This window comes from Saccopteryx bilineata, chromosome 1, assembly GCF_036850765.1.
Source record: "Saccopteryx bilineata isolate mSacBil1 chromosome 1, mSacBil1_pri_phased_curated, whole genome shotgun sequence".
Taxonomy (NCBI): domain Eukaryota; kingdom Metazoa; phylum Chordata; class Mammalia; order Chiroptera; family Emballonuridae; genus Saccopteryx; species Saccopteryx bilineata.
The window spans coordinates 198,283,996-198,428,174 of NC_089490.1; the positions used below are offsets into that span (position 1 = coordinate 198,283,996).

General features: G+C 46.6%; 1 protein-coding gene across 5 annotated transcripts; it reads right to left on the reverse strand.

Moving 5' to 3' along the window:
• Positions 1-6,864: 6,864 nt before the first annotated feature.
• On the reverse strand, positions 6,865-62,663 carry JADE1 (jade family PHD finger 1). 5 transcript variants are annotated; one of them, XM_066233224.1, is made up of 11 exons: positions 62,294-62,663; positions 44,335-44,412; positions 34,491-34,576; positions 31,576-31,733; positions 29,616-29,803; positions 26,719-26,930; positions 23,703-23,870; positions 22,392-22,508; positions 18,887-19,408; positions 13,606-13,723; positions 6,865-9,885 (listed from the first exon to the last, which is right to left on the reverse strand). In XM_066233224.1, the coding sequence occupies exons 2-11, from the start codon at positions 44,384-44,386 to the stop codon at positions 8,999-9,001; spliced, it is 2,508 nt and encodes an 835-aa protein (XP_066089321.1). In that variant the 5' UTR covers positions 44,387-44,412; positions 62,294-62,663; the 3' UTR covers positions 6,865-8,998. The 5 variants fall into 5 exon arrangements, with proteins under 5 accessions (XP_066089321.1, XP_066089333.1, XP_066089341.1 ...); XM_066233236.1 differs by lacking the exon at positions 62,294-62,663 and adding an exon at positions 61,796-61,817; XM_066233244.1 differs by lacking the exon at positions 62,294-62,663 and adding an exon at positions 60,816-60,955.
• Between the last annotated feature and the right edge of the window lie 81,516 nt (positions 62,664-144,179).

The window sequence follows — 144,179 nt, forward strand, 5'->3', positions numbered from 1 at the left end:
CAGCTGTTGACGTTTACTGCAGGGGCAGTTTGTTTACTGTTCCTTGAGACGGTCCAGCTGACTTCCAACAGCTCTGACCATTAGAAAGTCCTTTCTTACCTTGAACTGAAGTGTGTCTCCCTGCCCGAGCTCCACCTTGTGCACAGAGTGAAGATATTCTCCACAGTCCAAACCCTCTGCCACAGGGCAGGCCTTCAGCCTCCGGAAATGATGGTGGTGTTCTCCCTGCTCGTAGTAAACACCCCATTTCCTCAGAGGACTGGGTTTGGAGCCCTTGCACCAACCAGCCCCTGGTCTCTGCAAGCACCCCTGCTAGCATCTGGCCTCCGTCACCCCTTCAGTGAGTCTCTTTATGGGCACCTGCTTGACACCAGGCACGCTGGGGCACATCCTTCTCATGCCCAGAACCAAACATAATAGTCAAGGTATAAACTGTTCATTCTTCATTCCAGATCGTGACAGAGAGGGCTGGGGAGGGGGTGATACCTGCCCACGTGTGGGGAACAGCTGTCAGACTCTCCAGGAAAGGGATCTGGCTTTAAACTGCACACCCTGCCCCCACCCCTAAGGGTCTGGCATATTCTCCTAGGGAAACATGCTTTGAGAGATCCATGGAAAGGTACATGTCATTTCTCTTTAGTATTTAGGATAGGGAGAATGAAAGAACTGCTGTTCTAGAGTCTACACTTTCAGAAATGCAGCTTAACATCACGTTGGCATTTTCAGAAGTTGAAGCATGCTTTTGGACAGATACTGAGCATATTGTTAACTAAAATCCCAATTCTTTTCCAAAGGTTCTGTTGCTAAGCCATATCTTTGCCCCAGGAGCCAGACTGGTCATTCATGCCTTTTAAATTTCATTATTTATTATGATGCGCTGAGATCTTGTTAGCTCCTAATTTCGGCATCCAATTTGTTGTCTGTAAGCATTGGGGGCCATTTCTGCTTCGTTTTGTTTTCCTGCTACATTACTTGCACCTGATTTTTTTACTAAGAATAAACATCTACAGATGTGATAAATATGCCACCCATATTTTGGGGGAAATCATTGACAAGATGGGAACTAGACAGATCTGAGTACAGCTGGTCCCTTCCAGCTCCGTGATAAGACAGCCAAGTCTTACCAACCTCCAGCTCCGTGATGGGTAGAACTAATCAGGACCCACCAGGCATGGTCACTCAGTGCGAGTTTAATCTGGCCCATGTGACTGCATCTACAATAGCGCAGAAAGATCAAGAAACACCCATCCATCAGCCTAGCAGAGCATTCATTAATGTGACAACCTCAGGTCATACTTTTGAGATCTCCTCTAGTAATCCTGTCCAAGAAACGGCAGATGGAATTCTTCTTAGTAAACGCACATGGCATCCCAGTCATCACTGTTTGTTCCTTTTATGTTGGTTTTTTTTTTTAGAAACCCTTTAAGCCCTTTAATATGTGGCATCATGAAAACTTTCATTCAATATTTTCATCCTTTTCTGAAATAAGCCATCAGAGTATAATGTGATATATAAGGAACTCTGTTAGCACTTAGATCTGTGAAGATTAAAAATATGGGATTAGTATCTCCTTTCCTCTACAAGAGAATGAGAGAAGTTATCACATTTCCACAAATAGCCATCAGCATTCACTGGAGACTCTTTCCTTGGGTCTACAATGAGCATGCCCGACTGTATCACGATGCTTCCTTACTGAGCGCCTACTGTATACAGGGCATTATGCTAGTAGTTCAGGTAATCCAACAGCCCTGCTAGATAGATAGTATCATTCCATTTCCAAAGGTAGACGGTATGACAGAAGCCAAGCAGCTTACCCAGAATCAAACAGTGGGAAAGTGGTCCTGCAGACTCTCAAGCCAGGTCCAACACTGGATTTCTTCTGCCGGCAAGACGGCCCCGTCGGAGTCTGCCGCATGCGCACCCTGGACACCTCTCCCGTCTGCTGACGGGAAGTGAGCAGTCACCTTTCCAGGTTCTCCGAGCACCCTGGAATGTGGATGGCTGGCTGAGGAGGACTGACCCCCTGTGAATAGCAGGCTGCTCCCCTGCAAGTTTCTCGCTCATCCTGGACATCGCGTAACTCTTGCCAGTACCCACCCCGTCCCTCTCAACTTCAAGGCCGTGTTCTTCAAGGGAAATACAGGTGCAGAATTGGATTCAAAACATCCTACCTCCATTTTTTGCCCATCAACCTTACTATAACAAGTCAGCACTGTGAGCCCCCCCCCCCTTTTACTCCTTTTCTGACTCAGACTCTAACCCAAAAGCCCTCCTTTTGGTCATCAAATCAATATGCATTGTATAGAAAACTTACTAGGCCTCACTAAGAACAGCATCTTAGTAGATAATAGGGTTAGGGTTTGGTAGTTTTTTTCAAACCTTGCATAGAAATGGGCCATAACCTAAAAAGTCAAGTACTAATAACTTCAGTCAATAGCAGATATCAATCTAAGCAAAGGAAGTTATAATATTTAGTGGTCTTCCTCTGAAGATTTCCAGATTTCTTTAATAGGTAGGAAAAATTATAATCCTCCCCCCAAAAAATACATATATATATATATATATATATATATCTTAAATATCTACCCAAAATCATAAATATGTTAAAGTTTGTTTAGCAATTGTAAAGTGGTTGGTACAAGATTGTGATTTCCAGTCCTGGGCAGTTGGCTCAGTGGTAGAGCAGCAGCCCGGCGTGTGGATGTCTCAGGTTCGATTCCCAGTCAGAGCACACAGGAGAAGCACCCGTGTGGCCTGAGGTGCTAAAAAATGGCTCTGGTTGCAAGAGAGCAAGGGGAAGAGCATCGCCCCCTAGTGGGCTTGCCCAGGCAAGTCACATGTGGGAGTCTGTCTCTGCCTCACCTCCTCTCACTAAATAAACTTTTTTAAAACTTATGATTTCCTGTGTCAAAATTCAGGACCTGGGACTCATTGAGGCTAAAATGCGATCACAAGCATTTGAAAAAGAAGCTCAAACAATTCAAAGGGTAAAGCTGGCGCAGAACGAGGACAGAAAGAACAGAAGAAACGTGTCTTCAGAGGCAGCCACCTGGGGGAGAGGACACCAGAGTAAACAGGTCGGCTTCCTGAGGAAATTGTCTCACACTGGTAATAACACTGATACTAGAACAATTTGTGAGATTAGTGGGTAAAATAGCCATAATTGATCCGTAATTATAAATGTACTGCTTAAAACTCAGCCATGCATAAGCCGAGCACCAGTGAGAATCAGGATACATTAGTGTTAATTAGGAATGACAATATCTTTGCTAGTTAATTTGCCAGGTAAGTCATTGCTTGACTTATTTGTAAAAATGAACCAGATTTATTATACCTTCTATCATGATTGTCCTTATTTGGAGGTCTTACCTAGCATCGATTTAAAGTCTTTAGACATTAGTCTTAAATCTAGATTCAATATCAAGACACTGTGATTTTAAATAATTCTCTTTAACTTTCTAAGCATTGTCTCCGAATAGCAAGAGAATTCTGAGTTCCTGGTAGCAACGCGGTTTTCGTCGCTCATATGTTCACCTGTTCTGCCTGCAGATGCGTGTGTGTATGCTGTGTAAACGTGTCTGATGCTGCGTTAACTAATTCCGTTCTCCCTAGAAGGCAGGGACTGGCCAGGAGCTGACTATATTCTTTATTCATTATCCATTAGGTTACGTTCATAGTCGTTCAACCAGTACATTAACATGTTTTGAGCCAAGATGATTAGCTCTACTTCATTGAAATTCATTAACCTAAAGTTCACATGTATAACCCTCAGTCCGCTCAAAAACACGCGAACTACTTTATAGGAACTATTTTTATATCCTGAGAGGCGGCAGAGCCCCCTCCCCTGGGGGGGGTGCACAAGTACACTCTGGCTGGGGTTGACTCTCAGCTCTACCTCCTGACCTGGAGCAAGTACCTTGCCTCTTGTGCTCCAGTTTCCTCACCTGCAAATTAGAGAACACCTACCTCACATGGTGTGAGGACTAAACAAAGTCATAGGCGAAAAACGGACCTTGCATTACCTGCAGGAGTCTGGAGGTTCCCGCTGAAGGCTCCGCCCCAAATGACAAGACCAGGTGTTAATTGCAGAAGTGACCAGTATGGATAGCGTTGGCAGGGCTGCAGCTAATGGGAGGCAGGAAAGACTAGCTTCAAACAGACGAGTCAGGAAACGGAGCTGCTGCACGAACCCGGACAAGAGGTGAGGAGCCCCGGGCTGCACCGTGCGCAGCCGTGGGATTACGAGAAGTGAAAGATGCTGAAGAGTTAAGCGCAACACACAGGCCTAGCTCACTGTTTGCTCGTAGGAGATGGGGAAGGGACTCACCCAGGACTCCCCGATTTCGGACTCGGGTGACATCTCTGAGGCAGGATGTACAAAAGGATGAGTTCCAAAATCTCCAGCCCCTGCGTACATCCACGGGGAAAGCCCAGAGAGCAGCCCCGAGAATCGTCACTGCGCAGGCGTGAACTCCACAGCGGCGAGAACAGGTGCAGCCCATGAGCAGGTAACAGGCCTGTTTTTAACCGCTTCTCAGTAACCGGGCAATCGGTGCTTTTCTGCTCCGCCCCAGACTAGAACCTATCCTGCGATGCAGTTCTGAGCGTTAAAGACAGCAACCCGGAAGTTAATTGTGAAGTTTGCTGCAGATGGCTAATATTTTTCAAAGGTAGAAACCGTTTTTTAAGTGATCTGGGTAAAAACAACAACAAAAAAAAACAACAACACGAGCCCCTGGTGCCACCTTGCCCATCACATACTGCAGAACTGCTGCCGCTGAGCCCTTCCCGAGGCTCCCGGGGACTTAATTTCCCTAGAGAAGGATTGTGGTTTATTCAACTTTAAGACCCGGTAGGGAGGATCACAGTTATCTCTCTGGGGTCTTAGAGCAAGTAACATGGAAGTAAACAGACACTAAGGAGGAACAAGAAGAAATAAACAAGCTTTTAGCCAAATGTGCGAACTATTCAAGTATAAAAACACACACACGGTGGCCAAATTACTACAAAAACTGTAAATGAAGGCTGTAATGCCACCCTGGTGTGGCCCATTCACCTCAATCTAAGTGAAAATACAGGACGCACGACAGTTTTTCCTGTTGTTAGATGCCAATCTCTACACACGGTGACTGAAGACTGTTTCAGGCAGGGAAAAACACCAAACTGGAAATCAGAACGGGGCCCGAGCCCACTCCTGCCAGTGCCTACACTGTGGTCTGGATGTGTCTGTGAATTGCAGATAACATCTAAGAATGCATTTATTAAAATTACTTGGGTCTTACAGAAATACAACTTCCCTGTCATTCAGGAATAACTTTTTTTTTTTTGTCTCAGAAAGCTCATCAGTCAATAGGTTGGAGAAATGTCTTGTTTATAATCATAAAAAGTTTACCATCTACTAAATGCCCACCACAGGCTTTGTATGATACCATATTTCCCATGTATAAGACACATTTTGGGGGGAAAATTTGGGGTCTAAAAACTGGGTGCGTCTTATACAGTGCTTGTAGTTTTTTTACTTGAATTTCCCATTTTTTTGACAGTGATGAGGAGTTGTATAAATTTTATGACTAAAACTTGAGTTCAATAACTTTATGTAATACTTTTTTTTTTTTCAAATTTCAGGCCCCCAAATTAAGGTGTGTCTTATACATGGGAGCATCTTATACATGGGAAAGTACGGTACTGTATTCCCCCCCTCCTTTCTACAGAAGGGAAGATTGAGACTTAGAAAGGTTAGGCAATTTGGCCAAGGTCACATGGCCAGTAAACTATAAATATATATGTAGTTCAGCCTTTAAACTCGGATCTCTCTGACCCTGAGTATCTAAGTTGCTTCACCATTTGCTTTCAGACCCAAAATTGTATTCTGGAAAGACCTCTGGGTGGGGCAGACAAAAATCAAACCGTTCCCATCTTTCAGTGTCTGTGCACGCGAGGTGAGCAGTGAGCAGCCCTTCCATCAGCCTGTCCTGTTCCCGCCAGTCTCCTTACCTCTACTGGGACACAAACCACTACACAGCGATGCAGGACTGAGTCACATGCCTTTTTAAATATTTAGCAAAAGCAGATCTCAAAATACACGTAAAATGTATTGCAAAATGTACAGCATTTATTCACATACAGACAAAAAGGCACAAATTCTACTAAATAGTTCAACAAAAAAATACAGCTGTCCTCAACTAGTTTTATAAATACTTTCAAAAAGGGGGGTAGAAATAAATACAGGACTGGGCCATGTCATATAAAATAGTCATCTCTACATATAACTTTAATTTCTGATCTGTTAACTTTTCATGCACCTTTTTTTTTTCAATTTTAGCTGAATGGACACCAAGCTAGGCACATAGTGAAAAATCCTCTGTACAAGGTTACAAATGTAATAATGATGAGTCCGTCCATCTCAAAATTAACTCAGGTTTGTACACAACACATATAAGCCTTCATTTAGATTCTGTGTTTATAACCTAACAAATGACATTCCAGGCAACTTTACAAAAGTTTAACTAGCCTACATTTTGACATAATACATTGATCCTAATCAAAGATATTTCTTGGTCAGGATGCACAAGGAAAGATAAAGCTTAAAAAAAGAAAAGAAAGAACAAATGGTATCACACTGAGTGCAAGCAGGTGGGTCGGGCAGTGGCCTCACAGAGAGGTCCCTCCCGCAGGACAGGAAACTAACTTACAAAGCTGTCATAACACCCACACCCGCAGAGACACCATGCTCTAGCCGTCTGCATTTCAAAGCAGAAGTAAAAAGTGTGGGCATTTTGTTTTTGTGGGTTTTGTTTTCATGTGGGTTTGTTTATTTTATGTTGTTTTTGTTTTTTGTGGGTTTTGTTTTTTTGGTTCAGCATAACTTGGAACGTTTGAAAGCTTTTCAACCTAAATGTGGGGGAAAACAGGTAAGGCATTATTTTTGCACAAAATGAGCATTCCTATTAGTGCAAATGAATCTGGTACCTCTTAAAATGGTGAGAGGTCATATGCTTACTAGAATTTAGATTTTCTTTCTATGGCTTGACAAATCACCCCTCCATATATTCTATTCTTATCCAGAGCTGTCGCTGTAGTCAAAAGATAACTGTAGTCCACCTTCTGTCCTTGGCAAAAGGTTTCTGCTCATATGCAAAAAAATCTGACTCTTAAATTAGGCTCTAAGTGAATGTACCACTGGGGTTGATAAGAAACTTCTAATATCTATAGCAACAGTTTATCTGGATAAGCAAGTCTTTCAAAATGAGTCCCATAGCTCAAAAATAGTCAATCTAAAAACCTGGGTCATCTTTTCCCCTCCCCTGAATTAGCTACTACAATGTATTCAAAAAGTTAAGACTTGGTTTGAAAATGTCATACATACAATGGGGATGCATCCGATCTACTATTTGATCATCTGATAAAACTTGCATAGCAAGATGGAATTCAATAAGCCTTTTTTCGATGTTGACCATCCTCTGGAAGACTAGAAAGTTAACTACAGAACTCAAAGCTTTACCCATTAAGTATCAGAATGTCCCTGCCACATGGAAACAGATGTATAACTGAATCAGTAATCTGAATACCGATAACAAACTAAGGGGTAATTTAGGGGAAGTTGGGCTGTTCCAAGTGCCCATAATTCTAAATCTCATTGCTATTTAAACTTTCCTTCTCTTAAGTTCGATGCACAACTACATTGAATTCCAAAGAAAATTAACAGGACGTGAACACTATCCACTGTCTTCATACATACGCACTGCCATGAGTGCAAAAACAGACCATTGTACTCAAATTTAATGCTAAATTTATTATTGCTGCTAACTTACGAGTTATTGCCATTTGTAATTCGAAAGTCCAAGTCACGAATCCAGAGCCTAGAACTGACTCCAGAAAACCTATTACACTTAAAATCTCTTTCCTGTATAAACTTGGTCAACGGTAATCGCAACTTATTGCCTTTCTATTGTTTTTAAAATATAACCTACTTCGTGCTTTTTTTTCCCTTTTTTTCTTTTTTCCTTGTTCTTAAGGAATCCATTCAACATTGGGAGCCCAGATCCCCTGACATATTCCCAGTGGATGACTCTGGGAAATGAGTCCAGAGTCTGCAAGTTCATCACTTGAACTTGAAAGAGCATTTGTATTGTTGGGAGCCAAGCACTGCCAGTGGCCAGGGAGAGTCCATGCTGGCCCACAAGGCAGTGCTGAGGGAAGAGGGAGGTCAAGAGGAATGGTAACAATGGAGACTCAGCGCCCTTTCTCACAGACAGAATTTTCTAATGGCTTCCCTCCCCACCAGTCCAGGAGCCCCAGGGCTCCAGGCAGAGGGACCGGGTGCCATACACCCCAAATCCAAGCCACAGCAGCTCTGCCCTGACCCATCAGATTTTTCAGAGAATGGCCTTTAAAAAAAAAAAAAACTTTCCTCCCCATCTGATATATTTACACATAAATTCCCTAGAGTTCCTGAAGCTTCAGAGCTGCTGTCTATACACTAGAATGCAACACATACAGCCTTGTGGGCCAAAGTATAAACAGGATTTCAAGACCCACCACAGTCCTAGAAAATGAGTGTTATGGGCTATTAAACGGTATGTGAGGGTTCCCAAGAACCATATCTGACTCCGTGTATTCTGATAACCATGAGTTTGTGCTTTGGGAAGGATAGAGAGCAAGAAAAACTCAGGAGGCTTATGTAAGCCCCACGCTCCTCCTTAAAAACTTCCTTCATTCATTCCTATTTTAGTGTTTAACTCCGCCTCTAGTCTTAGCAGTGTCTTATGGTTACAGTCTACTCTTGCGTTTCCTCAACGAGTTGCAAATAACACACAAGTCTCACAACGATTTATAAATGACTCTGGGAAGAAAACAAACCAAAACAAAAAAGTCGATCTGAATTGCAAGTAAATGTGTCAGTGTGGCTCAGGAGAGCGGGGTTTCTGCCTGTCCCTTGCTGTCTGTCGTCTCACAACTCGACGGCCAGCCCGTGGCCCCAGACACCAGGTCTGATTCATCAAGAGGCCAGGATGCTCCGCCTGATGATGTCTGTCCTGCGGCTGATGCTGCTGCCGGCGCGCATGCACTTCTTGTCCGAGGCCTCGCTCTCCGAGTCACTCATCTCCACATCGGGGGCATACCCGTCATTCTCATTGTCGGACTTGAGTTTGCTCTTGGCCCTTTCCTTGGCTGGGACCCGGCCCAAGCCCAGATAGGGGTAGTCTGAGTGCTGGTGGCAGGCGCCCTGGTGGGTCTCGCCCTGCTGCTGCCGTTCCCCCTTCTTTGGAATCCGGAATCCACCCCAGTTTTTCACGGGGCTGGCGGGTGTGGTAGGCACTTTGACTGTAGTCTGGGTATAGCTCACTGGCATCAGGGAGCCATTGTACCTGGGCACCGGCGGCCCCCCTGCGGGCGAGGAGGCTGCCCTAGCGCTGTCCAGGTGCCGCTGGGACACGTCTGTGGACCTGAGAGGCTTGTGACCCTGTTTAAAAGGTCTGTCCTTCCCGTCCCCCTTGCTGAGGTCACAGTGGAGACGATGGTCCCTCCTGTTCCCAGGATCTGGCATCATCACACCATTTTTCTGTTGTGCTGAGAGGAGACGGGCCTCCGCAAAGGTCTTCTCCAAGCCCAGGAAGCCGTCCGGGCCCCCCACGCCCTCCCGCCTCCCGCACAGTTCTGGCTGCTTGAGCAGGGCCTTGCCCTCACTCCCGGCGCGGGTTTGCAGCAGGACCCGCTTGTGGGGCTTTTTCAGTGAATGAACCAGGGACGTGCCCATCTGCTTCCTGAAGAATGCGGAATGCCACTTCAAGTCCTCTATCTTGGGGACGTCGGGGCCCACCGAAGGGCTGTTGAACAGGAGCATGCTCTCCAGGGAGGCGGCGGAGCAGGAAGAAGAAGGCACACCTGCGGACAGGGAGCACAGGGACCGGTTACAGCAGAAGCGATCCAGCCCGGAGGCGGGGCCACCCGGCCACACCCACCCACCCCGTCTGCCCGACGCACTCAGTCTCCATACGACTCAATAGGCTACATTTTCTAAAAGAGTGGAAGTTCACAGAACTTCCTGAAACAACATCTTTTCAAGGAATCTATATTCCTTCCAGCAAAACAGCTGAATTGATTTGCAAAGGGGAGGAGTCGGCCCGTGGTCGGCGGGGCCTCCACCATCTACCTGCTTCTGGAGAAGCCACACCCACAAGTCACCTGCCAGTCACCTCCTTCCCAAAGAGACAAGGGCAGGGACAGCACCTTCTACGACATAGGACTATGATGAGGATAAATACATGAAAATATATGTGAAATGAATAAGGGAAGTAAACACCTTCCAGACACATAAATATTAAAAAATTAAAAGTTTACTATTATACATAAAACTCATTTGTGAAATTAAACTAAATTGTCATCCAGCATGAGGACAAGTTAAATTGGTGTTTTCCAAACATTTTTCATGCAAATCACAGTAGGAACTCAATTGCACAAGACTCAATGGAAGCCCTCTGTTCACGAAACCCTATTATAGCCTTCGTCATCTTCTGTGCGCTCTGCGTCCAGCGCCGGTGACAAACCAATGAATGCATCTCGAAGCCCACTAGTAAATCATCACCCGCGGTTTGAAAACACTGCGTGAACTCGTAACACGCGGAATTCATCAGAAGGGCCAGGTTCTGCCACAGCCTCCGGGCGTCTGCTAAGAGCGTTTGCACGACCGTTTCCTGGGAGGTGAGAACCACCAGCTGCAGCAGGTTCCGACCCAGAGTCCTGGGCTGGAGCCCGGGAAGAACCTCCTGCTGTCCGTGCACTCAGGGGCCAAGCACAATACAGAACAGAGCTAGCGACTCTAAAGGTAGACCTGTCACCAAAGGGGAAGGTGTTTTATAATCTGCTTTCTCAAGCATCCAACGTGAGGGTCACTTCACAGCATACCGGGCCTGCTTCTCCTCACCTACCATGGGACAGCAGCGCTAAGAGGGTTGGGCATTTTCTGCCTCTGACTTGTGTCTACTTGGAACCCAAGTCTCTGCAGAGTCTCAGGCCGTGACCTCCTCCGGGCAGCGTCCCCTTGAGGACATGAGCCCAGCAGAATGGCTCTACCAGTCCTCAGCGTCATGGCGGAGCTTAAACCGGGTCCCAGGAGGTGTCTGGGCGGCTTCATTTGGGATCACTGATCTTACAGGACAGCTGATTCTGAAACTAGAAAAAGAGCAAGAGCGCCCCCCACCCATGTACTGTGCCCCCCACTACACTATGCAGAGGAGGCCTCCCTGCCCACGCGGACAGGCGTGGCTCTTATCCCGCAGTGGCTCCTTCCTCCCAGAGGGCGGGGCAGCCTGGGTTTCCTCTCCTTTCCCGAGTGGAGTGGAGGGCTACCTTACAGCTCTGTTAATGCCAACTGTCCTCACGTGATTCCACACAACCACTGACCCCAGGAAAAGCATCCGCCGCCTCCGCCGGGACGTGCAGGACGCTGCCTGAACCGTCCGCAGAGAAGGATTGGAGTGAAATCAGATGCACACGCTCTTCGCGGCTCATTTTCACTTGGAATCACTCATCGTGTGACCACTTTGCAGGAGCCATGGAGAGCCCCCAGGCTCGGCCAGCATTCCGGGTCACCAAGCTTCCTCGGGGTTGAAATAACTCCAAATAATCAATGAAGGGACAGACGTTCACTTTAAAGAATCTGAATCGAACTGCTTTTACTGCTGACACCCGACTTAGGAAAATTTATTTTAAGTTTTACAACTAAATTCTAGCTAATGATATAAGCTTGCTACATCCGGAAGCTATTTCTTCTTGGGGAAAAAATATCTCAGATACTATTAATAAATTAATGCCATTAAAACTATGAATTACTTCAAGAGTGTCATTTAATAAATACTCCCTAGGCCAGGGGTCCCCAAACTTTTTACACAGGGGGCCAGTTCACTGTCCCTCAGACTGTTGGAGGGCCGGACTATAAAAAAAACTATGAACAAATTCCTATGCACACCGCACATCTTATTTTAAAGTAAAAAAAAAATGGGAATATAAATACAATATTTAAAAAGAACAAGTAAATTTAAATCAACAAACTGACCAGTATTTCACTGGGAACTATGCTCCTCTCACTGACCACCAATAAAAGAGGTGCCCCTTCCGGAAGTGCGGTGGGGGCCAGATAAATGGCCTCAGGGGTCCATAGTTTGGGGACCCCTGCCCTAGGCTTTATCTCTTTGTTCCACCGACCGATTTACAGGAAGTCCTTCCTCACTTAGCATCTATGGGCTCTGCGACTTTTAGGTGAAACATGTAACAAAACCAGCTGTACTGTGTGGCTGATATACACAACTTCCTATAGCATCTCATCAGTGTTACAACGAAACCACACCGAACAAAATGACATGATTCGAGGACCTGCACACTAGTTTTAGGTAAACCAGAATTTAGATTCCAACATAACAAGGTATAACAACTTCTTTGTTTCCAGGTGTCATAATGACCTACAGGCAACAGTCACAAAGCCACAAAAGGAGAAAAGTGAGCCAGCCGTGCCTACAATCCAAGTACTTCCAATGCTGCCACGGTGACTTTCAAAGGGCAGACGGGCACAGAGACATGCTCACCTATGACCTACCTGTTCCCCGCGGCCACGGTTCTGCCTGACCTACACTCAACACATCTTCCTCTGACTGCCTTAGCAGAACTGCTTTCTGGTGTTGATGATCACAGAATGAGTGCTGAAAGGCAACTCCTCCGTTTCCACAGATCAACAGAGCCCCAGGGAGGGGACACCATGTGCCCAACTTCGGATTTGATCTCCAAGTCGTGGTCTGTGTTTTTTCCTTTTTCTCTCTTAGCCCAGAGCAATATGAAATAGAAAGCACTAAATACATCAGTACTCGGTGCTGAATCTCCAACAAAAGATTCAAAATTCCACCTACACCAAAAAGTCCACTGAGACTGTTCTCTAAATGTAGACACATGCCTCTGTTTGCCATGTTACAGGAAGATGCCAGGCTAGATAACCCACAAATCTTTTCTGGTATCCCCATGTGTTACATTTATCAAGTATACAGAAGTTACTCTTTCATTTCTGGAAGTTTATGTATTGATTTTAGAGAAAGAGGAAGGGGGAGAGAGAGAGAGAGAAAGAGAGAAACATTGATTTGTTGTTCCACTTATTTATGCATTCATTGCTTGACTCTTGTATGTGCCCTGACTGGGGATCAAACCTGCAACCTTGACGTACAGGGACGATACTCCAACCAACTGAGCCACCAGACCAGGGCTAGTTACTCTTTCATTTGGGCCTCATAACAGTTCCTGAGCAATAGCTGGAAAGATACTGTCATCAAGTTATATATGAGGAAACGGGGCAACTTGGAAAACTTGCGACCCGCTTGTGTTCAGCATTGATGTAGAGGAACAAGGCTTCGACCCATATCTGAGGCCAAATTCATAGCCCTGTCCTCTATACCACGATGGCTCACATGCTTAAAGGTCTGCTTTAGCTGAGAAAGGCTGTGCTTTCGGATTCTTCTGTAGGGTAAAACAAAATTAAAGAAACCCTTCTTTCTTTCCTTAGCATAGCGTTAAGGTTTACAAACCCCTGCCCTACAGTTTAACCTACAAGGGCCGAATGCATACCTGAAACTCTTTCTTGCTCCAAGAGCTTAGTGTAAAGATTGAATATCTGTTCCTGGACTTTGCACACAGATCGTTTAATCTTTTCCCTGCGGGTCACCATGTAAGTGAGGTTCCGAACCTAGAATGTAGAGAATAAAGATTCTAAGTAAGCAAATGCATTGTAACAGTACGTTGGTACTTTTTAAATTTTTCTTTACCTGGGAGAAAACTGTCCTACTAGGGCCTTGAGTGACATCTGGAGTCAATCTCTAATCTCCTTTGGGCTGCTAATGAGGATTCTGCATATACCCCTGTATATGGGCAGCAGCACAGCAGATAGATTGTGGGAGGAGCACCATGGAACCCCACAAAAGCCCCAAAGCCTCCACCACACCCAGCCTTAGACTCGTCCCACCAGAAAGAGAAGACTGTTGGTGGCCACATCCGGACTTGCTACATCTCTCCAAAGGACCCTGCTCGTCACCCCTCAAGATCTTCCTTCCATGAACTGTAGGGTCAAAGGCTTTAGACAGGTTTGGAAGCCACCTTTGCTGCACTTGACCAAGCATCTTCTGAAGACAGAGCTAGGTACACACGGGGTCAGGGGCCGGCAGAAGAGGAGCCTCCTTCCCCTCCCCCCCTCCCCCAAAAAATCATCCCTGCACAGGACCCGAATGGTCAACAAGAATCCCAGGAAACTTCTCGACACTGGGCTGCAGGAGCTAACAGGCAGCTGACGCTCCCACAGACTGGGTCTGGGGAGCACCCCTCCCACTTGTCCATGGATTCACTACGTCAACATCGTCAACATCGAGGTCAGCTCTCCAAGTCACCACTTAAAAAAATAAGATGCTGCCCTCTTCCTGCTTCACTTGTAAGGAACTGAAAAGACCCAGGGCTGATGGTGCCACCTTGTGTCTGAGGTGCGGCCACCGGAGACTGCGTGCACACCCTCGCTATCCAACTCACTCATCAAGATAGCTTCGTTCCCCGTTGTTCAAGCCACCTGTGATCAGTCAATGCCGAAAGAGAATGTAAAGGATTCGTCGATAAACCCCCTTGAAACCCTCGGACCAAAAACCCGATGGTGAACCTGCCTAGACCCCATGGGCCTGACAACGCGATACAGCAGGTGCCCAGTTCACCCCTCCTGGAGGAAGACGTGGGCAGGACTTCCCAAGTCAGCTCAGCGGCAGAAATGCAACAGTGCCCCGTGTTCCCCATCAGCCCCCACGTCAAAGGCACGGCTTCCTTTCCACAGACCACGGTTTCCTTGGGCTCAGCAGTCCCTTTCCCTGCCGCCTCCCTTGAACTAGAAGAGGTCCGGAGGTCGCCGACCTCCTGCTCTGGCCATGGTGACAAAACCCACGCTCACAAGAGACTGCACTGACTTCAGCACGGATACCTCCTCCCTCGGGGTGTCCCCCTTTCTGAGCCCTAACCATTCCTGTCCTGTGTTCCAGGCTCTCCTTTGTAAGAGGCCAGGAGGCGCTCAGAGGCGTAGCCCTCGGGCACCCATTTACACCCACGGGGGATTCCCGCCTGGGGCAGGAATGCCAACGCAGGCTTCTGCCGCTGAGCCACTGACCACTGAGCCCTCCCTAACACTCCCCTCCTCCATGAAAATGAATAATAGCTTAAAATGAAAGACCTAAGGAATAAGGTTTCTCTCCTTGTCTCCAAGTCAGTATTATTTTGGTGCCATTCACCTCTTAAAGCCTGTTCTTGATCTCACAGCCTCAGACCCCCCCAGGCCAAGAAGCAGGCCTCCTTGATTAAAATCTTGAGCGGGTGGAGGATGGCTAACAAGCTATTTCTCTCTGATAAATATGGTCTCACCCACGGGAGAGGAAGCGTGAACACTCAGGAGGAGGAAGAGGCAAGACCTAGAGACCTATCACAGATTCACAACTTGTGGAGGGCAGATCAATTTTTACATTAAAACAAGGAATCTGGCCTCTGGCCAGAGGGACTGGGAACAAAGCCTGATTCCTAGGAGCAGACAGGATCCTCTCCGATCCAAGTTGGATGTACAGCAGAGATACCTCCATCTCTCTTGAAATTAGCCACAGACCTAGGAAATAGGGAGGCCAGAGGCCTGAACTTGGTACAGCAGTCACATTGAATCTTAGTGGCTTCAACCACTTCCCCAAGGAAAGGCTCCCACCCTGGCTAACTGGGAAATCCCCACTTCCCTTCCTCGTGACCTCTGATGAAAAACATCCAGCTATTACCCCAACAAGCAAAGCTGGGACTCCCTTCAGCTGGAACAAATCAGCGCCTGGAAGGACCCAGGCCTGGCTGACCGCATTTAGACGAGGGAGCGCACTATACCACACTTTGTGTCCAGAACACTCCCCACAGGACAATGTGTTTCAGCAGCCCGTGTGTGAGAGCTGAACTGACAAGCTATCCTGAACACAGACCCTGCCTGGCCCTTCCTGCACACACACCACCCACCGTTTCACCTTCTCTCAGCAGCCAGTAAGGAGGTACCCCCCACCAAAAAAGGGCTCATGGGTGCACTCACACCACGCTGAACCTGAAGCGGCGTACATCAAAATCAGTGTTTCCCTACAACACACAATGCTGACCCCCAGCCCAGGTGTTTCTGGAGTCCGAGGTGGGGTCCAAGCACTGGCATTTCTATTATGTTCCCAGGTAACGTGACTGCTGGTTGGGGACCACGCTGTAATCCAAGGATGCTTTCAGGGGATTTCTTGAATCCCAGAAACAGCTTGCCGCACTGAAGCCTAGCGTGCGTTTTGTTCAGGGACAACTGTAGCCCTATCAGGTTTTCCAATGTGCCCACTCCGCTGGGTACCGGGTAGACACCCAGCCTGCGTGAGGGCAGCACATCTGAGCAGACTCTCCTCTGCTGAACTGCTTAGCGCGTCTCTCAGCAGAAGACATTTAGGGGAAAGGGATCCCACCAGAGCCCAAGTGCCTAGGGAACCTGAAGACATGACCACCCACCAATCAGCAAGCGTGGTTTCTTAAAGGTGCTGTTCCCAACCCCACCCCACCCCCAAAGCCATCCCTATCATCTACCTTTCTGATCCGGGACTGGTACTGGCTGTGCAATGCCCCCTGGTGTGTGTGTGCAGGGAAAGAGCTATCGCCGGTCTCATAGTCGCTTGTCTTTCTAACAAAGGCGACTCTGGGTCCGTTTAGGTCTGACCCATGCCTCGATTATGTCCTGTCCCGTGTATTAACGGGGTCTGTGAACCTGCTAGGAGCCGCTGTTGTGTGAAGGAGACAGAACAAACAAAGCGCTGAGGTAGGATTTGTTCCATCACCCCTGCCCTGATGAGCCTTTGACCTGACACACCTACGTTTCCCAGGACAAAGTGCTGTGTAGCTCTCTGGGGCAGGGAAAGATTTAATTTTTTTAAACTCCTCCACCATCACAGGCCTCATGGCATATTTTGGAAAACACGTTTTTCATTATAATAAGCCCATTTTAAACTGACACTAAATACCCTAAAATCTCTTAGGCTCTTGATTAGAATAAATGTAAGTAATGCCACACACACACACACACGCAATAATCCTGATTTATTCCCTGTGTCTCATACATGATTGGCATCGTTCTGCTGAAAAAAGCAATCAGTAATGACTCCAATAAAAATATTTAGAATTTAATTATAAGTGCGTGTTAATCTGAGTAACTGAAGTACAGAAAAAGAGTTAGTACACCACAAGCATTTTCTACACGTTTATTTTGTGGTGGTGGTGAGACAAACACAGTCCAAACATTAAGACTTCTCGTCCTCCCTCCCGAGGACTCCCTAACTCCGTGGCTTACGCACCCCAAGTACAGTTGTCAGATAATGGCTTCTAGCCAGGATTCCAGTTTATCCTTCCGAATGCCTCTCTCATCTCTCAACAAAAACACCCCACATGGCGGTTGGGAGGCAAGGTCTTATTCACACTCACCACCAGGGGGGCGGGGTGAGGGAGCACGAGAGCCCCACCTGCCTGTCCTCAATCCCAAACCTAACCTGGTCCCGGAAGGGGTGTTGTACATACAACCAGCCACCGCTCAGTAGTGTCCAAAAAGGGTCCCTAATGAACTTAAAAACACTTCCACTTCTATGCCACCGCTAATTGGGCCGTGCCAGTCTCTTTGCGAGAGCTGATCTTTTGGTTCAGCACGTCTTCAATTTATCCCTACTCTTTGCCTTCAAATCACCTGAGTCAGTCTCTCCCAGGAGGCGAATCACTCGCTGCCGCCAGTAAGCTGGGTGCCCGGAAGAGAAGCGTTAACTGTTTTGGGCCACGTGGGTGCGCCTTGCAGGGCAGGCTGCTGAGGGCCAGCTCCTGCGCCATAATGCATTTAATCAGTCCCGGAGCGCTGCAGAAGGTGTGTCCCCAATTAGCAAGCCTCCTTCCGGAACCGGAACTACCTACAGGGAGCAGGAGACCCTGCCTGGGGGGAAGGCAGCCCACTCCTAGTAACCCCTGTGGCAGGAAGAGAGGTACAGCCCGGGACTGCACGGGTAAGGGAGAGGGGGAGGCACGCGGCAGTCCCTCGCAGCCACCAGCCCACACCCAGCAATCCCCCAGGGTGATGGAGTTGTGTGTTGTGCAGGATTGGGCACCCCCTCCCACCCGCACGTGGACACAGCACAGACACATGGACACAAACAGGCACACACACGCTACATAGCCACAGTCTCAGGGACGACTTAGCACCTCACTGCCAGGAGCTCCCCTGTGACAGATATGCACGTGTGCAAGAGCTCACACGCCAGCACGCACAGCCTGCCCTGCTCAGTGACAGCACCAGGGACGCCCCTGGGAATGCGCCAGGAAACGGAGGGGTCACAGAGGCAGGGCTCAGCTCAGCTCCCTTGAATGAGCCCACCCCGGTGAGTGTTCCCAGTGGAGTGGGAGCTCTTCCTGCCTCTGTGCACCCCACCATTAGCCAAACCCACTCTGGTTTTCTAACCAGTTTGTAAACAGTGCTGGGCCGACCCCTTGGTCATCTTCCTGGGACTCAGTCCCTTCTAGTTCTACAATGGAGGGGGACACACACACACTCTCTGATCTTGCAGAAGGACAGTAAGGATTAACGGGAAGTATTTAAAAATCAATCAGAGGGAAGCTGCCCACTCGGCGGCCGCCGTGCACGACTGTACGAGTCTCCCAGCCCATAAAGACCGGTAACAGACACCACCTCATGCTGCGTGTGTACAGGGTCTGAGAGAGCGCGCCGGCCGCCACGCCTGGCCCAGGCAGGCACGACCTCTGCCGTCTTCTTGGCTACGTCCTACAAGGTGTCTGGGTCGGTCATTACCCTCTCCAGGTCCTGCCGCAGGTGCGTGAACAGCTGCAGCCTCCTAAACAAGACGTCCTGCTCGCGCTTGGCCAGATTGTCCTCCTCGTCCCTCTTTGGAGTGATCAAGGGCTTGTTGAAGTTGACCTTCCTCTTCAGCTTCCAGTACTGGAACAGGAAGTCCACCACCTCCTCGGGCAGCCGCAGGGCCTTGGCCACGTCCAGCAGGTTGACGAAGGTGTAGAACTCATCCTCCAGCTGCTGCAGCTTCTGTTTGCGGACGCTCCCGCGGTGGGCCTCCTCCTGGCTCTGCTCCAGGCCGGCAAAGGGCTCCAGCGGGCTCCGGGGGGAACCGGCAGGCGCCCCGTTCTCCTGTGCAGCCCCCTCTCCGTGGCCCTCCAGGCCTTTCCGGTGAGAGCTGTGCTTCGGGCAGTAGGACTTGAACTTGACCTCGTCATTGTCTGCCAGGATGGTCTTCATCTCCAGGCCCCGGTCAAATGCACAGGTCACGTGGAAGGCCGTGCGGCAGTTCTTCACGGAGCACTGGGAGGACACGCGGAACAAGAGGAAAGACGGGTGGTTAGGCAGGGCGCTGGCTGAAGCCCACAGCACCGGGCACCCCACACGCAGCCTGTGCCTAGACACGGCCTCCCCGGGAGGGGCCCTGGCAGGCGAGCCCAGCCACGTGTCGTGTGAGGGATAGCTCGGGAGCTGCAGATGACACCCTACCTCTTCCACAGCAAGTACCCACGGCCCGCAGCCTCCCACGGAGACACGGCTACATGAACGTCACGTGTGGCTGAGGTGGTCTGGCACTCAGATTCCACGTGGAGGGACACGTGCTCAACACGCAGGGACACTCGGAAGCACTAATCTGCTTATCTAGATCTGAGCTCTTTCAGTGTTTCTGGAAAAGGCTGAGATGATTGACATCTCAGGAAGAATGACACGCGGGGGGACTTTTTATCGGAACCTGACCCTCACGCTCAGCCCTCGCCCCTGTGGGAAGACGTGGACGTTCCCTCCGAGCCTCCTGCTGAAAATGAGGAGGGTGAACAGAAGTTCCTGAAGAAGAAAAACCACAGGAGACCAGGACAGCCCAGCTCAGGAAGAGCACACCAGGTCCCCGCACCCACCAGGAAGCCTCATGTGATGCTTCCGGGGCAGCAGAGGTGGCCTTGAGACCTGCCTGCACCTCCCTTCCTGACAAGCACACACCCCCCTCTCAGTGACTCATCGGGGATACAATTTAGTGCCTTGGTCCCGGACGGCGGCCCAGCCACCTGGCCGGAGGAGAGTGATTAACTTCTCCCATCTGATCTCGCTGGGCGAAGCTCTGGGAAAGGTTCCTAGTGGTGACTGAAGCCAGTCCCTTAAAAGCAACAGTGTGCCGTGGGAGGCCCGGCAAAGCCAAGCTTGCCAGGGCTGCAGGGAAGCAGGCCCAGTGCCCGGGCCAGCTGAAAAGCCTAGGTGAACTCATTCCACAGACCCCGAGTCCAGAACCACAAACGGCAGAGGCTGGAGGCAGAGCTTCTGCCCCAAGCAGCCCAGGATTTAAGAGGTGGCTCACTGCCAGTCAGGATTCCCCCACTCCTACAACGTCTCATCCCATGCCCTCATTACCCACGCTCAAAACACCTGGAGTAACAGGTATCAATAACCTCAACGCCCAGCAGTGTGGCACAGCGGCGTTGGTGGCCGCACCCACACGCACACCAAGCCATCACCATGAGGACACCGGGCGCCCCTCCCCGCAGCACGCAGCCACAAGGGGAAGGAGAGGCAGTGGGTGCTGGGATTGAACTGCACTTAACCCAGGCGCCCGGACCCCCAGCAGCAGCAGGCGGCCGCCGAGTATTTACACAGGGCTCTGTCAGCATGCCAAGCGGCCTTCCTCTGGGTTTTCCGAGTAGGCTGACTCAGCAAACAGATGTTACAGAATCGAACACCAGGACCTTCACAGCTGCAGACGTTTCAGAGAGCAATTCTTTCATAAAACCAGTCAGCTCTGTGCAGATATGAAAAATCATCAGCTTTCCTTGGCCTCTTCTCCTTCCAATTAATGTACCGGGAAAAAGAGGCCAATGGCCACAAAAAATAAAAGTCATCGTGTCTCTTCAGGAGAGAAACAAAGATCCTTTCCGCCCACCTCCTGGAAGTTGGTTAGGTACACCCCCCACAGGCACACTGGGGGGCAGGGCATAAGCTCCACCCTCCCAAGAACATCAGGTAACTAACTGGGAAGGAAGGAAATGGTTTCCCCTTCCGGGCTGGCCGCAGCTCATGTCCTGCAAGTGTTCACACAGGTGCTTGGACACACACGTACACAACTGGAATACCTATTCTTTTTCTTTGAGACTTAAAAAAAAATTTCTGCTGTGTTCTTTCCTAATACAACTCTCAGGCCAGAGGCTTTTGTCATGATCTAGTTTTCAGCAGATTCTGTTCGCACACAAAAACCTGCACTATTTTCGAGGTCTGCAGCCAGAGCCCAGCAGCTGTCTCAGGCCTCGGCCTCTCAGTATTCCTCTTACATTCTGAATTCTGAACGCCTGGGGAAGCGATACCGAAGGGAAGCAGAACTACTTGGCGTACAAAATGAAGACACTTTTTAATCCGCCAGTTAGTGGGTACCCTAGTGAAAGAAATACTTATCAGCCAGCTATAAACCGGTTTTGCCAAATGAGGTCATTTCTTTTGAACCCACAGCTGGCAGTCTGACCGAGCTCCTGGAATGTGTGCCCGCTCGGCACACGCCAGGGGACCGAGGACGAGGGGCGGCTGAGCAGGTACCTGACCATCAGGGCCACGTCTGCGGTTGTGGCGATATGGAGATGCTGCTATTGTAAGGCCCAGAACTTAACTTCTCAACATGCCACCTGCATTCTCTCACTAGTTCTGTCTGCCTGAAGGTTTCCTAGGCTTGTCTGTGTGCAGACAGAGGAAAAGCAGGCAAAAGTTCACGTACAAGCTCCAGCATACACACGCACATACGGTGCCATGAAGAGCCAGCCATCCAGACTGTGTCTGTGCAGCACGCCTTGTGGTGTCGCTCTAGCCAGCGGGTGCAAAAACAGGGTGCCAGGCTGACGTCACACAGCTCACCTAAGGCATGACACCCACACACACACCCAAGAAACCTGCCGTGTGAGGGGCAGCGGAGGGGAGGGCTGCTACTCAGCACCTAATAGGTAAGAGGGCGGCCACCCAGCACAGTTAGGACAGGCTCTTCCCCCGGGGTATCTGCCATGCTGGGAGCGGAAAGGGAGCAACCAGACAGACCAAGCGTCTGAGCTGCCCTGCGAAGGCCAACCTGGGACTTTGCTTCAAGGGTATAGCCCCCCACCCCAATGAAACGGGTTCACGCCACCCGGGAGCCACTGCCAGCCACCTCATAGGAGCTGCGCGACCCTCACCCTGCTTCCTGGATTGTAGCCCCTGCTCCAGGTCCCTAGTGAACTCCCAGAGCCCTCCAGCATGCCGCCACACGGGGAAGGGGGGGGGGAGCCCTGGGGCCAGGCCATACCTGTATGGAGGCCCCAAACTTCTCGTTGCAGAGGCTGCACACCAGCGCCCACCGACTGCTGGGGATGTGCGACACTTTCGTGATGGGCTCCATCTTCTCGGGGCTGCCAATGCTAACCTGGAGGCCCGAGAAACAGCGAGAGTGTGGCTGGGCCGTCAGACAGACAAAGGTGGCGCGTGGGCAGCAGAGAGTTAAAGACCAGTTACCTCCCTGTGCTCTGCCCCCGGACCGTGGCACGGGACACCTGACCTCCTGGGACAGGCAAACCCCTACTTGAAAGTGTCAGGACAATGCAGGGGCAGCCCGGGGACAGCCGCAGGGGAGCTCAGGGCCACCTCACTCCCTCCACGTGCCCAGGGAGGGATCGACGCCCCCACTGACGTACACTCCGAGAAGCGGACGCTCTCCCCTCACCTGAGTGTCTGGCAAGCCAGTCTGCACATCTCTGCCCACCACAAGGTGGTCAGGACTGAAAAAGGAGCAAGTCAGCAAAAACTGACTTCAACGTCTCTCTCACTGAAGAAAAGCCTTCTCTTCAAGTTAGAGAGATGACTACAAGTGGAAAACTACCAAGACAAACAAGCTCCCCTCAGTGTGCGGCCTGGATCGCTGAACTGGATCCATGTTAATAGCAAACCACAAGATCCAGTGCTACCAAGACCCAAGGCGTGAAGCCTCCAGCCAGATGATCGTCCCCAGATGATTTTTCTCCGAAGAAGAATGCAACAACAACAAAAAAAAAAGTATCACATACCAAAAAATGCTGAAATTTGAATCACAAATGATTATTTCCACAGTGAGCCATGCAAATTAAATTAGTCAAGGTCTGGGACTTGAAATAAATTAGACCAGACCTAAAATTAAAAAGGTCAAGGCAAAGAGAGCATTTTAATAAAAATCACAACAATGTGACCTAAAGCAGTGGCTTCTGAGCCACGGTGGTCCCCCGTGTATGGGGCGCTGGGCGCAGACCATCCTAGGGAAGGACCGTGCCCAGGCCACAGCCGTAGGCGGAGACATAGGTCTGCGCCTGGGAGTGTGTGTCCCCGGCAGTAGCTCAGCGGTGACACACATCGAAGTCGAAGACTAAACACCGTCCCACTCAGTGCTGCTTCCAGTAAACATTTCCACACTTGACGTTCCCATGACAAGAAGACGGGGTGCTGGAGGTTCAGGTTAGAGGAGAGGTGGGCAGCCTCCCATGTACCTCTTCCCGCATCAGCTACAGCCTAGCCTGTTTGTGAATGCACCCCCTCCCCCGCTGGAAGCCAGGACCTCCTGGGCTGAGCACCTGCTGAGTCCCATACCTACCTCGGGGATCCACAGGGCACAGCTGACGTGGACCCACTTGGTCCCACTGCGGGTGGGCTTCATGGCGCCGCCTTTCTTGGGACACAGCAAACACTTGGGCTGAACCCCCAGGGCGCACGTCCGGCACAGCCAGCTGCCCTCAGGGACCTTGAGGATTCCGTAACAAGCCTGGAACGCCACCACACCCCCCCCCCAAGGAAAAGAGAAACAGAGATTCATTTCCTCGTCATACATCTACTAACGTTAGAACACCTACAAGGACTTTCACAGAGCAGCCACACCAAGGTGCCCTCGGGCCCACCTCACAGAGACCCTGTCCCTTTGGGAAACTGGCCGGCAGCCCTGGAGCACCGCCCACATGCACGAGGTGCCTGCCAACCGTGGGGACAATCCACAGGTCTTCACTACCAGGAGGTTCTGAGAACCCCGAGAGCAGAAAGGTTTGCAAAGACTGTATTGTATGGCTGTGTTGCGATAGACCCCCAAACCAATTCTCTAAACACTGAGTACTGACTCCTCCCAGCACCCTTTCAGGCTGCTCCTCCCGCTTTCTGATGTGGCCGGGGCTCGGAGTGAGAAAGAGACAAGAAGCAGTTAGGTCTCCCAAAGCTATTCAATGAGGAGATGCCAGCTACCAGTGTCCCCGCCCCCGGGGCTGAGTACACCTGCCCCTACCAGGATCCCAACGCTCTCCCAAGTGAGCCCAACAAGCCCAGGAGAGGGAGACGTTCTAGACAAAGAAAACTGGGTCTTTTTCGTTGATACTGAACACAAAGCCTGCTTGGCACAAGATGGCAAAATTACATGGGCCAGCGAAACTGCAGAAATCGGGGCTTTTTAAAACTGAGGTCACTGAGATGGCCCAAAGTAGGAACAGGCATGTGTCAGCAACGTGGAGAAACAAAGCCACGACAGGACAGTGCCACGGGACCGTTCAGAGCCTTCTAAAAACACCCCACTGCAGAGCGCTGTCCTCAAGTGACCTGCGAGACAGGAAGTCGGGAGACGCAGGAACACAGAGCTCAGCGCCCCAGACAGGAAAACAGCCCATGCAGTCTGCACATCCCGACCCGCAAGGAAACCACAGCGGTGCCGCGTCCAAGGCCCGGCCCCACCCCACCGAGGGAGACAGGGGGGCGGGGTCCCCAGGGGCTAAATGACACTATAAAGGTTTCAAATCCCAAAAGGTTTCTTATCAGGCATTTCTAAGAAAGAGAGTTCCATTTTAAAAGATCTCGTTCTTTTTTTTTTAATTGGAAAAGCAAGTTTAAACAAAATTAAAAGATTAAATAAATTATGCCTTCAAGTCAAGCCATGAAGAACATCTCAAGAGAAAAAGGAACCACAAGGAAATGCTAAAAAGAGAGACAACATGGTTATTACAGTAAAAGGAACGAGACCAGCGGGGGGCAGGGGAGGGGGGGCTGGTTCCAGGTCCAGTGCCACTAACCCACAGGGGGTCCTGGAACAGCTCACCTGACATCAGTTAAAATTCATTTATAAAATGGGGGGGGGGGTACTTTCCAAACAGAACCCTTTACATATGAAATTTTTCTCAGGGGCAGGAAAAAATGAAATTGAGAATAAAAAACTAAAATACCATCTGAATGAACAAAACTAGCTACAAAAAACAACTCAGGGTAGGACTTTGGGCAGGGCGGAGGCCAAGTGACAGACACGTTATCACGACAATGATCAAGACCTCCCAGAGAGGGAAGGTCGCCTGGCAACCTCCACACAAGTCTAGTTGTTGACATCTCAGCATCAACAGGGGACTCAAGAAAGTGCCTCAGGGTCGCCTGTTACATCCTAAGGGTCTACGATCAGGCGTCCCCAAACTACAGCGTGCATGCCCATGCAGCCCCCTGAGGCCATTTATCCGCCCCCCTCCACCACTTCCGGAAGGGGCACCTCTTTCATTGGTGGTCAGTGAGAGGAGCACTGTATGTGGCGGCCCTGCAATGGTCTGAAGGACAGTGAACTGACCCCCTGTGTAAAAAGTTTGGGGACCCTGGTCTATGTGAATGTGCATCCCCACAGAAATCCAAGTTACTTTAGTATCGCATTTACATACACAAATAAAGAAATACAGAAAAGAGGTAAGAAAGACTAAGACTGTCCCAAGCTTTTTAAATTGCGCCATGTTCATCCTTCCTAAAGACTAAGGACTGACCTTTGCACAGAAGACAGTGAGCACCCCCCCGAGTCCTACCAGCCTTAGGAAAGACAGAAGTCAGTTCCCAGGAGACAGGGACCCCTTCCTCCTCCGACCTGCTCAGTTTACACTCTAACGCACTCTAAGACGACGGGCCTACCTGCATCCCGGAAAGGTACACTGAAAGTCCTAACACCAGGATCTCAGAACGGGAGCTCACTGGAAACAGGGTTACTGGAGTATGGTGGGCCCCTGCCCCACATGACTGTTGTACTGGGAAGAAGACAGTTGGCTGTAAAGACACCCGGAGAGAGGACACCATAGGATGAAGACAGAGAGACCAGAGCTGTGCCACTGCAGTCCAGGAAGACCGACAACTTCAGCAGAGCGCCGGAGTTGGGCGAGGCTGGGTGAGAGGGGCCTGCCCATGGCTACACCTTACTCTCTGACCCTCTCCTCTCCAGAACTACGCGACCAGTTTCTGCTATTTTCAGCCCCATATGTGGTCCTTTGTCACAGCAGTCCTAGGGAACTAACTAGTCCAGTAACCACTGCTTCAAGGTTTTCAGTGTCAATACCTGAGCTCAGGTACTGTAGGTAGCAGGGCCGAGGGCTTGTGCATTCTCTTTACGTAAACCTGACTTCCCTGAGTGGGAATAAAAACATGGGAGGGAAGGAGAGTCCCACCAAGGACTCTATTCTTCAGGTCGTGGAAGTAGCAAGAAATCCTTCAGACACAGCAAGAACCAATCAGGGACAGAGAGCGGTTCCACGGGGCACACGCCTTTTACACCCTCACTCAGGACCGCGGGGGTGGGGGACCCTGCTCCGAGGGAGACCCTGGCCTCGCCGCCCACGTACCTGGTGCACGCAGATGTTGCACTTGTCACAGAACACCATCTCGTTGCCGTCCTCACCGTCAGGAGACTGGCAGACATCGCACACAACATCTTCGTCATACTCGATGCCCAGGCCCTCCTCCGTCTCGATGGCATGGTTCATGTTGTCGTAGCACCGCTGCTCGAACTCCTCCAGGACCCTCTCCATGGTGTATTCGTCCAGTTCCGGCATTCCTACGGGGGCGGGGGGGCCACAAAACCCATTTTCCATCAATCCACACAGACAGGCAGTGTCGGTTTCTAGGTATAAAGTAACTTATAGTGAATGAATAAGCAAATCCATCTTGAATGCCCCAGACATTTTCTGTTGAATATCCCTCCAGACCCTTCCGAGGTCGGAAGCATCTTCATGGTGACAGTCTGTGCCTTACGGCCAGGCACAGGAGAGGCACAGACAAACCCCAAAAGGGACCAAGGATGTTAAAGGCACACGTTGTTGAACGGTCATTTCATTATGTCATTACACATCAACAACCATGGAAGTGACTTCGAATCGATGATCCCGTGTCATGGATTTGGGTGGTTTTATTTTGAAAACTTCCTTTACATGCTACTTATCACGGCGCTCGGAGATCAGACTCCACTGAGCACCAGAGACATTTTCACCCCGTTCGCCTGTCCTCGCTCTCTGAACTAACTTGAAATGCACAGTTAGGCACACAGAAGGCCAAAACACAAAGAATGTCTGAAGCAAAGGAGACAGCTCATTGTGAATCGAATAAAATGCATTCTCAGGCAAGAACGACCCAAACACATTTCCAGTGGTTCTCGTGGTTTCAGCCAGTGGTGGGAAGAGACTTCTATTTTCTGCCACTGGTGGATACAGTCCAAGCTTCCTACAATGAAAATACTCATGCGTAAAGAAAAAAATAGGTTGCAAAAAATATTCAGACAGAACTCTGAGGTGGCAAGAAACAACAGAAATGTCATTAGAGCCAACAACGACTTCGATGCAGGATCATCCGTGTAAAACCATCAAATTAAAACTTTTGGGAGGAGGTTTAAAAATTGGGAAACACATTAGAGCTGACACTGTGATAGCCCTAAACACATATTCAAAAGCGCCATCATTGCCAAAAATCCTATTTAACTCCGTGGTAGTTTCTGCGTAGCCAGGCACTTCCGTCTTGATTCCCACTACCCATTTTGAAAATCCCACCAACTTTGAAAATACAATCCTGTGCCCTGCAATTAATTTTAACCGTTATAAGGACCAATAAAAAAGTACATAGATCAGGCCCTGCACGTTTGGCTCAGTGGTGGAGCACTGGCCCAGCATGTGGAAGTCCCAGGTTCGATTCCCAGTCAGGGCACACAGGAGAAGTGCCCATCTGCTTCTCCACCCTTCCCCCTCCTTCTTCCTCTCTGTTTCTCTCTTCCCTTCCCACAGCCAAAGCTCCATTGGAGCAAAGTTGGTCCGGGCACTGGGAATGGCTCTGTGGCCTCCGCCTCAGGCGCTAGAATGGCTCTGGTTACAGAGAGCAACGCCCTACATGGGCAGAACATCAACCCCTGGTGGGCGTGCCGGGTAGATCTTGGTCGGGCACATGTGGGAGTCTGTCTGCCGCCTCCCCGCTTCTCACTTCAGAAAAATACAAAATAAATAAAAGTACATATTCTGTTTATGTTACACGACCACGTTAAGTGCAGGGCACTGCCTTCCCATATGGGGAGTTAGCCCAGGACTCATTAGAGTCCATCCAAAGGGCCACAGTGTCTCTGCTTTGGCTGGACTCCCTGCCTAGACACAGGACACCGGCTCAGCCAAGCACATCACCTGGTCTTCACAAACTGCTGTGAAGCAGAGCTGTGTGTGTGTGGTGCATGAGGCCGAGGCAGAGCCTTCACCGCCAAGAGAGTTCAGAACAGGTTCTGTAAAACACGTCCTGGCTTGCTAACACTCTGGCCACTAACACTGAAAAGCAAGGACCACAAGGGAGGTCCTGCTGTCCATGAAAACACCAAGCTTCAGGCTCAGTCCACACTGTGGCCCCCGTTTAGCAGACTGGTGGCCGCAGCAGTGCAGGAAGAAGCACCACGCTCGTGCCAGCCCTGTGCTGGGCCCCGGGTGCAACAGAGGACACAACCACAGGCTCTCCTTCGGGGATGAGAGATCCACCACCACACGCCTGGTATAGACTCCCTGGGGACCCGATTGCTAACAGGCGGCCTGTGCCACCCTCCCCACCCTGGGCCCGGGGCACACATGCGCGTCAACCCTCACAGTCTCTCCCCCCAAGCCCAGACTAGGCCTTGGTCCTGCTCACAAGTGACACCTAATGCCACCCTGGTCTCAACCCCAGGGGGCCTGGTGAAGAGGCGCAGAAGCTCTGACCTCGACACGAGAAAATGAGTGACTCCGGAAAAGAGATGGCCCAGGCCAGGCGCTAGCGTGGTGAGGCTTTGGCAGAGGCCAGAGACCTCAGGGAAGGCCGGCATCCTGCTCGGAGCGGGATGTGATGAGGCGAAAACACAAATGTCCGGAGAAGTAAGCCCAGCCAGAGGGGATGTCATGGCGAGGGACAGAGTCCATGCGGAGGAAGAACTCTGAGCTGCACTGCACCACCAAGCCCCTCGGCAGTCCGGGCACAGTCACTCCGTTTATCTGGCTTCCGTTCCCTTGAGCTAAGTAAGATCGGGGCAGGGAGGGGACTCCGGCTTCCACAGCCGGCGGGAACGTCCCTCACTGGCCCGCTGTCCCCAAGTCCACCTCCACATGCTCACCTCGGCTGGACACCTGTCCACAAGAACGGCTACGCCAGAGGTGGCTTCCCCAGCAGCCTCCGCGACACACCTCTGCGCCCGGACACCCCTCTAGCCATCACCCGCCGCACGGCAGCGGAGCCCAGGGCCTCTCACCCATCTCCTTGAACTCCTCGTTGGTCAGCTCCAGCCAGGCAGCATCCATGTCGTTGAGGTCATAGCGACACACGCTGTCGGCCAGCGTGCGAATGTCCACGTAGCCCAGCTCGGGAGGCTCAGAGCCCGAGGAAACGATGTATTTCTTCGGCCTGATGAACATGAGTGACTTCTCTTCGGACACCACCCTAAACAAGAAAACAAGACCACCCGGTAATCCCTTCTGCCACATAAAAGGCAGTCTGTCCAGAGGCCCCTAGGGAATCTCCACCTCAGTCCAAAACCCAGGTCAGCACCAGGTTAACAGGCTTCAAACCCTAACGTCACTGCTAGTAAAACTAAGCAGGAGTCTGACATCACCCAAAACGGAAAGAGCTGGCCAACGTCTCCCAAACCAGCTGCTCCTCCGCTGAGCAGCCCCGGACAGCCCCGGGCCGCCACCGACCACAGCAGCGGCGGCCTGCTGGTGTCCAGGTCACTGGTTACGTCCCCTTCCACCCACCAGGCCTGACCACCCTGCGGAGGCCACACACTGGGCTCTCGAGAGCACCGGGAGTAGAGCAGCCACAGTGGACGTCCGAGAACCAAGGACAGAAACCGGTCACGTCGCCTCTGTCCGATCTTAAAAACACCACCAGGGTCGGCCAGTACCCAGCCGTCTAAGAATCGGGGTCTGAGCCCCATTGGGGACGTTTCCAGCATCCACTCAGGATCCCAGGACAGGGGCACGGCTCCCCCTCCTCCCCACCCTGCCCTCTGCCTCAACCTGCCACTTGGAGAGGTGTCATCCCCACGGGAAGGCTGTGACAGCATGTGAGGCGGTCAGATGACGCCCGACCTAGGGACGCAGGGCCCGCCGCGTGCCCGTGCCAGCAGTTGGCGTCGACGTCACAAAGCTGTCCAAAGACTGTCAAAGCATCACCATCACCCCGTTCGCCACTGGAGCGATTTCAGCAGCAGAGCACCGAGACGGGCACACTGAGCAGCCGTTTCTCCTTCTCACCCGAAAGCAGAGTGTTGGCTAAAAACTCCCATCAGCGGTGTTCACGGGGCTGCTTCTGCACTGGGCTCCCAAGTGAAATAACCCAAATCCGTAAAAAACAATCCCTGGCCTGAAACTGCCAAGCTGGTACCGTGCCCAGACATGCCCTCAGAGACAAACACACTGCTTGTCTTGAGAGCCCAGTGCAGACCCATCCATAGGCCAGGAGTCTGGCTACAGATGCCATCTGATTGGTCATTTAAACCCTCAAATCTATAGGGACATTCACCACAGAAATCCCAAAGAGCAATGATCACGTCCAACCATTTCAAGTGTCTGAGAGACAGTGGGTACGGGCCGACAGGTGAGCCCATCCACACCCGGCCACAGGGAGAGAGGCTGGCGGCCACATCGGCAGTGGACACGGGTGGGCCCGTCCTCACCCAGCTACAAGACAGAAGCCGTTGGCCACGCTGGCAGCTGACTGAGGCCACAGCAGAGGCCAGATGCCAGCCCAGCAGGGGGCACCTGGTCCTCTCTGCCAGGAAGAGCCCCGGGTCAGCAGAGCTGGGTAGAAGGGACAGGGGCAAACGAGCCGCAGCTCCGGGCGGAGGTGAGTCACTGAGGATCCGCCGCTCGAGGGCAGGGGCGGGGTGGTCTGTACGGAAATCTAGACAAGGCCCCACAGGAACGGGGCCACATTCATCCAGGGAGCGCTCACTCCACATGCTCCTGCCCACTCGCCCCCTGTCCACACACTGACTTGCCCCCTCACTCCTCCTATCTTCCTCCAAAGGTGAAGTGACCACCCTGGCACCCAAACACTTGTGAGTGTGGCTGCCCTCCAGGGGAAGTGGGGGGGTCAACATCAACCCCCCCAGCCAGTCCTCAGTCACCACCCTCTGATCTGAAGTGTGCTTCTATCCCATGTCTATGTCCACTGCAGGCCTCCGGCTGCCGGGTGGGAGGTGTGTCTACCTGGCCACAGGCTGAGGGATGGTCCCAGGGCTCACGGGCACCTGGACCCCCTTCTCCCACTCCTGTCTCCAGGGATCGGCCAGCACGTAGTACTCGTCGGGGTTCAGCTGGTAGGAGTCGTGCAGCTTCATCGCGGTGATTAGGTCCGTCCTAAACACCTGGACAGGGAGAAACGGGGTCACTGACATGGGATACTTGCCCTCTCCTTCAGGGTACTGGCAGCTGTAGGGTAACCATGGCATGGCTGTGACACACGCTCGCCAGACCCACTGAGAGCCAGTTGGCCTCCGACAGGAAACCCCGGAGCCTGCCACACCCCAGCCTCTCTGGCTCACACCGCCTCCCCCTCACCAGCTCTGCCAAGGGCCATGTCCACATGGCGCTGCAGCAGCAACAGCAGCAAAACACCTTCACTGAAGTCTCACTTCACCGAGCGCCCGCTGACCCCGGGGTGTGCAGGTCCCAGGAGGGAAGTATGCCACTCGGGCACACACCACTGGCCATGTAGCAGCTGCAAACCCAAACCCAGAACCATCCGGGCCTCCTGTTCTGCACTCAGACGGCCACCACCCAGCTCAGCCTCCAGGCGCAGGGCGTGTGGCGGGGCGTCAGGGAGGGCAGGTTCTGGCTGGCCTGTGCCAGGCACTGCACAGATGGGGACAGAGGTGACAGACCAGTGGAGTCCAGGCAGGAAGTGGGCCTCACAGAACATGCGTGCACCTCTCCCCAGCACGACAGCTACAAGGGAGGCCATGTTTGTGAACGACAGAGAAAGAGAGAGCGAGAAAGAGAGAGAGAGGTAGAGAGAGAGACAGAGAGAGAGAGAGAGAGAGGGAGGAAGAGGGAGGAGAGAAAGGCAAGGCACTACCCTCTCCTCACCTTGCCAAAAACAGACCCACAGGACTCAAAACTACCCTTTGCCACATGACCAGTGATGGCACAGTGGGTAGAGTGTCAACCTGAAATGCTGTGGTCACCAGTTTGAAACCCCAAGGTCACTGGCTTGAGCAAGGGGTCGCTGGCTCAGTTTAAGCCCTCCCCCCCGACACCCACCAGTCAAGCTGGCATCTGTAAGCCCGCTGTCTGTTTACACAAGTCACAATGCTGAACTCTCCCTCCTCGAGAAGGACAGGACGTTCTTCCTTGCGCTGCTCAGCACAGTTCACATTGTGTGCCTGCTGATAGGTCCATGTTTGTTTCTCCTGTTGGCCTTTCAGGCTGGCGAGCTCTTTAATAAACTTCACCAGAAAGCAGTCGGGCCCAACGGTCCTGACATGGGCGTGCCCCCAGCACACCACTCCTCCTTCCCAAAGTCCCAGAACGATGAGAACCTGGCGTGCACCTTCCCCTAAAGCACGCGTGAGCTTGGGCTCCTCACAGCACTGAGTCCCAAAGCAGGTGCCCGGCCACACCATGCCCGCCCCAACCCAAAGAGAAAGGGACAGGCCCACATCATCAAGAAGCAAGTTAAAAAACATTTCAATTAAATCCTGTAAGTGAAAAAACTCAGGAGTTTTCCAAAGGAGGAAAAGCAAACTGAGGCAGCGTGATGAGACAAGACAGCCCACTGTTCCTGCACACAAAGACTTGGGTGGGCACGGACCGGAACCACAGCAGGTGCCCTCAATGGACGCAGACGCCCAAGTCCCTGGCAGAGCTCACTGTTAACACTTTAGGTATAAAGTTGTTTGAACTCCGAGTAATTTCAGGAAGAATCTGGAATAAAACATGGGTCGGGGACAAGGTGTGGCGTCCGGGCTGCCCAGCTCCTCTGCACGGCTGGTGACGGGGTTCCAGTCAGCCCTGGGGCACTGGTGAACCTCCGCCCCATACACCTACGCTGAAATCACAGGCGTCCCGACTGTGTGAACGTCAGGAAGGCAGCAGGGGTCTGGGGAGGCAGACTGCCCGATGCCACCGAGGGGGAAGGAACAGTGCAGGTTCCACCGGACAGAGCCAGGAACGCACTGAGGTGATAAAACGGCCACTTTCCCAGAATGTCCGACCTAATGGGTAAAGTGTCTCCGGGACAAGTTCCTACAATTCTAAAGATGCCCACTACGTGCTTCCTCATGGACGATGGCTCTCCTAGCCTCCAACACAGCCCCTGGCACCCCCGTTTCAGTCGGGGAGACTCAAGGGCCGCAGGTGAGGTGGTCTGCGAGGTCACTCCACCAAGAGGCAGCACAAAACCAACGAACACAACCGAAGATCTTCCTGCCTACCACCTGCTCACGTGAACGCTGGGATAAACTACAACCCCTTTCCTTCCATGACTTAAACCCTCGGAGCCCAGGAAAGGTCTGCACAGGAAACAGGTGTCAGGACTGGTGGGAGCCCCAGATCAACAACGGCCCGCAGAGAATTGTACCGGAAGAAAGACAATTGTAGGTAGACTGAGAGCAGATCAACGTCAGAACATAGATGGACAGTACCCTGGGGGAGCAGGGGAAACGCAGGATGAGAAGCAAGCTGGACAAGAAGGGGGAAAGCCTTAGGCAACACCCCCAAACAAAAACTTCCGGAATTACACTGTCATCGCCAAGTGAGCCACAAATTTACAGCTAAAACGAGAGGCTGGCAGTGACTGGCAGCAGCCAAACCCACTGATGTCCTGGCCAGAGGAAAAGCTGTTGGGAGCCAGCAAGTAGGAAACACAAAAGGAAAATACATATAATAATTAATAATAATAATAATAATAATAATAATAGCTACCATTTACTGAGCACTTTTTTTTGCATGCTTTGTGCGTATTAACCAACTTAATCCTCAGCAGAGTCCTGAGGGAGACACCTGCATCGTCCTCATCTTACAGATGTATAAACTGAGGCACTAAGGCACAGACAGACGTGTGGCCACATGCTCTCACGCACACATGTGTCTGACACGCAGTCACACAAGCATGTAGGAAATACCTCGGAAGGCTTCCGATCTTCATGTCTGGAGCAGGAACCTCTCCTGTGCTGGGACCGGGAGTTCTGGGACCAGGTAGTTGACAGGCCTAGAGGCACAAGCGAGGACAGGGGAACAATTAACAATGCAGAAATCACTGATGTTCACACGGGTTGTTGTTTTTTTTTAACTGAACTCAGCAAGGCTCACCTCCACACCGCCAACGAGATGAGCCGTGCATGAGGGTGGAGCAGAGCCCCTGGACGGATGGAGCCCCCCACCCAGGGCAGGCCTCCAGGGTCCCAGGGCCGCGCTGGCTACGGCGCTGCCTGCACCTGGGGCACAGCACATGGGGGAGCCGTGGCCCCTCAGCCACAAGCCTGTGTCTGAAATCCAGCAGGTCATACCTCCCACTGCTAAATGCAAATTGAAAAACATTTCACTGACATTTTGGAAACCTTTCTTAATGCTAATAAGCTCTTCATGCTAACTTCTCAGGCCAACCTCACAACCTAACAATTTGGTTCTGACTCCACAAAGCATGAAAACTTAGGTTCCCTAGAACAGGGATGCCGACACCTGGGGCAGAGATGGGTGCTCCGGCCAAACAACCTGCAACCTTGCCTCTGCTCCACTTTCTCCCGGGAAAGCACACGCCAGGCAGCTAGCTCTTCTCTTTATCCAGGGGTGCTCCAGTCCCCAGTCGGGCCACTCCCGACAGGCCAGGGACAGACACTAGGTGTCTCCACGCCAGCCCCACCGCAGCGCCGACACCCCTGCCGGCACCCCTACCCTGTGGTCCTGCTCCCCCGCCCAGCCCGAGCAGATGGTCAGACCTGCACCCCAAACCCGCCTCCCTCCCCAGAGCCAGCTACGCGCTCCCCTGGGATTAGGACATGAACCCCAGAGTCCCTCTGAGCGGTCAACTCAGTGCTGGGCTACCCACACCCGTTCTTCCTCTTCTGTTCCTACCTTGATGAGAATCACCATTTCTACCTGAAGTCAGAAACCTGACCATCACCCTACACTCTCCTCACTTGGGACACATCCACTCAGCAGCCGAGCCATCAATTCACGCCCCATACCTCAGGCAGGTAGTGGGTCCCCGCTCCCACGCAGCCCCGCACCTGCCAAAAACCCTGTTGGCGGGCTCCCGTCTGCGCATGCTCTGCCGGTGCCAGGGACCTGAGACAGCCGCACAAGCACCTGCACACCGGCCTCACCTCCAACCTGAACACAGACTTACCAATTCCCAGAAATTAACACCCCCCAAACCCAAAACCTGAAGGAACTGCTACTCCACCAATAAAACCACCTGTCACTCAAACAGGGAACTCTTATCTCTATGGATTCCAGAGACAAGTGACACAGAGTCACGTGCTCTTCGGACCTCGGGCACTGAGCAATGCAGTAGAACCTGCATGCAAGCCCATCACCGGATCTGCGATGATGGAGACTGAGGGGGACCACCAGGATTCCTCTGGCGTGGCCCACTGTGACCAGTTCTGTGCCTGTTAATGGGTCACCTGACGCAGCTGTTGGGTCAGCAGAACTGATTCCCCACAGGCAGCCCAGGGAGTCGTGCTCAGCAAAGCATTTAGAAAACACTTCTTTGAAAAACAGTAAGTGTGTCTCTCACTCCCACACAGAGAGAGATATTCCGGGCACACTGGGGTGAACCCAATGTACAGAAGCTCTAAATCTGGTCATCACTGGAAAAAGCAAAGACACAAAGAAGCCAATCATAACCCTGGAGAGGTGCCCGGACAGGAGGCGCTGGGCAGCTTGTGCTTTTAGGCCCTTCTGTCCGGTCCTTGGCAGCCAGGAGACAGGAACAAGTTCAGCAGCTCCAGATGGTGCCCAGGAGTCCAAGGAGGGGCGAGAGGTCGGGGCAGGAAGGCACAGTCCTTTCCTTTGAATTGCTCTGGGCAGGGTCATAAATCACATGGAACAAACCCAGACACTTAACAAGGATCGTTCCACTGCTGTACTTTAGAATCTAGCATGGGGTGCAGGGAGACGCATCCTCACAGTCGGGCACTTCCAGAGCTGAAGCAGCATCCGCGCCCGTGCTCGTTCTCGGGGTGGGGGCCTCCTAGCCGTTTCTTGGGCATCTGTCAGCAATCCCCCAGCGTGGCCTCCAGGGCTCACAGGACGCCTGCAGCAGTGACGATCACTGCGAAACTCATCCTACGGCTGCTTCTACATCCTCAAGAGATGGGCGTCTGCACCACATCCGCTTTTTAAAACCAGAGATCCAAAGATGCTACACATCTGGCAACCGATAGTATTATGACCCGAAACACCAGTCCACCTGGACACAGTCTGTTCCTCTTCCTCTTAATTGACATAATGCGTGAAAACAGAGAAGTAAAAACGAATCCTATTAAACCGACTTTGCAGAAAGGGAGGTTGGGGGGGGGGAAGCTAAGTTTAAATTATCGCTAACATGGGACATATTCTTAACTTAATTCTAAAAAAGCCACAAAAACAGAAACTGCCCAAACAGGCTGAATGAATAAACAAACTGTGGTAAGTCCACACCATGGAATACCACGCCCCAACAAGAAAGAAGGAGGTTTTGCTGTAGGCCCCGTGGACAACGCAGGAAGACCTGTGTGGTGTGAAGGACACCAGACTAACAGTGCAGCATATTATTCCACCTACAGGAAACTCGGGAGAAGTACAGACTCATCTGTGGTGTTGGGACGTGGCTCAGCTGCCGGGGGACGGGTGGGAGAGAATTACCTTGGGCTCCGGATTGTGTGGTTGTAAACGTGTCAGAACGTGTGATAGGAGACACTTTCCACATGGGCAGGAGAAAAGTGACGGTCATTCACTAACAACAAAGGTACGAAAATGCTCCGTGCCACGTCCCCCTGGGGCGGCGGACAGAGAACCCAGACTGAGCCCGCCCCCCCGGGGCGAGGCTGCAGATGGGGTCCTGCAAGAACCTCCTTCCATGTCAGGCAGCAGGTGTCTGTGGCCAGTGACCGCCTCCTCATCACTCCCAACACCATGTGAGAAAGCCACAGCCGCAAGAGACACAGATGACTGGCGACACCCAGCACCCCTGCCTTGGTGCTCTGCACACAGCAGCTTCTCAATACATTTTTTTTAAAGGTGGGCAGAAATATTTTGTCATTTTTCAGGACAGCCACACTCCACAAGAGTCATCCTTCTCACTCCAGAACAGAAGGCATCAGGCCCCGAGAATACGCTCCTCTTCTGCCTTGTAGGAGATACGACTTTGAGCTCAAGGAAAATAAAAGCAAGGGTACGTTTAAAAGCAGACCGGCGGGGGCCCACTGATTCCTGATCAGAATGCGCCTGCGTCCCCAGCCAGAGCCGCAAGCAAGCGTCCCCAGTCTCCCCCCCACCCCCAGCGATGTGCTCTCCAGATGATCCGCAGAGGGGCCGAGAAGTCTCCAGAATAGGATGAGAGAACTGGGAGACAGAGTCATGTCGAGCAGGCACCTGCCCGTTGGTCCTGAGATGCAGTGTGCTGAGACCGTGCTGGGCTAGCGTTGGGTGTCAGAGCGCTAACGTTTAATGGCGGGCAGACTCCACGACCGATGTGACACGTAAAATTCCGTTTTATTTCCTTTCTGTTTTCAGGAGAGGTATTGGGAACTCTGATTTGGTAATGATGCCTTATAATTATTTTATTGATTACACACCAGATATTAGTATTGAAAGTTGAGTCCACTCTGGTGACAAATGTAAACAACTTTAAAAATACTTATGCTGTTTGAGTGACAATTCAATATTAAATACTGAAAAGAATGAATGAAAATAAAAGTCATTTTGTTTCCACATCCCCACCTTCCATCAGAGTCGCAGGAGTCTCCCAGGCGGCACTGTGAGCCTGGACCCTGTGCGCATGCGGACTTCCAAACTCTGCTTTCTGGTTATTATGCAGATAACTCCAACACGCTCCTTTGAAATATTAAAAATAGCCACACTGCGTTGCCCTAGATCTAAACTAACGGAAAAAAAACCTCAAGAGCAAATCGAATACGTCCTGCACACACCTCCCACACGTAGCAGCTCACGTGTGAACCTCCCCGGTGTGCAGCACGTGACAGGCTCAGAAATCAGAGTTAGTGGCGGCCGGGGTGTTCACTCCACTACAAAATGCAACCAACGAAGAGAACCTCGCCATGGACCAAGGAGTGCATCTCGGGTGTCTCAAACCCTGCTTCAGGCACTAAGAAACAACGTGCTGGTGTGTCTCCAGTCCCGTCAAACCCGCTTACCAAAGCACGGTGCTTAGGACCAGCCGCGGCCCACCCCACTAGACAGGGCACACTGGAGACACGCCCCCATGTGACACTGCAAGGGAAGGCTAGCCCTGTGCAAGCAAAGTAGGGCCGTGGAAACTCCCTGTCAGACAGTCACCAGTTAATGTAGTCACTGGCTACTTGTTTTGACAGCATGACAGAAGGTGAGCCTCGTTTCTATCGGGGACCCCAACCCTACACTCCCCCACCCCCACCCCCACCCCCGTTCACAGCTCACTTCCAGCTTCCAAAACACAGAAGCATGACAGACATTTCAAAGGACTGGCCCAGGCACGTTCCCACATTCTTCGATACGCTGGGACCTTCAACCGACCGACACACAGGGTTCACAGCCACCAGCACCCCAGCGGAGGTCCACGTGTGAGGATCCCAAGGGGTAATCCACGTACGAGCTCCTGTTGTACCAGTGGCTCCTGGAGCTCCAGACAGTGCCCTGCCTGTCAATGCCAAAGTCAAGCCACAAGTCGGGTTCATGTGCCATGAGGAGACACGAGTACAGGACACGTTCTGCCCTATCCAAGCCAAACGTCCCCCATTTCCAGAATCCCTGAGCACCTCCTGGGCTCCCACCAGATACAACTGCTGTGGGAGAGGAGGGACTGAAAGGCACTCTCACGCAGGTGCAGAGCTGAGGCGGAGTCACCTGAAGGCAAAGGAGAAACCCCCAAAGACCTGCTCGGAGGTGGCCAAGCACAGCCAGCCACACGCAGGAGAACGAAGACAAACCAGATGGGAAGCCGTGAACTAAATGTAGCGACACGCCAGGGCCGAGGCAGAACATCCCACCCGCTACCCAGGACGGTCTCTCCGTGGTCTGCCTCTAAGACGGAGCTCACCCAGGACAGCGAAGTCCCACGTAACTGAGCGTTTTGCCACGAAGGCTCAGATCACCGTGCATGTCAGCCTGCGGGACCTGGGGCGAAACCAGCAGGCATGAATCTGACTTCGCCCTCTTCCCTGCCGTTAGGACAGGAGGCAGAGCCAAGCCAGACGGGGTCAGACGGAGGGTGGCGGGGCCTGCACAGGTAGGTGTGGACCCTGGGAGGCCGAGAGGCCCCACCAGGTACCTGGCTCCAGACCCTCAGCCCCACCTCCACAGGGCGGTCCACACCGGCCCCAGACACAGGACAGTGGGCAGGAAGAGGAGACCTTGCCTCACACGGGGAGGACCCACTCTGAAGTATCCGCACACTGCTCTCTCTGTGGAAAAGGAAGGAACCAATGGGTTTTGAGAGGCACATTTTTCCCCCCATTTTTCCAAAGCTGGAAATGGGGAGGCAGTCAGACTCCTGCATGCGCCCAACCGGGATCCACCCAGCATGCCCACCAGGGGGCGATGCTCTGCCCCTCTGGGGCGTCGCTCTGTTGCATCCAGAGCCATTCTAGCGCCTGAGGTAGAGGCCACAGAGCCATCCTCAGCGCCCGGGCCATCTTTGCTCCAATGGAGCCTTGACTGCGGGAGGGGAAGAGAGACAGAGAGGAAGGGGGGGGGTGGAGAAGCAGATGGGCGCTTCTCCTGTGTGCCCTGGCCGGGAATCAAACCTGGGACTCCTACACACCAGGCCGACGCTCTACCGCTGAGCCAACTGGCCAGGGCCGAGAGGCACATTTTAAAACAGAAAAATAAAAATGCAAACACCGCTTACATTGGCTCCATTCTCCTAGCCAAAGCCCCCATATTTTTAAAAATTTACCAAATGAGCAGTATTCATTACATACTATTACTTAATCTTTGCTTTCCTTTTTCATAAGAAAAAAAATACAAGGATGCTGTTCAGAGCTGTTAATTGGCCTGAGATAACCAATAATATATATAACTTCCTGCCAAAAGCGAGAACCCTTGATGTCTTAATTAGCCTCTGCAGCTTTGTTAAAGATAAAACAAAATCTCCCTTAGGTTTTGGAAATAACTGAAAGTTGCTGGTGGACCCTATTTGTACAACTGCAGAAACCCCAGAGGACCAAGGATCTCAAGGCAGGAAGGCAGGATAGGAAGGGCCTGTTTCTGGGGCCACACCCTGGTGTAACCTCAGAGACCAGTTGGGCCACCCTGTCCCAGGAGCCTGGGTCACAGACACAGCCTGGGTGCAAGGCCAGCCCCCCAGGGCACCTGGAGGAAGGCTTCAGTGGCCACACTGCAGCTGGCTGAGGGCTGGCACCGGCACAGAAAATGCCAGTGCGTCCCCCGTTGTCAATACACTGCTGTTTCCTGGACCTGGCCAGAAAGCAAAGCAGAGGGCCCCAGGCCTGAGAGCCAGCAGGGGAGGTGTGGCTACAGCCACGCTGCTGTCTGTGGCTGCTCCACTCAGACTCAGACTCGCTCTGCACTGGGCTGGGAACTGCTGTCAAAGTCCCATCAGGGCTGCAGGCCAGGCAGGCTGGGAGTGGCCACTGTCAGGGCCACAGGTCGGGCAGGCTGGGAGTGGCTACTGTCAGGGCTGCAAGTCAGGCAGGCTGGGGCAGCCACTGCAGATTCATCCCTCCTTGCAAGCCGGGCTTTCCAAGTGCCCAGACCGGCTGAGTGCGAGCTCAGTGCTAGAGGCCTGACTTCAGGGGACAGAGGGCAAGGGCACCACACTCAGGCCCCAGGGCCCCCACGGAAGGAGGGCTGCAGTGCTAGTGGGCCCAGGAAGCAGCTACCCGCAGAGAAGGTGGGCAGGGGTGTGTTCTGTGCTATGATTGGTGCATATTTCATAAGGCTTGGCGTTCCATGGTTCCTACCAGGGTCACCATCCACCTGAACTGCCAGACACGAGGCCAGGACACACAGCAGGGCCGTGAAGCATCAGCTCGTGCTTTACACCACGTCACCTACACAAGAGGACGGCCTGCCGTCTACCAGCAGTTGGCCTTGGCGGCCTGTCCTCTGCTGCCTCCCGACTTCCACGTCTGTCTAGTCCAGGGAGGGGAGGACCAGATCTGTCGTCTCTCTCAGGTAACCCGCCAGGTACCCCATAAACATGAACCTGGCTCCTCCCGCCCTCTTCTCTGCGGACACGAGACATGAAAAGGGGGAAGAAAACGGCCCATCACCAAAAAGGTGACTGTTGATGGAGACACTTTCCATGGAGATTTTGGACACCTTTCTCCTCCTTCATAATTACCCAAAGTTTGAGAAGAGGGTGGGGGTAGGTGGAGGGCGGAGTGCTTGTTGAGGTGAAGCATTTGGTCCACGATGACTCTTAGGGGCTGAACTGTGTCCCCCCAAAGTGCCTCAGAAGGTGAGGCCTTTGCAGACGGGGCCCTTTAAGAGGTGATTGTGTTAAATGAGGTGGACCCTGATCCGACCTCACTGGTGTCCTCGTACAAACAGGAGGGGAGGGCACGCCACCCAGCGGTGCACATAGATGCCAGGAAGACCATCAGCAAGCCACGGAGAGAGGCTTAGAGAGCAAACCTGCTGGCACTTTGATCCTGAACTTCCAGCCTCCAGCACTGTGAGAAAATAAGCATCTGTTGTTTAAGCAGCCTGGTCTTGGGACTTGTTACCACAGCCTGGGGCGAACTCACACGAGGGCCTCTGGGGCCATTAGAAGCCTCCGGAAGGCTGAGAAGGACCAGACTGGGCCCTGGTCCAGAACTGCACAGTCCCACACGGTCATCACTAGCCACATGTGGCTTTTTCCATTTAAATTTTAATTAATTAAAACTGAATACAATTTAAAAATTCAGTTCCTCAGTTACACTGGATTCAAGCGCCCCATCCTACCGGGCAGCTCACATCGAGACAGGAGGAGAGGCTCTACGTCTGAGAGGACCTTCAGGAGAAGCTCCTCTCACCTGGCTCTCCCCAAAAGACAGTGAGGCCACCGGTGACGGAGACAAACAGAGGGCATGTAGACTGGCTGCCCAATGCCAACAAAACACATGCGGAGGGGAATCACGACACCTTCTTCCAGTTAACTCTGCACCAAAGAGCAGGACTTTAAAAATTGCTGTCCGAGGAAACTGTGTCCTCTGCAAACGGCCAGCGTCACAGCAGCACTCACGGAGTGCTTCTAAGTCCTGAGGACTTTGACAGGCACCACAGGGGGTGGGGGAAAAACACACCTCAGTGTGTTTTTGCCTCCAGGAGTAAGAAGCCTAAGTAAATATTAGAGTAGCCAGGGAGCAAGGCCGTGAATCGACCAACAGGTGCTGAGAAGCTGCGAAGGCAGTGGGAAGGCTCAGACAGGTGGTCCAGTGCCCGCGCGCCACACAAACCCTCACCAGCCCTCCCTGAAACAGCAGGGAGCCGTCTCTGGATCCCACACACCTCTGTGTCTGTCTCCCTCTCCCACTCACTTCTCCCTGTGTCAAACAGCAGCACTCCCCACACTGTCTGTCCCACAGTCCCAACCCCTCAACTGCCTCCCGATCCGGTCACGACGTACCGAACACGCACCCCAAATGCCGACACCCCTCTCCGAGTCACCAATCCCGCCTCCCGCCACTGCTCCATGCCTGGGCCAATGCTCCAACCAAAACACGGTCTTTTGGTTCCATTTCCATGTTTCCGGTCCCCTCCCTCCCTCGTTCCCAGTGGCCTTCAGTGTGGCCACTCATGGCAGCAAAGCCCTGCTTTCTAATCTGCAGTTTTTAATCTGCTGGGAGATCAGACAACTAAAACAAACCTGTTTGCCTGAAAAGTATTCCCCCGTTCGGGACCTGGCCAACCTTCATCTCCTCCGCAGGCTCCCCTGGCCCTCTGCTCCTGTGGATCTGTCCCTGCAGTCTCCCATGTGCCCAGGGCATCAAAGACCGCCCGCCCCCGTGACTACGCTGAGACTCCCTGTCAGAGCTGTGGTGAGGTGGTATCTGACACCGAGTTCCTTGAAAGCGGACCCCGTACCTGTGCCATCACACAGCGAAACAAGCACTCTTTCTAGGTTTCCCGAAGTTCAACCTGTGATGTAAGACGTCAGCTAATGGGCTGGCGCTCAGGTATGGTGCTCGGGATACAACCCCCCTGCTGTCTGAGGGGAGCTCTCCAAGTGGTCTGCTAGCTCCCCGGCACACAGACGCTGTGCCACATTTATGTGGACTGCCTGGAAGCCAACTGACTCCTGGTTCTCAGCTGCCCTGGGAAAACGGGTACGCCACAGCACCGCGAGGCAGGCAGCCGCTGAGCACGGTCCTAGTCAAACCCAAGCGAGCGCGCCTACCCACCACCGACTACCAGCCTGCACTGAGTACGTCCCCTGTCCCACGAGACCCTCCTCAGACCCCTCAGCATCGAGCTGAGCTAGTTAATAATTGACCAGCTTCGATTAAGTTCCTTTCTCATAAAGAGCACCTGCGAAGTGCCACGCGTGATGTTCGGGAAGAGCAGACAGCCCACTGACTCCTGGAAGCGGATCGTTCATCCTCAGACCGCAGACAGGAGCCCCAGGGACCACCCGCCCCAGAAAGCTGGTGGCAGACCTGCAGTATCACACTCGGATGCGTCTCCTCCGGCCTCGGCGTGCAGCGACCGGCCCGGCAGGTAAAGGGCTCCGGCTATTGAAAGCCTTACATGAAAACCTCCTGTTTCTCCGCTGACCCACACCCGGGGAGGCTCCAAGAACAACAAAGCAGGACTTACTGCCATTGTCGTCAGAATCCTCGCTGCTGCTGGGAAGGCGACCTCGTTTCATGATCTCCCCGGGAAACAGCAGGCAGCCTGCAAAGAATGAGACAGCACTTAACCCAAGATGGTGATGCACAATCATCAAGTTGTGCTTCGGACAGAAGGGCGGACAGCGGCCCAGGGTGGACGGCACACACAGGCTCACCATCGGCTACGGGGAGCACCCAGACGGGCGACAGCAAAAAGCCCAGGGACACATCATTAGGTGCAATCATGAACAGAACAGGTTTGGAAGCAAGGGGGAGGGGCAGGGAAGTCACGTATCAGCAGGTCCCCCGGTGGTGCCGGTGCCAGTGCCAGGCTCCTCTCTCCTTCCTGCAACATCATCAGGATGTCTCCTCCAGGAGTCTCTGCCCCGGAGAGCTGCACAGTGAGCGAGGCACTGCTTCCTACAGAGAGGTTCCTACTTTGTGTGTGTGTGTGGGGGGGTGCCTCATGTGTGAGTATTTATTTACACTTCACTGGGCATGATTCTGCTTCTCAGTCAAATGTTACTGAAACAGTCCTAAAAGCCGAATAACCTAGATTCTAGGAACAAGACAAACGGGATAGCTGCACTGCCGAGGCCTCCCATCGCCATCCCCACCCCTCTCCATAGGGCACAGCGGGGACAGGAAGGGACCAGACAACATGTGACTCTGATGCTGACCCCTCCTCCCCTGCAGGTCCCCTCACAAGAAACCTGCAGTCAGAAAAGGCCACGCTGTGGGTGGGGAGCCTCTTACCCCACCCACCTGCAGCACCCCTTAAGCCCAGCACCCTCCTGGAGTTCCGGGAGTCCAACCCAACCCAGCAAACTGAGGCAGCAGCTGTAGGGACACCCAGCCCACCTTGCCGACTCCTTCGAGGCAACCAGCAGCCACAGGCCTCCGGCCCCGCCACGGAAGAGGAGAGAGAGACGCACTTGGGAGAGAGGGCAGCGGGTGCAGACTGAACCTCCGGCCACTGAACTTAGGGAGATGGGCTCACGGGAACATTCACACAGGGCAGCTCTCCCAACAAACCCAAAAAGGCTTTTCCAAATTCCAGTTATTGATCAACTTCCCATATCTCTAGTGCTCCGACCTCACGGCAGATCAATGGTTTGCAGTCAGGGAGGAGGGCTTTTCCTAATCAGAAGGACCACCCCCCGCCCCGTGTCCCTGGCACTGGGAAGCACAGAATACAGTGTGTCCAGGAGCGTGGACGCAGATGACGTGGAGAACCACCGGCTAGAAAAAGACATGAGTTAAAAACCCAAAGCTCCCCTCTCCATGGATTTGTAGAACAAGCAGAAAGCGCATCGCACAACATGGCCTGTCCGTCCCCCCCTCACCACCACCACCGCAGAAGTGGCCCGGGTGATTCGCTCGAATATCCGGGCCCACGTCACTACTAATTCCAGCATTTTATATTTTCTTTCCGACACACTCATCCAGCGAAGGTTGGGGAGTATTTGTTCACTACGTGGTGGCAGCGTGGTCCCGATATGCCAGGTTGTTGGTCAGGGCACATAAAGGAACAGACTGGCATCTGTCTCTCTCTGTGATAGTGGGATGCCACAGGAGCCAGGAAGCTCACAGCTCCCACCCCTGGACGGGTGCGAGAGCCATGATGCAGGAGGAGTGAGGGGGCGAGAAGAAAGCCCGGAAACACTCCCAAGTAACAGGCAGGAAAACAGGCTGCTTCCATCTTCCACTGATTCGGGACAACTTCAATGTAGCAAAAGAAGAGCCTGGGGTCTGCAAACCCCTCTGCCTCAGAAGGGGTCCCTCCCGCTCTCCGTCCCCCGCGCACCAGGAACTACTTCCCCCACAGTCCCCCACTCTGAAAACTGCGAGCACGGACCAAAATGGATCCACGTCCCTCTCCGACCCTAAACACACTAAGATACTTCCGAGCAAAAAAGTATGCATGTAAAGAAGAGTAAAAAAACAGTGTCTTCCTTCTCACGAGTCCCGTTCCCATCCACCCCGACAGGTCCTGAGCGACGGGGCCCGAGGGCCTGGCCCGGACCTTCTCCAGGGATCCAGACCCCACAGGATGGGGGAACGGTGCTCACACCACATCCCCTCAGTCCCTCCAGTGTGCTTACACCTGGGCACCCAGCTGCCTTATCGCACCTGGGGTCACTTACTATATGTATCAAGAATCCAAGTGGGTTACTAGTCTTAGGAAACACGACACAGCGGCAGAACGCAGCGAACACCTGTGTGGCGAAAGCCAGAGCACAGGCAGACCCCTTCAGGGCAGTGGTCGCTTATTATCTGGATGGTGTGAGAGGGTGCAGGATGCGTAATAATTAAGAGGGTTCCTTCCAACCCCTGAGACAGCAGCCAAGAAGATGGATAACCCATGACGACTGTTGCCGACCTCGTGGAGCTGTTGGTCCAGGGGAGGGGACAGAGAAGTCCACAGGAACTCAGTGTGGTCAGTGCCCGACAGTGGTCAGCACGTGGGAACAGAGATTGATGGATTCATGGGGGGTGGGGGTGCTGAGCAGAGTCTGTAGAACAAAGGGGAGGTGACCGGAAGAGGACGCACCGCATTTTGGGCAAAGCTCTCTAACACTGAACACGCAGACTGCTCTGAGCAGCCGCCTTGTACTTAGAACCTATTTGTTCGTTTCTTTGCTAACACACACCCCTTCTTACCTCGTGTCCAGCTGGTGAGGCTTAGCGATTCATAAGTCATGGGCTCTTCCAGCCCCCCACCTCCCAGTCTTGTCAGCAGCCCCTCTACCTTACATTGCTTGAAGCATGGCCCTTCCATTCCTCATGTCCACAATGTGTTACCCTTTCCAACTGTCGCAATACGTTCATCTTCCCTATGAGATGAACTCATTGGGCTATGCCCGATGAACTCATCAGTCCCCCTCAGCTCCACAATGCTACCGGGTCCGGCCAGAACACAGAGTTTTGACAGGAAAGCTGGCCCTCCCGCTCTGCCCAAGCCCAGATCCCAACAGAACCAGCTCAGCTCGGCGGGGCCAGGCCACGGCACCTCCTCCTTCTGTTCTCAGCCTCTGCCCTGTCCTCCTCACCTACCCACTATACTAGCTGCAGGGAGGGACATGCCAAAGCCACACGGCAGATGTGGTGGCTGCTCAGAGCACCATTGACCTCCTCAGGAAGCAGGCCCTTTCCCCCACAACGGGCCCAAGACCCTATTCACGTGACACATTAGTCACCCTCCTTCAAGCTCTTCTGTCACACAGTTAAGATGTAGTGCAACAGCTAGTATCAATTAACCTTGTGTGGTACTAGATGCCAAGAGATACAGTGAACAAAATACAGGACGGGGGCCCTGGCCGGTTGGCTCAGTGGTAAAGTTGGCCCAGTGTGTGGATGTCCCGGGTTCTATTCCCAGGCAGGGCACACAGGTGAAGCAACCATCTGCTCATCTGCTCCTTCCGCTCCTCCCCCTCCCTCTTCTCTCTCTCTCTCTCAGCACCTTCCACAGCCATGGCTCAATTAATTAGAGTGTATCAGCCTTGGGTGCTGAGGAGCCAACAATACTCCTCTGCGTCAGGCACTAAAAACAGCTCCGTTGTAAGCATGAGCCCCAGGCAGGGGTCGCCAGGTGGATCCCAGTCAGGACATATGCAGAAGTCTATCTCCTCTCCTCTCACTTAAAAAAAAATACAGGATGGTCCATGGGAGACCAAGTTAACACAGAACTCGACAAGCAGCTTCAGTGTGGCCACTGCTATAAAGGTTACAGGATGGCCATTCTTGGACACATGATGCACACGCGAGACAGCAAGGTACCTGAGAACCCTAAGTGTGAGTTTCCTTGGCCAGGAACTGGGGGGAAGAACCAGCATGCACAAAGCTAAGAACAGACACTTGCGGAAGGAACCCTTCCGAGGGCGGCTCAGACTCTGTGAGCGGAACAAGTTCAGTGACCTGGGTGTGGTCCCAGGGAGGCATGACTGGTATGTATGTGACTCTAACTAAGAAAGAATGAGAAATCACCTCGGGGACAAGGAGAGGAGAGCTTGCACAAAAGAATAGAATGATTAAGAATTTGAGAATGTTTATTCAACGTGCTTCTTGGGAAAGAGGGAAAACAAACTGTCCAGTTACTAGAACAACTCTCTGTGGTAGGACCCGGACCACTTATCAGGCCATAAACTCCAGAGCTGTAACAAGAATTACATACACCCTAGTGAGTTTAATTATCTCACAGGGTCAGATGCAGAAAGGCTTGGTTTTCTCCCCCAAATTATCAATTTTATCCCCTATGTTTCCATTCCTATTCATTTCACTCTCAAGAAGTTATAGAAGGTACTCAATAACAGACCTTTACACCCTTCTTCTCTGTGCATCTAATGCAGTGCGATGCATTACAATAACTTTTGGACGAATGACTGAAAGTCCTACAGAAACTGTCCACGTGCACTTGGCTTCGTGGGATTTGAGAGGATGACTGACCTTTAACTTCATTACATTATTTTTAAATTTATTGGTGTCCTTCCATTCTTAGTGAAATTCCATCCAATACCTAAATGTAGTATATTAACAAAAATGTATTTGGAGCATGTATAATATAACAATGTTAATTAAGAATGTATTTTTGGACACCAAAGGGTCTTACTTACCTAAAAAGTATATTGCAATGAATGACTCCTTTCTGTTTGTTTTCTACGTTCACAGAATTTGAATATTATTTTTAAGTGCTTGCTATGCAACTGATCATTGGATTCCTTGGTTATTGATCCTAGATTACCCACCCCACTGAAAAGATTTACATTGTCTTAATAGGTACCTTCTTGTCCCCTCTGGAGTATACAGTGCCTAATGCAGCAAAGTCACCACACAGAAATGACCTGTACTTCACAGTAATGTCCTGGCCCTAAGTGAACGTGAAGGAATTCCACCAGGTTCTTACCTCAGTTTTTGTTTTTTGTTGTTCTTTTGTGACAGACAGAGAGAGGAACAAAGAGAGGAACAGACAGGGACAGACTGACAGGAAAGAGAGAGATGAGAAGCAGCAATTCTTCATTGCAGCACCTTAGTTGCTCATTGACTACTTTCTCTAATGTGCTTTGTCTTGGGGGGCTACAGCAGAGCAAGTGACCCCTTGCTCAAGCCAGTGACCTTGGATTTCAAGCCAGCGACCATGGAGTCATGTCTATGATCCCATGCTCAAGACAGCAACCCTGTGCTCAAGCTGGTGAGCCCACATTCAAACCGGATGAGCCCAAGCTCAAGCTGGCAACCTTGGCGTTTCGAACCTGAGTTCTCCGCATCTCAGTTCAACGCTCTATCCACTGTGCCACTGCCTGGTCATGCCTTACCTCAGTCTTTAAAGCAAACATTAATTGTCTAGATAGAGTTTTGAAATTGGCAACAATATCTAAGTCATATGCTCCCAGAGTCAAAAAATACTAATGTGACTATAATTTCAACAAACTTCTTCTTACTTCTCACTTTTAACCAAAGGGTTATATCTGGTCAAAAAAAGTCATAGCCTGATCTGCGGTAGCACAGTGAATAAAGGTTCCACCTGGAATGCTGAGGTCTCAGGTTCAAGGTCCTGGGCTTGCCCGGTCATGGCACACACAGGAAGCAACTACTATGAGTTGATGCTTCCTGCCCCTCCCCCCTCTTTCTCTCTCTCCAAAAATCAATAAATAAAATCTAAAAAACATATATATAGTCCTAGATTTAACTGACAAACTGCTTTGATCTTAAGTATTCAAGTTTTAACCTTATCTACCTATTTTAACACCCCACAAGGCGGCCCAAAAATGGAACTTTAAAACACATGTCCTTTATAAAGTCATACATCAAAACTTGTTTAAAGAAAATGCTGCCCAAGCTACTACCATAAGCCTTTGCAAAGGCTTGACACTTGAAACTATTCAGATGAAAAGTTTATATTAGCAATAAATAACCACCTCTACCAAAAAAGAAATTATATGAATAGACCAGATCATCGTAACTACAATATTTACTTCTATGAACCTTACTGCTAAAACCCAAGTGCTAATAATTCACTTTAAATTCTTTATACATTATTTTGAAACTCAAGATTTTAAACAAGAAAAGCATTTTTCAATATTTTAAGGAATTTATAAATTTGAGTGGTTTGACATGAATCACAAGCAGCAACCATTTGTCAACTTGAAAATAATGCAATCCTGTTTATGAGCCCTAAAACATTCTATTAAACCCCTCCCAGGTCTCTATAATCGCTGACTCAATAGGAGTCAGCCACTCAAAAGCAGTTACAGAACATTCCAATCCTTTGTATTTGGAATGGTTAATTTCCCTTGACAGGGGAGTTAAGAAATTCACACCCAAATAAAGGCAGTCACCACTGCTTCCGGGCCAGGGCTCCTATCCCTAATTTCAGCTCCTCAGAATTCCTTCCTGTTACATTTTTACGTTTAGGTATGGAAAGATGCCGAAGACATATAAAGGAAGAACACAGGCAAACTGCAGGGGGGGAGGGTACCCGAAAGATAAATATAGGCCCATTTATACATAAAAGGGAGGAGGGAAGAGAATACATACAACAATTGCTTGCATCATCATGAAAAACGACTGTTTAATCTCTGAGAAATACAACCAAAGTGTTTGAGACAGGATGGGTTGGGAAGTTTTACTTCTCCTTATGACCTTTATAAAACTTTTGTTTCTTACTATGATCCAGTACTACACTTAGAACACTAAAGATTTAAAATCCAAAACTTTGTTCCCCACTCCTCACCACACACAGGAGTCCCTGGGGCACCAGTTCTGGACTCCCTAGGAAGCACCACCCTAAAATGAACAGCCAGCAATAAAGTGTTTGCTCTACCTCCTTCTTGAGATAGGTATCATACAGTCTTGTCTTGCTTCTAAAGAATACCTGATGGAATAGTGGAGAAGGAAAAAAAACTGGAAAGGTAAGGAGAGAACACTGTAAAATGCTATTATCACCCATTCAGTATTTAGTTCAGAAGCTAAAGTTTTCAAAACATAAGAGCCAGTGCCAGCAGCAAGTCACTAAAAATGCATGCAATAAGAATAGAAAAACTAACCCCAGACAGGAAAACTAGTGTATAAACCACCTTTAAAGAATAAATACTTGGGCCCTGGCCAGTTGGCTCAGCGGTAGAGCGTCAGCCTGGCATGTGGAAGTCCCAGGTTCAATTCCCAGTCAGAACACACAGGAGAAGCACCCATCTGCTTCTCCTCCTTTATCCCTCTCCTTTCTTTCTATCTCTCTCTTCCCCTCCTGCAGCCAAGGCTCCACTGGAGCAAAGTTGGCCCAGGCACTGAGGACAGCTCCATGGCCTCCACCTCAGATGCCAGAATGGCTCTGGCCGCAACAGAGCAACACCCCAGACAAGCAGATCATTGCCCCCTTGGTGGGCTTGCCAGGTGGATCCCAGTTGGGTACATACAGGAGTCAGTCTGACTGCCTCCCTGCTTCTAACTTTGGAAAAATACAAATAAAATAAAATAAAAAAGAGTAAATACTCAACTTCTTATCCGTTTCAAGAGTAGTACTATTTGGCCGGGGGGGGGGGGCAGGTATAAAATTAAAAAAGCTATGTTCCAGAGATTGCTACGACACACACCATTTCCTCCACCCATATATTAGGTCATCCTTTTCCACCATCCCAGACATGACTTCAGAATCCTTCTTAACACACAGTGCTACCACTCAAGTCAGAAGTCATGAGAGGTAAAGTCCTACAGCCCCTTGCACATTTTTTGACCATTTGCCAGGAAAAGTAAGGTAAGACCACACTCTTCCTAATATATGAATTATAAAGTCTTTTCTGAAGTATTTCACTCAAATCAGAAGTTTGTGCTCCATTCTGCACTGAGGCCTCTGAACCAAGTTTTCTCATTTACGTAACACAGGCATGCATGCAGGCCTGCAAACTAAAAATTCATTGAAAAATAACACTAAAAAAAAAACAATGAGTATTCAGAGGAGCTGGTTTCTGAATGAATCAAGTTAAGGGTAAGGATGGAAAAGGCATCGACAACCCCTCTTCCACCCTTGGAAAAATAAGTCAATAAAAGCCAAGTGTCTACAGGGGAATTTTAAAAGATTTTTAAATGCTCAAACCAGATGTTCTTCTACAGGATATACAAAAGCTGCTTCTGCAGAAACCAGTCTCGACCAGCTAATGACAATTACAACACTACGCACAGATTGAAATGCAGCTGTTTTGAGGAACTGGGTTCCCTGATTATAGCCGGGTGTCAGAAACTATCAGTTACCACTAACAATGTTAAGTCACCCAAAAATTTAACATACCATTTTTTAAATAAATAAGAGATTTCCAATGTACATCTTAGGAGACCTAGGTGGCACACTGAACAAAACCTGCATGTACACCTCCTCTGAGTAACGTGTGTAAAGAATATTCCATCACAGTGCACAAGTCTTACTGTTACTATGGTCTCAAACCCAGCAGCAAGGTCTGGGAACTACTCTCTGGGTTTAAAGCTGAGGAGTCTCACCCCATGGATTTGTATCTATAGGAAATCTTCCCAGAGAAAGTGCATCAAACCAGAATCGTGGCACTAAAGAACATTCATTTCAAGAGATCATTTAACCCACCTTTCTGAATTTCAAAGTCAAGTACACTGCCTGACCTGTGGTGGCGCTGTGGATAGAACATACACCTGGATCGCTGAGGTTGCTGGTTCCAAACCCTGGGCTTGCCCGGCCAAGGCACAATCGAGAAGTAACTACTATGACTTAATGCTTCTTCCTGCTCCTCCTTCCCTTTCTTCCTCTCTCTAAAAACAGTAGTTAAAATTAAAAAAAAAAAAAAAAAAGACAAGTACACTGATTTCTGAAGTGGTGAAGCAGCATGGGGGAGGTACGGGGCAAATTCAGTCCTCGAACCAACAAAAAGTTCCCAAGGTGAGCGGCCATCTTCGAGGGTTTAAAAAGGTTCTCTCCATTCTAGATTCTAGAAGATGAAGGCCATACCCTGTTATGTTATCAGGGAGCAGACAACTAAAATGTGATCAGAGAACAACAGTCGGTGCAAACTTGGAAACAGAAACGTGGTCCTGGCAGGCTGATGTGAAGACAGTTACAAGTGCCATGCCGCCTGGTGGAGCGCACAAAGGTGGAGCCACCAGAGTGTGAGTGCTAGAAGTGCCCTGAACACTGCCAAGGGGGAGTCCTTGCAGCCACGGGCACTGACTTCCCACTGGTGTGAACGCACCCAGCCTGGAGAAGGGTGAGAGAGGTTATCTCCTTCTGTAGGAGGACCTGTTCGTAGAGCATATCCCTTACACAGGGCTTCCTGGCTAGTGTGACTACCTAGGCGTGCCATCTTTCCTAGGTCCACAGGGTCGTGTGTTACACACCCGTCCTCAAAAGGATCCCTCAAAAGGGATCCTGGGACCAAAGGATGAAGAGCCACTGTCCTTAGACTAGTCAACTCCCTCCATATTTATCAAACAAACTTCTGATTTCAACTTATTTCAGGTTCCTACCACAAAGGGGACTGAACCCCAGTGGAAACAACCTGGGGACCAGGCAAGGCTGTGTCTCGCTGTAACTCAAAGGTCCACCACTTTTCTGTGCTGCCCCTGAGCTAAAAGTGGTTTTCACATAGTTAAACAATTTAGGGTGGCGGGTGGGGGTGTCAAAAGCACATTTCGCAAAACATGGAAATTATTGACGCACAATTCAAACGTCACTGTCTGCAAATAAAGTTTTATTGGAACACAGCCACAGTCACTCATTTACCTTTGCCCACTGATGGCCTTCATACTCACAACAGCACAGCTGAACAGCTGTCACAGAGTCCATCGGACCCCACAAAGACTAAAATATCAGCATTTACTATCGGGCCCTTAACAACAACAAAAAGGTTTACTGATCCCTGTTATGAAACAAAAAGACTGGCAGTACATTATAAACCAGCATTCTGCATGTTTAGGGAAATGTAAACCAATCACCAGGTCCTGGCAACTGACAAACACCTTAATGTTACAAAGTTACAGATCTGGACAGACTCTGTCCTTTAAGAACCTCTTAACTAGAACACAGAAATCACAACCAGAACCGAGAAGGGACAGGTGCTCTGAGCAACTCAAATAAAGGCCATGTCTAGAAAACCCAGAATTTTTCTCCAAGGAAAACCCGTGAGGCACCTGCCACTGTTCACTAAGTTATAAGAACTTCTAACATTCTTCTTATCTGATTCTCAAGCCAAAAAAACATAAGCAGGGGGAAAAAAGACTATTCTAGACAGGCATTTTAATGACAATTCATGGTTAATCATGATTTAAAAGGTCCAGACAGCTATCATCAAAAGAAGTCACCAAAATTTAAACACAAAACCGGAATCCAACGGTGCACTTCAAAGTACCCAGCAAGTCCCTGCAATAACACAGGAAGCTTCAGTGTTCCTCTGTGTTTTCTACCAGAGAGGTCCCCCAGGTTTAAATCTGACTTCCACAGAAGTTATGAGCTGCCAGTACTCAGCCTCCACTTCATAAGTGCGTCATTATATTTCAACACTGAAATAACCGATGCTCAAAAAGCTGACCATGAGTAATCAAGAAAAATTGTTACTCTTGCTCCGGGTACTTTTGTGCTAAACAAAACCAAACGGAGCAGTTACAACTCTGGCAACTTGTTACCCTCACCAATTCCTGCTGCTTACCCTGGAGTAAAGAGTCAAGGAAAGAAAAGCTCATTTTCTTCTTCAGTCCCGACCCTCCCCACTGAAACGTTCACTTAAAACAAGCGCTTACAAAGTGCCTTAGAGACTGTCACGAAGTTTCAAACTAAGAGCATCTCCCGTGCAGACATTAAGTGATTAATCTTAAAAATATATTATTTCTAATTGGGAGCGCTTTCAAAACAAGAGAAAACTGTACTTTCATCCTTTCAACAAATAAGCCCAGCAGAACCTAAGGTTTGAAAAATGAACTTAGTTCAACTAACTGTCCTCCATCACCTCACTATGTCTTGACACCACCTGAAGAACCAGAAACAAATGGTAAATGCAGAACTGGTTGCCCCGTAACCAAAAGTTTGGTCCTTGCACATCTGTTAAGGGCACATGGTATAATCACCGGTCTACGGCTGACATAGGATTCCAAATAGAAACACAGGCCCACCCTTTGCCAGCGACCAGCCTTTCCATTCCTCTTCTGGCTCTCTTCATTTCTGCTGCTTTCAGGTGAGGAAAGACATCCTGAGTCATCCTTCAAGGTCTAGACTAGATAAGGCCACAATACGATGGCCAAGAGTCAGGATCAATATCCTCTTGGACTAGATTTTCTCTCAGCTCCAAGATACTCGACACGTATAAGCAAACGCCACTTCCACTCAGAGGTAGCAAGGTCCTCCTGGGCCACTCCTGCACTTGCTGGAATGCAGAGTACCCTCTGACACCAGAGCTCACCAACTAGGGACAGCAAAGCAGAAGGAGCAACCTTCAGCCTCACAGACAGATCACTTGTACCAGTACAGCCCATAGATGGCCACCAATGTTCAATGAAGTCTCAACTTCCTGAAATATCCCATTCTAAAATAATACACACAGTGATCAAATGTTAAATACATGCTCGCATCAAGTGCTGCAATCTCTTGAAAATGGAGAAAACAGACTGAACACCAGATCTTTCCAGGAAACAACCTCCTATCTCAGGAATTAAAATACTTTGCCAAAGTTCATGCCAACCTTCTGAAACCATGTACGAGATGAGCAGCCCCAAGCAAAACCACCCTTTAGTTAAAAACGTTGCAAGGTACAGGCAGTCCCCAGGTTACAAAAGATAGGTTCCGCAGGGTTGTTCTTAAGTTGCATTTGTATGTAAGTTAGACAGATACACTTACCTCTTAAATGCAACTTAGATGTTTGTCTTCACATAGTATTAATTTTTACCTTTCTGTGTATATAAATATTTAAATACTTTCAAATACAATCTTAAACAACCTTGCATGAAACAGATGATAAACTTGTTGGAGATGATGGGACCGGTGTTAGAAAGTCAGGGTTTGATTCTGTTGCTGGGGTCAGTTTCCTGAAGTCGGCATCCAGGGAGGTTTGTACAGAGCACTTCTTTTTATCATAAATGGCCCTGTAGCATCTCAGCCCTTCGGTAACAGTATGGTAAACTTTGGTAACTTCTCTGCATCAGGACCTTGCTCCTCCAAATTGCCATTCCTACTTCAATGAGACAAAAAGCATCAGCTAACTCTTGCATATAAAACTTTTTCAATTCTGGAGTTTCTAGGTCCCCGTTTTCTTCCTTAAAAGCTATCATCGGCTGCTGTAGATCCATAAGGTCTTCACTGGTTTAGTTCTTGGCCATGGGAGTCGAGTAACTCTATCATTTTCACTGATGTCCAACTGCAGTTGATTACCAATAGCCCTCATGGCTCCGTTCATATGAGTTGTACATACATTGAATGGTTGTAACTTGGGGACTTACTGTATTGTTGAATATAGTGCCAATGTTCTAACTTACAGGCTTGGACAGAGGGGGGAGAAAAAAGCGTAACATTGATACAACTCAGTGTTTGATCAAGCCAAGCTTTTTAATGCCGATACAAATAAAAAGCAAGCCATAATGGCTAAGATGCCATATCTTCCTCCAGAGTACATCTATTTTATTAATCTTGTGTGAAAACTGAATCTGTGTAATACAAATTCTGACAGACCATTAATAGTGATGGTGTCACCCAGTGGTAGTCAACCTGGTCCCTACCGCCTACTAGTGGGCGTTCCAGCTTTCATGGTGGGCAGTAGCGGAGCAACCAAAGTATAAATACAAAGAGATTTAACTATAGTAAATTGTTTTATAAAGATTTATTCTATCAAACTTAGCAAAAATCTGGCATAAAGTACTTGGTAAGTAATTATTATTATATGCTTTAACTTGCTGTAACTCTGCTTTAAAAATTTTATAAAGTTACTTCTCTACTTTATAAATCACCATGACTGTGGAACTGGTAGGTGGTTAGCAAATGTTACTATTAACAGAGATACAAAGTGGGCAGTAGGTATAAAAAGGTTGACTACCCCGGTGTAACAGGTGCCCATCAAACTAAAGGAGCAAAGAGCTTCTTCCCCAACAGGAAGGAAGCACCCTCAGATCCCCGTGCCCCTTCCTCAGCTGTAGCAAACCCCAAAGACACAGGGTATCATCGTGTTTGATAACTTGATGTTTGCTGTTCCAACTACCTCAGTACTAAAACTGGTTCATTCTTTTCTCAACAAGTCTGTGGATAAATGCATAGGGTAAATTTCTGAAGTATTTTTCAAACAGAATTTCCAAATCTAAAACTTCCAAATTCCAATAAAATGCTATTTTGATTTCCAACTTTTTTAAAATCACGTCATGACCAATTCCGACGGCTTGCCCCCTCAGTCGGGTCTGTCAAAGAGTTAATTACTACAAATTAAAATCTACTTACAAAGTAGTCAAATGCAGTAAATGACCCTCACTAGACCATGTTCTTTTCTCTCTCTCTCTCTCTCTCTCTTAACTGATTTGAGAATGAGAGAGAAACATCAATTTGCTGTTCCACTTATTTATGCACTCACTGGTTGATTCTTGTATACGCCCTGAGCAGGGATTAAACCCACAACCTAGCGTATCAGTCTAACGCTCTGAGCTACCAGGCCAGGGCCCTTGACTAGACTGTTTTTAAACAAAGCTGCTGTTATATGTATTTGGGGGCCAACTAAGGAGATCTATGTCCCAGTGATAGACGTGATGAAAACTTACCAAGTTAGCTGATGGGGTGGGGGGACCCTTTATGGAACTATATGTACAGTATGATTCCATTTTGATTAAAACACGCACACTTATGCAATTATCTGGTGATACAAAGGTGATCTTGGAATGTGTTATTCTATTTGCTTCTCTGCATTTTCTGAGTTTCAACAATGTACATGTAACATCACTTCTGTAATACTACTTCAAACCACTAAGGGCCACTTAAAGTCAGAAAACAGTATTTATGAAGTGCCTAGTATAGGTGAGAGGGAGATCTGCTTTTATTCTCACCAAGTTCTCCAAGTTTTTTTGGTTGTTTTTTTTTTAGTTAATCTTTCACCCCAAGCCTCTGGGTTCAGCAATAGTCATTTTTAAATATAACATTTCCTTAAACTCCAAAGAGTTTTTCTCTCTGTTCTTTCTCAGGCACACTAATAATTCTTCTGTTTTCCCTTTATAGCTGCTCTTTCAACCTTGGTAACTAATATACAACTAAAACACTCCTTTGTAAGCTGAAAACCTGTGACAGAGGAGGAACTAATACCATGGGGGAAGGAGGGATCCTTTTGAATGAACAGCTATTTAGCTTTTGCCAAGTTAAAATCTCTGTAACAATGCACCGAAGTTTTCTTACTAGAAAGCAGCGTATGATCTTAAGATGGAATCAAGGTCAAGTTCTACCGCGTGTCTGGCAACACCCTTTATCTCTGGCTAGTGTAAAGACGAAGAGAGATATGAGGAAACCTAACAAATAGCTGAAAACTGTATTTATTTTCATTGTCATTGTAAAAATGACAATACCAGATCACATACACATATAAAAAATACACAAATTTAAGAAAGACAGCAAAAATACCAAGCAATCAGAAAGTTATCTAAGAGTGACTGAAATATTTGGGGGAAAAGAAAGTAGTAATAATTCCAGAATGGTTATTTCCTGGAAAGTGTCACCCACAAGAATACCTCCATCCATCTCGCCAACACGTGCAACACTCTGCAATAACAAACTATTGTACCAAAGTGTTAAGTATGGTTGGTGTCACTGAAGGCTTTCCTTCCTTTCTCCACCTACAAGTGATTAAATATCGATTAGCTGTGATTTGATCAAAATGCAACTTAGTATTGTAACCTCTAACCAGTGGTGGGTCACTACCTAAGTCAGCTTCCAGGGCAACAATTTTCTGACTTAAAGGGATTAGCCTTGAGCTACAAGTAACTTAAGAGCTAGCTTCTCACAGTGGGTTTTCTAAAAAGGAAAAATAGATCTCACTCATAAAAACCTTTGGGAAAGAAGTCCCCAAGCATTCCCATTAATGGAAACCTCAGATTCCCTGTCGCTGTCCTGAAAACGTAGCCGTCTTAAGTCCTTCAACTGCAGCTATTACTTTACAAAATGAAATGTTGAATTCCCTCTTGGCCCGGGGAAACGGAGGGCAACAGCCTCTCGTTGCCCGCTTCCCTGTTACTAGAAAGCCAAGGCCGCCTCGAAGCGGCCTCCGGGTGACGATGCATCCCTAACGGGTTTCGCAGGCACGTTTAAATCGCCCGCTTTTTTTGTTCGCTGCATTCTCCGGGCTCCGGACTGCGGCTGCCCCGCGCGCCCGGGAGGGGGAGCTGGAGGAAGCGATCCGGGCGGGGCCCTGGAGCGGGTATGGGGAAGACCACGGTGATGGGGGCCGGTGCGGGAGGGGGACGCGGGGGGGGGGGGGCGCTGGGGTCAGTGCGGGAGGGGGACGCGGGGGGGGGGGCTGGGGGCGACACGGGGGAGGAGGCGCCGCCCTGCACTGGGAGCTCCCCCGCACCGCTCCGCCCGCCCGCCGCCCGCTGAGGTGTACGCAAGGCCGGGTGCCGCCTCCTCCCGCCCTCTCTCGCCGCCCTCCCCCTGAGGCAACAGCAGCCACAGTGCGGGAAGAGGGGAGAGCAACTCCCGGCACCTTCGCTGGAATTAGCCCGGGTGCAGTGATGACACCTTCTCGCGGCGCAAGCTAGCGCGCTCCCTCCGCAGCGACAGCGACGTGCCGCCGCCCTCTCCATTCGAAAGTGGCTGCCCCCGCCGCCGCCCGCTGCACCAATCCGCTCGGCCCCAGTTGCAAATCAAACGCTCCCCCGCGTCCAGAAGCCACTTGCGCCGCTGGAAACGGCTGCGCCGGCCCCTTCCCCGCGTCCCTACTGGTCGGCACCTCTGGGCTGGGGCCTGGCCGGGCCGGGTGCTCGGTGAGAACGGCCAGGAAGTGGGAGCCGCGGCGAGCAACCCCGAGCGGGCTCGGCTCCCGCGCCCACTCCCGCCCCCAGACAGTTCTGGAAACTGTGGATCACCTCTGTCACAGGAAGCCATCCAGCGTGGAAGGCGGCACCGAACGGAATCGGCGCGGGGATGGCGACCGGCTCCAGGCCATTACCCGGGCGGGGACGAGGCAGTCGCCCCGCACCATGGGCTTTGTGCGGGCTCCTGCGGCGCAGATGCGGAGGACCGGGCGTCCCGGCCTCTGAAGCCCCCACCCTTGCCCCCGCAGTGCTGCTGGGACCATTAGGTGACGCTCGGACCACGGCCGAGACAGCAGCGCGTTGGCCGCTGCCCGCCCCCGTTCCCATTTCCACTCAGAGCCACCTCTCCTCCAACGCCAAAGGCGGGCTCCAAAAGTTGGCCCCGGGGCCACCCAGCACCTGCCCACGTGCCGCGGAGGCTCGCTCCCGGGTCTCCCCGTCCCCTTCCACCCCCGCCACCCTCCACCGCCAGGTCACCTATTACCGGTGGGAGGGGAGAGACACTGCTATTTAAACGCCCGCGGAAGTTGAGGCACCCCCACTGGCGGGTGCCGTGCACCTGCCTCCCGCCGCTGCGCTCAGCCACTTTGAGCAGCAGCCGCGTCCTCGGCCCCGCCTCCCGCCTGCAGGCAGGCGGGCGGGCGGGGGGGGGGGGGGGGGGCGGCAAGGAGGTGGAAGGGATCGAATTTCTCCAGCAAATGGGACCGTTCCGACAGGATTCGGTTCCCCGGTCAACATTCCACATTCCATCCCTCTCCCGCATTTGCGACCCAGCGCCAACAACCCGGAAAGCCTTCTGGCTGCCGAACAACAGCCCCCAACTCACACACACTCACAGGCACAGGACACGTGCACTGAAGGGCTTTGCAACTTGCAGTCCCGGGGTACACAGTACACGTTCGTTCGTCTAAGGCAGCGAAGACTGAGCGACCCCACCCCCACGATTTGCAGATGGTGCCAAAGGTGGCAATTTGCAATCCGTTTTAAGTTCACGGTTAATCGGTACTTTGCTCTACCAAATCAACTCCTTCCCAATTTCACCGATGAAGGATTTTACACTTTATAGGCAGTATTGCTGTAAGTAAAAGGTCTGATCATTGGAAACCCAATTTGGAAGAATCTAATTGCCAAGCTGTCCCTCTACCCCATGCTCACTGCCCTTGAATTGATACAATGAATATTTTGGACATGTGGTGACGCGATGACAAGACCCGGGGCTGCGGCCACCCTACACAATGTACCTATGCACACACACTCATATTTAGACAAATAGAGTCGCCCCCCCCCTTCCTCCACGGTCACACACACTCTGGATTCATATATGTATGCGAACCTGCGTTCTGCCATTGCCATCTGTCTACCAAGTTGCTACTATGCTTTCCACTTTCCTGCAGCCTAATGCACTTTGGGCCAACTAAACGGCTTCTGCTCCTGAACTCGTTTAATTGACGCTTTACCTGAAAAAACGCATGTTCTTCGCAAATCCAAAAGAAGAAAAAGCTCTAAGTCTTCATCCGCCACCCCAAATAGAAAAATAATCATAATAAAACTTACTGAGCCAACATAAATCAATTCTCAGGCTCCAAAAATCCTCCTCCTCCTCCTCCTCCTCCTCCTCCTCCTCCTCCGGCCCCCGCCCCGGCAATGCCCAAGTTACTGGTGGGATAGTAAGGCTGCGCTCAGCGGCCGCCAGCCCTCCCTCCTTGCTACAGTTCGAGAACCCAATCTTTTGGCGCCATATTAATGACGTACTATATTATTTCCACTAGGCAGCGACCTTCGGCATTAAATTACTCCCGAGAACTCCCGAGCAAAGCAACAAAACCATCAAATATGGCTGAGCCTCTCGACTCGTCCTGCAGCCGCCGCCGCTGCCGCCGCCACCGTGGGCTCAGGACGCGCACACGGACCCACGCGCGGAGCCCCCCTCCGCCCCCCGTGGCCCGCGTGCTTACCTGCTGCGGAGGGGTTCGGCCGAGGCGCTGGGCTCTGTGCAGCATGAGTTCGGGCCGCGGCGGGCGGGCCCCTGCGTTCGCCGGCTCGCACACACCCGGCGCTCGCGCGAGGAGGCACTCTCCGACGGACGCTTGGCTTGTTATGGAGGAAGGACTGTGTGAATCAAACTCATTTCTGGGTCACTGCTGCCACAGGGGGGAGCACTTTAATCCCTTGCCAAAACGAGAGGGTGGGGACAGGAGGGCGGAGGGAGTGCCCGAGGTGCGGGGGGCTTGGTCCCTTGTTAACTCTTCGCGGCCCTCTCCGCACACAGGCTGCTCGGCCATCATCCGTGGGGCGGGCCCTGCCTGCGCTGACACTCTTCCTTCACCCCCTTGTGAGTCTAGAAATTTCTTGAGGTGCCTCCTGGTAGGGAGGAGGGCTTTATCTCCTCCGAACTGTCCCAGTTCCAACTCTAGTCTGACATCACTGCACCTAGACATTGATTCTTTCAAGTTAAGATTAAAACTGTGTGTATAAAAATGTGACTATTAAGGCGTATAATTTGGGCGAAAGGTTTTATTTTTAGACTGAATGACAAAATAAATAGCTCTTTTGTAGTAACAGGTTTCGGGAGCTGCGAATTAGCATGACATTTTTAAATACACAGAATCCAATTTCAGAGCAGGAACACTCCTTACCTAAATTAGTATCAAACTGATAACTGCAAATGAGCATTAATTCATTAGAAGGCAGTGCTTATTTATAAACTGACACCACTTTTCTGTTACACAGTATCACACAACTGGACTTCGCCTTCCAAATAGAACTGAGCCTAATGTTGCAACTGGAGTGGCAGACTAATGCAAAATTAGTCATCAGAGATTCATTTGGGGGGTATTTATGTGTAAAAATGAGTGGTTACTGATTTTCTGCAGAATACAAACTTGCTTTTTCATAGGAAGGTTAACATATTTCTTTCATAGGCCCTGCCCCCCTAAAAAATAAGGGTATATGTGACCTTCAGCTTCAAAAGAAACAAGACCACCATACAGATTAAAACTCCAGTTCAGTAAACAGGCACAGTGATCACTAATTACAAAGTTTAGTACCCAACCCAAAGGCACTGGGTGAATTCTTCTGAATATACCAGGTTTAACTCCACACACACACCAACCCAGCCACCCACATGAAGACCATAGAATCTGATAAGGTAAAACAAAGCTAATTGAGCCCTTCCGTTATTTTTCAGAAAACAAAGTAAGCCAAAGGAATTCTTAGGTATAGACATAGACTGTTTCACTAAGGATGAGTACAAAGACTCAACACCAGCTGGCTTCACGTGCCCACTTAATCTTGTTCAAAGAGATCACGGATGCGAAGCACTGTGCTACCATTAGTAGTAGTAATATTGCATTGCAGTTATTGTTATTTTCATTGGTTCACCTTACACATACTCTACTATAGAAGTAAAGTATGCAAGTTCATAGCCAGACAGACCCTGCATTGAACCTGGCTCCACCAATTATCAGTGTGTGTTCTGTGGGGTGAATTATAGAACTCTGAGCCCCAGTTTCTTCAGGAGTAATCAATTGAGGTTAATAGCCCCTACCTAAAGGGTTGTCAAGAGAAATGAGATGACCCCATAAGAGTGCCTAGCAGAGGCCCTGGCAGTAATCAATTCCCTCAGCCATTCCTACTCTAGCCCTTTCTTGGTCTTCTCTCAATGGAAAATTGCAACTTCTAAATTCCAGCTAGACTTATTTCACTCATTCTCCCTTTTAAAAAAGTTTATTTATTTATTTTAAAGATTTTATTCATTGATTTTAGAGACAGGAGACAGAGAGAGAGAATGTGGCAGAAAGGAGCAGGAAGCATCAACTTGCTGCTCTCGCATGTGCCTTGACCGGGCAAGCCCAGGGCTCGAACCAGCAACCTCAGCATTTCAGGTCGCCACCCATCCAACTGCACCACCACAGGTCAGGCAAAAAAAATTTAAATCACACTTACCATTTGTCATTTTACTTTTTTTTTTTCTGACTATCCCCACTCCCAAAACATCAGGCAACAAAATCAAAGTAATGAATAAATGGATGAGAAAAATAAAAAGGTAAAATGGCATACAAATGCCACACACAGATACACTGATCAGGACTGATGGTCCCAGGAACATCTTTTCCACTATTCTTCAGAATAGTGACGGCTGAGGCAGCGCCCTGTGCTATAACTAACCCTGGAGTAGAAGTCAGGAGACTCCCATCTACTCACACTGAACAGATCTATTTGGCCTTAGTTTCCCCATCAAGATGATAGACAAGATCAAATCTAACTCCTAAATTCTGATTGCTCTTACCTAACTTAGAAAGTGATCATTTGAAGAAATAGAGGATAGCTTGTATCGAGAAGAAACATGAAAAAAAAATGTCATCAATGATTAGCTGTTGACTTTTAAAAAAAAAAATAATAGGTGTCATTTGCCATCAGACCACCAAGGAAACTTTCGTAGAACCGATTTCTGAAATGGAAAAGGCACGGACATGGTCTGCCTGTTGTCAGCACAGGTAAGACGGTCTATAATAAGAAGTACCAGGCTGACAATTAGGAAAATGAGTTCCTGGTTCCACTCTGTCCCCTAGGGTCACATCTTACCAAGTCATTGACAATGACCATTTCCTGGTCTCTCAAATGGTTCTATTAATTCACACTTTATTATAAAAAAAAAAATACTTACAAAATAGTCATTGTGGTTGAAATGGAAAGATTCTCATCTTTTTAAAAAAAATTTTGTTTGCCTGACCAGGCGGTGGTGCAGTGGATAGAGCGTCGGACTGGGATGCAGAGGACACAGGTTCAAGACCCTGAGGTCGCCAGCTTGAGCGCAGGCTCATCTGGTTTGAGCAAAAGCTCACCAGCTTGAACCCAAGGTCGCTGGCTCCAGCAAGGGGTTACTCGGTCTGCTGAAGGCCCACAGTCAAGGCACGTATGAAAAAGCAATCAATGAACAACTAAGGTGTTGCAATGCACAATGAAAAACTAATGCTTGATGCTTCTCATCTCTCTCCGTTCTTGTCTGTCTGTCCCTGTCTATCCCTCTCTCTGTCTCTGTAAAAAATATTGGGTTGGGGAGTAAGTTCGTAGCGTTTTTATATTTTCTTTTATTTTACGATTTGTTTGCTGTTTGGCAAAGGGTAAGTATTCATTCGATAAAACTCTTTCTGCTCTACAAAACTATGTTAATTGTATTTTTGAGTTATTTAATTTTTTATTAGCTTTGAGGCTTAGAAATGGAATACCCAGGAGGCAAAAATCAACATTTTCGACACCTGCTCTTCTTTGCTTTTCATCGAGGTCAAAAAGCTGCCGAAGCAGCCCAGGACATTTGTGAGGTGTATGGAGAAGGTGTCATAGGCGAGTCTACAGCACGGAAATGGTTTGCAAAGTTCAAAAATGGCGACTTTGACGTCGATGACACGTGCCACAGCGGAAGGCCTTCTGAATTCGATGAAGAACTGGGAAGTGCTCGAAAAGAATGCCACGGTCAACAAGGAGCTCTACATTGCCCATTTACACCGCGTGAATAAGGCTATTCAACTGAAAAGACCTGATCAACATGGTCAAACCATACTCCTTCACGACAGTGCCAGGCCCCATGTTGCACAAGTCGTCAAAGCCGTACTCCAAGAGCTCGAATAGGAGGTCCTTCAGCATCCGCCGTATTCTCCTTGCACCGACTGATTACCATCTTTTCCGCTCCCTGTCAAACCATATGAAGGGCGTTACCTTCGATAACAAAGAGGTCCTTAAAAACTGGCTCAACAACTTCTTTGACACCAGACCAGGCGATTTTTGGCGGAACGGCATCAACAAATTGGTCGAGAGGTGGGAAGAGGTTGTAAACAGCATTGGCGAATATATAATTGATTAACTTATTGATATAATTATTGTTTTTTGTTTAAATAAAAGTCTTCGGTAAAAACGCTACGAACTTATTCCCCAACCCAAATAAATAAAATTTTTTAAAAAAATTTTGTTTATTGATTTCACCAAGAGAGGAAGGGCAGGGGGGCATCAAGTTGTTCCTGTATGTGCCCTGATCGGGGATCGAACCAGCAACTTCTGCCCTTCGGGAGGAAGCTCTAACCAACCAAGCTATCTGGCCAGGATGATTTTAGTCTTTTCTGATCTGGTCAGTATTCTTGGTGATAATTACAATTCTATATATTTTGCTTTACATTTTGCCATAGTCATATATGATTTAATTATTTTCTCCCATAATAATGGATTTTCATGGAATAAAAACTTGGATATTCATATCCAAGCTGATTGTGAAACCACCCATAACTACACTTGTAAATGTTTACTTAGTCATTTCCTTTGCGTCTACTCTGCAGGTAAAGAATTGGATTTGACAAGAAATTCAGAATTGTTCATATTTGAAGTGAAGCAGACTCATATGCTAAAGTACTGTCTATCTCATTCCTTTAAAAAAATGAGCATGAAATTCCTACTGACAAATACCATTGCCAGTTGGTATACATGATGTTGCAGAGACAGGATTTTTTATTGCACAAGTGGTCTCCTGGATAAAATAGGCTGTGTTCTAAAACTTTATTAGTACTTTGGAACTTTCAATTTATGCTCCAAATAAACCTTATTATAAAGAGAGCTTAGGTTGTCAAGTAATTAAAAACAATAATTTTAATAACTAAATGGTAGGAAAGAATAACTTGTTATTAACCTTTTTGAATGATGTGATTTGGGTGGAAGGGGATCTTTTTCAAGGAAGGCTAAATGGCCATGCTGTGAACAAGAAGAGTAAAGTTGGGAACCATGTTGAACCCATGCCCGAGTCCCATGGAAAGAAACAAGAGTTCATAGGTTAGAGCTCCCTGTCTGACCAGTCCATGAGGTCGCCAATCCAGAAAAGCCAGCTAGATGGTTACAACGTTCAATTGTATAGAATGATTGGAAGGCCAATAACTGAGACACTTTTTTTGTTGATATTCGTACCTACTAAATTATTTTTATTCTTGAGGTTCTTTTTCCTTTTTTTTTTTTTTTTTTTGCCTGCTTTTAATTTTGGTTGTTTTAATATTGTTGATTTTCATACTTTTAGCACAAGTTAAAATAGCAAAGACAAGTCTGATGGGGGGACCGGAGAAAAGATTATCTACTTCAACCAGATGGGAGTGTCTAAGACATCTGACATTTGAAGAGTTCAAAATAGGAAAAAATTTTCTCTAATCTTGAAAACATGAAAATAGAAAGGATTTTGAAAATCTAAAAAGATGAAGGCAATAAAACTCACATACTATAAATATTGCCATATATGTTCAGTCTTTTTTCTAGACATTTTTAATAAAGTTGCTATGATGTCACGCATTCCATTTTATAGCCTTTTTTCACTTACCTTTTTTTTTGTGTGTGTGACAGGGACGGACAGACAGGAAGGGAGAGAGATAAGAAGCTCAGTTCCTCATTGTGGCACCTTAGCTGTTCACTGACTGCTTTCTCATATGTACCTTGACAGGAGGGGGGACTACAGCAGACTGAGTGACCCCTTGCTCAAGCCAGTGACCTTGGGCTCAAGCTGGTGAGCCTTGCTCAAACCAGATGAGCCTGTGCTCAAGCTGGCGACTTTGGGGTTTCGAACCTGGGTCCTCTGTGTCCCAGTCCAACGCTCCATCCACTGTGCCACCGCCTGGTCAGGCCACTTACCTCTTTCATTTTAGTACTGTACTTTTTCAAGTAAAGAAATAAAATTTTAATGTTTAGGTCTTTGCCTGCTTGCATATTATACTTTCAACTACAGGCCATTTCAAGCATGCACTCTTATCAACTATTGGAAAGTTCTGCCATCTTCATTATCAAAGTGTAGTCTCTTGCTTTACCACCTGAGACTTCCAAAGCTTATGCTTCTCGGTCGGCCTTTCCTTCCATCTGAACAGTCACTCCAATCTACCCATCAAGCCCTCTCCTCCTTCTGGAGATGGAGCAGTGGGAACTCAAAAACGTGACCTCCAGCAGCCGCACCTGAGAACTTGGTGGAGATGCATTACTTCCAGCCCCACCCTAGCCCACCTGAATCAAAGCGGGAACCAGCAATATGTATTTTAGCAAGTTCTCCAGATAATTCTGATCCACACTGAAATTTGAGAGCCACACAAATGCAGACCTTACTTCCATCCACCAACCTGAAGCGCGGGGCCAAGCATCCGGAATGGCAGCTAGTCAGTGGCAAGTACACCTGTTCTCTGCCCACAGGCCCGATCAAACAGCAATAAGTGATGACAATAAACCACAAGGTTTGGAATAAGCAAGTACATGGCCCCTAATCTTGGTGCATGCAGTGGGGAAGGATCGTTGGAGAAGACGTCTCAGAATAAGTGACCCTACCCTGAACCCTGAAGGGTGATAGGTATTAGCCAGGTGAGGAAGGGGGTGGCGGACCAAGTGCTGTCGTTTTTGTCTTTATTTTCTTTTACCAAAACTCTGGCTTCTGTGTAGCAAACGGATGGATGTGGATGAGACACAAGTAGGGAGGTTAGGTAGGAGGCTTCTGCAGCGACCAGGGGAGAGATAGAGACGTAAACTTCAGTCACTGACTAGGACAGAGACAGAGGGCACAGCAGCCTGTGACAGAGGCACAGCTAACATGGGGAACCTCTGAGCTTCAGGACGAGGCTCTGACCAACTGAGCTATCTGGCCAGGGCCAAAGGTTTTATATATTGTAATTTCAACATTTTTGTCTATAGATCTGCTTAGCCCCAGCCGTCAGAGATCTCCAGCTCACTCAGTTCAACGATGGAGCTGGAAACTGGTGAGAGCTCCTTCCTTCCCCAGGCCTGCCACTCACAGATGTGTCTGGAACACCTCCGGAGGGCTCCCACCCACGACATCGTATGGGGTGAGCAGCCACCTCAAGGACCAAGCCCAAGTCCTGCTGGGCAGTAAGGGAATAAAATAATCAGTCTTTCCGATTCCCTCTTGCTCAAGCTTGCTCAGTTCCCAGATCACGTCTGTTAGCAACTTCTGCTGAGCCCTGCACATAGAAATGCTAATCATTAAAGGAATCTAACCTGTAGCCTAGGAATGACTGCAACAGCCTTCCTGCTGGAAACTGTGTCCCCAAGGAGATAAGGAAGGTATGTACAAAAGTAATGATTGTTTATCCAAAGATTACAGGAACCTGTGACCAGAGCCACGGCAACCAGAGTCTGTTGACCAACAGCAAGGAAGTTTGACCGTCCCCCCTGGACTCTTGCTGTGGTCCAGATGTCTGTGGTCACCTCCTGACCTCAAAACCCTCCCATTTCCGCCTTGTCCTAATGTAAAGAACCCTGAATTCTGTACTTTCTCTGGACAGTTCTTTAGGAAGCTGGGCCACCGTCTTCTCGGCATGCTGCCTTTCTGAATACAGTCGCTTTCCTTGTCCCAATTCCTTGTCATTTGGCTTACTGGCTGTCAGGTAGTAATTAGGGCTTTTCACTGATTACACTTAGTACCGAGGGCTCCAAGCCTGTGGCCACCCACAGAGTGGAGGCTCAGGTCCCAGAGCCCCAGTGGGCAGTCCGGAGGACCGGGGCCTCCGCAGGGTCTTTCTGGGCCCCGCCTCCCTCACTTCCTCGGGCTGCTACCCCTACCTCTCTTTATCCATCAGCAGGAAAGCTCCACTTTCCCATTCTCTTCCACAAAACACCTTAATGGCCCATTATAACCGGAGCCCAGATCATTAGCAAATGAAAAACCGACTCCCTAATCTCTGAGGCTGAAAGGCCTGGGTGCTCCAGGTTGGGGGGGTTGGGGGGAGAAGCAGGAAGGACGTGCTCCCCCATGGTTTAGTGGCCCTGCTAATGGAGCGAAGAGAAGGAGGGAAAGCAAACAGGCTCTGTGTGAGGACTGTTGGTCATTCTTTACCCCCCTGTCCTGAGGCACGTTTAGTTGTGGACAAGACGTGATGGGCTGGGTGTCAGCGAGGAGGAAGAATTGGAATGAAGGGTGGCCCCGGGTCTCTGGCTCAGAGAGTGGAGCGGCCACCGGCACCGACTGGACAGGCATGCGCAGAGCCCTGAGCCGCCGGCGTGCAGCGGCGTGGAGGACACCGAAGCCCTGTCCTCATGGAGCTTGTACTAATCTCCGAGGGAGGGCTATGAAGGAGCCCCGACACTGCCGAGTGCGGCTTGAGGAGACACCCATCTGAGGGTGCCCAGAGGCAGATGGGAAAGGCTGGGTTACAACGGGGGGGGGGGGGGGGAGAGAAAGAAAGTAACTGAAGCCCTGGGAGGAGATGAGATCAATCAGAAGTGTCTTGTCTGTAGAAAAGAAAACGGCTTGGGCTGGAAAAGAAGGAGTCTATTTAAAGGATGGGCAGAGGAAGCCACCAAGGGTCACTGCCTTCACTGAAGCCAGTCCAGATTTACTGCAGGCTTTTAGCCTCTTCATGCCCAAATCAGGACTTCTGGGCACCGCTGGGGACTGTCACAGATTTATTGGGTCCATGGTGTCACCATCCTCCGCCTCCTCCAGGATGTCTGGAAATCACCATTTCCCCAGCCAGCTCACCCTCCCGTTGTGCTCGGGCGCTGGCTCAGGCTCACCGGTGGACCCTAGTCTGCCCTCCTGCCGCCCACCTCAGCGCAGTCAGCGGAGATCCCAACTCCTACAGCACAGGATGACAGAGGCCACTGCAGGGTGGCTGACCTTCCACCTCCAAACCTGCAAGCCCCCTCCCCACTTTTCTGTCACAATGATTGAGAGACAGCGCCCCACATGGGCTCAGAACCTCAAGCCCAGCGCATATTCCCGGGCCTCTCGCTCAGGTCAGCCCTGCTCTCAGTAGGATCTTCTGCAGCCACTGGGTCCTTCCGAGACTCACCGGAGTGCAAAGGTGTGACCCACTGAAAGGAAACCCTCCCACAGCTCTCTCCTTCTGCCTTCCTCTTCGCGGTCACACTTGTTAAAAGAATGGTCTACACTCACTTTTTTAAATTTATAGTGGGGTGTAATGCCGGAGGCCAAGGCCAGGCAGGTCCACACTGGAGTCAGGCAGACAGTAGAGAAACTGTGGAGCTGGAAAGCTGTGGGCCATTTCCGTTTAATAGAGTCTCACAACGGCGGACTGGCACATGGGCAGGGGAACCGCCTCTCAGGCAAAGAACAGTAAAGTGGCCCTCACAGTGGCGGGCAGACAATCTGCAATGCGTCATCCTCAATCTCCCTGAGCACCAGCACCTGCAGTCTCATACAGGCCACACACACATGGCACTGCCATGCGCTCATGTACCAAGCAGGCAAAGTGCAGACAGCTGGTGACCCTGCAAGCAAGCCTGACACAGCTGCCCCACATTCCACCTCTTTAGGGCTGCTTGCTTCACAATCTACATGACAAGAAAGAGAGACTACAGCAACAGCAAAAGTTACACAATAATTACAAAGGTGCTCTTCACAATGTCTCCCTGAGTGCTCTGCCCAGGGTATCACCTGGAGGCCCACTTCTAAATCCCTACCCCGTGGTAGGTGGGAGGGCCTGTTCAGTCCAGGGCTGTGTCCATGGAAACCGTAAAGTGTCCTTGGTGCCCCTCTGCACCTGGATGAGAACCAGTGCAGGAGAGCCTCCACAGGTGCTGTGTGCCCCCCCATTAGGGTCTCTCACAATACTGTCCACGAGCGACGTGTCCATCCATCAAGGGAGCCAGTGCCCCCCTCTGGTCGCAGTCCAAGAGTCAGTCCACGATAGATAGCTCAGCTGTCTTGCAAATCATCAAGATAAAGGTCCATTACAGGCAGCTAGCCATACAGCTCTTTGTTAACGGACCTCAGCACCTTTCCATAGTGTGCTGTTCATTGTCACAAACCCAAACCCCTCAACAGGCTCACAGGGCCTGGCGGGGTCAGACACATTCAAGGCCTGTGTTGCCTTAACAGTTCTCTTATTTGCTGCTGCTGTTAAAAACAACAACAACAACAACAAAACCACCTATTACCTCTAATTCCAGCACCTGCTGCACATTAGTAGGGGACCAGTGGACTGCCAATTTCACATGGGGCCTCTGTCCCCCGCCTATTCCTGTCAGATGGTCCCTCACCCTTCCCCCTATTCAAATTGGGACAACGGGTCTTAGGGATTCTGCAACCTGAACGCCAGCCATTTTCCTGGCTGATGCCAGGGCCACCCCCTTACCCCACTTTTTCAGTGGCTAGAACCTCTGTTCTAACTCAAGCTGCCGCCAAAGTTCCAACAAGACTCTATTAGGCTTGCCACCTAATTTCTCTCTATCTGCCCCAGCTGCAATCAAATCTCCCCACATCTGTGTTTGGGTAACTTCCACAGACCCGTTTCTCTTGTTAGTTGGGGGGGGGGGGTGCACAGGCAGCAGCCCTCACAGCCCTCCGGTCCATCTCTGTTCTGGAGACCAAGATGCCATCCACCCCATGTTTGGCAGCCACACCAAACAGGCTGCCTGGGGCTCAGTGGGTTTCTGCCTGAATTTCCCCTCCAGCTCCATCAGCTCTGCCCGGTGTAGGACCAGACCATAGAGTGCTCCACTATCTGGGGAGGAGGCTGTGGCTGCACCTGAGGGACTCTTGGCTGCTGGGTCTTTACCTTCTTGGCAATCACCAGCCGGGCTCCGAGTCTGCCGGTGGCAGTTGCAGCCCGAGCCTCCCCCTAACAAGAGTCGGAAATGCCTGCTCCCGCCAACTCAGAGCCACTCTGCTGGCACAGCTCCGTCTTTGGCTCTTGCGGCTGCCGGCTCTTGGCCTGAAGGTGAACCTGCAGTTCTTCTCCAACAACTGCCGCTGCCAATGTTCAACCTCCTGGGCAAACTGCAACTCACGAAGCCGTTTGGCCTCCTTCTCCAGCACTTGCTCCAGTTCAAGCCGTTGCTGCCACTGGGTCCGCAACTCACTTTGGAGCTCCCGACCTCGGGCCACCTCTTGCACAGAGCTCTCAGTTTCCTCTCACAGGGCTGTAAAAAACAGCCAGCCCATGGTCCCCAAAAGGACAGCCATAACAATGAGCACTCCTCTACCCCACCCCTCAAGGGTGTCAGCGGCTCCATACCCATCTGCTCCCACCCTGCCCACTACCCTAGATGTGAGGCCAATGGCTGAGGCCAGGCAGGTCCACACTGGATTTGGGCAGATGGTAGAGACACTGCAGAACCAGAAAGCAGTGGGCCATTCCGTTTAATAAAGTCTCCCAATGGCGGACAAACACACAGGCAGGGAAATCGCTTCTCAGGCAAACAAAACAGCAAAGTGGCAGCTTACAAGGGTGGGCAGACAATCTGCCATCCACAATCCGCCATCTCTCTTGAGCACCAGCACCCATAGCCTTATATAGGCCACACACATGGCGCTGCCACACACTTACATACCAACCAGGCAAAGTGCTTGCAGCTGACCCCGCGAGCAAGCCTGACACAGCTGCCCCACAGGGGGTAACGTTGCTTAATAAAATTATATAGGTTTCAAATGTACAGTTCTTCTTTTTAATTTATTTTATTTTATTTATTGATTTTTTTAAGAGAGAGAGGAGAGGAGAGAGAGAGAAAGAGAGAGAGGAAAACATTCACTTGTTGTTCCACTTAGTTGTGCACTCATTGGTTGCTGCCTCCATGTGCCCTGACTGGGGATTAAACCTGCAACCTTGGCATTTCAGGATGACACTCTAACCAACTGACCTAACCGGCCAGGGCCAGCTGTACAATTCTATCATACATATATCATCTGTGTATTGTACTGTGTGTTCCCCACCCTGAGTCCAGCCTCCTTCCATCACCATCTATCGCTCCTTTACCCTCTTCAACCTCCCCCACCCTTTCCCCTCTGGTAATCACCACACTGTTGTCTGTGTCTATGAGGTTTGTTTTTTGTTTTGTTTTGGCTGATCTTGTCACCTTTTAACCAAGCTTCCCAACCCACTCCCCTCTGATGGTCATCTTGAGCCCAGTGAAATCAGACTAATGCTCCCAGTCACCCCAAAGAAACTGCTTGGCCAAGACTGCCCCTGACATTCTGAGGGCTAAATTCAGTGGCCTCTGTCACCTGTGTTGTCCTCTACCTCTCACTGGTGCGTGACACAGCTGTCCACCCCTGTCCTGTTTTCACAGCACCAATAGTCTCCGCTTTCTCCCCTACCTGTCTGGCCTTTTCCTACTCTTGAATGTTTTCTCATTCTGTTTTGCTAAAGCCAGGCCTCAGACAACTTGTTTTCAAGTACCTGAAAAGCAGCTTTAAAAAAATAATCAATGGAAGAAGTAATTTTGGTTGAGATATAAGACCAAAAATAAAAAAATAAAAAAAATAGTTCACTAACCATGTTTAGAAAGGAATTTAAAAAACGAACATCTGGTTAAAGATTATTAGGCTAGTCAATCAGCTGGATGGGTAACCCTAGCTTCCCAGAAGGAGTTCTCCGTCTTATTAAAGTCTGTCAGAAAACTGTTCACGCACTTTATCAGGAATGCTAATTGCTTCCCAGAAAAAGTTGTAAATTACATCACACCAAAAAATTCTGTCCCAGACCAGTGTTGAGTCAATTTCCTTGTTCACTTTCAGTCTCTTAAGTGTTGATTTTCCTTAAGGTTCTGTCCTCGCTCTCTTCTCGTCAACATCTACAGGTATGTCTCGGTGATCGGTGATCTCATCTCCTCTGATTCCTGCCCTCCCCGCAACGCACGTCTGTCTGTACAGCCAGTGTCACACCTGACCTTCAGAATGGCCTCTACCCAACAGCTCTGTCCACACCCGCTGGACCTCCCGCAGGCAGCTCAAACTCAGTGTGTTCCAAACAGAACTCCACTGCCCTCCCACGTTGTGCCTCCTCATCAGTCCCACATCTCCATCAGCAGTACCACCAGACACAACTGCCAACCCAGGAGTCAAAACAGTGTCCTTGACACCTGCCTTCCCATCACCAGTCCAACCCCATCAGTCACCTCGTTACTCCTCCATCAGGTCTCATCTATCCACCCGTATGGCCATTATCATCATCACAGTGTCACAGTGACCCAGGCTACTGCCTAACTGGTCTCCTGGGCTGCCGGTCCTGTCTCCCTCTGACTCAGTCCCTGCTCAGTCGTCAGTGTGATCTCTTTAGAGCAGAACTATGATCAGACCATTCACATGTAAAACCCTTAATTGACATTTTCTCTCCTGTTTCCTCTTATGGATAGAATGTGTCATCAACATAACCATGAGGATCTTCACGTTCTGATCCCTAATTACTTTTTCTGGCTCTCCTTCTGATCCCCTCCCCGCCCCCTCCCCAACCCCTGCCACACGGCTCTCCATATTCTTCAGCACTGTATCCTTCAGAACCTTTGAAAATGCTCGTCCTTAAGCTTGGATCCTTCTCCCCTATCTACTCCCCTTCGTGAGCCTCTAACTCACGTAAGCTCTACCAAAGAGCCTCATCCCACCTCTCGAACCCCGACCTTTCTCCAAACTTCCTCAACACTCAGTACTATCACTACGTTATCACTTCTCTTTCTGTTCCATGAGTTAGTTCTTCTTATATCCCTCCCTTGAATTTGTGGTTGAAGAAATACGTCAGTTGTGTTCCCCGCTGTGTTCCTAGTACTGGGCCCAACAATTGGTAGGCAGTTAATAAATGTTTTGAATGTGATGGATGATTGATCATTATATTCATGTAATTAAACAGTCTCCGAAGCACTTTAAAAAAAGACAAACATAACTTTTTTATTTCCTATGCTAAAAATAATAAATGTTATATTTTAGAGAAGCCAAAATCAAAATTAAAGTCACCAAAAATACTATTACTCAAAGATAATCACCCCTAGAGTTTTGATATATAGTTTTTCTGGCTTTTATCTGCTCGTAGGTGTCTCATTATATACATACTTTCTAAAAAAAATGGGATCATGAGCTAATTCTATTTCGTGACAACTTTTAAATTTAACTTTTCTAAATCCCTACCCTTCGGTGTGAAAGGCTGTGAAAAATATTCCCGTACATAAAATTTTGTTCATGTAACTGACCATTTTATGAACAGAATCTGAAAAAGGTCAATCACTGGGCCAAACGGTTTAAGGCTCCGGATTCGTTTTGCTTTCTACAAAATGTGCTGTAATTGAGATCACCGCTATTATCCGTGTCCTGGGGACCTGCAGGGTCTTCACCACCTGCCCACCAAAATCCACCGAGGGCTAGGACACACCGTCAAGGAGATCTGCAGCTGGGGAGGCACAACTTTGTCCTCAAGACACTGAAGGCAACCTGAACATATATATGAATACCATGGTGTTTGAAGGCAGAAAATACTATGGAAGTAGGCTGAAAAGGTTTCAGACAAGACATAAAATAATGAGGACCAGGAGAGGGTAGAGAGAAAGAAAGGGACCCAAGGGAAGGAGGCCCTTGAGGTGAGGAAGGTGCCCGGAGCACCTCTGCGAGGCGGGGACCAAGAACAAATGAGTGTTTTCTGTGTATGTGCCAGGCACTGAGCTAAGCATTCGACACGTCCTAGTTTGTTTATGTCTCACAATGGTCCTGAGAAATCCATATTGTTATTCTTTTCATCCAGACATGAATGATCAGAGGGATTAAACAACTTGCTAAAGCTCACAAAGCTTTTGAGAGGTGGCATCAGGATTTGAACCAAAAGAGTGGCTGTAACGCTCATGTTGTCAAAGACATAACTGACCCATGAAAAAGTCAGAATCATGTACCTCATTGGGATTCGTGTCCATGACTTGGTATCAGTGACTTGAGTCACAGCTGGCTTTCAGTAGATGCTTGGGAAAGAAAATAAAAGCAGAAGAAACTCGACATGTTAAGGTTTATTTCAGATAGACAAGCTATAAATAATTAAAAATATGTGGCTATGACTGCAATACAAAATGTAAAACTATAAAACTTTTAGAAGAAAACTCTTCATGATTTTTTTCAAAGACACCAACAAGCACAATCCATAACAGGAATAATTAATATATTGGATCTCTCAAAATTAAAAAATTTTCTCTCCAAAGACTCTGATAAAAGGATAAAAAAATCAAGCTATAGACTGGGAGAAAATGTTTGTAAACCACATATCCAACAAATAACTGGTATCTAGAATACATGAAGAACACACAAAGCTCAACAATTTAAAAAATTATAACAATTCAATTAGAAACTGGGCAAAGAACATGAACACATTTCCCTAAGAGGCTATACAGATGGCAAATCAGCACATGAAAAAATGTTCAACATCATTAGCCATCAGGAAAATAATGCAGATTTAAACCATAATGAGATATCACTATACTACTATCAAAATGGCTAAAATAAAAAGTAGGGGCAACATCAAATGTTGGCAAGGATGTGGAGGAACTGGATCACTCATACATTGCTGGTGGGAATGTAAAATGGTCCAGCCACTCTTGAAAATGGTTTGGCAGTTTCTTATAAAACTAAACAGGCAACTAGCACAAGACCCAGCAATTGCACTCTCAGGCATTTATCCTAGAGAAATGAAAACTTATGTTCACATAAAAGCCTGTACACAAATGTTCATAGCGGCTTTCCTCATAATAGCCAAAAACTGGAAGCAACCCAGATGTCCTTCAACGAGTGAATAGTAAACAAACTCTAGTACATCCATACCATGGAATATTACTCAGCAATTAAAAACCAAAAGGAAAGAAAGAAAGGAAGAGAAAATCATTAATACATACACGAATCTCCAGGAATTTATATTGGAGATTTTAAAAATCCAATACCAAAAGGTTATATTTATCATTCCATTCTCTGACATCCTTGAAATGACAAAATTATAGAAATGGAGGCTAGATTAGTGGTGATCAAGAAATAATGTGGAGGGTTAGAGAAGGAGAAAAGTATATGTGACTATGAAAGGGCAACATGAGGAATCCTTGTGGCAGGGAAATGTTATGTATCTTGATTATACTGATGTTGATAATATCTATTCATTCATTAATTTTATTTATTTATTGAGCTGAGTGAAAGAGAAGCATCAGTTTGTTGTTCCACTTATTCATGCATTCATTGGTTGACTCTTGACTGCATCCCAACCGGGCATCAAACCCACAGCCTTGGCATATAGAGATGACACTCCAACCAGCTGTGCTACCCAGCCAGGGCTATCCGTGATATTTACGTTGAGCATAAATGCATTATACTGCACAAAATTTTGCAAAATGTGACTATTGGGGGAAACTGGGTAAAGGGTTCACAACAGCTGACACTATTATTTCTTATACCTGCATGTGAATCTACAATTGCCTCAAAATGAAAATTTTAGTTTAAAATATATAGCCAAGTAGAAGAGAAAAAAAAATTTAAACACTAACATATTCCTGGAAAGTAATCTTTAAAAAGGTAAAGGAGGCCCTGGCCGGTTGGCTCAGCGGTAGAGCGTCGGCCTGGCGTGTGGGGGACCCGGGTTCGATTCCCGGCCAGGGCACACAGGAGAAGCGCCCATTTGCTTCTCCATCCCCACCCCTTCCTTCCTCTCTGTCTCTCTCTTCCCCTCCCTCAGCCAAGGCTCCACTGGAGCAAAGATGGCCCGGGCGCTGGGGATGGCTCCTTGGCCTCTGCCCCAGGCGCTAGAGGGGCTCTGGTCGCGGCAGAGCGACGCCCCGGAGGGGCAGAGCGTCACCCCTGGTGGGCGTGCCGGGTGGATCCCAGTCGGGCGCATGCGGGAGTCTGTCTGACTGTCTCTCCCCGTTTCCAGCTTCAGAAAAATATAAATAAATAAATAGGTAAAGGAATTTCCCTATGTCATTCAACGGAGCCACACGAATCAAAAATTCACGGTCCTAAGGTTATGCTGAGGCTCACGTTCCTAAGACCTGCTCTGTTTCAGGAAGGCATGTCTCTCCAGTGCTAGTAGAAACAGGAGGCTGAACAGGGCTGCAGAGGGAGGAAGAGTAGGGGGTGTTGTAAAAGCAAACAAACAGAAAGATAAGAGTGTAAGAGTGGCTCTTCCTAGAGCCCTTTCTAGATATTCTACGTCATCTGGTTTTCTGTTTTCTACCCAAAAAGCCCAAAGGAATAAACGACTGTGCCCTATCTACAGTAAATACTCACCAGGCCTCTGAGGGCAGGGAAAGAATCTAATTCTTGCTTCACATCAGCCAAATCTTACCTAATCTCTTGGATATACTTCTCCACTCCAGTCCCAAGTTTTCATCCTGAGTGCCCTCCCCAGCCTCCCAGAATCCTATTCCCCTACCCGCCCCACCACCCAGAACAGAGCATCCACGTGGACGTCTGATATATCACCACCTGACTTCTAATAGTGCGTCGAGCCTGCTAGGACACTCTGTAACATTCATCTTAGTTTTAAAAACACAAGAAGGACATTGTTGGCAAAAATCCAGGCATAATGAATTCTATGTTCTAGAAACAGAGAAACTAAACTATTTCAATTTGAAAGTAAGAGCTGGCAAGAAACCAAGAGAGCAAAGTCCTCTGGGAGGGGGGAAGGAAAACCAAGCTGGTTAGTTAACTTGTAGGTCTGTAAGGTGGGCAGATTCCTTGAAAAAGCAAACGAAGCAATTTCAGACCTGAGAGACTTAATTGGCATCCAAGGCCAAGAAAATGAATAGTGTTATATAAAACCTTGCTCCAGTGAGAATTCTGCAATCAAAGCATTCTACCCTAATGGCTAAGGTTTCAGGGAGAAGAATCTAGAAAAGGATGTTTTCTTATCCACTCATATAACATATACGATTCATGGTATCAAGGTATAAATTGCATCCTTTTTTTTTTTCACCAGGATAGGAAAAGATTGATGCTTTTCAGAATTTTTATGTCTAATAAACATACTGCTTTTGTAGGGGATAGACAATGCTCGGATATACACACTTTTGTATTTCTTCTTCCTTCAATTAAATGAGAAATTTCATTTATGCATAAGGTAAAATTGGAGAACCAAGAATGGGTCAATAGCAATTCTAGGTCACTTTGGCAAGGAAGGATATGCATAAATAGAATTCTAAGACAATCAAAAACCTATTTGTTACAACCCTTTCCTTTTCTCATACCTTCCTATCCCCCAACATATTATCAGAAAAGTGAAAAACGGCACTCAGGAAGAAAAACAACAGAGCGTAGAGCCTGGGAAACTATACTTACGTCATCTTCTTTCAAATTACAGGCAGCTTTGTAAGCATTACTAAATGGATAAAAATTTATGTACAAAAAAATGTTTGCTTCTGGGTTATTAATTTTATTATATCAAACAATAGAAACAATCTAAATGTCAAAAATAGGAAATGTTATGAAAAACAATGTCAATGTCCAAAAAAATAGCAAACTGTTTAAGAAATTTATGGCGTGTTGATACGATGTGCAGTAGTCATTAAAAGAAGTCACACTTTCAATGAGTAAAAGTATCTCCCAACAGTGGGCGTAAGGGGGAAAGGGGGCTTCTCAGAAAGCCGATGGAAAAGTGAACTGTTCGAGCCTTTTAGAAAAGTTATCTGGCAATAGCTACTAAAATTAAAAATGTACTCTCGAGACAAAGATCCTGAGGTAGGTGAACAGCATTTTTAAAAATAGGAAAAAACAAAAGAAAACAGGTAAAGACTATACCATGGAATCCTCTTACAGACACAATAATTTCCATGGAAGTAATCCAAACAGTTAACTTCCAACTCCCTGATCACTCCTAATGTCCCTGGGGGCCACCCCCGTGGGGTCCTCGAGCTTTCCTGCGCTTCATACACCACCCCCCTGGCTGATGCCAGCTCTCACTTGGCAACAGCGCAGTGATGTCTGTGGACCACCTGTACTGTCCAGTCTGTCCAGACTCGTCCTTCTCTTCCCTCTCCTCCTCCCACCCAACGTGGTTGCCAAGTCTGGCTAACTCCGAATCTGCATGGCTCTGACTTGTTCGCGTCTCGTATTCCTCCTACACCCTCTCTGCTGATTGAAGGCCGCATTCCCTTCCACCTGAACCATCACGTGGTATAACTGGTTCTCCTTCCTCCGAGCCCTGGCTGCTCCAATTTACTTTATGTGCTGTGACCGAAACACTTGCCCATGAACTTCTGACCATGATGCTCTCCTGCGAAGAGTGCCTAATGCCGCCTCTGTGGGGGGAGAGCAAACCTCAGCATCCTCTGCGCGACACCCCCCCACCTTCAAACACCGGGCTGTGAAAGGGAACTGACCTGGAGCCCTAGGGACTCTGTGCATTGAATTCGCGTATTAAGTTGAATACTGTTCCCACCGTTTTAGTGTCTACCTAAAACCAAAGAATGTGACCTTATTTGGAAACAGTATCTTTGCAGATGAAATGAATTAAGATGAGGTTTTGCTGGATTAGGAAGATTAGGGTGGGCCCTCGGGGGCCCTCTCGGATATCTGGTGTCCTTATAAGAACACCATGTAGGCTCAACCTGTGGTGGCACAGTGGATGGGGCGTCGACCTGGAATGCTGAGTTCGCAGGTTTGGAACCCTGGGCTTGCCCCGTCAAGGCACATATGGGAGCTGATGCTTCCTGCCCCCCCCCATTTTCTCTCTCTTTCTCTCTACTCTCTAAAATGAATAAATAACCTGGACATGTTTTCTTTGAATATATGTACCCTGATATTATTGATGTCATCCCATTAAAATTAATAAAAATTTATGTATAAAAAGAAAAAAATAATAAAATGAATAAATAAGTCTTAAAAATCTATTTTAAAAAGAAATTAAAAAAGAATGCCATGTAAAGACAGAGAGAGACATTCAGAGAGGAGGTGGCCATAGTGGAGATGGGAATTCAAATGATGCACTTACAGTCCAGCATGTGCCAATAGCAGCAAGGAAGAGTGCTTCTGTGGACCTGTGAGGGAGTGTGGCACTGGGGAGACCGTGATGCTGGACTTCTACCTTCCAGGACTGCAAAGAGAATAAGCCAGTTTTCAGCCTCTGAGTGGTGTTAATTTATTACAGTGGCCCTAGGAATCTGACACAATGGGTTAGAAGACTTTTGGTGGTGAAAACAAAAAAACAAACAAAACCACTCAAACAACTCCATTTAGCTTAAGGAAAAATAAATTGATTAAAAAGATACCACTTCTGTATTTCAGGAAATCCAAGAACAGAAGTGCAGCCAAGCCTCAGGGTCGTCTAAAGCCAGAAACACACCAGGTCACCAGGGGTCTCACCCGGACGTCCCACTCATGCTCAGACATTCTCTCTCTCTTCCTCTTTTCTCTCTCACATTCTGCCTACATCAACAGCCACAAAGTTTACTTATCTTCTGACATCCAAAGAGAATTGATGGCTTTTTTTTTTTTTCAGTTTCAAAATTTGCAAGAAAAAACTAGTTGCCCTGTTGGGTCAGAATTCTACCAACATTCACCAAGGGATATTATACGATCAGAAGATGATGCCTACAGAAACCCATGATCTTAGGGTACCAAGAAGATGATTATTTTTTTTTACCAGAAACCATATGGATGAAGCAGAAGTAGGAGGGGGAAAAGAAAATGTTAGGGCTCTTGAGATATCAGTGATCCCCGCCTCCTGTTTCCTGGAACCCCCTTTTCTCTTCTTGTCTATCTCTGCTTGTTGAAATTGCAGCTGTCTTTCAAAGTCCAGCTAAAATGTCACCTTTCCCACAGGGCTCAGTCTCTGCCACGAGACCATGGATCCTCAAAAGCAGAAACCGTCTTATCATTCCGATACCCTCTTCCCCTCGGCCGGCCTCGGGAATTTGCGGCTGCCCCCTGAAAGCCCTCCTGGATCTATCTGCTTGTTTGGAATCCGCCCGCCGGTGGCCAGACGTCCGAGGTCCTCCGCGGGCACTTCCTGGGTCACATGTGCCGTCTTCTGGCATCGACGGAAGATACTCATAAACACGTTGCCTCCCTCTCCGAGATGTTGGTTTCTTGTTGACAGGGTACTGTGCATGTAACAGGCAGTCACTGTTAAATATAATTTCCTATCCTTACCCTCTCAAAAATCCCACCAGCAAGATGTAACATTGCGGGGTTGGGGCAGCAGCTGAGCCACTCAACACCCTGCAGCAAAGAGCAACCCTTCACTCTGGCACATGGTGACTTCCGAGGCTACCTTCCTGTCCCTTGATGCTCCCCCCCCCCCCCCCCAGGCACAGAGCATGAACTGGGAGTTAAACACACAAAAAGACAGTGACTTGGAAATTCTAGAGAACACAGCTCAGGGAGGCAGGGGCAGGGGGTTCAAGCGTAAGATCAGTTATGATAAATTTAGAACTTCACTATTACCACCAAAAACTCAGTGTGAGACTGTGCTACGCCCTAGGACAATGTCTGGCTGTGTTTTTCTTTTGTGTCAATCAGTCGCATGCCTACAATGTGGCGCACCTGCAGGCTTGCTGTCCAGGGCCCTCTGCAGTGTTTCACTGTATTGTTTGCTTAATATGGCCACAATTAGTCCAGGTCAGTTGTTCGCCCATTGCACAATCAAAGAGCAAGTTAATAAAGAAAAGCCATTGTACCGTGTGCTCAGCCTCCTTGCACAGAGCAAGAGTCATGCTGTGAGTTGGTATTAAGGCCAGAGCAGCACTCATTACATGCACACGGAGCACAGTGAGGACAGGGGGATGGGGTGGAGGACAGACAACCCAGGCACAGACATGGCTCCCTGCTTCCCTTCCCCCACCCTCTGGCCCTGGCAGGGAGGAGCTCTGCTAGCCGAACCAGCCTAGCCAGCGGGCCTGAGCAAGGGTCAGGCACCACCTGGCACACCAGCCAAAACCTTTCTTCCCCTGGCCCACCTGCCATGCAAGTGAACCTGTTTCCTCAAGGATGACTTGCATGACCGGAAAAATTGTTCAGAAATCACTTTGATTTTGATATTAATATTGGACTTTACAAAATCAAAATCCAAGGAGATTTTTTTTCTTTAAGCTTATAAATATTCAACTTGTCATTTTATAGACATATAGCTAAATTTTTAACAACCACTTCTGAGAGGGCTTTTGATGAATTGTTTGGTCACATTAACAAATTTACTTAATGAACCTACATTAAATATTTTAACTGCATTTGTAAAGTTAGTATATTTAATTCTTTAAAAGTACTTCAGTTGTCTGGCAAAAAAAAGAAAAAAAAGAAAAAAGAGACTCCAAGTACTTAAGTAATCCATATATATTCAATAAATTAGTCTTATTAATATGTTCATCTTAAATTCTTTTACATGTCCAATATTACATTTACATTTTGCAAGATTTCCACTTAAAATCACAAAAGTAAATCAATTACTTAGATTGTACATTTTACTTTTTTTTTTTTTTTTTTAACAGGGACAGAGAGAGTCAGAGAGAGGGATAGATAGGGACAGACAGACAGGAACGGAGAGAGATGAGAAGCATCAATCATCAGTTTTTCATTGCAACACCTTAGTTGTTCATTGATTGCTTTCTCATATGTGCCTTGATTGCGGGCCTTTAGCAGACCGAGTAACCCCTTGCTTGAGCCAGCGATCCTAGGTCCAAGCTTGTGAGCTTTGCTCAAACCAGATAAACCCACGCTCAAGCTGTCGACCTCAAGGTCTTGAACCTGGGTCCTCCGCATCCCAGTCCAACGCTCTATCCACTGTGCCACCACCTGGTCAGGCTACTTAGATTGTACATTTTAAATAGCACTATACATATACTATCTTATTCTAACAGGTTATATTCTCTTAAACATTAAAAACACTTAAAATACTAAATACATATAGAATCCTTTGTACAAAAATACTAATACAATTGGTTTAATTTTCTTTGATATTTTTCTACATTACTGTAAACCTTCCCAGTGTTTAAAAAAAGCTTATTAGCCCTGGCCGGTTGGCTCAGCGGTAGAGCGTCGGCCTAGCGTGTGGAGGACTCGGGTTCGATTCCCGGCCAGGGCACACAGGAGAAGCGTCCATTTGCTTCTCCATCCCTCCGCCGCGCTTTCCTCTCTGTCTCTCTCTTCCCCTCCCGCAGCCAAGGCTCCATTGGAGCAAAGATGGCCCGGGCGATGGGGATGGCTCTGTGGCCTCTGCCTCAGGCGCTAGAGTGGCTCTGGTCGCAATATGGCGACGCCCAGGATGGGCAGAGCATCGCCCCCTGGTGGGCAGAGCGTAGCTCCTGGTGGGCGTGCCGGGTGGATCCCAGTCAGGCGCATGCGGGAGTCTGTCTGACTGCCTCTCCCTGTTTCCAGCTTCAGAAAAATGAAAAAAAAAAAAAAAGCTTATCAGTCCTTGCCGGATAGCTCAGCTGGTTAGAGTCATCCCAATACGCAGAGGTTGCTGGTTTGATCCCTAGTCAGGGCACATACTGAAACAAATGGATGTTTCTGTCTCTCTCTCTCTCCCTTCCTCTGTCTCTAAAATCAATAAATTAAAAAGAAAAGAAAAAAAAAACTGTCACTCAACCGTTAAAAGAAATGCTTATCACTTTAAAAAGTACTTATATCTCAAATTCTTTTGATCATACTTCCAAAACTGGTTAAATTTCACATGAGGTCTGGAGGCATAAATATCCAGGGGAACTTTGCTCATGACACCACTCCCAGGATGAGTCTGTTTATACTCATTACATCGTGAACTCCAAAACTTAAAAGGGAGTCATCCTCAACCTCCAAAAAGAGCCCCAATTATTCTCACCTCATGTTAGTCACTCCCCTGGGTAGGTACTTCCATTCTGAACACAGCTGACCTGTGTCACCAATAGGATTTTGTGGAAATGATGGAGCGTGACTTCTGAAGCCAGGTCATAGGACATGGCTGCTATCTTGCTTGTCTTGGCTTGTTTCCTTTGGGGGAAGCCAGCTAGCCATGCAGCCCTGGGGTGAGGTCTGTGCGGTAAGGGCCTGAGTTCTCTGACCAACAGGCAGCAGTAACTCATCCTCCTGGGAAACAGATTCTCTAACTGCCCTGAAGCCTTCAAATAACTGTAGCCCTGGCCAACAGTTTGACCTTTTGAGAGATCCCAACTCAAAGCAAAACAGCTCTTTCTTGCTCAAAAACAAAGAAACAAAAACACTAACCTGCTCCTAAATTCCTGATCCACATTTATTGTCATGTTAAGCTTCTAAATTTGGGGGTGACTTGTGTACTAATCAGAAATGGTCTTATTAGCTCACATCCCTGAATCGGATGTATCAGTATCAATTTTTTAAGCTTCCCACCTCCTAGCAGTCTCCACTCAGGTGACTGCACCTACTATACTTGGATTGTGAACTATTTATGGCTCCATCTCATCCTGAATGTTTTCCTATTTATTCTATCTGTTTGCTCTACAATTTCACAGAAACTTTAAGTTCTATCTCAATCTGGGTGTCATCAGCCTATTCCTGACTTTACTCTCACAACTTCAAGAGGGTACATCTGACTGCCACCTGGTCTTACAGAGCTGAGAGCTCACCTTCCGACAATAACAGGTGGGAGCATCTTTTCCAAAAGTGCAGAGCGAAAGCGTCCACGATGTCTAATAAACGCTTAGAACTCCCAGTGGCCCACAGGCCGCCTCCTCCTCCCTGTCTTCCACAGGGCCTCAAGTGCCATCACCACCCATCCTCATGCTGGGGCCAAACCTAAGAGTCATTCTTGATTTTTCTGTCATTCACACTCAACCCACGAGGCAGTGTGTTTAAATTCTACTTTCAGAGCATGTCCTGAATGTGTTAGCTGCTGTTCTTCTCCGTCCCCATCAGCCCAGATGAAGCCATCACCTTCCACCAGGACACTGGGGATCACCTCCTGACCGTAATCCCTGTCACATCTCTCTATCAGCATCTACATGCTGGTCTCTGTGTGACATATTTTATTTCTCCTGGGTCTACCCTTAGAAGTGAGCTTGCCGAGTCACATGGTAAGTGCCTGTTTAGTTTTATAAGAAACCACCAAGCTGACTTCCATTGTCCGTTCCCACCAGTAATACCGGAGAGTTCTAGGTGTTCCACATCCTCTTTGGCACTTGGTAGCTTTTAAAGCCACTCTAACAGGTATATAATAGTTCTCTTGTTTTTTCCATTGAGGCAAATTCACATACAATAAAATATACAGGTCCTAGGTGTACAATTCAATGAGTTTTGGTAAACGTGTACGTCTTTGTAATCAAGATGTAGAACATTTACGTCACCCTAATAAATTCCCTAGGACCACCCCTTCCAGTAAGTTCCTACCCCTACAGGCAGCCACTTCTGGTTGCTATCACCATAGACAAGTCTTACTTCTTCTGAAACCTCCAAAGAACTAGCCTAGTATATATACTGCTTTGCCTCCGACTGGTTTCGCTCAACATAATGGTTTTGAGACTCAGCCATGTTATTGCACGTATCACTAGTTTTTTATTTTTATTGCTGAGTAGTATTTTACGGTACAAACATATCACAATGTGTTGATCCATTCGCCTGTTGATAGATGTTTGGGTTGTTTCCAGCAATTCCATTCCTAGGTATTTACCCAGGAGAAATGAAAGTGTACGTCCACAAAAAGACGGTAACAGCCTGCTTCCTGTCTTGATCCAACACAATCTGTTTTCCCGTAAAGCAACTGGAGGGATCTTCTATATAAATTACTCAAATCCTGCCACCGCTCTGCTTCATGCCTTTCAGTGACTTCCCATCCCACTAAGGAGGAAATGCATGCTCCCCACCTAGGCTGGTGAAACCCAGGCATCACCGATTTTCAGCCCTGGCTGGACATGGGAACCCTCTGGGAATCTGGGTGCCTGGTCTTGCCCTCAGAACAGGGGAGTCACAACCATGGGACGAGGGCACCAGACAGTTTTTAAAGCTCCCTGGAGATGCTAGCAGGTCCCAGGTGGGCCAGCCCCTGCTGGCATAACCTGGCCCCTGTCTCTACCACTTGATCTCGTCCCACTGTCCCCCTTGGGTGCTGTCATCTGGTCACACAGGCCTCCTTTCAGCTCTGTGAATGCAGCGATCTCATCCCTATCTCAGAGGGCTTTGCACTAGTGTTCCTTCTGCCTGGAATGTTCTTTATTTTTTTTAATAGCTAACATTTTTTTAAAGATTTTTTTTTAATTTTATTTATTCATTTTTTTAGAAAGGAGAGAGAGAGGGAGAGAAGAGAGAGATAGAGAGAGAGAAGGGGGAGGAGCAGGAAGCATCAACTCCCATGTGTGCTTTGACCAGGTAAGCCCAGGGTTTCGAACCGGCGACCTCAGTATTTCTAGGTCTACACTTTATCCATTGCGCCACCACAGGTCAGGCCTGGAATGTTCTTTAGATCTTCGTGTGGTGGTTCTTCCTCATGGTTAAGCTCTCAGTGGAAATGTCACCTGCTCAGAGGGGCTCTTCCTGCCCATGCGGCCTAAAGGAGCCACACTCCAGCATGTCATTTGTTCAAATGCTCTCTATCACACTTATTTTGCCTTGTTTGTGCATTTTCCCGGTATGCTTATTGTGTGTTTCTGCCCCACCCCTCTACTGGAAATCCCCTGAGAACAGGGACCTCCACTGTCTTGCTCTCCACAGGACCCCTTGCAGTTATAATGGGCAAGTTTTAAGAAATATCTGTTGAGAGCATGAAAGAATACACAAGTGCAATGTGCCGATTACCTGAGAGGTGCGGGGCAAGAACCAGAGTGTTGTTTCCTCCCCGCAGGTGTTAGCATGAGATCGCTGATTTACTGGAAAATAAAGAGATTCTAGCCCGAGGGGATGAAACCCTGGGGCCCTAGTTCATTAGGGCTGAAAAGGCAGAAAGGCTTTTTTAGGCTTTAGTATCTTCTGCTTTAACCTTGGTGCTGTGACATCACAGATCCTCGTGAATCATTTCCATGAACAGTGGAATGCCTGTGATCTGCTTTGAGGGGCTCGCAGGGAGGGGGAGGAGGAGGTGTGAGTCAGTGAGGTAAGGGCATGAGGGGGCTTCAGGGAACCTTAGATCTCAAGAAAAGGAGCCAGAAGTCCATATAGGATCTATCCTCACTTGAAGGAGCTGTCACCAACTCAGAGCCTGGCATTCTGTTTACTCTAGTCTAGTCAATGATATTTCAACACATTGTTCTACTAGTCTAGTCAATGGTATTTCAATACATTGTTCTATGTCCTTTATCTTTATAAGCACACCAAAAGGTTAAAACAATGTTTTTTGTTTTTTAATTGAAAAAGAAAGGAAGGACACAGAGGAGGAAGCCAGGAACTGTTTAGGAGCATTAGACATGTTCAGGCATTTACTTATTTATCACAATCCTCTGAAATAAAATATAATTATAGCCTTTTACAGATGAGGAAATGGATTGGAGCTTAGAGAAAAGTTACTTCTCTTTTAAATATTCTTACCACATAACTAGAATAATAATATTGGATAAAAAATATACAAGGTGCATACTCATCAAATGTACAGATGGCATTAACAGTGAGCCCTGGTCAAGTGGTTCAGTGGATAGAGCATCCTTTGTCAGGGCATGTAAAAGAAGCAATCAATGAGGGCACAACTAAATGGAACAACTAAGTGGAACGAGTTGATGCCTCTTTCTCTTCCTCTCTCTCTCTCTCTCTCTCTCTCTCTCTCTTTGTTACTCCCACACTTTCCCTTCTTTTCTCTCGGAAATTGGTGGAAATTTAAAAAGAACAAAAAACCCAGAACAGTGAAAGAGCCATCTAATGTAAGCATGACAGACTAAAGATGCAAATTGATCTTGTCAGACTGGAACACTAGACTAAAACCAAAGGTTAGATGCAATGTAGTGGATAAAATATAAATCCTGCCATCAGCTACCCAGAGACAGAAAGAAAGAGACCTACTTTGGCTGGAGTTTGTGCAAAAGAAGAGAAAACTTTGTGGACTGCCAGTTTAATAACATACGGCAGTCGCAGATACTAAAAAATGTGACTAGGACAGCACTCAAGCACTGTATCGTGGTCCTTACCTCATCTGACTTCTTTTCAGTGTTTATCATTAGAGATTTACTTAAAATTCTCTTCTGTCCTGGCCTCTGTTACATCTGATTTTCTTTCCAGCTCTGAAGCAGGACCTCATTGAATACTAACACTACTAATACAATAGTCCTCCTTTATTAAGGATTCCATGCCAACTACACATTATTCTACTATTTAATTCCCCTCTTATCAACATTAACAAAATAGGCATAATTATTCCTCCCATTTTACAGATGAGAAAACCAAAGTGATTTTTTTCAAGATCAGGACTAATAATGTCAGTGACGCCCGTTTCTGGAATGGATTTAGAGGGCATTCGGATGAAGAACAACACTGTTTTGGGGTTAGATTACTATAAGATATATATGCTGAATTTCTGCATTGATGTATCCGGCAACCAACTTATCGTTCCTCATACCCCATTATTATTTCCTTTTTAAAAATAATACTTTCAATACAAACTTCCATTAAAAAAATCTTGATACACTTGTTGCCTTTACAGTGTTTATTTCCACTTCTGATTGAGAAGATCTTACAGGAAGGATTCCAAGAAGATGGTGTTTCTACAAATCAGGATAAATTAATCCCTGTATCTACTCACATCAGACACAGGCCACCAAACATCTCTTTCCTGAATGAATGTTTTGTCAGCACAAAGACAATACCAGCCAGTGCATTTTTAAAGCAACCGGTAACATGATGCCCGTATTGATGGAATACCCAAGAGCTCACTTTAGACACGCCAGGGACTCTGTCTACCTTTGTGGTTAAGACCAAACACTTTTTAGATACTCCAAGGACAGATTGAGTCATGGTTAGCAGTTTTGAAATTCTGCTAAAATAAGCCTCAAATACTTCCATAAAAATGTAATTCTGATAAAAGCAATTTTATTTGTCAAAATTCACTATTGGGTAGTTCTTTGGAAATAGTAACCATTACTTCCTCAGCATCTATTTCCATTTTGCTTCCAACATCATTAAAATTGATTTTTAAAAAGTCTTAGAGACACACGTGGTACTCCCTGCACTTGGCCTTTCACTGTGAATGAACATTTCACGTACCTGTGTCTCATCCTCAACCAGAGCTACGCTCCGTGAGGGCAACAGCGATTTCTTGTGTTATGTATTGGTTTGGCCTCATCAAGTCGATCAGGCATCTCAAACCTAACAGACATCCATAAAAAGGCATGCATCGATTGATAGTTTTGATAGTAACTTGAAATACCCATTCCTCTAGTCAGGAGTAGAAACATTCTCAAATGAGATCAATTAAGAGAAGAGAACAACGAACCCCTTCACGACTATCCAAGCACACATAAGCAAAGCACACTTAGACCATATGGGACATGGAACTGGACATTCAGGACCCACGGCCAGTCTCCTCTTGGGACCCTGTGGCTTCAGGTCTATGCTTCTATCTGTGTATCTCAAGCTTTTCCAGTACACTGACCTCTTTTTTTTTAATTTTTTTTTTATGGTAGGATCTTTATTCCCTGAGAATATGAGCTTATATTTGCTTTGGGTTGTCCTCGACCTACTCAACCTCAGCTGACTTGAACAGCATGGGTCTGAACTGCACAGGCCCTTCCATGCAGATTTGTTTTTCAATAAATATATAGTCAGCCTTCTGCATCCCTGGGGCTAGAGTCTGTGTATTCAGTCAATGAGGGATCAAAAATACAGAAACACAACAGAGGCAGAGGGCCAACTGCATGCATTGGCCTACACTATTATACATGAGGGACTTGAATGTCCTCCAATTCTGATATCTGCAGGGGGTCCCGGAACCAATCCCCTGAAGATAACTAAGGATTGAAGGTAGCTGAGTGTTGGGGAAGTCAAAAGTTATATGTAGATCTTTTACTTCAAGGGTGTCAGTGTCCCTGAGCCCCACTTTGATCAAGGGTCAACTGTATTTTATTTCAAGAATCAAATTGGGTCAGCTGAGTGGCCCAATACCAAATTCCATAGAGACACTATCTGATTAGGGTAAAGTTGAGCACTCGTACAGCCAGGAGCAGGGAGCAGGAAGTGCTGAGGAATCAGGTGGCTCACAGCCTCTCCAGGAACCGAGGTGGGGGAGGTTTGCTAATGAGGAGTCTGGGACAAGGAAGTAATAACTGGCATATTAATCCAGTTTACCTGCAATAACCTACAACTCCAACAAAAGTGAGACAATAGAGGTAACTTGGGTCATAGATAAACTGCTTTCTTCATCTAGATCAGGGGTTGGAAACTATGGCCTTTGGACCAAGTCCAGCACAGGTCTGTTTTTGTAAGAGCTCAGAATGGGTTTTACGTGAAGAAAATCAGGCGACAGAGATTTTAAGTGACTACCCAAAATATTGACTGTGAGTAGACCCTGAGTACTTCATAGAAAAAGTGGGCCAATCCCTGCTCTAAATGAGCTTTCTATTTTCATTGATTTAGTAGATAGTCACTGAATACCTCCTATGTTCCAGGCGCTGTTCTATGTGTGGGAGACTCAGAGACATCACATGGTCGCAGCCCCGAAGGAGTGAATACTTTGTGGTGGGTGAGAGGAGACCAGCATGGAAGCGCAGCCATTAATAAACAAACAGGACAAATTAAAATGAACAAATATGAACAAAATAAACAGGGGTTTTTAATAAAAGGAGAGGAACAAGAGAGGGAGAGGGGCTGGTCAGGGAGACCCTATCTGTGGAACAGGAAGTTGTGCTGAGACCTGAAAGGGCAGGAAAGAACCAGTCCTAAGAAGGAGGTCAGCATTACAGCCCGAGGGAGCTCAGGCAAAGTCCCCGGGGCAGATAAAAGACTGGCTTAATTAGGGAATCCTAAACAGGCCAGCAGTGTCAGGGCAGAATGGGGTAGGGAATAAAGGTGGGAGGTAGTATCCCCCCCCCCCCCCAAGAAAGCCGTTGAAGAGGACGTGATCTCCTGAATGTCACAATCTCATGGAAATCGCTCTCTGGTGGACAACAGATAGATGGCAGGGAAGCAAAGGTAGTTCTGTTTAGGAGGTTACTGCAGCATTCAGGTGAGGCCTGATTGTGACGTAGAGTAGAACTAGGCCATGGGAACGCAGAAAAGCGGGTGAATTGATGAGACTGATGGATCATGTATGAGAAGAGAGGGAGCAGCAGGGATCCTAGCCTTCTGTTTGAGCAGCTGAGTGGGGGTCTCATCACTTTATCCATCTTATCTATATCATCTTATCCATATCATCTTTTGTTAACTGAGTAATTGAGAGTCCGGAACAAAGACTCTTGCTTATGTATTAGGAAAATGTTCAAAGTCAGAAAAAGAATTATTCTCAGTATTGAATTTTCTTAACTTCTATGTATGTACTTTTCTACAGGGGATCACTAAATAAAAAGCACTTCCTGGCAAACCCCAGCATTATTCACAGGGGCCAAGACATGGAAACAATCAAAGTGTCCCTCGGTAGAGGACTGGATAAAGAAGATGTGGTACATATATACAATGAAACTCTACTCAGCCATAAGAATTGATAACATAGTGACATTTACAGCAACATGGATAGACTTTGAGAACATTATAGTGAGTGAAATAAGTAAAACATAAAAAGCTAAGAACTATATGATTTCACACATAGGTGGGATATAAAACTGAGACTCATTACCAGGGGGAGGGGGATGTCAGGGAGGGACTATCGGGGAAGGGAATAAAGAGTGACAAATATACGGTGAGGGGCAATGATTTGACTTTGGGTGATGGGTATACAACATAATCAACAGTTCAAATACTTACTATAGAAATGTTTAACTGAAACTTATCTATTCAATATATACTCTTATTGACCAATATAATTTTTAAAATAAAATTTAAAAATAAGTAAATAAATAAATAAAAAGAATGGGAAATGAAGATGTAAGGTCAGAATCAGATAATAAAAAAATTTTAATGTTTAAAAAAAAAGAAAGAAAATTGCAAAGTGGTTTTCTTCGCTTGAGTGTGCTTTCTGTTGGAAGTGACCTCTCTGGGCTGCCATTTTGTGCCATGACTATGTGACTCAGTTTCCCCTTTGGGAGATGGCTGTAAAGAGGCAAGGAGCCACAGGACCTTGTCCCACAGGGCACGCCTACCCCTCTCCCTATTCCCATCATGGTCTGTGTGCACGATGAGAACCGACATCAGCCTACCAATGCTGAGATTTGTTTTGAAGCATTTGAAGAGGAAACAGGGGCTCAGGGGAAGCTTTAAATTTCCTTCTCCTTCCAGAAGTTGAATTGCAAGAGCTATCTCTTTACCATTAATCATCAGGTCTGGTGTGAAGCCTGCCAACTTCAGAGAGTTAGTTAAAAGAGGTGACTAATGACTCAGCCCTCTCCTTATCTCGCTCTCTCTTCAGGTTTGATCTCACCAGACACTGAGGCTGCACTGCCCGGTTCTCACCAGAGCTCTTCCAGCGCACTGTGGTACCCAGGGAGCTACGTGCCCAGAGAGGCCTTGCCTGGAGCCGTGGCCTGCCCGCTCAGGGGAAACTTTGAGGCCCAGCCTGGGCCATGAGTGGGGCTGCGGGTGGAAAAGTGAGTGTACTAGGTCTCTAGAAACATCCCAGTTGACTGCGATGGATTAGGTGTGACCTTGAATCCCCAAGAGGTCTTGATCACTGTCATTTAGTAATCTGAACCCTTATTACAGAGAGAATCTTTTCTGAAGTGAGTCTGCTAGAAGTCTGTTTTGGTCTCCACTCACTGACTCCTGCAAGCACTCATTTTAGAGATAAGCATTCACGATTATCCCTATTGTTCCAGTGTCAGCGGTCACAACATCCAAGATTGTGCTTTTATTCTACTTCTTTGTAGCTATTTTATGATGGGTCTTTTGGAGTCTTAGCTTATGTTAAGCAATTCATGGTGATTTTGAATCCACTGATTGATTCACTGCATAACCCCTGATTATAACCAACTATCACTCTCTCAATGATATTCCAATGGGGCTAGTTGTTCAAATCACATGCACTCCAATGATGTCCATTCTCACCCACAAACATGGAGCCCTCTCTGCTCCCCTCCACCACAGCTGCACCCTTCCAGGGGGCCCTTTGCCAGCACCCAGTCAGCTACAAAGTCTCTAGGGTAACAAAGTCAACGGGGAAAGATAAAGGCTGGAAATGTGCTCACTGAACGCCAGTGAACTTGTTTAAGGCTGTATTTCAAAATGTGAGTGTGCTGCCGTGTGTTTTGTAAAGTAGCACTTACAATCCACTGAGCTTTCAAAAGAACGCATTCCTCTTACGCCTGCGTGTAGAAGTGGGGTTAACTGGCTAGAGTACTTTCTTGGTGATAATCACAGAACCTGCAGATTAGAATGAGTGAGTTGGCAAGGTTCTTTAGCTAATAAAAATACACACAAACACTGTAACATTCAACTGCTTCAAGGTCCCTCATGAGGAAAACATTAACCATTCCTGATAGGCCAGTTTTGAGTTCAAGCTTGCACATTAATACATACTTAGGGAAGGATACCTTTCAAGTGACATATGGTCCAACATTCCCTGTAATAAAAGGCACAGTTCTGTTATTCAGAGATTCACAACTAATAGATGAACTAATAAAATATAAATTTTATGAATCAAAGATATTTAATAAAATTGGGGGAGGAGGGAGTGATAATTATTTTGCCAGCCAGGCTATACAGCTTTTGACTTTATTAGAACCATATGTGAAATATTATAACACTGCACTGAACTCTTCAGAGCACATTACTGTTTACTTAATGAACATTTAAGTACCCACTAGATTCCAGACATCATACTAGGAGCCAGAGATGACAGCTCCAACAGGGAATTCTGTCTGAACACTTGTCAGAGATCCTCTGTCTGGACTCACCTACATCACACACAGATTGGTTAGAACTGTCATTCTAACTGCCTGTGGTTGAATGTTGAGGGTCGTGAAGGACGGGGCTGCCTACTGTTCTAACATTCAGAAGCGACTGGCCGTCGGAGTACATGACTGGTTGTTCTTCAGCTGCTCTGGGAATCTCTTCAAGTTCAGACTAGTTACATAGTTATATTACCTGCTCAAGAGCATCTATCTGCCTTCCACTATGGCCAGCTCACCTGAAGTGGGAGAAGTACACAATTTCCGTGTCTCTGAGCAAAGAGTTCTTCTGTGTTTAGTGGAAAACAAATGAAAACAAACAATATACTTTCCCAGCAAGAAAGGAGGAAAGGAGAGTGTGTTTGTTATACATATTCAATAGAAGGAGACGGAGGCACAAAACAGGACACAATTTTACCAGGTGGACCATTGACCACTGACTTCATGACCCTTCTAAGCTCCATCCCCCACACCACCTGCTATGGGGCATGTTGGAAAAGCAGCATGGTCAGCGTCTTCCTCTGCCCAGCCTCCTGAAATCTATGTTCAAAATTTAACGATGGAGTGTAAGAACTGCTAATCCCAGTAAATTCATTACCAACCATGAAAAGGTTACAGGCAATCCACTGCAAACAACACAAGAAAGACAGCTTTTTCGGCTGCCCTTACAGGGGCAAGAGCTCACAGGGTGACTCAACACCCTTGTCTGGCTCATTGTCAAGATGTCCCATTTCACAGATAATTCCTTCTTTGAGCAATAGCTAATTCCTAATTGCATCTATATACTTGAGTTCTATGTTTGCTAGCATCAGCATGGGTAAATTTCCATCGTTTTACAACTCACCTGCAATACCTTTATCAGCAGCCCATCCATGTCACAAAACTGCTCTAAATTAAAGTTTGCATATTAATTTTTTTAAATTACTGATTTTCATCCAGTACATATATTCTGATTTTTTTATACTTTCACCTGCACAGATTTTCTTCATGGGCTTTTAAAAACGATTCTAAATTCCATTCTGTGTTATGGTTTTACTTAGAATTTTTTACATAAAACACTTTTCTCAGAAAACTACCATTTAATCATTTTATTCCGTCCCTTCTGCTACCATTGAAATTTTTGTGACTTATCTTCACACATTCTTCATCATGCCTTTACTGGAATCATGGCCACAAACAAAGATTTGGAACGTAATCAAGGCCACACGAATGTCTGAGTTTGCTCACATCCTGAAACTTCAGTTTGCTCCTACTGAATACTGGAAAACTAAACTTGATTTCAAGCTTATTCATGAAAGCAAGTACAAATTCTACCAAAAATAAAAATTTTTTAAAAGCCATTAATTACATGAATAATGTAGCCAGACTGCTTAGATTCAAATCCTAGGACGATGACGCATCAGCTGTGTAACCATGGGTGGAGATTTGACCTCTCTGCATCTCGTTTTTCTCAACTGCAGACTAGGGCTGGTAATGGTACCTACTCCACAAGTGTGTCGAGAAGATTATGAGTGATATGTAGGAAGTACTTTGAACAGTGTTGATGTAGTAAGTTAGTTTAGTTATTTCTACCCAAATAAATCATTTGTGGGCCTACTATCTGAGACTTTTTTTAAATGCTCCTTAAAAAAAATTTTTTTTCCCTTTCTTTTATATAGTTTTCCTTTTTTAAAATCAGTTCTAGATTCCCATCATCATGAAATGCATTATTCAGTGCCTGTGCTGGCGTACTTCCTTTTCCCACAGAAAAATCAGCTATGACTTGACCCAAGTTCAAGGTGGGCTTTGGTAGGTAGGTAGCACGGGCCTTCTCCCCCCCACCCCCCCCTACCCCCACCACATTCTATTTCTTTCTCTGAACTCTTTTTTTCTCATTTTCTACCAGGTGCAGCTTCAGGTGATAATAGAATTGAGGAGCAGGTTTAGGGAGAAGAAGGCAGCCTGACTTAAGAGCCCCCCACAAGATGATGTGAGCAAAACGAAGGAAGATGCAGACATCACACCTAGTAAACGCTCGGCTCCGGGAGGATTAGAAGGACAGCCACCTCAAGCAGGGAGGCCGTTACTATGGAAGCTTGCCCACATCAGAGCACAGCCTGACCTTATTATTCCCAGAGCTCCTCGCTGCCTAATTCCTTCATGGGCGTCACATGAGCTCGCTCCTGGGGACTAGAACAAGAACAGAACACGACCTGAGTTTCAGAGAGAATGAGGAAGAGAAATGCAGAGGAAAGAAGAGGAGGAGAGTGTGGTTTTTTGCTGTTGTTTTGTCTTAAAGAACCAGCGTCGGCCCAGAGGGAATGGGAACGGGGCTGAAAGGAGAAAGAACAGAAACAAGCGCATGTTCGGAAGACGTCGGTAAATAAGCACGGTTCTACTTTGAAAAAAGAAATCAAAGGGGGGAAAATCAGAGAACATATGGGAAAATAACGAGAAGCAGCTGAAAGGACGGACCTGGGAAGAAGAAAGGGGCTTAAATGCACAACACTGTTTGAGAGGGCGAAGAAAGATTTTCTTCCTCTTCAAGAATCCCATATGCTCTGAAAACACAGTCCCCACGATGCAGCCATCTTTATGGTATCTACTCCTACCCCATTTACCCTCTTTTCTCTCTCTCTCTCTCTCTTTTTCTTTTTTTTTTTGACATTTATTTTCATTAAAATATAGGCTGGAAAAAAATCTCTCCTACTAGAAACTTGCCAAATCCTATTGCAAACGTCCGTCCGTGAAAGGTGTGATTTGACGCTGTGTGGAAGTGTCAGAGGGGCTGGCTGTTTGGTCCCACGGCTGCAGGCTGTCCCTGCAGAGCAACATCGGTGGCAAAGCAAGTTCAAATTTAGCTCACCAGGTTTGAGAGGAGGGCTCAGGTTACTTGCCCATGTGATCCAGTAGGCTTGGCTTTCTTCTGTGGCCTCACACTGAAGCTCTCAGCTCCAGCCAGCTGTCACAAAGCTGCCAGCGGTCAAAGGATGCCTCGGCTCTTAATATAGCCTGAGAATCAATGCACACCTTTGCCCAGAAAGCCTCCACGGCCTGCCACAAGGAGAGCCACGGGCCGGGCCCTGCCCTGCCCTGCCCTAGCTCCAAATGCACTTTCACAACTGAGGCTAGAAATGGTTACGTAAGGCTCACCGAAGAGTTTCCACTGACTGGCAGACTACTGTTGGGCCGCGTGCTCTCTTCTCTCTTTCTTGCCTTCGGTTAGGTTGATGACATTTTCTGTTTTGTTTTATCCCGGGCTCTCTCTGTCCTTCCCTCCTCTTATACGGATTTAATTTTGTTTAATGGTTTCCATGAATAGGAAAAAAGAAAGGGAAAAAAAGAAAGGAAAAAGAAAGATGGGATGTCTCCAACACATATCAATACAGGCAATGGTATACATTTCCCAGTGTTTCTGTCACCTGGCTTCATCAAGCATAAGCACATAGCCAGTTTTGTTCCACCTCTGATTTATTTTAAGAAATCCTAGACAGTATATCATTCCACATATTTTATTTATGTAGCTCCAAACAATAAGGGCTTTTAAAAAAATTATAATACTATCATAATGCCTAACATTAAAAAAAAATAATTCCTTAACTTTATCAAATCTCGTCAATGTTCCCACTTTTGCAATTGTCTCCACTTGTCTTATATATATTTCTTTCTTTCTTTTTTTTTTTTTACAGTTTATTCGTTCGGCTTAGTATCCAAATGAAGTCCATACATTGCACTTGTTTGATAAGTATTTTAATTTTCTCCTCTCTCTCTGTTTCCCATCCACCACTATCTTTGTTTTACCTTGTAATTTTTTAAACTTGTTTGTTTTTGACCTGCTGAGTTTCCCACAGTCTATATTTTGCTGATTCCATCCTCACAGTTTTATTTTCTTTTATTTTTTTAATGTTCTCCTGTCTCTCATGTTTCCTGTGAAATCAGTTAGATCCAAAGGCTTGATCAGTTTCAAGTCTTTGTTTGTTGTTGGCAAGATGACTTCATAGGTGATATTAAGTTGGTCAGTTTCTTTCCTTCACACAGCAGCCATGTCTTATCTATACATGGATAATTTTGATATTAGTAGAATTTCTTCTGTCTGAATGACTATGATATCTGTAATCTCATTTGAGATGAGGCACTTCCATATAGCTTTCTTAATAATCGGTCTCTGTCTTAGAGCCTAAGAGTCACGGTGAGGCTATGTACAATAACACTTCTATAGTAAAACTCTAAGGGACTTCTTCAGTCTCCAACACTGGCAACGGTCCTAGGGGAGAGGATAAAAGGTGAAGGAACTAGCCAAAAACATGCATACGCAACACACAGACACAGTCCACAGTGTGGCGGTAATCAGAGGGGAAGGGGATGAGGCTAGGTGGAGGTGGGCGCAGGGGGGAAATGGGGACAGGAACAGACATGACTAAGGACAGAGGGCACACGAGGAAGTGGGCAGATGGTGGTTTGTTGACTTGTGACCTTGAAACTTGTATGGTTTTGCAAAACAGTACCATACCAATAAATTCAATTAAAAAATTAAATTAAAAAAAAGGTATGACTAGGTTTGTCCATTAGCTAAGTGACTTGTACCACCAGCTTCAAGTTTGGCTGATTCTTTTCTGGAAAGTACTTCAAAGGCATCATCTCATTTAATTTTTACAAAACCCCTATGAAATGGGAATTCCTAGTGCAAACTTCAACACTCCAGCCCCTTTTAGGTCACCTGTAAACAGCAAAGCTGTAAATGTTAAAGAGTGCCAAGGTATTGCTCTACTGATTGTAATGTGAATATCAACCATTATGATCGTCCAGGTTTGTTGGACCCCTAACGTGCCTCTGATGGAGGGCTCCTAAAATAGTACAAAACAAAACCTGCAATTTGGAAGACCGTAGCCCTTCAAATTGTTAGTTAAATGGATGAGCCATGCAAGCTCATTGTCCTCTGGACAGTTTCTCTGGTTTTGGTGTGTGGACATTTCCCAGAAGGGAGAAAGAAAAAAGAAAAAGCTAGTCCCAGGGAGGGAAGATAAAGAGAGAGAAGCAGAAGAAAGAAGAAAGAAGCAAATAAAAAGAAAGAAGTTTCTTTGACATAATAAGACTCATAAAGTGTAGTATATATGATATAAATATAATGTAGGACAGAGGCAAATAGTAGATTTATAGTGTGCTTTATTCCTCCACCCTAAGAGTGTAGCAACAGAGGAAGAAACAACAAGGAAAATACTGAAAGAAAACAACAACAACAAATATATTCTGACAGGCTGCTCCTCGCCCTCATGGTGACGTTTTCTTTGGTAAAGTGCTAATGTTACGTTTGGAAGGGAGGGTGATTGGGGGATGGGAGCAGTGAGTATACCCAGGAATAATTCTCAAAAGTCCTTGATGGAGTTCAGTAAGATTTTGCTAAAGCCCCAGCCCAATAATTTGTACACACTCTCATACGCAGACACGACACATTCCTCTACTCTGGTTCTTCTGCAAAGAGAGGGCAGCTTGCCGCTGAAGAGAAAACTTACATTACAAAGACTTCATTACTTTTACAAAATATGCACCCAAGAACATTTACTAGTGCACTGAGAGCTATTACCATAAATAATTAAAACTAAACTATTCTTCTCTAAATAAATGTATACAGTACATGGGGTGATTCAGAGCTTTCTCAACCTACTGCTTTATACATGTATCATGCCAGAACCCACCCAGGTCATTAAAATCATATTCCTGGTTCTTCCATAGAGATTTTATCCAGTAGATTTAGATGGGGCACAAGAACGTAGAACACTAAACTTTTCCTTTCTGTTTGGTCCCTCCCCCCCCCCCCCCAAATACTTTGACATGACGTTCAAAAAGCCTGAGCATCAAGCAAAGTGACACTTCTAAGCATCACTGGTCCTCACGGAAGCCACTGTGATTTGTACTGAGGAGTTTCCTTCTAGGGCAGGGGTCCCCAAACTTTTTACACAGGGGGCCAGTTCACTGTCCCTCAGACCATTGGAGGGCCGGACTATAAAAAAAAACTATGAACAATCCCTATGCACACTGCACATATCTTATTTTAAAGTAAAAAACAAAACGGGAACAAATATAACATTTAAAATAAAGCACAAGTAAATTTAAATCAACAAACTGACCAGTATTTCAATGGGAACTATGCTCCTCTCACTGACCACCAATGAAAGAAGTGCCCCTTCTGGAAGTGCGGTGGGGGCCAGATAAATGGCCTCAGGGGGCCGCATGTGGCCCGTGGGCTGTAGTTTGGGGACCCCTGTTCTAGGGTCTTCTCTACTCAAAGAATACAAAATACAGAAGCATCGCAATGTGACCAAGATCGCCTCTGCCCTTTAACCCAAGGTACACTCTCATATTTTTCTCAAAGACTGAATTAGATAGTCAATAACTGCTTGGCTTGCTTCTGTGTCAGTCCTGGAGGAAAGTGAGGTTGCCTAGAGAGTGTGAGAGCTATTTTAGGGTTGGTTTCTGTAGTCAGAATTCTCCTTAGTTGGTCAGCCAACTTCCAGGCTCATCCTGCTTGAGTCTTCTGAAGGTGAGTAGCTTTTAGAAATCCCAGAAACCTTGATGTCCTCTAGAATGAGTCTGACCCAATTTAATTCTCAAAACTCAACTTTAATTCGAAAGCAGCTTACAGAGAGAACCTAACATACATATTTACACCTGGGTAACTTGAAGCAAAAGTAAACCTGTCCTTCCTCTATCCCTCTGACATCTCTAAACTCAGCAGAAATCTGCTGAGGAACACAGGCTCTGAGTCTTACAGCTGTGCTACCCCCAGACTGGCGAGCACCCAGGTAGTCCCCAGCTCCAAAGGATTCACCCACCAGACTTCAGGAAAATGCATGTCAAATACTCACCCCAATCGTGACAGGTTAAAGCAAGAACTAAATGGTAAGGGAAGGCATTTGGGAAGTTTGATATGTAACTTCATTCTAAACATCCTGAGGTTCATCATCAGTGATCAGAGACACTGTAGATATAACAAAAGAAAGCACGGCCTTTATTTCATCCCAAATTTTACACTCATCCTCTATCAGTTTCTTTATGAAAGTTGCAGTTATCGAGTTATCACGGTTTTCTGACCTGCCCGCCCCCCTTCCACTCTCAGCAGTCACCCCACCACCAGCTTGAGCAGGTTCAGGATGTTCTAACACATGTATTAAGTCCACCTTCTTCGCTTGATCTTTATTTATTCTTTCTTCTCCCCCCACCCCCACCACAAAATTCTAGAGAGAGAGATAACCTTGAAGAGGCATTTGGGCCCATTAAATAGTCACATAGACTCAATTAAAAAGTCTCATTTGACAGATTCATGCTATACCTCACGACGACATTTAATCACCCATTCCTTCATGGGTTATATGTAATAACAGCAGAATCATCTAAAGGTGACTAACCAGAGGAGGTAAAACCGTGAGGGTTTTTTGAAACCGCCCATCCCCCTCTCAGGGCAGACAGCACTACTCGACCATGGTTTTGCTTTGCTAAACTCAGACATACATTCCCTTGTGTTCCTCTGCAGAGAGCCGCTATCCAGTGCTAGTGCTAGGTCTCTTGGAGGAAACGATTTGCCGTTCTGAGGCTAATGCTTTGATGTCTTAAAAACTAAATAAAATGTCAGACAGACACAATGTCATTCTCAGACATAAAAACTCTAAAGGTCAAGTGTTGACATGAGACTGGAGAAGAAAGAGAAGGAAAGTTGGGGCCTGATTGTGCCGCCAGGAGCCGTTCTCGGCAACGTACTCCACCAAGGGGTGAATCAGGCTGTCCTGTGAGTAATCACTCCGTACACTGTCTGTCTGGTGCAGATGAAGTTTTCATAAAGCAGTCATTTTTTAGAATGAAAACACTCAGCTTTCAATCCACTTGTTACTGTATTCCTTAGAGACTAACGATGTATTTTGATAAATATTTAAAATGTAGATGGAAAGGAGAGATCAGAAATTTTATTTTCAGTAATAATTTACCCATTCTCACCCTTCCAATAAAATTTGTCCTGTTCTACAAAATGAAAAAGTGAAGAAGTTAAAGAGCAAGTTCAGAAGGCAGTCCAGTGTGACCCGAAGACAAAGGACATGCTCTAAAGCCTGGTGAAAATAAAATAAAATAAAAGACTCGTAGTACAATAATCACAGCAGCAAAATCTTTTGCTATCAGGCAACTGGCAGAGGCTGGATCATCCTATGTTTGAAGCTGGAACTCTGCAGTTGAGGGGTGGGGGCAGGGCACTGTGGCCTTATGCATGTGGCCTTATGCCAAGTTCTCATTTCTGTTCAGGAAATTCCACTTTGGCAAATCTTTGAGTAATCCAAACACAAGGCTAGCTAGTCCCCACCTGGGTTAGTCCATTCAAGCTTGCCATACAAAACAGCACAGACTGGGTAGCTAACAGATAATAGAAATGTATTGGTCACAGTTGTGGAGGCTGCCAGTCCAAGATCAAGGCCCCAGCACCGTCATGTTCTGGTGAGGACCTGCTTGCTGGCCCACAGCTGGTGCCCACTTCTGTGCCCTCACATGGCGGGAGGGCCTGGGGGGGGTCTCTCTGGGGTCTCTCTGGATCCTCTCTGATAAGACACTGATGCCATTCACAAGGGCTCCACTCTCAGGATGTGAGCATCTCCCAACGACTCTGCCTACTAATTTCATCACCTTTGTGGGTTAGGATTTCAATATATGAATTTGGGGAGGACACAAACATTCAGACCAGAGCATCAACCCTCAAGGGAAGCCCTGAACCATCAAGTTACACAAATGCAAAAACTGATGTTAATGTTCTGCGTAATCATTTATATTGGTTCCTTATCAGCGGAACCTTGCCTCTACCAAGAGAGAAAATATTTTCCCCCATAATCTAAGTTTCGACCGCCCCATGACAAACAGTTATTTCTTTCCTGGGAGACGTGTGATTGGCCTTGGCCAAGCATTTGTTCACAGGAAGATCAGGAAACCAGATTGTGGCTAGAAGGGTTTTCAGGCTAAACTTTTCTCAAGTTTATGCCTGAGGAATTTATCCCAAGGAAATAGATGGGCATATATTCATGCTACCTGGGCTGTAGACAGGACTGGTTCACCATTTGTGGGTCCAATGAAAACATGAAAATGTGAAGCCCCTTGTTCAGAAAGCAAGAAACATGCCTTTAAAAGTACTAAAATATAAAGGTTTTCCTTTGTTTCTCTAGTGCCTTTCTCTAACTCTCGTGGTGCTTTTAGCTGCCATTCCACGGCCTGCTATCTCTGGCACCGGGGTGATCACAGGGCAGGTGCAGATCCTCCGAATTACTGACAAAGACCCTTTCCTTGACCAAACTCTAGTCAGACCCCTCTGTCCATGATATGCCCAATGATGTAATTAGTCATAATTTCAGTTCTTGTTTTAAAATGTTGTATGCCACAGAAATAACCACATTTTCAGACAAGTCAACTTACATCAGATCTTTAACCAGGACCACTTTAAGTCTTTTGTCATCGACACATAGTGATTGTTTTATTCTGTCACTTTCCTGAAATGTTCGCAGTCCACTCACCACAGGCCGGAGTGCTTCCCCTTCAACGAGATAGTCTCAGAGACTCATGGCAAAAAATATGACTGGCACTCCGGGGAATGGGCTCTTGGTGGCACTGCTGAAAGAACTTTAAAACCATATCCCTGATCTGAGTGAGGATTTCCAGAACTCTAGCTGAGAAGCTGACAGGTTCAGAAAACTGCAACCCAAGACCAAGCTGAACAAAAACTAACTACATGGGACAGAATGGTCTAAGGAACTTTGTGACTTGTTAATGCTCTGTATTCTGGATAAAATGTATCCCCTTTTCCCTTTTCTCTTAAGCCAGCAAAACCCACAATGACTTAGTGATCATACTTTTATAAATAAAAAATGAACACATATTTTTTTCTTCCTGCCTAATGCCTTCAGAATTAAGACATTCTTTTTTTTTTTTTTTAATTCATTTTAGAGAGGAGAGGGAGAGTCAGAGAGAGAGAGAGAGAGAGAGAGAGAGAGAGGAGAGGCAGAGAGAGAGAAGTGGGGAAGAGCTGGAAGCATCAACTCCCATATGTGCCTTGACCAGGTAAGCCCAGGGTTTCGAACCGGCGACCTCAGCATTTCCAGGTCGACACTTTATCCACTGCACCACCACAGGACAGGCAAGAATTAAGACATTCTTATTGATTATGTTTATTTCCATGGCAAAATAGTTATTTGTGTGAGTTAATTAAGAATCTGTCTTCCTTGTAACAGAACATTATTGGAAAAATTAGTTATATAACATGTTTTGACCAGAATGTCATATTGGAGAATGATGTGTGTAGAATCGGATATGATGGGACAGCTGGAAGACACTAAGGTTGACTTTATGGAGCCAGTGCTTAAAAAGCTTTCTTAGGAAAACAAGCTTGGTACCTAATTACAGGGTTTCTGGTCTTACATGGGAGTAAGGAAAGTCACTTCCTGGCAGGCCCAGGGACCCTAGGATATTCTGGGGACCTCCAGAAGAGAGGAAATCAGCCCTGGCCAGGGAGCTCAGTTGGTTGGAGCATTGTCCTGATGCACCAGTGTTGTGGGTTCAATCTCCAGGCAGGGCACATATAAGAATCAACCAATGAATGCATGAATAAGTGGAAAACAAATCAATAAAATAAATGTTAAAAAAGTTAAAGAGAGAGAGAGAGAGAGATAGAGAGAGAGAGAATCACCCAAATGTATAGGTATTGCAGATAAAGTTTGTAGCAAGTTTTTGACTTGGCTTCCTAGCCTCAGAAGGTTTTTATGTCTAATTAGAGATTCTTTATTAAAAACTTCTAGCAACACAGACTTAAAAAGGCCTATGTGGACAATTCTACTGTTGCTGAGCTTAGGCAAATAATCAGGCCAAATCTAATAAGGCCAGGTTTACTTTGTAAACAGGAATCAAAAAGGAAGATGACTACAGAGGGAAATTTCATATTTTATAAACTACAGGAAATATTTGTGTTTTATAAATTATGGGAAAACTACAGCACACGTCTGCGGGCTATCAGATTCGGGTCCTATTTATTATCTTTGAGATTTTGTTATTTATCTATAAATTGGACTGGATTCGGCTTTCTTGCACATTTTGTCAGTCCTTATCAAATTTTCAATTCTAGTGTCCTCCAATGATCTAGTCACAACTCTCTAAATGAGTGTTTCACATGCCCCCCACCTCCCTCCTTATAGCCACTGAGACTGAAAACCGACTGCCCAGACCTTACTGGGATTGTAGGGGGTCTTGCATCTAAAGAAGCCCAGCAGCTGAAGCTGGGGGTTGGGCTGTATTTGAGCCTGGAGGCCTGCTGGGCTGGCCAGCCAGGAGGTACACAAGAACACCTGCATCTTCTATGCTCTGCACCAGGAAGAAGTAACCACGACCGCCACAGCAATGTCTCTTCTCTCATCAGAGACACTCAAACTGCAAACCACAAAATCCATCAGATCACCACTGCTGTCCTCATTAGACTTCCTAAGGCTGTTTCAGCATAACATCTGCAAATCTTCCCGACTGACTGCCCTACTAGCAAGTCCGACAGGTGGGTCAGCTGGTCCTTAAGGAACAAAAGACCACCAGTGGGAAATGAGCTTGTACTGCTTGAAGGAAGGAAGAAGGTCTCTTTTTTCCTTGAAAAGGAAGAGGGACCAACAGGAGGGAAGTTTTTCTCTCCTGACCAAACTTTCCACAGGCTCCTCTGGGCCCTTTTCTTGATTAGGCTTTGACATAGATCCTTGTTGGGCTCGCATAACCCAATAGTAGCAAGAATCCTACTAACTTGGTTTAGAGAGAATCCTCCATTCTTTGAATCTAAACAAATTCCTCATCCCTACCCTTGATACCTGATCCCTGAGTTGCCTTCAGCAAGAATGCTGTAAAGTGCTTGACTAGGCAGTGTTGCAGTGGATAGAGCATCAGATTGGGATGCGGAGGACCCAGGTTCGAAACCCCTAGTCACAACTTGAGCTCAGGCTTGCTGGCTTGAGTGTGGTATTATAGACATGACCCCATGCTTGCTGGCTTGAGCCCAAAACTTGCTGGCTTGAAGCCCAAGGTCATTGGCTTGAGCCCAAGGTCGCTGGCTTGAGCCCAAAGCTGCTGGCTTGAGCAAGGAGTCACTTGCTCTGCTGTAGCCCCCCAGTCAAGGCATATATAAGAAAGCAATCAATGAACAACTAAGGTGCCGCACGCACCGAAGAATTGATGCTTCTCATCTCTCCCTTTCTGCCTGTCTGTCCCTATCTATCCCTATCTATTCTGTCTCTCTCTTGCAAAAAAAAAAAAAGAGAGAGAGAGAAAAAGTGCTGTTAAGTCAGTTTAACAAGAACCTCTCTACCTCTGATATCTCTTCTTTGCAATTTTTCACCCACTGACTGCCCTCCCCCAAACTCTGATCTTTGGCTGTAATCTCCACTTGTCCTTGCTGTTTTCAAGTTTAGCCTGGTCCCTCTCCCCTATTGCCACAGTCTTGACGCTTATTGCAACAGTTCTGGATAAAGTTTTTCCTGCTGGTTTAATAAGTGTCAATACTTTTTTTTCCTTAACAGTCCTCCAGGTCCCCACCCTGAGATAACAGCTGATGGCCCCTCAGGCTCCCCTCCTGCCATCAGCAAAGCCAACTTGTGCCTCCCTCAGTGCAGACAAGTCAGGGCAGGCATCTGCATCAAGAAGTTCAAGGTGGCCACGTCAGCAGAGGGTGACAGAGAGACGAGGTCTCCTCCTCTCTCTGGGTCAGAGGGCAAGGTAGAGATCTCAGTAGCAGATCGACTCTGGGACCCCTATGCCCAGCAGAGGGGACATGTCGCCCAGGGTCACCAGCAACCCAGGCGAAAGAAAGAGGCTCGAACAGAAAAACAAAAACAAAAAAACAAAGCGAGCGATTTGTTCTGGAGCACAGGAGGAAATCCCCTGAGAAATGGTCAGAAATAGCAGAGAGAGGACTTAAAAGGGCTCCACAGCAGCAAGTGGACCAGGCATCGTTGAGTCACCAAAAGGAAATGTAACATCGTTTTGAAATTACACACTGCTGAGGCCAAAATAGATGGGTTGCCACTCCAGAAATTATAAGTAACTGGCATTATCACTCCTATTCTAAAATGCAAGAAAAAACAATCTACACCCATTCGTCACTTTAAAAGCCAAAATAAGAAAAAAAGATTTCTTGGATATAACACCAAAAGCACACACAGGCAACAAAAGGAAAAAAAACTGGCAAATTGGACATCATCAATAGTTAAAACTTTTTGCCTGGCCTGTGGCGGCGCAGTGGGTAAAGCATCGACCTGGAACACTGAGGTCGCTGGTTCCAAACCCCAGACTTGCCTGGTCAAGGCACATATGGGGGTTGGTGCTTCCTGCTCCTCCCTCCTTCTCTCTCTCTCATCTCTCTCTAAAAATGAATAAATAAAATCTGAAATAATTAAAAAAAAAACTTTCATACATCCAAGTAGTAAATAGGCAACTCACTGAATGGAAAATAATATTTGCAAATCACATATGTGAAAAGGGATTAATATTCAGAATAGATAAAGCTATATAAAAGGGTGGAAGGGAGTTCCCATTTAAAAGTACAGAGTTTCAATATGGAATGAGGAAAAAGTTCTGGAGATAGATGGTGGATGGTGGTGATGGTTTATACTACTACTAAAAAAAAAAAGCAAAACACAGAGAAACTTAACTACATTGAACCTTGACTTTATCAAACCAATATATTAGGAGATGGCTATGGGACTCTAAAAGGATTTGTTAGTTTGTAAGTGATTGTCATTACAGACTATGCTTTCCTAGGGCTTTACGTCTCTTCACAGACCATTAAGCACGTGTGAAAGCAGTCAACAGCAAGGACTAAGAAAAGGCGAAGGGAAAAAGAAAATACACTGGAGACTTTGCAAAGCTGTGCCTCAGTCTTTACGAGGCTACTGAGTATTCTGTTCCCATGGTTTTCTAAATGTTTTGTTTTGAAATAAACAAACAAACTCAAACTTACTGATGGTACACTGAACTTCCTTATTCCTGTCACTTGGGTTCATCAACTATTAACAATTTTAGGGCTAGCTTTAGCTCAGCGGTTCCTTCGAGTCAAGTTCACTTGCTAAACTATTAACAGTTTAAAAAATTATATTTACTAATTTGAGAGCTGGAGAGAGAGGAACTTCAGTCTGCTCCTGCCTGTGCCCTGACAGGGGACCAACCTGGCCACCTCTGTGCTGTGGGATGATGCTCTAACCCAGCGGTTCTCAACTTTTTGAAGTCAGGGCACATTTAAAATCCTACAAATAAGTGTAGGTGCACTATATACAAATTTCTGAGCAATATGTTATAATAATTAAGTCAAATATTAAAGAAAAAATATAAAGCCCAAGTGTGCTTTTATGGTAATTAAACGAAATAAATATGACAAAATTAAATTTATTCTGACATTAAAAAACATTTCTATGTTACATTTTTTGTTATGTTTTTTAGAATTCATAAAAAAGAGGGGTTAAAAAAATTAAAAAACGAAAACAAAGTTATCTTTTTATATATATATATAGATACATTCTTAGTAAGATTTAGTAAATTTGGCAGGGCCCAGCACAAATGTGTTAAGTTTTTTCATTCTTGTGTTTATGAGAAACATGAGCCTGATGTGTCCTAGCGATTTCTTCAATGTTTGGGCATCTATTTGAAAGGCAAACTCTCATTTCCTCCTCAATACATTGAAGAATTTCTCTCTTTTTACTCTTAATTGTGTTGAGTGCAGAAAACCCCCACCATACATATCATCTTAACTTGACACCAAACAAAGGATAGAAGAAACTTGCCTCCAGTCTTTCAGGGGTACATGGGGGGTAGTGTAAACAATCCAGCACCACAGCTTAACAGCCTTTTGCAACCTAATCAGGCAAGTGAGGTGGGGGGTTGGACAGACTGTCAGCTTACAGCCAATTCCCCACACCTCTGTCCCTCAAAAATCTAAACTCCAAAATTCTTGTTGGGTTTTTGGTCCTCAACAGGCACATATTTCTCTGGAATACCAAAAGGCACACCTGGAAATCTTCTAGGGCACACCAGTGCACTCTGGCGCACCCTTTGAGAACCACTCTTCTAACCAATCAAGCCATACAGCCGAGGCTAACTTTTAACAATGTGCCACATTATCTTTCTCTCAATCTCTCTCTTAATAGATATATATTGGCCTGACCTGTGGTGGCGCAGTGGATAAAGCGTTGACCTGGAAATGCTGAGGTTGCCGGTTCAAAACCCTGGGCTTGCCTGGTCAAGGCACATATGGGAGTTGATGCTTCCTGTTTCTCCCCCTTCTCTCTGTTTCTCTCTCTCTCCTCTCTAAAAATGAATAAAATTAAAAAAAATAAAATGTGTTTAAAAAAATAGATATATAATTATTTTGATTTTATTATTACTTTTGATGAACTATTAAAGATTACAGAGTAAAGTGCAGACATCATGATTCTTTACCCCTAAATAATTTTAGCATGTATTTCATAAAAATGACTTTGTATTACATAGCTACAAGGCAATGATCAAATTCAGGAATTTTTTTTAATCCTTATTTTATTAATTCATTTTAGAGAGACAGAGAGAGAGAGAGAGAGAGAATGAGGAGGAGCAGGACTCATCAACTCCCATATGTGCCTTGACCAGGCAAACCCAGGCTTTCGAACCGGCGACCTCAGCGTTCCAGGTGGATACATTAACCACCGCACCACCACAGGTCAGGCTGATTCTTTTCTAAGAGTAGTGTCAAGCTATGTGATTTGGGCAAGAACACTCTATGGGTGATGTTGTGTCCTCACTGTATCAGTGCCTCTATGTTTTCTCCCCTGTTATAGTTTGGTTAAGGTACTGTTCCCACTTTCCTCCCTGTGAGGTCACAATCCTTTCCCTTTGTCATTGTAATTGTGGGGAAGTGCTTTAAGACCAAATAAGCATCCTGTCAATGCTGAACTCGGTGGTTTTAGCATCCCCTAATGAGTCCTGCCTGAATCAGTTCTTTCTATGATGGCTGCAAAACAGTAATTTTCTAACTCCATCACCTCTTCCTCCGAATACTGCTTTAAAGTGCCATGTTTTTGCAGCAAGTAGACTGATTCTTTTACATGGCAGACATATCAGAAATAAATTTGCATTTTGACTGTTAATGTGAAAAAAAGTACATTACATTTTTGACCGACACAAGATATAAAAAAGGAAATTAAACAGGTATGAAAAAATGAGCAAGTAACTCATTTATTTTTCTTTCCCAAAAGTAGAAAAATTTTCTGGATGTAAACAACCATCCAAGACTACTGCACTAGTGTTTAATTCAAAGAGGTCTGTCTTAAATATAAAAATTTACAGAATGGAGGAAATATCCTAAAATAGTCTGATTATAAATAAGCAAGCTAAACACTAATTTGGAACAATTAGGGATTAATATAAAGGTACCAGATTGGTTCTAGTGTTTATTTCTCTAAAGCTTATTTTAAGTATTATTTTTAAATGGGGTGTAGTAATTCTAATGTATTTAGCTGTTTTTTAAGTATACTTTATATTATTTTTCTTTAAAATTGTTGAGTATGCTAATTTTTTCTATTACACACACACACACACACACACACACACACACACACACACACATTTACTTTAAGCCTCGCTAGACATTGACCTGCAGAACTACGGGATCATTACTCACATAATGGCATGATTTAGTAATTGCACATTACAAACCAGAAAGAAACATCTTCAGATGCTGAACTTGCAAAAATAAACAAATTAAGTGAGAAAAACCTTAACTCGGTGCTTCTAAACCTGAATAGCACACAAGAAATACCCGAGTGCGTGTAAAACGCTCAAGCCTGTACTCACCTCAGCTTAGTGACATCAGCCTGGCTCGGAGAAGTTGGAAAAGGTCCACTGGTAGTGCCCACACCCAGCCAGGCTGAGTGCTACCACCAGATCCATCACCTACTGAAGGAGCAGTTAGACCTCGGGAGGGCCAGGCTTCCCACCCACTACTCCATCTCTTTCTCATCCCAGGCACAAGGGATCTGGCTTGAGGGCCAGATCCGCAGCTGAAATCACCTGCCCTCCCTCTGACAGTTCCTCCTTTGAGGTACAACAGACAATAAACATTTGCATTTCTCCTGACTCCTCTCCTGCAGAGTCCCTTTTGTTTTAAGACTTTCAATGCAACCAACAAAAATAATAAAACACACAGTGCAGAAACTGTAAATATTGTGAAGGTTTTAGTTCATTCTTAACTATCTGTTGTTTAGTGAAATACAAACAAAAGTCACCTTGTTTTCTCTTCCGATCCTCTGTTCTTTGATATTATAGAACAATACTCTGCACCTTCGTTCTATTATGTTTATTCACCAGGGCTTAGCTTCACTAGGATTCTATATCTCTCAGAAGAATCACCACAACCCCATGGCCTGTTAGCTCATTTGGTTATCCCGGCACACCAAGGTTGTACATTCAATCCCTGGTCAGGGCACGTATGGAAAACCACCAGTAAATGCACAACTAAGTGGTACAACAAATGAATGCTTCTATCTCTTTCTCTCTCTCCTTCCTCTCTCTGTCTAAAATCAATTAATAAAATAAACTTTAAAAATTAAAAAACTAATGGACCCCCAAACTCTCCATCTGATACCTTTCTTAAAGGTCTCAATAATTTTACTAAGGCAAATATATCAACAGATCTATTTATATGCACATATATGTGTGTGTATAGACACAAACATGTTAGTAACATACAGCATAACATTCAACTGCTATGGGATTCAAGTTATGTACACTTCAGGCCTGTGAACTGGTTTATGCAATCTCAAATTTCCCTGTTTTACACCAGGAAAAAAAATCGCTCTATAGTTTCCTGCTGCTGTATATTGAAAATCATAACAGGTATAAAGATAAAATACGTGTCAAATTAAAATCTAAGCCAATGAAATCTAAATTTTTTGGTTTATTAAGCTCATTTTATAACATTGCCCAGCAGTAGTCAAATTAGAGACATTGAATGAGAATGTAAACAGAGGAATAAATAAATATTAACAATCATGATAACTTCTGCTGATTAGCAGTTATAGGAATTTATTAAAATGCTCTCAACCTTAATATAAATATTTTAACACCATAAAATACACCTTTGCAGTAAGCCAGTGTCGGAAACTCTCACCCAATGTAAAACATGTTCCTTAGTATCTCACTTCAGCAAACTTGTGTTCATTTAAGTAAAAATGCAGGGAAAGTATTTAGTTCTTTAAAGTCCAAAACAAACACAGGTAGAATTTTAATAAGGTTCCTATTTAATTAAACACTTCTGTCTTTGAGCATATCGAAGCATTTTGCTGTTCTGCTCACAATAAGTAATCCTGGACAACAATGGTGTCCTGTGGTCTCCGTCCAGGAAAGATTGAGTCTTACAAGTCCCTGATTGGGTGCTATTAATATTGCATGTGGGAAAGAGAAAAGAGATGAGCTGTCTTAGCACTTTGGAATTTTTCATCCAGTATGTAAGTTGCCATTTCCCTTGAACTTGTTCGTTCTCCTCTCCCTCAAAAGCACAAACAAGACTAGTAGAAACATGATGCCTAAATTCTTAGTGTTCCATCACTTCTTTAAAATGAAGCTATCACTTCCAGCGCCACAATCATTGTTTCATGATGCCATGACAATAAACCAACTGAAGAATGCTGCCACTCTAGCTATAATGGGATTATATCTCTATGCAGTTATATATTAGAAATTCAGAAGCTGAACCGGGTTAAGAAGGCATAATGAGATTCATGAGAAAGGAAGGTTTGTCCCAAGTCCACCCAGTGTAAAGCCACATGATTTTGAAGAGGCTACAAACAGAATAAAATACCTATAATATAGGAGTTACAAACAAACAAAAGAAGTGGCAGAAAACCCCAGAACCAAGGAAATACAGTCCATGGATTGGGAACAGTAAATCACCCACATTTCTTTCTTTGTTGTTTTACATCTTGAATGACTCTGCATCAAAATTCAACTATACTTAGGGGATGGTGTTGGCGGGTTTCTTTCCCACAAGAGTCTTAGGCTCTTTAGTGTCAGCGAAGAAGCTACAATGTATCAGTAAAGAAGTTCTAATGCTTCTCGAATGTTCATTTATTGGCCTGGAAAGGTTCACAATTGCATGCAAATGCAAATTGCCACTTTGGTTTTCATGTGAAAAAATGGGCCTGATGAGTTGTGTGACTTCACTCCAGTGGGACCACGTGGGGGGACCATGTGGGGCTCAGGCAGGTGCCTTGTCATCCTTCTCCCACGGCACTTGAGCGATGCCACGATCCCGTGATCTAGAACAGCGCTGGCTTCATGCCCATCAGTGGGTGTCTTTGAACATAAAGTGTGCAGTGGCTTTTGGTAACAGATCGGCGTCCACAGAGGTGAGGCCGAAACCACAGTAACTGACTGCAGTTGTAATAATAGCACCAGACACAGTGGCCCTTCCACACCAGAAAAGGCCTAAGCTTGTCTGAGTCACCCAGTCAAAGAAACAATTCCCAAGACCTCTGGGTCAACGTGACAAATAACCTCACTTCAGGTTTCATTATCTTGTGGACACCTGATTTAGGCCTAACGAGAGGAGGAGGAAAAATACTAATTCTCCAGTTTTCTTATTTTATTCGAAAAGAGAGATTATTATAGTGAACCCCGTTACTTATCTGACAATTACCAACATTTTGCCAGACTTGAGAAAAAACGATTTAATCCTAGGGAGAGCTACTGTAAGTAAGACTGTCCCGGTGAAAACATGACCTGCTGACCAGAAACACCGTCCAGGAGCAAAAGAGAAGGTGGTCGGTTACAGACAGGAAGGGAGAGAGATGAGAAGCATCAACTCTTTTTTGCGGCACCTTAGTTGTTCATTGATTGCTTTCTCATAGGTGTCTTGACTGGGGGGCTCCAGCAGACCGAGTAACTCCTTGCTCAAGCCAGCAACCTTGGGCTGCAGCTGGTGAGCCATGCTCGAACCAGATGAGCCCGCGTTCAAGCTGGTGACCTCGGGGTCTCGAACCTGGGTCCTCTGCGTCCCAGTCCGAGGCCCAGCATTTGGTTCTGTGCACTTTTGTAAAAGTAACTTTTGAACAGCCAAGAAAACAGCGGAATCGGCAGAAGCACTGCCTTCCCCGTATGTTTTATGAGACCCCGTCTGGGAAGAGTGACCTTGCGCTTCTTCTAAGACTGTGTTCCAATTTCAAATGATTATGAGGGACGTGACAACGAGGGACAGGGAGCTGATCTCCTCCAGAGGCACTCTGTGATGCCTGGGCGGGGCCCAGGGTGAGGCCGGGAAAGGTGCGGGATCTCTTCTCGGCTCTGCTATAGGTTAGTGGCTGGGTGACCAGCGACAGACTAGAGAGCAGGCACACCTAGGACACACAGGAGTTGGGTCCCGGATCACCACAGTGAAGCAAGGACCACAGCGGAGAGAGTTAGCGTCTTCTGGGGGCGGGGGTGGTGGTGGAGGGCCTTGCCTTCAGTTTCTAAACAAATGCAACGTTTGTAAAGTGCAATAAAACTAGGTATTCTTGTACCATATAAAACAGGAGTTAAAAACACAGCAAAACAAAAAAGATGTAGAAGGAAATTACACAGAGCCCAAGAGCCTCCTAAGCGGAGCAAATTAAGGCTTACAACGGCTGTCTTGCTTAAAAAATAATTGAACCTGAGTTCAGTCAGCCTCTAGGTTTACCACTTACTTATAGGGGATAAAGAAACAAGTTAAATAACTACAAAAAAACAGACAAATCCCGAATGGGGGACATCCTACAGAAAAAAATGTGAGCCAATTCCTATAACAAATCGATGCATTAAAAAAAAAGTGATGGAAATGGGAAGAAGGGAGGCTCTTATAAAACAAAAGAGACTTAAGAACTGTAAACAAATGCTACATTTGACCCATTTTTGGATCTTAACTCAAATCAAGCAACTGGGACAGCTGGGAAGATCTGAAGATGGCCTGGACATGAGATAATGAGAAATCATTCCTAATTCTGTTAGGTAGGATAATAATGAGGTGGTTGTGTCTTTTTTTTTTTTAAATTTTTCTGAAGCTGGAAACGGGGAGGCAGTCAGACAGACTCCCGCATGCGCCCGACCGGTTGTGTCTGTTTTTAAAAACTGTCTTGTTAGAGATGTTTTACTAAAGTATTTACAAGGGGAATGACATAAAACCAAGAATTTCTTTAAAACTTTTCAGCAGAAAGAAGAAAGTAAAGAAGGAAGGGAGAAGGAATGGAGGGGAACAAAGCAGAAAAGAATGTGGAGAGAGTACAGAGGAAGCAAGATTGATAAAATATTAGTTTTCGCTGCAAATGGGTGATTCATCCATGGGAGACCACTATGCTTTTCTCTCTACTTCTGTGCATGTTTGACACTTTCCATAATTGAACCTATTTAATGGGTGCTTTGGTGCGTTTGGGAAGATGCGATATTGGTGTTGGTCCACCTAGTGCTTGGGGTTTACAGGCAGAGAGAGAGTTGTTCTTGCCATCTGAAAAGGAAATGATGCAGGGGCACTTACAGGACACATGCAGCTGTGGATTCGGTCAGGCTTGTTTCAGTATTGCTTTTGCCATAATTCACTATTGTCGAAGGACTGTTTATTTCCGGCTTAGTCACTGCTTTGGTAACAGTATTTTCCGGCTCCTGAATTATGCGTTTTATGAAATATCATTTATAAATTAATGATATTGTCTGAGTGAGTCCCCAAGCTGAGACACAGATGAGACAGAAGGAGTTCTTATACTCCCAGAATACCCGTGCAAGTTCATTTCATTCTGAGAACACATGCATGGACTTCGATGAAAAGGCACTGTGGAAATTCTAAGCCAGGGGTCCCCAAACTTTTTTCACAGGGGGCCAGTTCACTGTGCCTCAGACCGTTGGAGGGCCGGACTATAAAAAAAACTATGAACAAATCCCTATGCACACTGCACATATCTTATTTTAAAGTAAAAAGACAAAACTGAAATAAATACAATATTTAAAATAAAGAACAAGTAAATTTAAATCAACAAACTGACCAGTATTTCAGTGGGAACTATGCTCCTCTCACTGACCACCAATGAAAGAGGTGCCCCTTCCGGAAGTGCGGTGGGGGCTGGATAAATGGCCTCAGGGGGCCGCATGCGGCCCGTGGGCCGTAGTTTGGGGACCCCTGTTCTAAACTTTACTAGCTAAGGTGAGCAAAACTTGTCAACTCAAGATCCTAGACCTGGGCAAGTATGCATTATGGTGCTCTCCCCAATGCTGTATAAGACTTTAACCTTGTTCAGTGACAAATTTTGGTTTCTTCTAGGACCTCTGTCCATAGAAGCAAAAGTTCCTAAATAGAGTTAGCAGGGTTGTGAATTTCTTGGGCCCCAACCAGATATCGGTCAGAATCTAAAATTCTGACAAAGGCATTTTCATAGATTTTTAATAGGAAGAAAGCAGACATCAAGCAAGTATTTAATTTGAGATGCGAACTTGACTGAAAAAATATATATATATTAGCCAAGTTTTTGTACTCTAATTTGTTCTTAGGGTAAAATTTTAGCAGAATTCTAGACATTCTAGAGTAGCTGTTAAATTATGAGTAGACCAAAATGTGGTTAATTTTTATCAAAATTGGAAGAAAAACAGTAGCTCTTTAGAGGCCTTTAATGACATCTCTAATAGTATATCCCCAAATACTCACTCGCTTTTGATCGGAGGACCAGCGTGGGGAAACTGAGGCCACTGAGGCAAGTTAGAGAGGCCAAGAATAAGATCTAGAATCAAAACACGACAAACAACTAACACACATTACGATACAGCCCTTAAAATAGCTGGAATTTATTTTTCAATATACTGTTTAATAGAAATGCAAATATGCACATAAACGTATATATAGATCAAGAAATTTTCACAAAGTGACCATGAGCGTGGACCCACCATGCAGATCAGAAAACATAACATTACGTGGTGGCCTCCCTTGTATTACTTACCAGTTCCTACCTCAGCCCCGCTGTAGGCCCTGTGCTGTGCTCCTTTGCCCTATTTTATTTGTGCCTGTTTTAAACTTTTCATAGATGGAATTATGTGATATGGTTTTTATAAAATCTACCATCTTATACTTAACATTGTAAAATTCATTCATATTGCTGCAGGTGCTGTGAGTATTTTTCTTGTGAATAGTATTCATTGTTTGAATGCCCCATAGTTTATCCACCCTCCTGTTGATGGCCATTTGGCTTGTTTCCAGTTTGGGGAACAACAAATCAAGCTGCAATGGAATTCTTGTGCTGTCTTCCGGTGCACATATGAAGGCATGTCTGTCAAGTACATGTAAATGACACTTGTTTGTCTTTGAGTATATCCAAGGACATACTAGTATCTAGAGCTTAGCAGGCACTCAATAAGTCCTTGCTAAATGAATGAAAAAACAGATGATTTCTGTGGCCATTATACTGCCTTCATGATGTAATGCCATACCACTCAAACTAGTATATTTGGGGGTATCATTAAAATCTTTCTGTGTATACACATGTGTCAGTTTTCCTTTCAGTTCGGTTTTATTAGACTGAAATGACTGATGCCTGGCAGACTTGCCTAACAGTCACATGCACATGAAGACCGCCCTCTGCCCAGTGCTGTTTACAGCTTGCTTTCTGCTCTGTGAACGGCCTGACACCTTTGCTCAGAGAGTCATTTATCACCGAGTCTGCATTCTACAGTTACCTGTCCGTTATTCTTTGTCTGGGATATCATCGCTAGACGTTTTTACTTGAATTATCTCTGGTTACGATACCAGCTCTCACAATTTGGTTACATAACCTTTTAAGAAAATGAACTTTAAACTGAAATTTTGACTTTTATCTGTGGGTAATGTAGGTGTGGGACAGAAGAGAGCACTTTTGGAGGTTTTATTTCTATGAATGGGAAACACTATGATGTATGCTGTGGGTGCTGATATGGAGCCAAAACAAATGGCTAGTGGTATTAGTATCTTACCTTATTTTCCTCTTTCTGATTCAGAAAATGTTACTTTTCATTGTGGGTGGCATTCATTAATATAATGAGAAGATGGCAGAGCCAGAGAGAAAAATATCAGAAGCTATTCCTAAAGCTACAGACGTTGACAAATGTGACCAGCCAGGTGGACTTCCAGAGTGTCACAGGACTCGATTATGTGACCCTTACATTACAGTCATCTAGAGCGGGAGATCCAATATCATTGGTAGCTCCAAAGAATTAGGTCTAAAATTGTTATATATTAGAATTAAAATGATTTGCCACACATTTTTTTGCTGAATTCAATTATCTTCATGAAGAGACTGGTTTAGAGATATCAACCCAAAAGTCTTTCAAAGAAGCAGATATCTAAAAAGGACAGTCAGTCTTAATGGTTTGTCCAATTAACTTAAAAATATCCTTGACATTTTCCTCTGGGAGGAAAGATTTCAGGTGACAGTTTTTTGGGTTTTTTGTTGTTGTTGTTGTTGTTTGTATTTTTCTGAAGCTGGAAACGGGGAGGCAGTCAGACTCCCGCATGCACCGGACCGGGATCCACCCAGCATGCCCACCAGGGGGCGATGCTCTACCCATCTGGGGCATTGCTTTGTTGCAGCTGGAGTCATTCTAGTGCCCGAGGCAGAGGCCATGGAGCCATCCTCAGCACCTGAGCCAACTTTGCTCCAATGGAGCCTTGGCTGTGGGAGAGAAAAAGGGAGAGAGGAAGGAGAGGGGGAAGGGTGGAGAAGCAGATGGGTGCTTCTCCTGTGTGCTCTGGCCAGGAATCAAACTCGGGACTCCTGCATGCCAGGCCGACGCTCTACCACTGAACCAACTGGCCAGGGCCTCCGGTGACAGTTTTTAATATTGCTGTTGTTTGGGGCTGTGGAATTTTCTTCTTCGTTGTTTTCAAGCCTTTAAGCAATGAGAAAAGGCTCTGACCCTGCTCACATGCATACAGCTACCATCTGGGTCACACTGTTCTTGCAGTTGCCTTTTTTTTTTCCCCCTTCTTGAAGTCACATTGATATCTCATGATCATTTAAAAACTACTGTTCCCAAAGTTCTCTCCAGTTGTCTTTTAGATGACTGATTACAATCAAAAGAGAAAAAAAAGTAAAATAAACTTTTAAATAAATCTAAAAAGAAAAGGGAAAACATCCAAACCATTTAAATCAGTGCCATAAAACTATTTTAGAAAATCAGCTTTCTATATTTTAATGCTTTCCCTGTCTGAGACATTTCTCCAGACTTTGGTGCTATAATTGTACCACCATCTTGACACTTCTACTTTTAAGCCACAGAGATTTTGCCTTTTCTTTCCTCAAAGAGAAGAAAACGCTGGAGCCAAGTGACCACTATGCGTACGCGTGATTCCCACGCTACAGAGGAGCAGGGAAAGGGCCACACTGAGTGAGCAAATATGGGTCCTGTGCTCCTCGAAGGGACGTGGGCTGGGCAGGCAGCCAGGGCCCTGAAGGAGGAAGAATGGGTAAAATTTAGACCCGTTCTGATGGAGGGTTGGGTAGGCGGGTAGGGGAGAATGTCTGCAGGGAAGATTCTTTTGTAAGCTTCAGAAAATAAGAGTTCTTGCAGGCATATTAACTCCCCTTCAGAGTAGATGGGTTAGAAAAGAAACCCCTACTTCCCAGCTGATGTTGTCAGCACCTGTGGGAGCTCTGGGCCAGGTGCTCTGGACAGGAAGACACAGTCTGTGTGTTCAGAGGTGGTAATTGTTACTGCATGACAGCCTTGCCAATGACCAGTCTTTCGGGTGTTCCATCCCCCAAACGGGCATTTGTGCAGGTCATGCTGAAGCCACCCGGGAATGACCTTCCGGCCAGTGCCCCTTGTGAGGCATAAGCAGCTCCCTGAGCACATAGTTTGGGACTGCTGCAGAAGGGGACAGGGAAAGGTGACAATAAACAGACTCAACCTGAGACCTTCAAAACCACAAAACAAAACAGAAACACCAGAAAGGGAGCTGCAGGAGACAGAGTTGAGAAAAATAAGTATAATAGATAGAGGGATAAAAAATCATGTTTACTAGAAGTGCTTCTCACATGCCAGGTACTGTTAGATACTTTATTTTTATGAATATGACTACTCCATCACCAGGAAACCCTGTATATTAGCCATTATCTGCCTTCTCCCAATAGTAATGACCTAAGGCTAAATAAGAATGCTCAATTGCTCACAGTCACATGGCTAGTAAGCAGCAGACTCTGCCTCCAAATACATATTACAACTCTTAATGGCCAACTCTTCCACTTTTTACACATTGACATTGCCTGTCCCCAGATCCAAGGCAGGAGATCAGGGCCTGGATGGCATGATGGAGGCTACAGGTTGCTTTCCAATAACCACTCTCTGCTTCTTTGTAAAGACAGTACTAATTTTAGCTGAGTACATGGTCATTCAGCAAACAGACTGTATTTCCCAGCCTCCCTTGCACATAGGTCACATGACTGCATTCTGGCCAATGAGCTGTAAGCACACAAAGCCAACAGGGAGATTCTGGAGGCCATGCCTCATCTTTGTCTCTTTTCTCCTTAGTGTAACCTAGAATATGGATATAATCTAGAGCCATGATGTTACTTTGGGAATAGATATTTAAGATGGCAGAACAAACAGACAGAAGCAGTCTGGGTCCCCGACAGACTATCTACCTTCAGACTTCTTTTATTTATGAGAGAAATAAGCTATCTAGTTTAAAGCACTATTTGGGGGCTTCCTCGCTTGTATACAAACATCATCCTGAGACAGGATCTAGCACCTTATGGGTCCACATCTTTCTACCTCCCTGCTTCCACCCTTTTTTACCTCAAGCCAATTTTATGCCAAGTGTACTATTGCTTTTCTCTGACCCTGGGCCTTAGGACCCTCCATCTAATAAATTGCTCTGACTTTAAATTTCACTTAGGAGATGTCAGTCCCTTTTTTAGGGACATTCCCTAAGAAAGATTTCCTTATTCTTTTCAGCAAAAAGCTCTGCTTCCCAAAGGCTAAGACCCGCCTTTGACAGGTCCCCTAAATTTTCACCCCAGGAAGTGGGTAATTATTTGTCCTAACTTACAAAACTGACAAATGTCAGTCACCTGCACACTCCGTAAGAAAAGCCTGTCTGTCCCTAGATGACCTTCTTCTACCCAGCACCACCCCCATCCCCATGGACACCAGCTCCATGGACAGGAATGCCCTAGCATTTGCATAGGCTGTGCATTGCATAAGGGCACTGGCCCCGCAAAAGAGGAGTGGATAGGTCTTCAAGTTCTCCAAAGCGTGAGAAAGTCTGTGACCACCCAATCTAAACCGGTGCCAGTCCAGAGTCTTGCTCTTTTATATCACTTCGTTTTGTCTTGACTATCTGAAAACACTCTGTTCATTTGTTGTTTGCTTTTTTAGTGTCTGTCTCCTTCCCATCCCTCCTGTTCCGGAACATGCACTACGAGAGAGCGGATGCCATGTCTGTCCCGTACGTGGCCCTGTTCCCTCAGCCAACAGTTCCTGGCACATGGCAGCTTTTCAATACTATTGGTTAACAAATGAATGGATAATATTGGCAGTACCGCGAAATAAAAAGATAATGCCACAGAGCACCATCATCGTTAGTGTCATTTAGGGCTTTGGTGACTTGTCATTTCCCTCACCAGGAGCTGGGCTTCTAGGCCACGTATCACATTTGCTGCTGAGCCGTGAAGAGTTGGAGGGGCAGGAGACAGGAGAGGAAGAATCAGAAAGGCTGAGACGCGTGTGTCAGCGAAGGAGCGGCCGTAGTGCCTTTCCTCGGCTGCTCTGCCTGAGCTGAGGACAGCAGCAGGTCCGTTATTTTTATCCATTCAGAACAAAATTTCAAGCACATATTTGGAAGTCATCAGTTCAGGTGTTTTGCTGCACTGGAAGAAATCTACCAAAAGAAGAACCAAGAGATCGCTGCCTTGCTCTGAAGGTCGGATGGAAGCCCGGAGGTGATGGGTGAGACTTTGTGTGGGGAATTCCCGAAAAGACGTCCTTCGCTTCAGGAAAGGCGGACTTTTCTGCACCGCCGCCCCCCCCCCCCCCCACACACCCCTCTCCGGGTCATCGGGCCGACCCAGCGCCTCTCTTCCGGCCGCGTGCGCTCTTCTGTCCCGCTTCGTGATCCGGAGTCCCCAGCTCACGCAGCGGTCAGGTTGCATATTTGGTGTGAACCCGAAAGCTATGGTCATGCCTTTTGGAAATCAGCTTTTCTCCCGTGTCTTATAGGTGCTCTATTACTCAGGCCTGAGGAAAATAAAGAGGAAGCGGTAGAAAGGAAAAAATAAGTAGGGGAACGTCTCTATGACTGCTGCTGTGAAATATTAAAGTGCCAAGGACATTACCCGACCCATAAACAGAAGGGAGATGCTCTGGCAGCATTTTCAAAGGTGATAAATTTCCTCAAATGTAAGAAGTTGTGAAAATAAAATGGGATGGAAAATAGACCAAGAGGAAAAAACGTATAAGACAGAAATACATAGCAGAAGAGAACCTCTTCTGATCTCTCAGAGAACTTGTTAAGTAACCTTTAAAAAAGAAAAATAGCTCCATACAACTTCATCTCTACAATATCTTGAAACTTTAGTCAAGTGGATTTTTGAAAAACAATGTTTTGCCATTTGATCATTTCATAGAATGTAATAGAATATAAATTATAATTTCAAGATTAGAAAAGTAACTTTTGGATAAGATAAATAATGAACATATATAATATGTCCCATAGGTGAAATAGTACTTAAAAATACATTAAGATGGATATATGTATATCAGAAACAGAGAGTAATGTTTTCAAATAGAGAAGACAAATTAACAAATCCATGAATCAGTGTTTCGTTCATAGCTTCACCTTTTTTGGGGGTAATTTACTTTTTATTTATTGATTTTTAGAGAGAGGAAAGAGAGAGAGAAGGAGGGGGGAGAAGTGGGAAGCATCAACTCGTAGTAGTTGCTTCTCATATGTGCCTTGACCAGGCAGGCCTAGGGTTCAAACCAGTGACCTAAGCATTCCAGGTCAATGCTTGATCCAGTGTACCACCACAGGTCAGGCTTAATTTTTAAAAAAAAATTATTGATTTTGTCCTGGCCAGATAACTCGGTTGGTTAGAACATCATCTGATGCAAGAGGTTGCCAGTTCAATTCCTGGTCAGGGCACATATATGAACAGATCAATGTGCCTGTCTCTCTTTTCCTTCCTCTCTCTCTAAAATTAATAAATTAAAATTTTAACAATTTAATTATTGAGTTTAAAGACAAAGATAAAGGAAGAGAGGGAGAGAGAGAAACACGGATTTGGTGTTCCATTTATTTATATCAATACATTCATTGGTTGATTCTTATATGGCCCTGACCAGGGATCGAACCTGCAACCCTGCTGTAACAGGACAGTGCTCTAAGTAACTGAGTTACCCAAACAGGGCCATAGTGTTATCTTAAGATAACAATTTGTTTGCTTAAGTAAGATCCTGGATCTCAATTAGCATGTCAGCATATAAAAATATTATTTGAGCTTGGTTTTCTGCTTTTAAAAAACTCATGTATCCTTTGAAAATGATATTCTTCACTAATACTTATTAATGATAAAATTGGAAGATAACGGCAACTCAGAAATAGTGAGAACTGAACGTCTGTGACAGTGTGTGTCGTAAGGGGATCAGGCTTTGAACCCAGGCAGACCTGCATTCCATCCTGACTCTACCACTGACTCGCAAGGTCTTGAATGAGCTCAAATTCCAAGCTTTGGCTTCACCAGCTTTCAAACAGGGAGATTAGGAGACATGGGGTGTGGTGTATCTGGGGGCAGACGGACAACGTCCGCCACCTCCTGCTGCTGGACCCACCCAGGAAGTGCATCGTTGGGTGCAGCAGCCTTTCCCAGGGTGCACTAATAAAGCTTGCCACAATGGCCTAAATCCCCTCTTTTTGTCCCTGAAATTCTTTTCCCATGACACTGTGGGGAACCTATTTCCTCTGGTAACACCACCACCTAAATTATTTACGATCTGGCTCCTTACAGAGAAGATATCATCAACACTGATTTAGAAAAAACTGAGTATTAGCGTGGAAGAGAACTAGAATAACAGATAAAGTTATTCTTATTAGCATGAAACACAGAGGGTCACACAGAACCAATTAATAACAGAAGCAAGTTGGTGAACATTGTCATAAACTATTGGGAGTATAAAAAGCTTTCATTCCTGATTTTACACCCAGGATAACTGGGGTGTTTGCCCGGCACGTCCAAGTCACTGCCAGTGTAAACCTGCAAACACAAACATACATCTTCAAAACAGGGAGGTTATTACCCACCAAACCATATTGTCAAAATCAACATAATGTATTTGAAAGCATCCTGGTCTTTGCTGGGCACACACATACTGAAGATATGTTAGTCTTCTCAGCTTACCTGCGCAGGACGTGATACTGCACTGAATTGCGACATGCAAAAACAGTCTAGTTCAAAACATCATAACCTTAGAATTTTCTGAAATAAAGCTAAAATAGAATCAGAAGGGAAAACATTAAGATTAAATTTACCATGGGATGCATACTTAAAAGGAAGATTACCAATCTTTAGAAGCCAACGAAAGGCACTGGATTGAACTGTTCCCTTTTCAAACGTTTTAGAAAACGTTTGGCCATGGCAAAAATGTTTGATCCATGGCATCGCAATATCAGGATCCGCGGTTTCATGGATCGGGAGAACTATCCTGATTGCTGTGCTTGTGTCAACTTTCTCAGTTCATAAACTCAGAGCAGGCTGGAGTCCACAGAGACCAAACCGAACTGTAAGACTGGCTTCTGACTCACCAGGCTCCTCTCTGTGAAATGACTGCTGTTTCGTGAATTTCAACAAGCGTTACAAGTGCTCATTTCCATGTGTGACACTTTTGAACAACTTCCAGGTTGCAAACTGGGCGAGGGAGCCAGATTACAAGCCACTCTGCTTCGTGTGAACAGTGAAGTAGCTCAAAGATTGCCCCCCTCAATGTTTTCAGTTCGAGTCCTCAAATATTAGCCAGTCACACAGGAACACAATGAGCTAATCACATTCCAACATAAAATGGAAATAGCATGGATAGAATAGAGAGAGTGACAAAAATGTCTCTGGAGGTGCCCAAGACTGAATGACACCATCTAGATGCTTCACGCAATGAAGCGCTTCTGGGCGTACGACCTCATATGTAATTCAAAATAAGAACTATTTAAAGTCATATAATATGGATAATGAGCCACCACAACATTCTGAGCTTTCACAGGATGATGACTACAGAGGTCTTTTTTAAAGAAACGACAGATGTTAAATTTAAAAAGTGTTTTTCCTTGTTTCTCTTGCTTTGCTGATGAATGCACAAAGTGTCAACCATAAACTCCGCAAGAAGCCACCAGTATAATCTGTTGCTCAAGCATGGCTAAGTCTGTTACAGCTACTGGGATGAGGGAGACTACCACCTGAGAATATTTCCAAGGGGAGGTCAGAGGCAAAAATGGATAGGGTTTGGGGTATGGGTCTTTTAAAGTGGGGATCAGGTTAGTACTGAGAAAAGTTATGATCGAGTAATTTAGGATCGATGGATACAACTCTGAGAGGATCTGGCAGCAAGTCTGGATAAGTAAACAATTGCTTGATAAGAGAACCATCTGCCTAGGTAATAATCTACTATTCTAAAAGCAGGGCCATGTGCCCAGATGAGAAATTTACTGCTGAAATAAAGTGGTTTAGTTTGGGAGGATTTCTTGATGCAAAGAGTGAAAGTTGTTCTTACTCGATAAGTTTACCTCTCTGGGTGAATTCCCTAGAGCAAATAGTAAGTCATGTTGCCACAGTGGTCTTAGTGCTCAGCCCTGATTATTAAGCCACCTGGATGCAGGAGAATCCCACACTAACAGGGGACCCCGCACTGCCAGAGCCTCAACACTAAGTTCAGTGTTGTATTAAGCAAAGGGGAGGGAAGTATGGGCCAGTCAACAAAGGGATGTGCAAAACAATTTCAAAGACACTTGGATAAAGTTAGCTGTTTTCTCCACAAGAGCAAGACTGAGGGATGTCAAAGTTCCATTTGTACTTCAAGTCTGACCTGTGGTGGCGCAGTGGATAAAGCATTGACCTGGAACACTGAGGTCTCTAGTTCAAAGTCCTGGGCTTGTCTGGTCAAGGCACATACGAGAAGCAACTACTGTCAGTTGATGGTTCTCATTCCTCCCCCCCTTTCTCTCTCTCTCTTCGTTCTAAAAAATCAATAAATAAAATCTAAAAAAAAAAAAAGTTCAACTTGTGGTTCGAATGGTCCAGATATATCTGAACGTCCAGGAGCTGTGGGGCCAGAGAAGATTCAGCCATAGCTTGTCCAGAGCAGATTTGTGTATCTGACAGCCTGAGACGCTTAGATGGCATGGTGTATTCCTTGAGAGTTGGGCAATTAAATGCTCCAGATAGGACTGTAAAATACATAAATGAGGTTCTACTAATGGCTGTACATTGGTCTCCAAAGGGAAAGCTAGATCACCCTGTAGATGCAGGTTGGCCTGTTCAGTGACCAGTTCATGTTTACCAAGCTGCGTAGTGACCTCAAAGAGAATGTTGGAAGAAAGAAAGGACCATGAAGATACTTCAGAGACACAAACAGCTGAGGTCCAGGAAAGAGCAGTGGAGGAGAGGAGACATCCGATCATTACAGATACCTTGCATTCACACAGTGCCTTCTAACGCACAAAGCATTTTCATTTAGGTTATTTTAACTGACCTTCACAGCATTCTTGAAAGGAAAGGAAAACAGACACTCTTTTTACCATTTTACAGCTGAGAACTTTGCTGCTCAGAGATGATTACTTGTCTTGCCCAAGGTCACAACTCCGTGAAATTGTAGGCAGGGCTCTTGGGCCTAGATCCTCTGAAGCATTTCGCAACTGCTAAGAATTGGAAGCAGAACTAAAACTGAGAAGAGCGAGAGAAGTGTTTCTCCGTGCCCCTATCCAACCATAAGGATCAAGGTTGGCCGAGTTGTAAGCTCTGTAAATAGATGAGATTCCGCTGTGAACTGAAACTGGAAGCCGAGGGTACCCGTCGGCAGGTCCGGGTGCTGTGAACACAGCTCCGAACCCCTGCCCTCTCCACCACCACTGCTGAAGTGCAGATTACTGTTCTCATGCCAGCGTCCTGCCTGGCCACGTGTCTCTACAGGCAGCGAAATTTCAGTATCCTCGTCTGGCTGGGCTTAAGTTTTTGGCAAGAATGCTCCCTTCTCTTGTGAACATCTTGGAAAGCTTTAACTGAGCACAAAGATGTTTATTTTGAGAAGCAAAAGGGACTAACTAAGTCTAAAAACAATCTCTACCTCTCCCACTGAGTGATTCTGACTATTGAAATGTAAGAGAGTTTGCTACCCCACCAGCGAGGAGGTACTCCTGCTTTCTGGAACAGCTGGAAGAAACCAGTGCCCATGCTCTCTGTGACTTCAGGCCAGTGCCCACACTCTCTGTGACTTCAGGCCGGTGTTCACGCTCCCTGTGACTTTGGGCTGGTGCCCATGCTCTCTGTGACTTCAGGCTGGTGGCGATGCTCTCTGTGACTGAAACTCTCTGTGACTTCAGGCCGATGGCAACATTCTCTGTGACTTCAGGCCCGTGGCAATGCTCTCTGTGACTTCAGGCCGGTGGTGACCGCTCTCTGTGACTTGTGGCAATGCTCTCTGTGACTTCAGGCCCTAGCGAGGTATTAGAAGTCTGAGGCAAGGGAGCACTGAGGGATGGGGAACAGGTGAAATGTCAGGTCTAACTGGGGAGGAGCGGTCATATTGTGGAGATAGACAACCAACCACAAGGCACCTGCCTCCCAACTGCCTGTTTATTTCTGAAGGACCATTTGGAAGCATTTTCACAGTGGATTTAAAGGGTTCGTGTCCAGGCGCAGAATATAATTTGTTAGCCCTGACGAAGAGGGGCAGATAGCACAAGGTCCATAATTATTGAGGCTTGTTGATATATAACCACGTCATTTCAGATTTATAGTCTGCCTTAGAGTAACAGGTCCAAGTTTCTCATCTGAGAGGAAAGGAAGATCTCCCAAATGAAGTGACTTTCACAAGGTCATGTATAGTTCATCAGTAAGCCTGGGTGGGTAAGGCAAGGCTCGTGGTGGTTGTGGTCAGAGCACCACACGGTGACACCGTCATTCTGAAAGCTAACCTTTCTTGTGGTGCTTTCATTCTCTCTTCTCTCCACACGGGATTTCACACTCTTTTAAAAAGACTGTCAGACTTCCAATGTGAAGCGACTGAACAAAGGAAAGGCTGTCTTAACTTAAAGGGGCGGAGGCAAAACTACCTTTCCTCAAAGTGGTGCTAAGAGGCCCAGACTTTAAACCTTCTCTTGAGGTATCCAATCAAAATATAGCAGTCGGGCAGGGCGTGATGAAAGGGAGGGAACAGACTTCTTGAAAGTGAGAAGGCGAGATCTCTGCAGGCTTGGGACAAGTGGAAAACCATTGGTTTAGATCAGGATGAGACCTCAATTTCTTCATAGTAGAAACTGCCAAAAACCCACCACTAGGTCCCCAAAGTTACTGTTTGCCTTTGCAGTATATAGAGTCATTTATAAGCTATTAATTAGCACAGAAAGGACTCACACCACTAACACAGATGGTGTAAAGTTAAAAATCAGTCCAGTTTGGGGATGCAGAAGACTGATTTGACTTGGATCAATACTATTTTTCTTTTTTCCTTTCCTCTTTCTTTCTTTCTTTCTTTCTTTCTTTCTTTCTTTCTTTCTTTCTTTCTTTCTTTCTTTCCTTTCTTTCTTTCTTTCTTTCTTTCTTTCTTTCTTTCTTTCTTTCTTTCTTTCTCTATCTTAAGTGAGAAGCAAGGAGACAGAGTGAAAGACATGCACATGCACCCCAACTATACGATCCACCTGGCAAGCCGCCTACTGGGAGATCCTCTGCGTATCTTGGGCCGTTGCTCAGCAATGAAGCTATTTTAGTGTCTGAGGCGAGGCCATGGATCCATTCTCAGCACCTGGGGCCAACTTGCTCCAACAGAGTCATGGCTTGGGAGAGGAAGAAAGAGATAGAGATAGAGAGAAGGGAGAGGGGGAGGGGGAGAAGTGGAGAAGCAGATGGTCGCTTCTCCTGTGTGCCCTGACCAGGAATCAAACCCAGGATGTCCATACACCAGGCCAACTCTACCACTGAGCCAACCGGCCAGGGCCAATACTCTCTTTATTCTTCTAAAACAAACTGAAATATAGAGCCAAGTGGAAGCCTCTGTAATCCCCTAATACTCATTAGATCTTAATCTCTCATACTCAATTTTCCCAATGCTTGCCTCTCCTACAAGTTTACAATAAACACAACAGCATCTTTGCCACCAGGCCCACGACTTACAAGTGGATGTCCATTTTCTTCCAAGGCTGGATGATCTTGGTTGCTTTTCAGTCTCTCTAAATTCATCTCAGGCCTGACCTGTGGTGGCACAGTGGATAAAGCGTTGACCTGAAATGCTGAGGTCACAGGTTCAAAACCCTGGGCTTGCCTGGTCAGGGCACATATGAGAGTTGATGCTTCCTGTTCCTCCCCACCTCTCTCTTTCTCTGTCTCTCCTCTCTCTCTAAAAATGAATAAATAAAAAATTTAAAAAAATTCATCTCAGGCCCTGGCCAGTTGGCTCAGCGGTAGAGTGTCGGCCTGGCATGCGGGGGACCCAGGTTCGATTCCCGGCCAGGGCACATAGGAGAAGTGCCCATTTGCTTCTCCACCCCCCCTCCTTCCTCTCTGTCTCTCTCTTCCCCTCCTGCAGCCAAGGCTCCATTGGAGCAAAGATGGCCCGGGCGCTGGGGATGGCTCCTTGGCCTCTGCCCCAGGTGCTAGAGTGGCTCTGGTCGCGGCAGAGCAATGCCCCAGAGGGGCAGAGCATCGCCCCCTGGTGGGCAGAGCGTCGCCCCTGGTGGGCGTGCTGGGTGGATCCCGGTTGGGCGCATGCGGGAGTCTGTCTGACTGTCTCTCCCCGTTTCCAGCTTCAGAAAAATACAAAAAAAAAAAAATTCATCTCAGTCTTCCTTTTTTTTTTTTAGATTTTATTTATTTTTTAGAGAGGAGAGGGAGAAAGAGAAAGAGAGAGAGGGAGAGAGAGAGAGAGAAGGGAGGAGCAGGAAGCATCAACTCCCATATGTGCCTTGACCAGGCAAGCCCAGGGTTTTGAACCAGCAACCTTAGCATTCCAGGTCGATACTTTGTCCACTGCGCCACCACAGGTCAGGCTCAGTCTTCCTTTTTAAGGCCCCCAAGAACTTCCTCTGTGAGAGAGGAAGAAAGAGATAGATATAGAGAAAAGGGAGAGGGGGAGGGGGAGGAGTGGAGAAGCAGATGGTCGCTTCTCCTGTGTGCCCTGACCAGGAATCAAACCCAGTATGTCCATACACCAGGCCAACTCTCTACCACTGAGCCAACTGGTCCCCCATCACAGTGCAGTTTTCCTTCCTTCTCTTAAGAGGGCAATAACCATGGATTTTATGTTTCCCCTCACTCCGGAGGGGAAGGAAGCGATGTCAGTTTCAGAGGGTCCTTGTTAACGTTGCTGCTCTAGGCACAGGATTATTTTGCTTTTTAGCTAGCTGGCCTTCCTTCCTGGGATTTGTTTTCTAGAGAGGCAAAGACATTTTGACAAGCCAAGGATCAAACCAAGAGGCAGAAGGTAAGGGTTGCCTACCTTTCGGGTCTAAATAGCCATGGACGCAGAACTTCTCACAGGGAAAGCAGTAACAAGCAAAACAAGTCAGGGCTCTGAGGTCAGCGTCTACATCACTGAACATGAAAGCAACCGCAGTCACCCGTACTGACTGGGGTTTGATCTTTTCCCCCGACAGCATTCACAAACTCTCCGGGAGTCTTTTTGCTCCACTTGGCTACACAGCCATGGGATGAATGCTTGTTCCCCAAATTCCTAGGTTGAAATACTACACAGCAGGGTGATAGTGTTAGGAGGTGGGGCCTTTGGGAGTTGATTAGGTCTTGAGGGTAGAACTCTCATAAGTGAGATTAGGGCCCTTAGAAAAGTGAGCCCTCACCCCCTTTTGCCTTCCTGAGGGTATAGTGAAAACCCCCCGTCTGGAAAGCAGGCTGTCACCACACATGGGATCTGCCGATACTTGATCTTAGGTTTCCAGCCTCCAGAACCAGGGGAAATAAATGTTTGTTGTTCGTGAGCCATCCGGTCTGTGATGTTTTGTTACGGTGACCAATAGACAAAGACATAAACGCACAAGTGGTTCCTGTTTGGCTGTAAGGACGCTTTGGTTGTTCGGGTAGTTTAGTTGTTCCTGATTCCTAGTAAGTATCCAGTTGTCAAAATCCCCTCAGTTACAGCTCAAACTCCTAGCAACCAGTTCAGGCTTTTCCTTCAGCTGACACTGAAGTTGAAATTTCAAAAATCATCCCTTTTTCTGGGAATTCAAACAAAATAATTCAAATGATGGAACTACTGTGGTTTGGGGTGTTTTTTTTTTTCCTTCTTCTTCTTTGGATGACAAGCATACACTTTTCTCATCTCTGATGGCACAATTCGTAGACGTCCCCGAGCAACCTGATCAGCTGTGGTTGACCAGAGAGCTGGTGACATCAAGTCCCAGGTCTCTCCGGCTTTTGAGAAACTCTTCAGTAAGTTGGCAATTTTATTTGGAGCACAATATACCAAAACCTGTTTCCAGTTAAAGAAGTGTGTGTGTGTGTGTGTTTAAAAACACGCTTAAAAAAAACAAACACCTTTAAACACACTTCCTTTTCAAAGGTGGAACCTATCCCACCCACCCCCACCCCCGCATGGGGACCGGACTTAGTGAACCGCTTCTGAACAGAATGGGGTAGAAGCAACGCCATGTGGCACCCAAGGCTAGGTCACTGAGAAGGACTGCTTCCGTCTGCCTGTCAGGCTCTTGGATGACTTGCCAGGGAACCAGCTGCCACGTCATAAGTACGCTGCAGCAACTTGGGGGGAGGTTTACGTGGAGAGGACCTGCCCCCTCCCCCACAGCCAAGTCACAGGCGTGAGCCATGTTGAAAGGGGGTCCCCAGATGCTTCTCCCCAGCTAATACCTCGCCTCCCCCCTCAGGAGAGACCTCAAGTCAGAACCACCGCTGCCAGGATTCCTGATCCACAGATACTGCCAGAGATAATAAATGTTTATTGTTGTTTAAGCTACTGAGTTTGGGGGGAATTTGTTATCCGATAATAGATAACTAATATAGGAAGCAATTAGCAGAGGATACTGTTCTATTCTTGAAACTCTTGAAACGAAAATACCAATTATTGTACAATCAGAGAATTCTTTTTTCCTCCAGCTATTTACATTTTATTCTCATTCATTTGGATCACATAAATCCCACCCAAAGGAAAAAAAAATGCTCTGAATCTTTTCCTTCCATCTGTTCACATTTGAAAGGTTGATATGCATTATTTGCATGTGAATGCAGAGACTTGAATGGAGCAGGAATGCCAAAAAGGGTTAAGAAAACGGAAAGTGAGACACAATTCCTCTCTCAGTCAGGTCATTAGATATTTCACACCTTTTATCTCTTTTGAAATCCTTATTGTCTTGGAGAAAATGCCTCAGTTTTGGATTGGTGATCCCTGAAAGGTACTAGCTTCCTTTAGGGCCTCATTACCTCTTGAGTGAATTACTGATAAATCTTTTTCTTTTTTTTCCTTTGCCTTCTGGCAAGATTCTCTTCTAAAGACACAGATCTGACTATGTCACCTTTTCACTCAGAAACTTTCAAAGATTCCTCATTATATTTTGGTCTGAGGTGGCTCATCAGATCCCCAACTCCAGGTGTGGTTCTGTACGGGGCTCAAAGTAAGAGGATGTCGGGTAGAATGTTTTATAAACTATAGGCACAGGGAAGTATGACATATCCTCTCCCCTCTCATTCTAGGATATTTCATAAGTTCTTCCATTTGCTAAGGGAATAGAGCCCACTGGCCACCTGGGGTTGGCGAGACCTGTTTTCCTTGGTGATGAGGTTTTAGTGGTGTCTTTGGATTTACTGTTATTTTCTATATAATACAACAGTATATACTCTTCCCTGTCCTTCTGCGAATTTTCATCGTGGGCTTGGAGATCCTAACTCATCTGTTTTTTTTTTAAGAAGGAAGTTTTAAAAGCAAAGGCAAAGCCATCTCTAGTCATTAGTTGGCTATTGATGTAACCCAACCAAAGTGATGGATAGGAGTTGGTAACCAACATCTTTCCGTTAAACAACACAGGGGAATAAAAATATAGGACATCCACTTAACAATGAATACAATTTCAGTCTAAGTATATCCCAAATAGTGCACAGATTATTCTTATACTAAGAAGTTATTTGGCCTGACCAGCCAGTGGCGCAGTGTATGGTACATCGGACTGGGACTCAGAGGACCCAGGTTCAAAACTCCGGGCTCATCAGTTTGAGAATGGGTTCACCAGCTTGGGTGCAGGGTCACTGGCTTGAGCGTGGGATCATAAACATGATCCCATGGTTGCTGGCTTGAGCCCAAAGGTCTCTGGCTTGAAGCCCAAGGTTGAGCCTTGGGTTGAGCCCAAGGTGTCTGGCTTGAGCAAGGGGTCACTCGCTCTGCTGTAGCTCCCCCCCTCCCAGTCAAGGCACATGTGAGAAAGCAGTCAATGAACAACTAAGGTGCCACAACAAAGAATTGATGATTCTCATCTTTCTCCCTGTCTGTCTGTCTATTTCTATCTATCCCTTTTTCTGTCTCTGTCACAAAAAAAAAAAGAAAAGAAAAGAAAAGAAAACTTAGAGAGGATCCTGAGAAGCTGAAAAGCTGACACTCAGATGTCTAAGGAAAGGGTCCTCACCAACTGCTGCCAGGATCAGGGAGGGGATGAAACTGAGAGCTGACAGAAAACTACAAAGTAGGCTCAAACCGCTGCTGCGGAAGGAGGCTGCTGCCCTGGTGATGGAGAGCTGCTGGACAGGAAGAACCACAGGCAGACAAAGGGAAGCTGAGGCGAAGCAAAGAGAAAACAAACAGGAAAAAACAAGCCCCTCCTCCCTCCTCCCGCCCTACAGGCTCCCTGGGCACCCCCCTGTGGGCAGGCCTCACGGGGAGCCACAGGCAGAGCAGAAACCCCAAAAAGAATATCATCAAAGATCAGGTTTCAGATTAGACGTAAAAAATTAGTAATTGGCACTAATGTAGAAGGTGACCAAAGATGACACCCAATTAATGAAATACAGACAAAAAAAGAGCTACTGGCCTCCTAAGATTTCAACATAATGTAGCAGGAAGCAACCCAATGGAGAATAGACACTTAGATAACTTTATTAGAGGGAAAGAGAATTTATTAAAAGCCAGTAGAGCACACGGGGATAGTAGCTCCAAAGATATGTGCTTCCCGAAGTTGATTTTCTTACAGGTTATATACCTTTTACAGAAAATACAGGTTTTCATGCAAGAGGCTCACGATCCCTTTGTCTAGAGGTATACGTCACTCTGGTGACTCCAGGATGGGAGGGTGAGTTTAGGTGGGATTAGAGAATAAGTGTTGGAATTTTAAAATTAAAGTATGTAAACATTGTTTTTTTAAAAAAAGCTTTTAAGAAAAGACAAGGGGAAGGGGTTTTAAGATAAGTTCTATCTCCCTTGCTTTGTGTAGCAAGTGGCCCCAGACACCCTTTCAGAGAACTACAGGAAGTAGTTCATCTATAACTGGTTGACTCAGTTGCCCTGCAGGCTCCTCTGCTTTGCATTCTTCTGGTTTCTTTTTCCTCAGTAGAGGATGGGTAGAGGGCCTGACTTCTCCTGCCTTAATAACACTAGAGTTACAAATTTCATGGCTGATGGTAATGTGGTTTAGGACATGGTACCCCAAATATGGTACCAGGGCATACTGAATATCTTAAGCTGAAGGAATTTGGGAAACAGCAGATATTGGAAGAATTCTCTGACCTTCTCCCCAAAGCAGCTCATGAGAACCTCATGTAAAAGGTGCTCTCCCCACACCAGAAAAAGGGGTGTCCTTATCTCCAAGGACAGAGGGACAGTGGGAGGAATCTGAATGAACGAGCCTTCCTAAGTATCCCCCAGTTACTACCCACAGCTTACACCCTCTGTCCTGTTCTATTTTCTCCACAAACCTTCTACTTTTCATCAAACCTCGCCTAAGAACATTCAGGTTTAACCCCCTTTTCAGGTCTTTGTTTCCTTATGAAGGCTTGAGGTCATGTGAAAGGTACATGGTGTCATGTATTAAATAAATCACGTAGTCTCTTATTCATCTGTCTTTCGTTACAGAGCCCCAGCCAAGGACCCAGGAGGGTAGAAGGGTAAAGGAAAAAGATATTTTGCCTCTAGTTCCCCACGATGACTGAACCTACCAGAAGCCTGGGGCAGATCTGGAAGACACGGGACTCCTGTGACCTGCAACTCTGGCTCCACCCCACGCCGATGGCTGTGCAGAAACTGCCTCAGAAAATATGATCCCTTTCTGTTTGCCAGGTTCTTCCTGAGTCACAGCCTGACAGCTCTCCCTGCCTCCCGGCTCCCTCCGGGCTTTCTTTTGCACAGGTTTCATCCTGTCTTAGTGTTGAGCGCCGGGTAGGCTAACAGGAGAGCACCAGCCTCCTGCAGTGTCTGCTGTGACGCCTTGGGATTCCTCTTTGGCCCTACAGTTACCCAACCGGTACAACAACTCACTAACTGGCTAACAGTCCTCTATGTTAAATCTTCTCTCTTCCAGTGCTTGGTGTGCTTTCTGTCTCTAGACGGGGTGGCCCTGAGCTCAGGGAGAACTCGAAAATGCTCCAGGAAGTTTCAGAGACTAAGTCACTCTATTCAAGGGATGTGGATGTTTATTTTCCTTCGACTTCCTTTTGTTATTTAGCCCAGAGTCGGCCAAACAGGTTGAGCAAGGTGACTGCTTGATAGAAACGTGGCCATCCAGCTTTTGTTCTGTTGTGTTTGATACTGGGAGCCACACCTGGACACACTGGCAAACTAGAAAACAGCCATGGGAAGGTGATCATGAAAATGACTAACGTTGAAGCCATTTCCAATGAAGGGTGTGCTTACTGGATCTGAGGGGGAGAAGACGGCTGGAGGACAGGGTAACTGTTCTCAAGGCCAGACATATGGAAACTGGATTAAACTGACTTTTCATGGCTCCAGAGGTTAGAACTAGAAATCATCAGAGCTAGAATGGGACATGTGGGCTCATAGCTTGGCAACAATGCAAACAGGTATTCCTCAGTGTTTGCCCAACAGGTGTCTGGCAAAAGTGGGAGGAACTATTCATTCTGCTGATGAAGTATGTAGTTCTTGATGCTCAACTCTCAGTTCCTTAGATATTTTTATACCCGCTTCATCATCTTAATGTTTCCTTCATTCATTAAAGAGTTTAACAAATTTTTTGACCTGTGTTCATTTCGTATTTCTAAAAGAGGTCATGTTTTCAACTTTTTAAATTATTTTTTTTATTTATTCATTTTTTTTTAGAGGAGAGAGAGAGAGAGAGAGAGAGAGAGAGAGAGAGAGAGAGAAGGGGGGAGGAGCAGGAAGCATTAACTCCCATATGTGCCTTAACCAGGCAAGCCCAGGGTTTTGAACCGGCGACCTCAGCATTCCAGGTCTACGCTTGATCACTGTGCCACCACAGGTCAGGCCATGTTTTTAACTTTTTAAAATTAGTTTGACAAGGACATGAGAGATTATCAGCCAAATCTCTTTTGACCCCCCTGCATGGCAGGGCAAGCTTTTAGTTACTAAACATCTGCTCTTCTTATCATCCTGCAGTGAGCCTTTGACGTTTGACATCCCCAAGGTGTATGACCTCATCCCCTAGCCCCAGGTGTCCCCCTTTCTTATCTCTGAATCTCTGAATCTCTGAATCTCTGAACCTCTCAGGTACGCAGGGTGCCGTACATAATACGTATGTACTACATCTGGTCATTTTCCTGTGAGGACCTGTCTCAGGGCTATCTGATGGTTAGACCAGCCAGAGAACCCTGAGGGTAAAGGAAGATTTGTTCCTCCCCAACAGCCCTCTAGTTAGAAGTTACAGGAAAAATAGACATACAATTGAGTATTAAAAAACCAAAACTCGCTTTCTAATTATGAGAATTGTTCAGAAATATGGATACAACAAGCTGTCGCCAAAGTACTGAGTACTGGGTCATTTTGGAAGACCCATGGAGATATTTAAATAGATTTACCTTCTGAGGCCATGATCATGACTCTGCATGGCCTGCAAAGCAGACCTGTGGCCTGACTAAACCCAGGTGTGTCTTTTCTTGTCTCCCAGAGCAAACCCCAAATGACTAACTCTGCATTGCTAAAGGTTTCTTTCTTTCTTTTTCATTTTCAGTTTCTGTTTTTGTTTCTATCTTTGGCCAAAGTCTGCTAGCCTGTCTGTTGTGTTTTTTATTTTTTCTTTTTATTGAAGTTACTAGGATGACACTGGTTAATGAAATCATACAGGTTTCAGGGGCACAATTCCACAACACACCATCTGTACACTTATGGTGTGTTCACTACCCCAAGTCAAGTCTCCATCCATCACCATTCATCCTCATTTATACCCTCCCCTGCCCCTCAGCAACCACCACACTGTCTGTTTGAATTAAGTTAGGGTTAAGCACAGTTGTGTCCTGAAGCAGATCCTATTGGTTTGTAAGAACCAAATACATTCATCTTTTCCCTGTTCTGCATTGGTGGCATTGCACTGGTAGACTGGAAACAGCAGTTATGGGGAAATTTACACCGCAGAAATAGGCAAAAGCTACACATTGAGGCTTGTTTTGGGTAGAATTGGTGTATCTGAACTGACATGTTTCTTTTTACAATTGGATCCAGGCACTACTAAGTCCAGGTCTTGTTTCTAACCAATAGACCAGTCTCAACTGCATTATCCAAAGAGGATTCTTATCAAACTTGTGGTTTGGGCCATGTCTTGTTCTGTAGCTAGACACAGGACTGCTAGGTGGGGCTCAATCCCGTGTGTGTGTGTGTGTGTGTGTGTGTGTGTGTGTGTGTGTGTGTGTGTACAGGGGTTGGCAAAAGTAGGTTCACAGTTCTGAGTACATGAAGCATGGAGTATTTTCTAGGTGATTATTTATTAATTACTGTGTTGTTTTTCATACAAACAAATGTAGACCATTGCCCACCTTGTAGATGTACTTCTGAAATGCACATAGCCAATTATTATGGGAAATTTGGTTTTATAATCTGACTAGTTGATGATCTCCGTCAGGTGGATAGTTGGGATCTATTTTTGTGTGAGGGGAGAGGAGAGATGATGGCTGATCTAGTGTGTCAGCCTTTTTGTTTGTCTGTTTATCTACTTGTGAGCTCAACTGAATTAAGGAAATATGTCATGCCCCCTAGAAAGGAAAACAGCCTTTTGAGAACTGGACTGGTGAGTTTTTTCTTCCTATGTTTACTCGTGACCTGTAGCTGAGGATAACAGAGCTGAAGCCAGGCACCTCTCTGTAATTGAGGAAGGCTTTTATTGTTCATTGTGTGTGTGAAATATTTTCTTACCTCTGGAGGCTATTAATAAATTAAATTAAAAGGTCTTTTAAATTAAAGAAACTCTTCCAAATGACTTATAGGGTAAGTCAATTATTTGTACTTATACTATGCTTACATAAATCTAATATTCCCAGAATTCTTAGAAAAAAATTAAAATTTAATACTCTAAATGTTCTGACCTTTAAACAAAAAAATTATTTTAGGAAGTGCAAATTCAGAAGCATTTTACACGATAATCTAAATATAGATGCATCATATGTAATACACATTAATCTAAATTCACAAGGTGAATTTTTGTATAAATCAGACTAGTTTATAATTTTAGTTAAGAAAAAACTTCATCTTTTTCCCTCATTTAAGTAGTAAGTATAATATTTGTATATTTTATATCTTAGAAGATCTCTTTGTTTTTTGGGTTTTTTACCTTTCTGTACTAGTTTGTTAATTAATAAGTTAACATTACTATTCAATATTGTTAAGAATTATGAGAATTGTAAATTATGAGTCTATCCAAATTAAATTATAATTTTGACAATCTTTTTGATACCAACAATCATTATGCTCTATGTTAGCTGAAATATAATTTCTTCTTTTAAGATTTCTTTTCTTTTAAGATTTTATTTATTCATTTTAGAGAGAAGAGAGAAAAAGAGAGAGAAGAGGGGGGCTGGAGCAGGAAGCATCAACTCCCATATGTGCCTTGACCAGGCAAGCCCAGGGTTTCGAACCAGTGACCGCAGGGTTCCAGGTCAATGCTTTATCCACTGCGCCACCACAGGTCAGGTAAAATATCATTTCTAATATCCTTAACTTTAAAATATTGGACTAATATGAAATCAAGTTAACTAATGTTAGAATATCTAGATAATCTTTAAATTAGAATGCGCCCTGGCTGGTTAGCTCAGCAGTAGAGCTTCGGCCCGGCATGTGGAAGTCCTGGTTTGATTCCCAGCCAGGGCACACAGGAGAAGCACCCATCTGATTCTCTGCCCTTCCTCCTCTCTTTCCTATCTCTCTTCCCCTCTCACAGCCAAGGCTCCATTAGAGGAAAGTTGGCCAGGGCGGGCGCTGTGGACGGCTCCATGGCCTCTACCTCAGGCGATAGAATGGCTCCACTTGCAGCGGAGCAATGCCCCAGATGGGTAGAGCATTGCCCCCTGGTGGGCATATTGGGTGCATCTGGGTTGGATCCCGGTCAGGTGCTTGCAGGACTCTGTCTGCCTCCCCACCCCTTCCCCCCCACGCCCCCTACCCCCCCCCTGCTTCTCACTTCAGAAAAATCCCCCCCCTAAAGATAGAATGCTAAAACATTATTATTAAACATAGCTTACATACATCTTAGCTTCTTATTTTACCATGCTACCGAGTGGCATGCCTTTGGATTATGTTAACGAATATGTTCATTTATGCTCAGTTATCAAGGACCCATCTCCCAGTTTTCTCTGTAAAATAGAGGTTAATTTACTTAAAATTTATAGTAAATAGAGTAATTATGACCATTGAGGGGGACCAAAGTTTTGCCAACCCAAAATATGCCTTTGGGATGTTGATTTTAAGCTGGTTATTAAGAAACAAAAGACTCAGACAGAACCTATGCCCCTTCCTTTCCTTTACTTGCCTAAAAAAATTCAGAGGAAAGAAAACCTGCTGAAGGAAGGGAGCATTACCTTATGTCCATAATATAGACAAAATGGCAGATGAGGAGAACTAGAGCAAAGCTTCTGTGTCAACCACACTCCGTATCCCTTGTTTCTGGGTGGGCCAGCAAGAACTGGATTCCCACGTGCTTCCTCTTTCTCACTACCTGTAAATGGCCTCCTTTCCCTTTGAAATTTCAGACCCATGCCTACTTCTCCTTTGTCTAAAATGGCAAATACTGTAAATCTCAACTGCCCAATGCATCTTGGGTCTCTTATTTTATGACATCCAGAGTAATTTTGGACATTTTCTCCTGTTGACCTGTCTCGTAGTCATTTACCGTACTAGCCGCAGTAGGGACAAAGGGCAGTGGTGTACGTAACCACGAAGAGAAGAACAATAATATTGCTGTTAAGCCAAATTCGCAGGGACCCAAAACATGGAAGACAGGAACAAGGTCCGTCGTTTACACATCAAAGCTTTATTGTCTAGCTTGGCCAAGCGGCGGCAGCTCCAACAGAAATCTGAGGGAGAGCGCGCCGGCCCTTAGTTCTACCTAGTTTTTATAGTTTTGTAAGTGGGAAGTACAGAAGCAAAAATTGTAATTAGGAGCCCTTTACTACTATTGGTTATAGTCATATGTCCTTTAACATGATAGGACCATGTTCAATTTGCAAGCCATACATCATTTGGGAGAAAACAAAATTTACAAGTCAACACAATGGTAGAAAGATGTCTCTTTACATATTAAAAGGCCTTCCTATATTTTCTAGTGTGCCATCTCTCTGTCCAGAGTCAGACGTATTAACCACATGCAATTACATAGGAGGGGTAGTTTCTGTGGGGACAAATGCCTGCAAATGTCTCACTGCTATAAGAAAAGGTTTATTTTAAACTCAAAATGGATAAAAGACTTAAACGTAGGCTGTGAAATCATAAGCATCTTAGAAGAAAACATAGGCAGTAAGCTCTCCGACATCTCTCGGAGCAATATATTTGCTGATTTATCTCCACGGGGAAGTGAAATAAAAGACAGGATAAACAAATGGGACTATATCAAACTAAAAAGCTTTTGCACAGCTAAAGACAAGAACAGAATAAAAAGACAAACTACACAATGGGAGAACATATTTGACAATACGTCTGATAAGGGGTTAATAACCAAAATTTATAAAGAACTTGTAAAACTCAACACCAGGAAGACAAACAACCCAATCCAAAAATGGGCAAAAGAGATGAATAGACACTTCTCCAAAGAGGACATACAGATAGCCAACAGGCATATGAAAAAATGCTCAACATCACTAATCATTAGAGAAATGCAAATTAAAACCACAATGAGATATCACCTCACACCAGTCAGAATGGCGCTTATCAACAAAACAACACAGAATAAGTGCTGGCAAGGATGTGGAGAAAAGGGAACCCTCCTGCACTGCTGGTGGGAATGCAGACTGGTGCAGCCACTGTGGAAAACAGTATGGAGATTCCTCAAAAAACTAAAAATCGAACTGCCGTTTGACCCAGCTATCCCACTTTTAGGAATATACCCCAAGGACACCATAGAACGGCTCCAAAGGAGAAATGCACCCCCATGTTTGTGGCAGCATTGTTCACAATAGCGAAGATCTGGAAACAGCCCAAGTGTCCATCAGAGGACGAGTGGATTAAAAAGCTTTGGTACATATATACTATGGAATACTACTCAGCCATAAGAAATGATGACATCGGATCATTTACAATAACATGGATGGACCTTGATAACATTATACGGAGTGAAATAAGTAAATCAGAAGAAAAACTAAGAACTATATGAATCCATACATAGAAGGGACATAAAAATGAGACTCAGAGACATGAACAAGAATGTGATGGCAACAGGGATGGGGGGTGGGGGGATGGGGAATGGGGTGAAGAAGGAGACAGGGGTTGGGGGAGGGGAGGGGCACAAAGAAAACCAGATAGAAGGTGACAGAAGACAATTTAACTTTGGGGGAGAGGTATACAGCACAATCAAATGTCAAAATAATCTAGAGATGTTTTCTCTCAACATATGTACCCTGATTTATCAATGTCACTGCATTA

Excerpts from the sequence above, each read along its gene's own strand:
- JADE1 (XM_066233217.1), bottom strand. Across the intron at positions 29,804-31,575 it reads ATCCCTCAGCCTGTGGCCAG|GGTGGTGTCCGAAGAGAAGT; the intron begins GTAGACACACCT and ends TTTCTTGTTTAG. Across the intron at positions 19,409-22,391 it reads AGTTTGGGGCCTCCATACAG|TGCTCCGTGAAGAACTGCCG; the intron begins GTATGGCCTGGC and ends GTGTCCTCCCAG.